The sequence below is a fragment of the Alligator mississippiensis genome, chromosome 7, assembly GCF_030867095.1.
Source record: "Alligator mississippiensis isolate rAllMis1 chromosome 7, rAllMis1, whole genome shotgun sequence".
NCBI classification, from domain to species: domain Eukaryota; kingdom Metazoa; phylum Chordata; order Crocodylia; family Alligatoridae; genus Alligator; species Alligator mississippiensis.
Genome location: NC_081830.1, coordinates 17,234,308 through 17,335,511, shown reverse-complemented (window position 1 = coordinate 17,335,511; position 101,204 = coordinate 17,234,308). Strand labels below are relative to the sequence as shown.

The following is a 101,204-nucleotide window of genomic DNA, read 5'->3' as shown; positions in this document are numbered from 1 at the left end:
TGGTGAGCCCCAGGCCTCACCGCCTGGCACACTCCCAGCCTGGTGGCACAGGTGCACTCGAGGTGCTCCTAGCACATGCAGAAGATGGCTGTGTGAATGCGGGGAAGAGGGTCATGTCTAAGCGTGGACAGAAATAGACTGGTGGAGACTCAGCAGTAGCCAAGGTACAAAGTGCTGATGTCAGAACCATGAAACTCCAGATTTTTCTCTGTAGTGCTTGTCCTCGGCTCTTCCTTAACTGGCAAACAACCAGGGAGTGATGGATGACGCGGCGGCAGCAGGCTGTGCGCGCACGGCCTCTCCCGGGGCTGGCTCGTTATGCACACTCATCACATCGCCGCAGCTGCAGAGCCGGCTCCTGGTGCTGGGACGTGCTCCCAGAACCACTACAAGGAAAAGGCCCAAAGCCTCTCCTGGCTGTGACGGGGAGGCAGGCATGGCCCCCCGGCTCAGGGCAGGAGTCAAGGCAAGCATGCCTCTGCGGACACCTCTGCAGCCACAACAACGGGGCGAAGGCAAAGCTGGTCTCTGGGGAAGGATGCTGCTCCCACTCACCGGCACTTGGTCAAGACCAGAAATTCCCTGGAAAGCTTTGGATTTTGCATCTCCCTTTTGAGGGCCGTTGGCTCCTGCACTTCATCCCAGGGGCCCGGCCCCATTGTGCCCCTGTTCTGCATGAGACAGCCTGCACCACTCACAACACTGCTGGCAGGAGCCTGAGTGACCTGGCATGACCTGAGGAGCCAAGCGTCCAGGCTCCTTCTGTGCAGCTCAGCTTGGGCAAACCTGCCACCCTCCGCCAATGCTTCTCTCTCCCCCTTCGCCCCAGCCTCTGGCTCACAGTCCTCCCTCTCCCAACCCCTCATCCTGCCTGCTTACCTGAGTCCGTCCTGCCCTTAAAGGCCCTGCTTCCCAGTGAGGCAAGGCGCCAGTTCCCTTCTCCCTGCACAGCCCACCCTTAGCTGCTCCAGCTCCGTTCTTGCTCGCGGAGTCCCACAACTCTGGGCTCTCCTGATCCTTGCCCCATGAATTCTGCTAGGGTGGGGATGCCTTGTTCACCTCCTCAGGACAAGCAGACAGCAGCATGTAATGAGTTTGATAGGCAGCCTGTTTAAAACACAGAAGGAAATACTTATTTCAAACTCAGCCTACCCATAGAACTTGCTACCAGCAGGTACCAGATGCTCGTAGGGCTCAAGGAAGGTTGTACATTTAGAGGGAGGATGAGAACCCTTGGGAGGACATGCACAAATGCTGCTGTCATGATGCACATCTCTTACCTTACGGATGGGTGATCGCATGACCACAGACTGCAGCTCCTTCCAGCACCGCTGAGGCTGCCCACTGCAGAGACTGGACAAGCTACTGGTGACTGAGATGGCAGTTCCTATACACATGTACAGCACTGCTCCAGGGTATTTTATGCATCTTCAAGGGCCTCTTCACGTTTCTCTTGCCATGCTCAGCTCCCAGCTGCACTTCCAAAAAACCCCAAAATACTGATGACAATAGAGAATGGGAAAGAACCACTCCCCTAGCCCCATCATGCTCCTTGACTTGTGCAGAAACCACGAGATCAAGCTCTTGGCTCTTCATTGGCCCCAGTGGCATCCCTCTTTGCCTCAGGTTCCCATTCCAGAAATGGGAACATCACAATCCTGCCTCAAGCTGAGGCAGCAGGGAGGGGACACCTCAGTGCCTTTAGCAAATGTTTGCAAAGTGCTTTGTGCTTCCTCCTTGGAGAAGGGCTAGCAAAGGGGAAAGCCCTGCATTACTGCTGTTCTTGGAGCCCTTGGGGCTGGCAAGATCACTAAAAAGCTCTCACACATCAGTCTGAAGCCAGAGACGGAGGAGCCCTGGTTGCTGGGTGACAGAGCTAGCGATCCTTACCAGACCCAAGGCTTCCCCATTTCAAGAGCCTGAGTCCCGATGCCAACAAGCCAGGCACGGCAGAGAGAAGTGTCTCCAGATGAGAGCCATGTGTAAACATCATTGCCATTACGTGGGGTGGTTCCCAGCAAAGGTCTGTGCTACCTCCAGCCAGCGCATGCAGGGGTGTGCACACTAAATCTGACAGCAGCTTGCGTAGAAATATTCCCCCAGTAAGCGCTGCCCAGAAAGCCAAGCTCGACCCGATGAATGACTAATGTGGTCCTGGCACTACTGTCTGGCTTCTCTAATTGTTTTTCTATGAAATATCCCATTCATTTCCCTTCTGAGCCAGCTTTATTTATTACCACTTTTCAGCCCTGGATCACTCATGTGGACAAGAAGCAGGCGTTTTGGTCCTGGCTGGCAATGTCCTTGCAGTTCCTGTTATTGCAAATCTTGCCCACCAATGCTTGCAATCAAGCGCAGGGGATTTTTGTTTTCTAATAACCCTTATGTAGAGGCAATGCCTGTGAGAACCATGGACCATGTCTACCCACCCCTATAATTACTGCATCTGCTAATGTTGTGATGGCAAACAGTTTTCCAGGAAATAAAGTTCTTACTACTATGCTTTCCAGCACTTAATGAATGAACTAAGTAACTACCATGTTCCGCACAATGCTGCATTAAACGCTTGGTATTTCAATGCCCACATGCTGCTGTCAGATACAGACAGTCCATGTAGAAGGCTCACATCCTGGCAGTACTGCACAGACAATTTTCAGTCCCCTTGGCAGATGCTTCACACAGTTCTCCAACCACAGAGGGGCAAGGAAGTCACCTAAAAAACCAAACACCACAAAGCACCTGGTCCATGTGCTCAAGAATCAGTGCCTTTCTGGACGTACCCCTGCTCACAGGGCTGATTGTCACTGGACCTTTGGGCACCAACAAGATGTCAACCATAAGCTGTCAATACTCCCTGTCTGTCCCCAGACGTGCTGACGAGGCTCCAGCGGAGCCACAGCTGGACTGGCCTCGAGCAAGGCCTCAGAACAGGCCCAGGAGGCAGGACATCTAAAGACAAATGACACTTGTCTTCCAGCCCCATTTCTCATCCCAAGCCTCACTATGCCTCACCTCATCCTACTGGACACAGTGCTTGGCTCACAGTCAGGGCTGGGCGAAAAACACCCAAGCAGTAGAGGGATTACACAAGGAGTGGCTGTGGGGCCAGTGGTTTATCGCTGGCACTTCCATTTGCCTCTGGACTTGGTGTCCAGAGCTCCTTGCCCTGCTGTCACCCCTACCCCAGAGCAGAAATTAGGTACAGCCTAAGTCAGTTCTCACAGAAGTCTTAGGAAAACCAGGCTCCTGCAGCCTTCCTGTGATATCTTGTTGGCTCAGGCTGCGCACCAGAAGCTTATCAAGAGGTGACACGGGCATGACTTCAGAGAACTGTTTTGCTCTGGGAATCCGCCCTTGCAGTGGCCCCATCTCTGGGAACTGCCTGACCAGCCACAGGTTCAGTCCACCCCACCCCTGGAACTGGGGATGGAGTCAACAGATCAAGCGCCGTGACCAGTCCTGGCCGCACACTTGGTTCTTCCAGTTCTGTCGGGGAACAGCATGCTCACCAATCGCTCTTCTGGCTCACCAGTGGCTGGGGTTGGAGCCTCTGGCTTGGCACCGTGATATGACGCACCGTGCTCTCAGCTCTGCTCATCCCAATCCCATCATCACACCCCAGCCCCTTCCTGCACTCCCCAATGGGGCAGGCTTCTCATTTCAGATAGGAAGCTCTGCATCCTGTGAACTGGAGAATTTCTTCTGGGCTCCAGCACCTGGTCTGGCAGCAGGGGGCTTGGAGGAGCTACTGTTTGCGAGGGGCAGCTCTCTCCTTGCCAGTCCTTGCTATGCCATCTGTTGACAAGGACTAGCGAGGGGAAGGGTGGGAGAATATGGAGCTGGGCTTGCCAGTAACCGTCAGTCACTCCCTACCCTGCCCTTCAAGGAAGCTGCACCCGGAGCATATGGACCAGTGAGAAATGGCATAGAGCAGGAACTTCTGGCGGACCTGGACTGGACCATTCAGCTGCTTGCTTCCAAGGTAGTTAAGAGGAGCAGCACAGAGGGGGCTGGAGGAAAAACCGAGGCAAACCTCCTGCTTTTTGCCGCACAAGTGCACAAAATAGTTTAGGTGCACATGTCCTCAGGACAAAGGGCTGCTTAGGAATAGTCCTGCTCACCCTCAAAATAAAACTTTACCACTGTTCCCCTCCAAAACAAAATTTCTGTTTTTTTTGCATTGTAATAGCATCAAGGGACTTTATTAGAAACTAGGATCCCATGGCCATGGGCACAAGGTGAGCAATCAACAAGAAAACAGCCACATCCCTATGCAGCTTGCAGTCCAACAGACACCAGGTAGATGTAGACAGAGGAACTCTTTAAAAAAAAAAGCCCAAAATGAGGCCTTTTTTTTGCTTCTCCTTGAAAAAAAAACCTGCTGGAGAAAGGAAGAGGCAGCAGAAATCCAGTGCTGTGTCTGCAAGAGGCTGTGCAAAGGTTGGATTTGTAACTGTGATGGACCCCACAACTTGGGGGAGCTGGATAGGCAGTGAAATGGCCAAGTCCTGCATCAGAGACAAAAGGATTTTTATCTTCTCAGCTGTTTCAGACTGTTATTTTTAGCTTAAATTATCTTGCTGGGCATGCTGTGAAAATAAAAAATGCTGCAGGACACACCTTAGTCACCAAAGGCTTTGTCGGACTCCATCTATCTGTAATTGCCAGTTGCGATGATGGCAGGACCTCAGCAGAGAACTCTTTCCCAAAGTTGGGAACCTAATTAGGATGGTTTAATTCTTTGAGTCTTCCTGTAATTATTTTACTGATGAGACTTGAGAGCTGTCAGCCCCCTTTAAGATCATTCTTCCCTTTGATTAGCCTCTTTCAAAGCCACACTACTTATCCCTTGGGTTGAAGTTTGTACACTGCAGTGCGTTGACCCTGCCTCCCGTCTCCTTACCGAGAGCTGGAAATGGTGGGTTTGCTTCACCTATCAAAGCAATTCAGAGCAAATCTACCAACCTCACACAGGGTCTCTGACCATCCCCACAGCATACATTTTCAATTTGGCAATCCAAAAGGTCTGCACAGCCAGCTGATCACTCCAGTGGAGCTCTACACTAACACGCTTTGCACCGTATTAGTATCCGATTTCAGCTCCATGTCCCATGCGCAATTCTGTTTTTGCTCCCTAACGGATTTGATAAATCAGTTGCATTTCAAGGCCTTTTAAGGAATGGTTGCTTCGGGGAAACGTCCAGCCCTCACTCCCAGTTTTCCTGGCTCCCAGGGCCCCTGAATGCACTTAATATCAAGTTAACAAAGAGTCCACTTAGATTAGAGTCCATCATAACAATATTTAGAACTACTTACAGACAGAAGACACCGCAACCTATTAGAGCAAATGCTACTTTTTAAACATTTCCTAAATTGCAGTTACTGCTTATCAAATCATTCATTTTGGAAACATTTTCATAATCCCATTTTAAAGCTATCCACACACACAAAGCTGAGTGCGCCCAAAATTGCTGCCCTCTATTATGTCAAATCTAGACATGTGCTTTTCTCTTTTGGAATCGACTCAACTACCTTAAGACGGGGAGATGCTCAAGAAGCTTCATTTAAATTTACCTTTACCACTGATCCTGCTTACCCCTTTGTAGTGTCTAATTAAATATTGCAGGGTCTCATGAGACATAGAGCTCTAAGTACCAATGTGTGTTGCAATACCTGGGTGCAAGGAAAACACAAGGAAAGGATGTGGGACTGCTTTCTTCATTCGGTTTATGTTACAAACCCGTTACTTCAATATAACTGCATGCGTGATTTGCAATAAGTGACGCATTTACAAAAGAGACATTTACCTGGGCCGTTTTAATTTCGAACACCTACTAGAGCAAATGAACCATGTTCTGGCTTAATTGCTCATCATATTTAATTCATTAAATGAAAGCCACGGTGGTCACTGGAGGACAGACAGTGTCTTCAACTGATAATCTACTTTATTTTTAGATTTTACATTGAACCCTGAAAGTGAGTATTTTTTTAAACTGGCAGCAAATAAAAATGCTCTCAGGTACAGTCCTTTGTAAACTGCCATTCAACCCAAGCACATTTTAATGGTCAAATTATAAACTCTGTGAATTCACAGGCTACGTAGCATACAGAGGGAAAAGCCATAATTACTTAAATACAGTTAAACCCAGATATTCTTAAAAAGCAGAGCATATTGTACCCAACTCAAAAGGGGAGAAAACAATTTGTTATAGCACTTGACACTGGCTGGGGACAAAGTCTGAAATGTTTCCTTTAAGGCCTATTTTTTTAGAACAATACCTATGACTACAAATAAAATTTTAGAATGGAATGGCTCTTTCAACCTTAAAAATCTAGCAATGCTACTGGGATGGGCATACATGGACAGACAGACAGACAGAAACACACACAATCCTGACAGACCTTACCTGTAACATTGCTAGAGTATCTTGCACAAGCGATTACTGAAAGCTGCAGCGAGAACCCTTGTCTCAAACCTTACTGTATGGTTGAATAACCTAAAACTGCTCGAAGAAAACGAACAAATCATCCTGGAGTGTTCTCTTAGATTAGTTTCCAACTGTATCTTTATTAACTCATCTCTTTAGGTCTGAAAAATATAACTGCCTGAAAGACAACAACTGTATTGAGTTTAAAGAGTAATGATCTGACCTCAGGGGGGAGTACAATGGCCTAATCTTACACAAGTCAGCACGTATGTGTTCCTGTGCAGACACTGGAGAGTATACTTGAACATCTGTTTGAATAAAAACAAAAATATAGATATTTTACTCACCCTCGGGGCCCTCTTTATTCATTTTCCACAAATGCTTACACATGAGATTTGTTTTTGTGGAAGATAAACACCTGTGAAAACGTCTATGGAAAGGTTTCCAGTAGAAATCTTTGGGTATCTATCTTACAATCCCAGATCTTCCTATGCAGTCGGAATCCAGAATCATGCTATAGACCACCAGGCATACACTGCTCGCAGCAAGTAGCAAATTGTCCATTAACAACTTGCCAGCAGAAATATCTTCACACTGAATGTCCCCACTCCGAATCAATTAATAAAAGTCTGCTTGTGAATAGTTAGGCAAAAACACTAATAATCAGTTAAATTATTTGCTACGTTTACCTGGATGAAATTTTCAATCTAATCTCAAAAGGTCACTGTAACTTGGCTTCCATCTAGTGTCTTAACAGCTCCATAGGACTGCAGAGTGCTCAGAGTGCTCCTTTCTATCTGGTAGCCAAACCTATTAATAGAGATAGTCATTTGTTTAAAGATCAATAGTTTTGGACTAATCTTTTTCTGCCTTGATGAACTTTTGTGGTCAGTGTACACTGCAGTGGTTTGCTGGCCAAAATCTCTAGTTTCCATATCCACTTTTTGTCAGCGTAAATCAAAGACAAATTAATGTGTGAATAATCCAATGTCTTGCCTAGACAACATCAATGTTACAACCGTTTTCATATATTAGGCATAAGTAATTTATAGGATTAAGACATGATTCCCAATGTGGGCTTTCTGTCAATAGAGGGAACAAAAAATATTTACACACACACACACACACACATAATTGTGTGTGCGCGCGCACGCGTGTGTATAAATAAAGGTCAGATAAATATGTATGTGTGTGTGTGTGTATACATACATACACATATACACACACATACATATGTATATAATTATTATTATATAATTATATTATATATTATAGCAGGTTGGCCACAGCTGTTTTCAAACTTGACTTACTTGTGAGCACTTTGTAGTAGAGACTCTGAGAGCAGGCACGATTTCCTTAAGCAGCCCACATGCTACAGAAAAAGCTAAAGCTATGGGCAGAGATTCTGCACCTAGTTTCCAGGACAGCGTTTCCCTAAGATACTGCACCTCTTCTGGATCAGCAGGCTTCACGAGGGAATCGCACTTGCTGGTCCCCGAGAGCAGTGACAGGATTCAGTTTTCAACGCCGAGGAGGAAGTAAAAATTCCACATGCACGACAGACATCCAAAATGGCTCAACATAATTTATTTTTTATGTTAAAATGTACAGAGTTCTTTTGAAAGTACTTGCTAGAAAGGGAAAAAAAAGTGATATTACATACAAGGAGAGGAAGGGAGACCAACCGGCCAGGAGCGCATGACATGGAGAGTTACAAAGGCATCTAGGCACCCCTTCCCCTTAGCTTACAAGTCACCATGAACAAAGTACAAAGAGGTTACAAAACAGGAAAAGCAAATATAAACAGACAGGAATAGACTTAGCTTCATTTGTACATGCGGCTTTTAGAGGCATCTGGAGCTCTATTCACACACTCTAGAGATCTCTTTAAAGAGAATTTTTATCTTTCTTAAAATAGTTTTTAATATTCTACAACAAAGATAAAAAATTTTAAAGATGGAATGAAATGAAAAAGCTCTTATTTTAAAAGGCATCAAAGTCACTAACAGTGAGTTTTTTTTTTTAATTTCTTTTAGAAGATTACCCAAGTTATCTTGCTAAAAATACATTTTTTTTTTTAAACAGAAGTGAAAAAATGGTAGGTACCAATATTACTGCGTTGGATAATTTCTTTTTATAATATAGAAAAGAACATTTTTTTTTTCTACAATAGTTCTACAGTCACAAAGGCTTGTGGAAAAGGGAGCTGCCCGATTGATTTAAAAAAAAAAAAAGAAAAACCATACAAAAACCAAACCAAACATAACAGCAAACAAACTAAATTCACGGCCCTCATTTCAACAGCTTCTCCTCCTGTCTGGAACTCGACCTGTCCCGTCCCCCCCACCCACCCGCCTGTAACCAGGAAGCAATGACACAGCTGAAGATCTAGGAAGGAGAGGGCAGCACTGTGTGCTTTCTACATGGATGATCTGGAACTGGAATAGTATATACAGAGAAATGGGGTCCTACACAGCCTCACACATGCTCAAAACTAAGAGAAACAAGAAGTGGAAGTCCTTAGAATTCTGCCGTATACATCAGCAGTTACTGGAGGAAGGTCCATTTTAGTGCATCTGAAGAAACCCCAACTGTCATCTGGACTTTGACATTTTTTACAACTAATTAGTCCTATTTTTGCATCTGTATCCCTACAGAATATACAGCTAGAGAGAGCTTCCCAAGAAAGGGCCAATGATGCTTTCCCTTTCTTTTTTTGCCTTCGATGACAAGCCAAAAGGTGCAGCGTCCCTTACACTGTCCCAGAGCGGTGTAGCAGGAAGAGAATGGAGCATGGGATGCGGACCAAGACGCTGCAAAATCCCACCGTCTTGGTCCCACCATGGTGCGATTGCCTTGCTCTCGCTTCCTCCCTTAATGGAGGGGGCCTGAATTGCCCTTCATTTCCCACACGCTGCCTTACAGGGAATGAGCTTCCTGGGAAATTCTCCAAGGATGGTGTGAAAGCAGGGACATGCCTATTTTAACACCATGACTCCCCTGGACGAAGAGCACATCTAGCATTTCCACCCCGCGCCACACGTGCCAGAAACGGAACAGTGGGCAAGGACACCATAGGTTTCTTGTCAAGACGCTTAAAACATGCACTTCATCTTCCAAGATTACATAAGCAAAGGAACTTGGAGGCAGATCCCTGGAAACGGCTGCCCTTGAGCCCAGCCAGACTCAACAGCTCAGAACCAAGACCCTCAGCATTTCAAAGTACATACTAAAGCAGAGATTGGGATCTCAGCGTTACGGCTGATTTGCAGGTTGTCAACACACAAGCCTGTAGCCATTCTCCTCCTGTTTCTGATGCACAGTACCTGGCCTCTCATCTTTTTAGCGACTGCCTTAGGGTGCACTCAGCTCTCCTGTGATATGCTTATGCTACTTCAGACCAACAACGTGGGCGTGCGTCTGTGGGTTCTGGATGGGCACATATTAAAGTTACATCGTACTTTCAGAATGAAACATATTCTTTTTTTTTTCAATTAACTCACCTACAAAGATATCCATGTGGAAAGAATTTATTGTTTACATATATGGTTTATATATTCCAAATTGTACGGAGGGGTGAGGGAGCCAGGGAGGTTAAAGCTGAGAAATGTTCCTGCCTCACTGAGATTAAAAGCTTCTGCTGTCCTCCACGTCCCCTTCCGAGTCTCCCGTAAGTGCCTCCCGCTGGACTGAAGTAGGGGATGCTAGGTGGGGAGCGGAGGGAAGGGTTTGAAGACCCATTGAGGTGTCAGACATTTTACAGGACTGCAGCACGGGGAGCTGTGCGCAGTGGGGTGTGGGGCAGGGAGAGGAACATAGGTTCGAGAGTACAATTTAAAAAGACGATTTCACTGTTACACATGTTCTGTCCGTGTGGTCAGCAAAGTAAGGCTCTTTTTAAAAAATTATGAATAGATTTTTGTGCACGTTTCCCCCCCCTAAAACCAGTTTTAAATGATTTCAGCTGTAAAATGTTTCAGGATTGTGAAGGAAACAAAAACCCAAAACAAAACAAAACGGAAAAAAATAAACAACAAACGAACAAAAAGAATAAAAGACCAGGCTTTCTAAAAAATAAAATAAACCAAAGAAAAACCCTCTAAATCTACAGCAATATTTTAACTGGAAAAAGGTCCATTTTCTCTGGTTCGTCAGTATAAAAGGTTCCTTTATTTATATATATTTAAGTTTTTAGGTTGCAAGTTCATCTCGCTCATCTTCTCATGTACGGTCCATTGAGTGACTGCTTGGGAACCCCAGCAGCATTCATGTAGCTGTGATGGGAGGGGCCAGTGTACATCATGTTTCCATGAGGGTTTGGCTGCATAGGCTGCTGGGTATAGGCCTGGCTCCCCATCATCCCCATCTGCATCTGCATAGGATACTGTGCTGTCTGGTTCATGTAGGCAGGGTTACTATGGTAACTGCTGTTCATCATGGGTTGTGTCATTCGGTAGCTGTTCATGGCATTCAGGTTCATATTCATGGAGTTGACATTGTACGGGGTGGTTGGCATCAAGTTAACCCCCATGTTCATACCCCGCTGAACAGCCAGCGCCCGGGGCCCAGCCTGCATGGCGACTGCTGGCGGGCTGCGCCCGTACAGCTGCTGCTGGTGTGCAGTTGCAGAGGGCAGTGGTGCTGATTTGGAGCGAATGGAAATGTGCCCCTTGACTGGCATCTGCCCCTGCAACCTCTGTGTGTGAGGGATACCAATGTTGGTAGCAGACATATTACACTGGAGCAAGGGTGACGTGAGGTTCATGGTGGGGGATGCCAGGTTTGGTGGGGGGGTCATGGTGGCTTGTGCTTGCGGCGTCCCAGCTAATGGGTGAGATGGAGCTAGCTGGGCCAATCCTGTGTTGGACAAAGAAACACTGGTTGCATAGGAAGTCACAGCAGGAGAATGGCTATAAGGCATGGCATGAGGGTCCATAATGGTATTTGTTAGCTGCTGCAACTTGGCTAAACTGAACGTGGCTGATGGCTGCGAGTAGCTCCCGGCCCCAAAATCCCCCGGAATCCTCTCGTAGATACTGATGTTGCCGGTGCTTCCCGACTCTGGGATTTCCATGATCATCGGTGCTGGGGTGAAGCTGTTATTCATGCTACACTGAGACAGTGGAGGCTGCTGCTGGGGGGGAGGCGGGGGCTGAGGCTGTTGTGACTGAGGCTGCTGCTGCGGCTGCTGGGTTGCTGGTTGCTGATTGCTCGGAGGCCTTTCCACCACGCAGCTCTGAGGCGACTTGATGTTGCAGTTGGCTGCAGGCTGGACAGTACTCTGCTGCATCATGCTGCAACTGTTGCCAATGTTTGCCATCTGCTGAGTGACAACACAACTGTTCTGAGTGAGGCTGCTGGAGGAAGAGAGTCCCCCATACGAGCAGCTGCTCTGGGAAGAGTTGTTTCCACAAATGCTACCTCCCATGGTGGAGTCGTAACTGCTGGGGTTCTCGTAGTTCTCCGTGGTGCTCTCAATGCTGCCAAGGTCACTGAAGCCACTATCCACCACCTGCTGGGAGTGGTCCGATACAGAAGGCACATCCATCATGGGGCTGGTCTCCATGTTCTGCATAGAGGGTGCGGACAGGGATCCTTGTTCAGGGCTTATCTGGGTGTAACCACTCTCCAGGGCAGGCACGTTGGGGCTGCTGACAGAGCGCACAGACTGGCTCGGGTGGGACTGGACAGAAGATATCGGACTGTTGTGCTCCGAGGCATGACAATCCTCCACCATGGAGATCTGAGGGTCCTCGTCTGCCTGGGTGTAGCTCTGCAGGGTCTGACAAGCAGCTAGCGTTTCCTCGCAGTCCTGGTAGGCCACGTCATGCTCGTTGCTTTCTTCCTGCGTCAGGGACTGGACTGCTTGGACCGTTTCTAGGTCTAGCTCACTGTGAGGAATCTCTTCCTCTTCTTTTAGTTCAATTAACCCTTCTTTATTGTTTTGCTCTTCTTCGTGATCGTCCTCAGAGCCAGGGACATGCTCTGAGCCTCCTGAGGTCTCATGAGAAACCTGCTCTTCCTCAGAATCTGCCTCGGCCTCATTTTTGCCCTTTGCATCTTCCCTACCGCTCTGTAGGCTTGCTTCTAAAAAAGACTCCTGAACGTCAGGCTCCTCTTTCACCCCTTCCCCGACAGGCTGTTCCTCCAATTCTTTCTTCTTCGCAGACTCCAGGTGAGCATCATCTTCATCATCAGCATCATGGTCTTCATTTTGATTTATCACCTCCGCAACGTCATCTTCTTCCTCGTGATCGTGCTCAGGCTCTTCTGCTTCTTGCTGCTCCTCCTCTGATTGCCTTTGCTCTTCTGATACCCGTGGCTTTTCCTCTACTTCTTCCTCTATCTCAGGCTCTTTGACTTCTGGTGCTGGACTGCTGCTGTCCACAGGAGAAACTGCTCTCACTTCACTGCTTGTTGTATCTTCCTCCTCTCCCTCTCCCACCTCTTCTGCTTCCATGTGCACGTCCTCCTCCTTCCTCTCCTCAGCCAGGGGCAGCTCTTCTTTTTGTTCAACAGGCTCTTCCTTCTCCTGCATCTTGGGTTTGCGCCCTGGCTTTGAATCAGTTACCACTGCATCTACTCCTTCATCCTCAGCAGAGGCTGGCACCTTCTCCTGGTTCAGTTTAAGCCCTGGTTTCCGACCAGGTCTTTTCTTCCAGTGGACTGGCTTGCGGCTTTTGCCTTTTGGCCATCCCTTCTTCTTTTTCATGGGGGTAGAAGTATCTGGCTCAAGGGGAGAATCTGTTGCTTCACATTTTCTCAGCAGAGAGACTGGCTTCAAGGTAGGGGTGCCTGAAAACAAAACAAAAAACACTGCTCAGCTATTTCCAGTTACTTTCACCTTTTTTTCCCTTGCCCCTAACTTCAAGGAAGTGCCTCTGCAGAGTCCCAGACTACCCACCCCATTTATTAATCTGTCTCTACAAACATTTTAAGAGAAGAGCAAACTCTTCACCTTCCCCTTGTGCAAAATGTGCACATTAACAGCATGTGACATGAATCACATTTGCCAAGAACATCACTGTTTTCCAGGTCCCTCTATTCAAAGTTTCAGCTCCAAAAAAATCATATGACTGATGATGCTGGAAGAACTAGAACCACAAGTAATACCACACGTTTGAGCAGAAAAAAGTTCCACTTAGGTCAGTGTCTTCGGCACCTACAAAGATAGGATGCAGGTAGGTTTATACTTATTTCTGAATCTTGCAGGTCTGCTGAAGAAAGAAATTTTTCTCCTTCCAGTCACTGCTGAAATTTAGTAACATCAAACAATTATCAAGATACTTTAATGGGGCAGTTGGTAAATGCTCGACATCTGAGTAAATATTAAAAGGAAGCCAAATCTGCCCCCTCATCTGGATTTTTTGATGGGTCACTTCTCACATTTCAGCTCTCTTCCAAATTCCTTAACAGCTTCCTAGATTATAAAGCCTAAAAGGACCCCTGTGAGAATCGATTCTGACCTCTTTAACAGCCACAGAACTTCTTTGAATTAACTCCTGCTTGAACAAGAGGACAGCAATTAGAAAAACCTCTAAGCATCCCTCAAAAATTCCCAATAATGGAATCCACCACAAGCCCTGGTCAATTGTTTCAGTGGTCAATTTCCCTCATTATTTTTTCCTTTTCAGGGTAATTGTTTCCACCGTGTACGAAGGCCCAACAGTCCTTATTCCTAGATGTCTTGCTTCAACACTCGGCTGTATGTGTAACATGCAAATTGTTCGCTGCACCCCGTTTACCCAGGAGTCCAGCTTATTTTGTATAACTGACCTGTCCCATTCATTATGTATCACTTACCCACAATTTCTGGGTCCCCTGCAAACCTTATCAATAATGATCTCCTAGGCCGTGGATAAAAATGTGAAAGGGCAATGGCTCAGGACCAATCCCTTGGGGACTGCTCCAGAAAACAAAACTGGCTACAGGAGGCTTTCCTGTTTACAATTACGTGCTGACAGTTATGAGCTAGCCAGGTTCATTCTGCATCATCCTACTTGCTTAATCAAGATGTTGTCTAGTAATAAATTAAATCCTTAAAAGGATGTGTGTGTACTACTGGAGCATCATTACTTTTATCAACCCAGCTTGTAGTCTCATCAAAACAGAAAGACAGCCAGATGTCTGACAAGATCTGTTTTCCACAAACCCGTGTTTTGTTTTGTAGCAAACGCCGATTTTAATTCTTTATTCATTAAATCCCCTATTGCCCGTTTCATTATTCAATCAGGATCCATTTCAGGCTGACAGACCTATAATTACAAGGTTCATGCCATTGACCCTTTTGAAATACTGACATAACATTAGCTTCCTCCCAGCCCTTTGGAATCTCTCCAGTGTTCCAAGACTTATTAAAAGTCAACATTATGGTCCAGAGAGCTCTTTGTCCAGTTCTTTCGAAACTCTTGGATGCTAGTTATCCAGACCTGCTAATGGAAAAAAGTAAAAGTTTAGCAGTTACTGTTTAATATCCTCCTTAGTTGCTGCTGGAGCGGAAAGTATTTCATCATTGTCCCTGGACATAGGTACTTCATTTGATTTCCCCGCACACAGAACAGGAATGTTTATATTTCTGCATTTCCTACAGTTGTTTTTATCCTACAAGTTCCCTGTCATGCTATGCAATATGCCACCCAATTCTTACCAGCTGTTCTTACACTAGCCACCCAGTTACAAAGGCAATTGTGTCATCCATTTGACTGAGCAGGGCTGGAGGATGTGGTCTCAGTAGCTCACAAACGTTTCTCATGGGCATGGTCATAGGGAACTTGGCAGAAACCCTGGCCTGTTATGGACCTAACACTTCAAGACAGTGACGGTGATCGACATCCCGAGGAGTTGGCCCAGGCCCTTTAGGCTCTAGTCCTATTGGCAGTAAGACATTCAAACTTTATAGGCCAAACTACGACATTTCTACTAAAGCACTAGTCCCACCTTCACATGTAGATGAGAAAACTGGAAATTCACTAAGAAGTACAAATGGATGCGCAAAAGTCTGTCTACAGGGACATTTAGGACTGACCTTAAGGTCACCCTCAGCCAGGCTGACTCACATAACTCTTTATCTATACTCTACCTAGCTATTGACCCTGGTTAACCAAAACCCACCCAACCTGTACTGAGACCAAATTTCAGAAAAAAATGTGATGTTTTTGAGAAGTTATAAATATTTGCCACATTTTTTTTTTCTCAGCTTGAAGGCAAAATCTGGAGAATTTGAACTAAGGCTTGAAAAATCCACAAGTCAGGTCTCAGCAGGAAGCTTTTTTTGGCAAGTGATAAATCCCAGCAAAATGTAGGGCTTTTTGAGAAATGCCCATAGCCAAGCAATTGTGAAGAAAACCTTCCAGATGTGAACTGACTGTGAATGAATATGGCACTATTTTCCTGAATATGAAGCTTGACGCTGCCTGTGCCTTTGCGGCTGCTCGGGGGTTTCCAAAACTGTGGCAGATTAAAAGCTAATCGGAGTCTGCTGAAGCTTAGAGTGGTGAAGCTGACAGATCAGGGTAACTTCAGTGAGTAGCTGCTACTCAGGAAATCTACCCGCAACCACAAAAAAAAGCTAGTCACTGGGAACGTAAGACAGAACATTTGGGCGGGGGGAGGGCAAAGAGGAGAAGAGAAGCAGAAACAGCCTTCTTGCAGAAATCTGCAAGCTGAGAATCCCATGATACTGAATTATTTCACCAAAAGGGCCAGTAATGAATTTGTAGGTGATGACCTCTGAACGGTTATGATGCACTAACATATTTTTTTTCTTAAAACCCATAGCTCTTTTACATTATATATGCAACGGTACACCCATCAAAAGGTGTGAGAAGGAAACTATGTCTCTGTAATTCCAGGTGCAAAACCACCTGAAGAATGCGCTCAATTGTGGGGCACAATTACCTAAGAGATAAGGAATAAAGCGAGAGTGAGCGCATGTGCGCCGGGGTCAGGAAGAACTGAATTAGGAACGATTAAGAGAACGAAATATGGGTAGATCAGATAAGGCAACAACTACAAAGACAAGAATGATTCAATCTGGTAAACGGGCATAATTTAGAAAAACAATATGAAAAAAATGTAGATTAAATATCAGGAAACACCTCACAGCAAGAAAAGCATTATGTACATAGTCATGGAAGTGTTATTGCTTTAGATGGACTGACACCTGTAGCAGAAGGCAGAGATGGGGGAAGAACTCTATTGTTTGGGATGCTCTCTGCTAATGCATGTCACAAGCCCTACTGGGTGTACAACTTGGTTGAGCTTTTCCCCCCACCCCCCTTAACTATTGCATGTCCTGGTTCCTCAGTTAGACAACGCATGACCTTACTGTTGCATTAGCATTTTTTTTGAGTGTTTGAACTTAAATGAGGATTAGTGCCACAGGGATTCAATAAGGACTGGTGCTATATAAATAGCAAAGATAGCTATCATCGTATCACTGCTCCTTCAGCATTTAAGTACTGTTAGAGGGAACTCTCCTCTGCTAATCAGAGGCCAGTTGAGTGGTATGAATAATTTAGGTAGTTCCGATAAGAATTATTCAAGGTGGAATGAGAACATCATACATCTGTTTCTGCTGCTCCTTTATTTTTATTTGGCTGTTTGCCGCATCCAATGCAGGCAATCAAAGAGCTCCCATGAGGAATGTGATATACTGGGCAGTAACAGAACCTCCAGCCACTGCAAGACAGGTGAATGTAGTGAAACGCTTCAATGAGAAATATTCATTGTGTAGTTTAACAGCACACTAAGAGCCCTAGTTCTGATCTGGTGTCTTTTTGCTGCCTGTATTAAAGGCCTAGGATCAGAGAACTCTGGAGAGGGAGGACAGAGAACGAGCGAGTACCTGCATTAGAACAAAGGATCACAAAACAGATTCTTACCTAGTCCTCCTCTTTCATTTTGCCACTGCCCATGGAGGCTGCTCAAAACTGTGTCTGTGGTTTGCTTTCCTTTCATTTTTTCTAAGTGACCCCTCTGTGTAACCAGGCACAGAAATCTACTTCACTAAGGAAGTGAAGAACTAAAATCTGAAGGTGCCATACTATCTTTTCACATGCTAATAGGATGTTTAAATATAAAAATAATGTTTTCCATACATGTGCTGCACATTTGAGGATGGCATAACCAAGAATGTGTGTCCTACCCTGTAGTTTAGCTGGAAATTATATGGCAAAGTAGACAATCAGTTCCCTCACGAGGGATACAGTCTATCAATTACTGATATCTTCATCTAACTCCAGGTGCAAATTCACAACATGTTTACGAAACATACCGTTAGTGTCATCAGAATCCTCTTCATCTTTGGACTTCCTCTTCGAGGAGGGTCGGCGCCTGAGGGTATCTGGTGGGGGTAAGTGACGAAAATACCCCCTCGGGAATAGTTCGCTTTCATCCTCTTCCTCTTCCTCCTCTTCCTCAATCTCAAAGGTAGGCTCTAATCGGGGCATTGGCCTCTCGGAGTCCGAGTCCTCAAAAGGCTCATCCAACACCTCTGTGGTCTCGGAGATCGTTTCAGTGACAACACTGCTGTTGTGGTGCTTGCGCTTACGTACTCGCCTCTTGCGATGGAGAATTGGTTTCTGAAAAAAAGTATTTGCGTAAAAGCAATAAAATTAAGCAACGAACAACGGAAAAACAGGTACCAGAATTTTACAGTATGGATGGGACCAGAAGCCTCCCCCTCTGACATATAGACTCTGGTCTAAATTATACGAGTGTAAACACAGAGTAAAGGCACTGGCTTCCATGAAGTTTTCTAGCTTTCCATCAGTGTAAAAGAGCAGAGTCTGTTTATAAGAGTTGATGGCCTGCAAGTACTCAGTGAACTACCATGTAAGTGTTTGAAGACCAAAGGCCTGCAGCTACTAATGACATTTCAGCATAGCTCCACTAACAAGGTCTAATGAGTGCTATTACTATGAAAAGAATTGGCAAGAAGATGGCACCAGCCCAGGGAGAGCAAATGCAGCCCGCAGCCAGGACCAGAGGGATCTAAAGACCCTAAAGGTAGCACGCACCTTTCGTTTTAATGTTGGCTTGGTAAGAACAGGCGGAGAGTTGGACCGAGGACTCACAGGATCATCCTCCTCCTCTTCGCTACTCTCACTAAAGCACCTCAGAAGAGTCCTATCACCATCGCTGTAGCGGCGGGGCAATCTGTCACACTCCTCCACAAATCGGCACTTCAGTGGCTCAGTGTTCTTCTTTAACTGTCTTCTCAACATCTCCATGCCTTCGCTGTATCGCCGCCCAGGCACCAAGGACTTGTCACTTTTCCCATACTGTCCCTGCGGGGCTGCAGCCTTATCCTCATCTTCCCCATAACGACCCCGGAGGGCTGGGGATTTCTCCTCACATTCGCCGCATCGTCCCTGTGAAGCTGCCGACTTCTCCTCGCATTCGCTGCAACGGCCTCGTGAGGCAGCTGACTTCTCCTCGCATTCGCTGCACCGCCCACTAGGAGCTGCAGACAGCTCCTCTAGGAACAGTTTCTGTTCCTTATCGCAAAAAGTTTCCTGAAGCTTTTTGCCTTTCCGGCTCCATCGGCCCCTTCGTGATGGCTGGCTGTTTGCAGGAAGACTATCCAAGGGAAGAACTTGCTTGTTTGGCCGCACTGAACTGGCTGGAGCAACAATGTCTGGCTTTTTTTCATTCTCTGGAGGAGAATAAGGTTCTTGCTCTTTCTTCTCCCAGGAGACAGGTTTCACCATCTATGTTTGAATAAAAACATACAATTCAGATTTTCTATTTAAAACCTATCCCGAATTCTACTCCATAAAAGCTGTTGACCAAGGCAAAGGGCCCAGTTAGGAACTAAGTGACTGAGGAAAGGTGACAGAAGCTTCTGCAAACTGGAGAAAGGCAGACGGGGGGAATGCCACAGAGCTGCAAAAGGACTCCCAACTCCCCACAGGTTGAAAAAGTATCCCCACCTGGTCCCTGACAATCAAGCTCAGCTAATAGCAGCCAAGAACATACTGATACCTATTAGAACAAGGAGAAAACTATGTTATGCCTGACCCCTGTACCTGTTTGTGCTCACAGGGAACTGACAGCTTTTTTGCAGCTATTGCATGTGGCTTTAAAGAAGCAGAAATAATTTTTTGTCGCTGTGCAATATCCAGGGAATTTAGCTTGTAATGCAAGAGTGATGCACAGTCCTTCTGTCAGCCAGAGCAAAGCATTTCATATAGGTCACCTGTTTGGTCAATGACAGATGCAAATGTGGCTTGTTTAAAGATACAGCTTGTCCTGCGGCTTTCAGCTGTTCCGCAGACAGGTCCACTGGGACAGAAACGTGGTGGTTCTGGTGATCCTCAAGGTTGATGTTTGCACACTGTAACGTTTGCTTTAAGTGTGAATGTGAACAGGTGATTCTCAGCCAGGGTGCCATGAGATCCTTTCAAAACTTGTTGTGGGGTGCCACACAATATTAGCACTATTAAGTGTGCAAATGCCTATGCACAATTCAGAAGATGAACCTAGAGGTTTCAAACAGGAACTCAGTGTTCAAAACCCACTCTGACCTACTGTGGTCCAAGTTCTTTCCATTCAAAAAAAATCGCTCTATTTCCATAGTAAAAAACTAGTCAAAACTAAGAGCTGGCATTTTTTCTAAGGGGTGCTTTGAGTCTAAAATGGTTGAGAACCACTGCCCTACTGTTTTTATTTTTCCTTAAAAAAATATCAAGTTTCCATTTTTAAGAATTCCTTTCTGCGCACAACCTTGGGCCAAGGAAATGCAAAATGGACTGAAACATTTCCTTTGATTTTAAAAGAACAATGCTGTTCAGTGATGGGCAGGAATCTCTTCAGAGTGCGCTATCAAATGGTGCAAGGTTAGGGGTCTACTTCTCTCCAAACTCTGTGCCATGTGGCTCCCACTCGTCTGGTTTCTGACCTGGAACTGGGCAGGTAAATAATTTAATCCATGCCACCTTCTACAATTCAGGACGATGCTAAAACCTCCCACTCACACATTTGGATTGGAAACAAAACACTGTGACTGTTTTGAGGAGAATTAAATGGCATACTATGGCTTACATAAAAGCAATAGATTCACTCTTACACTGGCCTCTAGATCTCTTTCCTTCTGCTGCTGCTGCTCTTCATTTTCTCCTTCCTCAGTCTCTTCCTCTTCATCCTCAGAGACAACAGAGTTGGAGACAATGACAGGTGTCCAGCGCAAACATTCTGGATCTACATCTATAGATCGGACATGAGTCTTGAGCTTTGCCATATGTTCCTGGATAAGTTTCTCCCGACGAACAATCACAAATCTGGGAAGAGAGAAGACTCTTCAGACCACAAACAGTGAGGTGCACACTGCAGACAGAGACATGAGAAATTAATGCAAAGCAAGGTCTGACAGAAGGATCCATACACCCTTGATCAATGCCACTGTGTTTAGCTTCAGAAAGCAACGGCAATGAAAGGTACAGATTGTCAAGAAGACGTTCTACTATCTGTGACATCCTAAAACTGGCAGGAAGAATATCTCCAGCCTTCAGAGACAAAGTGCTGTGGTCTTTCCCTTCCTGGGCAAAGATATAAGTGACACAGCTGCTATACACTAGTCTGGAAGGTCAGGATTAGGGCAGTGTTTGCTGTTAGAAGAGGGTGCTAAGAAAAGAATGCAGGACTGGGGGTATAATGGGTAAAGATGCATCTTAGAAAAACAGGAGACACTCTCTGATTATCTCTGGACCAAGGCAAAAGCTTTCTTTACTGTCCAAGCACTTGGAGCTGGTCTCCCAGGAGAGTAGCTGTGGAGACATTTGAGCAGGAAGGCATACGCACAGTCCTCCCAGCAGTGCTATTCAAGAGGATCTGGGTCCTCGTCTGGGAAGCAGTTGGGCCACTATACTCACTGGTCACTACGGAAGTCAAGCATTCGTAGGTGGTGCAAGGTGGACGTGATGTCTTGAGGGCAGATTCCAGTCAGTTTGCTTAACTTCTTGATGCTTAATTGCTTGTCACGGTGATGATAAAGGCACTCCAGTATTACACTTTTCCAATAAGCCATGTATGAGAGACGGCCCAGATCAGACAGTGGCTTTTCTGGTGACCCTGCTTGACCTTCGCGCTTTGAAAGCAGATAGCCTAAGGAAACACAGAGTAACTTGTCACGAGGACTACATGATGCAGCTACCAACTTTTCCACCCTAGCCCAAGCCAAGCTCATAAAGGAGCTTCTATGGTGGCATTCTTCCCACACAGGGTTGAAAGTATTTGAAAGACGGATAACCCGCATTCCAAGAGACACTGAATAACTGGCCAAGCTTCTTCCACCGTTAACTTTTACTGTCCTAGAATGCATTCAGAAATCGGTAGGCCACATCCTACTTATGCTACCATTCATGTGCTGGTGCCACTAGATGGCACCAAGGGCAGCTATCCATGTGCCCAACGCCTGCTCCGATGTGTTCTAATTAGAACACTCCAGCAGCCTTGGCATCACATGCATTCAGGGTCCCCGCATTTCAAAATGGCAGCAGGGGTGCTTTAGTTAAAACTTGTCGGAAGAGCTTTAGTTAAAGCATCCCTGCCACTATTTTGAAGCACAGGATGCTGAATACATGACACGCTGAGGGTGTTTTAATTACAGCAGCTCCCGAACGCTTCCCCCTCCCTCCCCACCCACCCCAGAGCACATGTAAAGATGCCCCAAGTGCCTAACTAGAAAAAGTAAAGACAGAGTGAAAGCAGACTGGAGCAGACCTGTGGGTACTGAGCATGAAGAACAGATACCAGAATTTTCAAACCTAACTATACTGGAGGTGAGAGCACACCAAAGATGCTATCATGAGATATGCGAGGATGGGAATTTATATAGAGCATAAGGAGGTGAACAGTTAAACAATTAGTTGCTTAACCGATAAGCCCAGCGATAACTGGTTCTAGCCAACCGGTTATTGTTTAGCAGGGGTGCAGTCTGACAGGGAAGGGTAGCCACACGCTGCCCCTGCAGGAACAGGAAAGTGGCAGGCCAGGCAGGAGGGAGGGAGGAAGGAGGGGAGGATTAGTACCTATGCTAGGCTCCATGGGACCTTGGTGCAGACGCTTGCAGCTTCCTTGCCACAAGCAGCCTGGGGTCCAGGCAGGCCCCAGCTGCCTGCCATAGAGCCTGGGCTGCTCAAGGCAGGCAGTGGGGATGCTGTAAGCAGCTGCCCCAGGATCCGCAGAGTTTAGTAAAGCGGGCAATTATTTGGGCCTGAGGACCACATAGAGAGTTTTGGTGAGCTGTCCCAAACCAGGTCAGCACCCCCACCCCACAAAAACTCCCTAAATGGCTCTCCTCCATGCTGGGCTGGGTGGCTGGGATGCCGCCGTGGGCTGGTGGGGAGCAGCATCCAGGAATGGGACGGGCAGGCAGGGCCAGGATCTTGGGGCAGTGACAACACAGGCTGAAGGCAGAGCTTTCTGTTCCCTGCATGCTCCCGTAACGGGTGATGGTTCTGCTGGCAGGAGCATGTGGGCAGTGGATTGCAGTTCTATCCTGGGTCCCAGCCGTGAGCCGTCAATGCCCCCAGATCCTGGCCGCAGCCACCACACTTCTGGAAGCAGCTCCCCACCTGCCCAGGTCCTGGCTGGTCTCCCTGGAGACCCCAGGATCGCTGGGCAGTGACAGCACGAGGCCATAGTCCAGGGCTCAGGGCACAGCAGCGATCTGCTCCTGGCATGCCACTGCCCATGGAATCAGTGCCATTGTTGTAGAGATATGCAGGTAGTGGACTGTGGGTCTGCCCTGACCCCCAGCCCCACAATCCCAGTCCTAGGCCTGCCCACCCATACCCCTCCCAGATGTCACTCTCCATCAACCCATGGCCCCATCCTAGCCACTTGGCAGGACACCCTGCCCACGTGGGTCCCACCCCGGCGGTACAAGGCAGATGTGCCAGGGTGCTTGGGCAGCTGGTGTGGGTCTGGTGGTTGCCCCTGGGAAGTGGAGTCTGGCTGCCCTAGCGCCCCAGCCCTGCTGTGTGCCCAGGAACAGTGGGACCAGCCCCTGGGCCAGGACTGGCCAAGGGACCGGCCACAGCTGGGACAAAATCCCTTGGCAGCTAGATCCGGTGGGCTGTATTTTGCCCACCCCTGTATTAAGTACTAGTTCCCCCATCCGCTCTCACCTGTCCTGGGGCTGCTGTAATGATTAATCATTTAACTGGTGTAATTACAAGAGGTTAAATTGATATTTTAATTAATCAGTACTTACATCCCTAATAGAGCATCAACTACTCTTTGGCAACTGCCCGTGTGCATACTGTTACCCCAAGACAAATAAAAGTGTAAGCTACACGGTCAGCTTTCACAGACCTCAGGGTACAAGCATGCATGTGGGTAGCTACCACTGAGTAGCTCAGGTACTATAAAACTCCTCCCTTCATTTACCTCATGATAACTTGCTCATGTGCCCATGCCCTGGCATTTTTATACCAGCATGCCTCTCTCTGTGGACACTAGCTCCAGAATTAGCATGTTCACAGGGGAAGTGATACAGGTAAAACAAGAGTAGTATCTCAATTACACTGAGATAGCTCCGCTGGTAAGCTGCCCTTTGCAGGCATGTCCCTGATGGGCATCCAGGTACTGACCAATATGCAGGGTGCATTCCCATTTGAGTTTGCAACTGTTGCTCAGGAGAAAGCTTGAGTTGATGGCAAATGCAAACACAGACTTCAACTGCAAAACTGGCAGAAGCTTGCAATCTATGTGCAGGTGTTTTTATGACCAAATCAAAAGCTCAAACAAACTACTAGCAGCACCTGTTTTACAAATGATCTGACACTTAATTTGGCAGTCGGCAGCTTCCATAGGTAGTTTTGTTTTTTTCTGAAAAAAACAACTGTATGAGCAGGGAAAGCTTCTGCCAGGAGGTCTGTGCTGGTGCAACTTCACAGTTTTTAGCATGAGGCATTTGTGGGACTCAGAGGGAGAATAATTAATTTGCTTCCCACTAGAACAGAGAGCAGCTCTCAAGTTTGGAGGGCTTCACGTGCTCCAGAATCTGCTTGTTCCGAGAACCATTTAGCACAGGAAAATTACTAGAAGCCTGCATGTTTCCCCCCTGATTCAGTCCTTTCTTAAAAACACGAGGAGATGAACCAATATGAAAAGGTGAAAAAATGAGAAAACAATTCTTACTGAAGTCAATGAGGAACCTGCCATAGCCCTTACGCTGGTACTGGGGGAGAATCATTATACAGGAAACATTGTACTTCTGTTGGCAATGCTTCTCCTGGTAGAGGAAAGAGAAACAGACTTTCAAAACAATGGACTGCTTAGACAGAAAAGGAGCCACTGCGTAAGAGCTAGTAATTAACCCTGAACTAAAGACCAAAAATGAAAGCCATGCTCACAGCTCCTGGGGGACTTCAATGCACATCAGCAAAGGAAAGTCTCCAATGAGAGAAGGTGGAACAGTATCAAATCATTGTCATGGCCATTAAAACCACCACCTTAAGTGAATGAAAAGAATGAGAGAGGCACCTGCTACTTTCTTCCTCTTAGAAACAACACAAGAGATACAAATCTCAGGAGGAGGAATCTCAGTCTTCACTAATCTTTCAAAAGTGCACAAATGGAGGTGGTAAGCAGGCTGGACTAGATTTTTTATTTGCCAGCTACTGGTGCAAATCTCAAGTGATTCAATATTCACGGTACTAGGACATGCACCCAAAATCCAGTCTAATGTGTGCTGGACGTGGGAAGAAAAAGCATGGATTAGTCATCAGAGGTTTTTGCTGGGTTTATTTTTTGCCATGGTTGCTCTGACGGCTGGATGGCAAGCAAAACAACTACTGCTGGAGAAAGAGAGACTCAGAGTCTTTAAAACAGGGCTGTTTGAAAGTCAAGGTCTTTTAAGCATCACTAAGATCTCTGCATTCCCAGCATGAAAATTAAAAGGTTCGAAATGAGATGCAACTTGCAGATCAAGCAAAGATTGTATCTGGTTAGGAAGCACTCAGATAGCTCTGTTCTGGCAACAATAATGTTTACTTCATAAACGGTTCTACCTATCACCACCAAGGGAATAGGAAGTCATCTAAAACTTCTCCCTTTGAGCTGCTAACTGCAGCACAAGTTCCTTTGAGGATAGGCTCTCTTCAACAATATTAAAAGGTAACTTAGCTTTATTAGTTGCTGCAGGCCTCTGAATTTCTCTTATCTAGAGTCTTTGGCAAGAAATATACCCCTTCCTTGCAACTGAGAGACTTTTTTTTTTTTTGACAACACTGTATCCCAGATGGGCACAGACAAGGCACAGCATTATGTCTGAATGTAAGTTTATTCCACACTAAAATACTTACCTTGGAGAAGTAGCCAACAAGGTGGCAGCCCTTGACATCATTCTGTGTCAGCACATAGAAGAGAAATGGTTCCACATCATAATAAAGCGTCTTATGGTCCAAGAAAAGCTTTGCCAGCAAGCACAAGTTCTGGCAGTAAATGGTACTGACATTGCCATCAACCTTACAGAAATGGACAAAAAATGACATCACTATCATTACCACAATAATCTGATTCTGTTGGTATCTCACATTGGTCTAACCCTCAAACACTAAAGAAAAGGCTACCAGATCAAAAGATTAAAACAGACGGGGTATAATGGAAGACTGCATTCTGTTCTACTAGTCAGCCAGAAGCAGAAACTACAACTTATTTTCTGAAGAGTAACACGTGTTTAGGAAGAACATGTTTTTAATATAGATTAGTTTAATAATCTACTCCCAGCCTCAGCGCTATTAACAGAGAGCTATTGTTCAGTTCTTCACTCTTTACAGAGTCAAATCATTCTGGATATGTGAATGACCAAGTTATGTATCTAAATGGTTCAAAAGCAGGAGCATCACCCCTTGAAGTCCTGAAAGCAGTAGCTACGAGCCACTGTTCTAACTTACCTCAAAAACTGAAATATTATTCTTTCTGTAGATTTCATTGGCTGGAGGATGAAACCAGCCACATTTTTTCATGTGCTGCTGGAGGATAGTTCTGCTTTTCATATACTTTAAACAGAATTCGCAAAGATACAACTTAGGCAGCCTGTAAGCAAAGGTAAAAGATCATCAGAATCTACATGTGCATTGTGATTTTCTTCATAACGGCCAAAGTATGAAACTTTCCGGTGCTGTTAAAAATGTTTAAGGGAAAGGATATCATGATGAAAGCAGCCTTAATAAATAGTCAACTTCCAGGTATGTAGGCATATAGATTTTATTAACAGCACACTATTTGCTTATACTGCTATGAATATACATTCTACATCTATTCAGTGCCCTAAATAATGAATGAGCTCTGCTGAACTATGAAATGATACTTCAGGGAAAGGGCATGAATCAATTAAAATACTTGTGAAATCTTACAAGGAGAAGTTTTGTACTAGGGAGTGACAAGATGTGTTAGATGAAGGTTTCCTACATTTTCCCCATCTTTAATCTCTTAAAGCCTTGCCTGCTCAAGCCATTCACTCCAGTGTGGCGGGTGATGATGAGTCTAGCTTTTATTTAATTTGTTACATAGTCCAGTTGCAGTACAAATGATACATTTAATCAATCTAGTGCATGTGATAATTAAGAGTTTCGTTTTTAAAGCAACCCAACTTGTCCCGTGAGCTAGTAGGAGAGATTTTTCTGTGGTTTTTTGCTTTGAGGCTCTGTCTGAAGATGGTTCACATTCTAACTGACGTCCTATTCAACGCTGGGGGTGCTTGTGGCTTAGACAGCCTACAAGGTTATCGCTATGTAGAAAATAACATCAAAGCAGCCAAACACAAGTTTCTCTTTCTTACATGGCAGCTGCAGGTGGTGAAGAAAAGACTTGGCATATTAATATTTGGTAAAAATGAGGCAATAAACTGATTAAAAAACAGCATTTGAGAACTACAGTAATTTAGGTATGATTCATATAGCACAAGTGCAACAAAACTCTTCTCAGCAATTTTGTCTGCTTACCACTTTTTACATCTCCTTCAAGAATAAGTACTGCCATTTCAAGCCTGAATTCAGATTTTATAACAAAGACCACATCCGCTCAGTCTGTACTGCTCATTATTAATATCATGATGTATGCTAAAATTAAAAAGCGGGTAAGACCACAAAGCCAAGCTCTCCAGTCAGCTAGGATAGCATGCTACTAATCACTTAGCTCATGGGCTCTCTCATTTCGTAACCCAAAATCTCATTTTCTGCCCACTTGTAGCACCGCACCTTCTGAACACTTTTTGAATATTTGTAGTATACAGGTATTGTTACAAAGCTTATGAATCCTGAGGCTAAGGAGACTCCAAGGCACTCGTTCCCTTATTTATCATAAAGGGCATTTGGAATGTCTAGGAGCGCTTTGTGCACTAAATTCAAGTTGAATAAGTCCAGGATTTCTACACCTACCAGAGTATAATAATCCCATGAACGGTAACCTGGAATGAAGGGGAGGGTTTGCACAACATACCTTGAGTATTCCTGTGGATATGGGGAGGAGTACCAGGTTTGGATTTCATACTTCCCGAACTCGATGACAGAGGGGCAGCGGACTTGTGGATCAGGGGGACCCGTCACCCCTACTTTCTGTGCAAGAAAAATGTGTGTGTGAGTTTCCAAATCCCAAACTTTATCAAAGTCAGGATTCCTGGCTGGGAGAAACAGGTATCTACTTAGCCTGCTTTCATTTCTTCAAATTTAGAGAGGTAAGTAGGGAGATGCAGACACCTCCTTTTAATGCTACCACCAATATCTCACTCTTTGTGCAGGGCAACCAGTTTATAAAAGGGAGAGCTAGCAAACTTCTTCATGTCAATCCAGGCAGCAGCCCCAGACACTCGCAGAACAATCACTCTCATCTTCTTTAAATCTATATGCGTTTACATGCCTATGACCTTAGCATATTAGCAGAGCAACAGGTAAACTGCGCTCTCAGCTTCAGGAGATACAGCATTTATCTAGTCAATGAAACAGTGAGTACCACAGAAGTGACATGCACTGCGATAGCATAAAAAGCTTGCAAAGAATCCTCATCACTGGTTTCAAGGTTACAGGATCATTGTCAATGGATTCAAGGAATTTTAAAACCAGCACTGCTAGCTAGTCCCATGAGAAACAAGTTTGGAAAACAGGGTTCCAAGCTCCAGCAAAAGCTTCTATATGTAGTGACCTTGGAGATTAGTTGACTGCGGTATTTTAACACAATTCCCAGAACACGTGTGCAGACCTTTCATCAAGAATAAACATGGAGTTTTATTTAAATCACATTCACCCATTGTTTTGTACCAGCGTGGGCACAAGGTTACAGAAAAAGCAACTCTTCTCCTGGCAGACAAGGTTCCTTGGGTGAATTTGATATCTTTTATTAGACCAACCCAAATAGTTGGAGAATAGTTATTAAGCAAGCTTTCGAGTTCAAAAACCCTTCCTCAGGCTAAGGAAGTTTCAGCAGTTGGTGTGTGCTCTTCCTGGATGGAATGAAAAAGTCTAATAAAAGATATCAAATTCACCCAAGGAACCTTGTCTGCCTATGTCCTTAGACCAACACGGCTACAACCTACACCCCTGCAACTCTTCTCCTGGCGCTTTCTAGAGAAGTATCTCTTAACATTTAAAGGCAGTACAAATAAAATCCATACCAGGAATTAACAGTAATCTCCTGGTTTGACTCCTACGTCTCATAAGGCTACCTCAGACTAACTCTCCCAAATTGTCTTGGTGACTTTGGGCAGGTTCCCTAGCTTATATTTCAGTACTTGGTCCTTTTCCTCTTCCAAACTCCTACAGCCATATCCTTGTCCAAATTTGCTGGCAAACATATTGCCCAAGACATGAGGCTTGGAATATGGGAACTACACACCCTGCTTTAATATTTTTTTTTTTTTTAAATTTTTTTTTTACAATCTTACTGTCCAAGACCACTCTCCAATGGAAAGCTCTGGCATGCACAGTTAACATCAAATGTTTCCCATTGACTTTCCGCTGTCACGTGACTGAGCTTGGAGTGCGGGGCTATTAATAACTGAAACCACTTCTCACTTAGGTGGTCTGGTACTGGGGTGAAGAGTGCCAGTGAAGTGCCTATAAATAGCTGTATCCCAACAAAATGGAACAGCTACAAACATCCTGATCCATGGGTTACGGCTTGAGGTGGTGATATCCCAGATCCAGAGATTTCCATTTCATATAATAGGTGCAGGAGGAGGAAGGCTTAGAGTCTCTCTCGTCAGCATCCTGGACACACATTTTAACAGCAAATATCAAGATACAGGAGCCTCCTGCCTCAAAGGTTTATCCAAGAGCAAATAGATCCCTCAGTACCAGGAGCATGTTGCTCATACCACCTTCCATTCTTATCCAAGATGACAAAACAGAAGGAAAAGCTTGTCAGAGGCTGACCAAAGAACTTCAAATGTTATAACTGAGTCACTGTATGCGATCCCAAGTTCAACTACTTGGAAAAATGGTTCTTTGCTGAAGCTCGCTGATTGATTCCCTAGGCCCCTCTCTCCTTTAGCAGGAGGCCTGGGGATTTGTCTCGAGTTCCCTAATGGGAAGGGAGCAAGATAAAGAAGCCAGTTTATCTTAGTTTGAACTGTAGAGCAGCTTTTAACAAAAGACAAAATACCCACTCAAGCTGGATTAAAACCATCTTTGATGCTAAAAGCTTATGCCAGGATTAGGACCCCATGATGAAATCAAAGCACAATCACCTGACACTTCAGAATAGATGAGCACAATGTGAGAATTTCACCTGTTGCCAGAAGCCATATTACCATGAGACTGCTTTATGAAAGGAACAGAGAGCTCCTTATGTCTTTGCAATCCACACTGAAGCATCTCTTGCACCACAACTTTAAAAGGAATCGCTAGTCTCACCCAGGACAACCAAACCGCTTGCCTTGTCTTCACAGCTTGCAGGAACGCCACCATGCTGGCGACCAGCACAGGCACTCCCCCCTCCCCCCCCCCGGCAAAATTCAAAGAGGAAGAATAAAGAGTAATATGCACCTGTGGCAATGCCTTCTGTGTCTGCGCCCTTCTCTCCGTGATCAGCCTCTCCTCCAAATGAATGCCCAATGAAAAAGTAGAGACCCAACTCCAGTACAGCTGCTTGCACATCACAGTGGCCAGGAGAAAACCGTGGCACAGAGACTTGCTGAACAACTCCTAAGCTGGCTGTGGTCTGCCCCTACACTATTTTGTTCTCACGCACTTGCATACTCAGTTGCTTCCCCTCTGCTCACTCGAAGCCTTCGCTACTTTCCTCTGCTTGTGCATTTCCGTTTGCTCAGGTGCAGCCTTTAGCTCAGCACTACAGTACACATGTAGTTTGCAGCAGCTGCATCTCAACCCTGCTTTAACCCAATCCCTGCCAAAGTCAACCAGACACTTCAGTTTAAAAGTGCACATTTGTCTTCACTAGATTATTTCAACAGATTAACTCTAGAATACATATTATCAAAAGGTGTTTCCTGTTCATACCACTTCTGGTCAGAAATGTATGCTTATTAGTTACATTTCTGTCCAGCCTCTTGTAAGCTTAATTCTAGATTTTCGCTTATCTAAGCCAACATTCTCTGCAAAGGCTAGTCACTGCAGCGTTTTATTAGAGGTGGTTTTCTTACTTTAATTATTCATGTGACAAGGTAAATAATAAGAAATCTTTTATAGCATGGTTACGTATATACCCGATTTGGAAGGGTTAATAGTTCACTTTGCATTTGTCTGGTTTATCACATGCTGCAGTTTAGTTCAGTTTTATCACAATTCATTATTCATTAACCCTCTTTGTATACAGTGCCTATATTTAGGCTGGTTTCAGTCCAATTACTATGGTACAACAAAGGTAAACAAATACAAGCCAAAACACCTGGAGAAAGAGGAACAAGCTACCCAAGGATAGTTATCTTAAGGATAGAAAGAAGCACCGGTCAAAAGACAGATACCTGAACTATGCTCAGAAGAAACAGGTTATTCACTTTGTTCACCAGTACTTTTGTGCTCAGGCCCTGTGATCTGCCAGGTCACTGCACTTTGAGCCACCTCAACATACAGCAATGTAAAAACACAGATGAACAGATGACGTCCATCCATCCAAAACATCCTACGATCTTTTGCTTCAGCCCTCCGCTTCCCCAGTGCAACCCACAGTGACAGTTTGCTGCTCCTATCTGATCTTTGCCTAAAACAGTGTAAGCTACTTCTGGTGGAGATCTGTTCTTTCAGTTTATCTGTAAGCTGCTGCAAACACCAAGTGATGCTAAGGCAGTAATAATAGTTTCATTATAGTTACCTGCTGACAGGCTGAATAGACAGGCAGGTAGAACAGAACTAACTCCGCAGGAGACCTTATTCAAGTCAGGTGGGCAGGGCAAGACCCAGAGAACATGTGGTTGGGTTTTCTGTTGCCAAAGGCACCCATTTCAAAAACTTTCCATGTTCTGAAGATAAGGATATGCAAAAAAATGCTCCAAAAAAGTTCATGAATGCTCTAACAAGGTTAGAGCAGATTTAGAGTATGAAACAGCCATTACTTATTCTTGATGTCGTTTGTGGACTCCCTTGCACACTCAGACTGACCCCAAATACCTAAAAATGTCATGATTAAGTCCAATATCTCAAGTAGATCCTAACTCAGGATCTAAGGATCTCTCCTTTCCAGGAGCATAAAGTTTCACTTTCCAGTACAACACGATTCTGAAATAAAACATTTTTTTCTTTTAAAAAAGCTGCCATTAACTACTATAATTGAATCGTGACAGTTGTGGCCTTTGAACCAGTATCGGATTATTGTGTTGTGTTGGGTTTTCTTCATTGGAAAATCTGAGCAATTCCCACATTTAGGCAGAGGAAAACTTTCTCTTGTAGGCTGCTGTTATATGTGTTAGTGGGCAGAGGGCACGTTAGGTGGTCAAAGTGCAAGACACGCAATAGTATAATGCATGATTTTAGTGCACAAACCTCTGCTTTCCATGAATATTTGCAGTTGGTAATGCAAATCAGCAACCGGTTTCAGTCTTCCTGAATCAGCTACCCACTGCTATCAATTTTCTCAGTCAATGGGGACAGGGACCATTAGTTGCTGACAGACTGATGCACCAGTAGGAGTCTTTTTTATCCATGTTTCCACATACTGCACAGGCTTAAACTTTCCCAGAAAGTTTCTTTCTGAGAAACTGACTTTACCTGCAGTGCTTGCTCCTGAATGTCTCGGAACAACTCCATATCTTTCTCAGTCAGGACTTCCTGGCTCCCAAAAAACCGATCCTCATTTTCCTGTTTTCCATCCCAGCTATCCTGATTGTCTGTAAATGAGAAAGAAAGTCCTTATTGATCCTTAGCAAAGAACAAGTGTTCTTTCCTCCATTAAAAAGAAATCGTCATCTACCTTGAATCAATTTGCCACTAAGGTGGTGGTAAACTTTTGTCTGGACTTGCAAAGGAAGAGACTGTTCTGGATTGGTGGCCCAGAATGAACTAATACAAATACTCTGGCTCTGGTTGGTCTCTGAAGCTTTACACATTGCTCTGATGATATGCACACCACAAAGACTTAAAAGAAGTCATTGCATATAGCTTATTGCTGTTTTTCTGAGCAACAGAAGTCCCAGTCACCTAAACCTGGATTCTCTCTACCTCACTCAATACAGACTAGGATATTCATGCACCAACCACTGGAAGCAATCCCCGCCCTTATGAAGGATCCGAGCGTGAAAAGTAAGGCTTGCGCTCTGCAGAGAACACCTTTTTCCTACTACTTTCTACAAGAGAAACCCCCTTGACTCCATGGAGCCAACACATTCTTCCTGCAGCGTGCAAGTGTACTTTTCTGCAGCATATCAGTTCACGTCTAGCTGAAGGCTTGCTTGAGAACGGTGAAGATGACTGCCCTGTGTTCCATCCTACAAACATTAACTTGCCATTTATCCAACTACAGTCAACTTGCCTAATGTTCATAATGCCTTAAGAGTAGTTACTTCCTGCATGGTATTGCCAAACATTATTACACATCACTTGAATAATGTAGTTTAAGCAGGTAGTCAGCGGCTGACAGTCTCATTGGTTTCTGGTGCTTTAGAAACGAAAACCTTACTGGAGGCATAATACAGGTAATCATCCAGCGAGACTGAAAAGAAGGTGCAGGCTCACAAACTTTGCAAAGATGGACTGCACCCTCTAGCTGGAAAAGAGCCAGCTTGAAACCTTAACCAAGTTAATGGTCTCCAGAGTGCCATCTAGTGGCAAGCAGGAAAGAACCAGGACAAAGCTGGCCCTGCCATGCTTCAGAGCACTCCAACCCCCTCTGAACATGGCCTATGAACACAGGTGTCAAATCTTTCAGCCTTGATGTGGTTGTTTTTAATTGCTTGCCCCCTCTCCTCATCTCCACCTCACTATTCAGAAGGACCCAAGAAGCGAATCCCTCCCTGCATGAGCTTCAACCCACAATTCCTCCCGCTGAACATGGCACCCCAAGTTACTCACTCCCTCCAAACAATACTAGACATTTTCTTTGGATTAAACGAGGATACTTTTACTGGCAAGGGAACCACTCTTTTTTACCTGTGGGCCATTCTGAAGTGCTAGATTTCCTGCTGCCTTTTTTCCTGATCCTATATTGCTGAGAATAGTCCACCACTTCCCCTCGAGCTTTCCGTCCATCAGGGGAAGGGGTGAAGAATTTGGTAAGGCCATCAATGAGCCCTTTGGTTTTCTTGTTTAATTTCAAGGTGGTGCTTCCATCTCGGCAGAAGTCCAGGCCATCCGTCTGTTCCAGATACCCTCCTTCTGCTGCTGACTGACTGGAGAGCGCGATCTTGCGTTTCCGACCCCGACCTGGGCCAGTTCGAACTTTACTGAAGGGACCTTTTGATCTGAAAATCACAAGTGAGAAAGGGGTGGTCAGCAAGGTTGTCGAGAAGGAGAGATTTATGTGAGTTTTAACTGGTTTGGTATCTATCTAGCATGCCAACCACACAGAGCCTAGACAACAACTGCAGCATAAGAAAAGAGGTGGGCTCAGTCCTGCGTACTCCACAGCAGACTGGGCCTAAGCTCCACTGCAAAATTACAGGACTATCCCTGCTCGCTGGAAATGTCATGGCCAATACATTTAAATACAACAAATGAAACATGGAACTTGGGTACATGGCCAATAGGCAGAACTGGATGGTCACTTTACTGTTAAATCCAATGAATGAATACTCAAATTCCCAGCAAACCAGTGTCAAATGGTTAGGACTGACAGGTAAGGGCTGTGGAGCGTGCATATTTAACTGACTGTGTGTGTTGCGATGATCTCAATGAGAGAATTCAGACTACCAATATCAACACTGTCATCCTTTAGAATCAGACTTAAAAAACCCATTGTGATGATTAGGGCAATTTGCACTTTGCAGAGATATTGCGCTGTTTGCTGACTTGGAAAGACAAACGGAATCAATTGATGCTTTCCTTTTCAGAAGTTTTACTTTGCAAATTCACAAACAAACAGGACTCTTAAAAGCAAGTCTGGAGTCTGTGTACAACTTGAGGCATGGACTAGATTTTGCAACACTCTGAAGCCAAAACGTGAAATACACGGAACAGTGGTGACAATGCAGGAACAGTCAGCCGTCCTTCTACCCACACAGATGATATATCAATCTTATTTAATCCAAGGTGTTGAAAAGCTCCCCGCTACAGGAAGGTAAAGACGCAGATCCTTCCTCCGCTGGCTCCAACAGTAGAATCCCTTGAAGATCCTCAAAAGATGTTTACAATATTCCTTCGCTGTGTCAGTGTGGGGGATCAATCTTTTTTTAACTCACACTAGTACTGCTTCAGGACTTCAGAGTTGAGAAAGCACAGCAACAGAGACTTGCTACAAACTGGCAAAGTCAGTCCAAGGCGTGGTCTTTACTGCCACGTACTTAATTACAGTAAAAGGACACAATATAGGGACAAAGCAGCACTACACAGGCACCCTCACTGGATACAGTACTCCTGAGGAAACCAATCCAGCACAGAAAAGCATGAAACTGTGTGTTGTGCAGAGATGTCTTTCTTCAGGAAATCATCCCATAGAGAACAGAGAATATACTGATCTCCTGAAGGAGCCCCAGGTAGCTTACACTTTGGGCATTTTTACATGTGCTTTGGGCCATGGCACGGGGCGCTTTAATTAGCAAGTTACACTAATTAAAAGTGCCCACATGTCATGTGTGATGGCGTTCTTGCGCTGAAAAAAACAGCGGTGGAGCGCTTTGAACTAAAGCTCATCAAATGTGTTTTATTTCAAAATGCCCTGCCGCCAGTTTCTCAGCACGGGGACTGATACACGCGATGCGGAAGGCTGCCGGAGCGCAATTTCCATGCTCCAGCAGACACTATTAAATCAAGTCTGCATGGAAGCGCTGGATTTCCAGCGCGTTGAAGCAGGCTCCTCGCATGTCTATAGGAGCCCTTTCTTTTCCTCTTTCAAATGACTTACGCTGCATTCTGGTTCTTTAACCTATTTTTGGGACGTCCTATTGGATTGGCATAGCGCCGTTTTATCTGTGCTGCTTTCTTGTGTAGAAGCTTTCTTCCTTTCTTCCGTGGCCGACATATCTGACATATCCACATACCTGAAAGATACAAGTCCCATCAGAAAATGGAAAAAAAGGACAGGTCAAAAAGAAAGGCCCCTTCCACGAGTATGAGAAACAGTCTGACAGGCTCCAACTACTGTAATATGTTAAGAAGGGCACTTACTTGTCCAAGCACTCTAAATGCAAAGCCTGCTTTGCTGGCAAGCTCTCCTGCCAGACAGGCTCTTTCAGCAAGTTTTTAAATGCATGCTTTTACATGTATGCTTAAGTGTGTCACTGTACCCAACAACAGGTTATCAGAAGAGAAGAATAATGCACAAGGATAACCCATTTAACGAATTCCTACTTTGCTTAAGGACAGTGTCTCCAGAGTAGATGGAGACATCTCCACACAACTCAAGAAAACTCTGGCATACTCCTTGCCACAGCCAGTTCTTATCCCAAAAGGCACATAAATTTAGCTTCCATTCCAGAGGTGCTACTAGCTGCTCAAATAGAAATACCTGCCATTACTTCATGGACCACCTGCCAGTCTCCTCTATCTCCACAAACCTACTCCTTCAACTGCATAAAAGTCAATTCTGCTAAACTAGAACCATCAGCCCCATCCCCTCAGACCTCTGAAAGGTTTGGAAGCCCTTCTTAAAACACTCTGATCCTTCATACTGGAAGCAGGAAAGGAAGAAAATGTTGGTCCATAAAATGTGTGTGTTCTTCTCAACCTACAAAGCAGGTTTAAGGCTTCTAAAACCTGGAAAATGGTGATGCACTGAACAAATGTGGGGAAAGACAACGTGAATTTCCTGATAGGTAGGCATTTTCTATTCACTCATTTCCTCCAGCATCCTTTTAATCCCCTCTGATTAGACAGACCCCTCACCTTTCGGCATCCTGGTGAGAGGTGGGTCACAGCACTCCATGTGAAAGCCCCTGTCGCATGAGTCACAAAACAGCATGTTATCCTGTGGAAGACAGACAGCTCTGGTAAACCTCACACTGCAAGACTGCAGCAGGCTCTGTTCTCACTTAGTCACTGGGCCCAGAAAAGCCACGTCAAGTTCCCAAACAAACATACAATAGTACTGGTCCCACTATATACGCCACTAAATCCCACTATATAGGCCCAAATAAGTCAAGCAGAAGCAGCAACTACTTGGTCAGCCAAGATTTAGCAGACCATGTTTCACAGAACTGAAACCCAGCCCAGGCACTTCATTATTTGAAGTACTCACTGCATTTTTGCCCTGATCTCGACAGGAGCTGCACGTTTTGCATTCAATGCACTGCCATCGCAAGGCTTTCACTCGAACTGTCAGCTCTGGAGAGAATTTCAAACAGGACGGATGACCTGTTGAAGAAGGACAAAACAACCCCAAGTGAAACCATTCCTGCTGAAGTCAGTACTCATGGATGCATGTGGAAGAAGAGGAGGTATAATCAGTCATATCTCACATGCAGGTTCTCAGTCACCCAGGTGCTCCTTGTATTTCATAAGTCTTGCCAGTACTTGGAGCTCTTGCTCATACTTATTTACAGCACAGAAATAGAGATAAAATCTGGCAGCCACTTTCCCTTTTGAACATTTATGGACAGCACTGAAGACATTTGGGGGCAATGTTTAATGCTCTCCCATGGAAACAGGCAAGCTGAGCTGTTTATATTAAATTTTGAACAAGAACAGGTGAGTCTGGTGCAAGGTTTCTACTGAAAGTCAGTGTTTCTGACAGCATTTTCTGCAGTCATGTGGAAGTGCATGAAGTTATAGAGACACGTGTAAGAGGCTTTGCATTGCTATATATTACTTGAGCTGAAGCAGCACCTAAGGTCTCCAGTCATGGATCATGGTTCCATTGTGAGCAATCTGCGAACATATAATGAAAACTATTCCTAAGAGATCAATGGGCGTGGTAAAAACCAGTGCAAGCCGTTTTGTTCAGTGGGAGAGCTGATCCAAGACTGTGGGTTACATGAGGTGAAGGCAAGCAAGGGGACACATGGCCATCAGGTCAGATGAGTCATCACCTTGGAAGCTGAAGTGGGCGAGTGCCAGAGGTAGAAATCAGAAGGAGTAGGAGAGAGAGGGGCTTTGACTTCTTAAACCTTTATTATACAAATATTAGAAACAAATGATGAAAGTGTAAAGGTATATGGCCCTCCCAGGGGCCAAGTATGAAACACTTGTCAGAGACAAAAAACATCATGACTCCAGAACTGAAACTCCCTCCCTCACGTCCCTCATGGGGTTAAACATGTAGGACCTGCTGTCCCCAGAGATGGAGAGAAACCTGGATCCAGGAGCTGAAATCAGAGAGGAAGTAGGGAGATGATGCAGAGTGGGGGTAGGTGACAGCAGTAGGGAACAAGATGCAGCAAGGCCCATATTCAAGAGGTAGATGGACATAAATAACAAGACACATACAACATTCAAGTACTGAGCAGTGCATTAATAAATAGCAAAGAAATGGGATTCACTTTATGACAGTATATAAATTAGGCAAAACAAAGTAAACTCTCAGTGCAGTGAGTGACAAAGGCTAATCATAACATTATTAATTAGTGAGCTTCTCAGTGTGACATCAGCAGCAAGACCAGAAGAACATGACTGTACAAGTCTATTCCTCTGCTGGGCTGAGGCTTTTTAGCCTGGCTTTACCTTCCTCAGCTCAGGTAGGAGGAGGACCAGGCTGGGAGCATAGACAATGATAATGAATATCACAGAAGAGCCAGGGTTTGTTTCCATCCCATTTCATTTCTCCTAAAGCCTCTGAGACCTTGCTTCAGATTTCTACGCCTATGACTGATTAGAGATGCCATATATTATTATATTAAGAGCCACGCATTAGAAGGCAGTTTCGAAAGCACGTCAGGCCCTCCATTTGAGATCCATCAACTCATGAATCCATAAGACGAGCCAGATTTAGCAGAATCAGGGACTGCCAACATTATGCAAAGTGGCTCTCAGACTCCATCAGTTACTATCATTCACAGCTGTTGAGTCAATCTTGGGTGGTTCCTAGTTCTGCCCCCAGCAGCTTCCTCACAGAGGTGTCTCTGCAAACCCTGGGTCAGTGTGGTCAGGGCAGCTCCTTCAGCAAAGGCTGTCAGCACATGCCAACCTACTCTTCAGAACTGGAGCAAAGGATGATAAAACTGGTCGTGCGGCAACTTGCTTTTGAAGACGTTCACCAAGGGCTGACAGAACTACATGTGTACCAAATTAACCTCAACCTGTCCCACAAGCTGAAGATGCAGAAGGATCAAGCCGCCAAATCTAACTGGTCCCCAAAACAGAGAGCGCCCAGGGGATGTTCCACTAGACATCACACTCTTCTTCCCAGCTACACACTTGTTCCCAAGAGAACTGTAAATGGTCACCTACCGCTGTTGCCACAGTCAGCACAAGAGATGAGCTCCTCGGGTTTCTTCTCCCGGTTTTGTTCTTTCGTACCAAGGCAGAAACTGCAGATTGGGATTGGTTCAGCAACCGGCTGAGGGGAAAAAGCAAATAGCAATTCATCCATCAATCCACCCGTCACCTTCTGTCCACATATGCAAACCAAAGAACAGATTACACAGCATGCAAGGGAAAAGTTGCACCTGAGACCCGTGCCTTTAAGAATTCATTTAAAACTAATGTCTAATGAAAACCAGAAGGAACAGTAAAGTACCCCAAAATTGAAAAATGTGAAAACGCTAAACCTTCAGGGTTCTTGTTAGCATAAAGTCTCCAGAATAGCCTAGCTCAGGGGTTGGCAACATTTTTGAGCAGAGTGCCAAAAAACACCCGCAACCCCAAATAGTAAGATGTTGGTGTGCCAGGGGTGGATGGCAAAAGAGCCAAAATGGGCCCAATCCTTGTTGTGGCAGTGCAGCCCCAACCCCTTTCCTGCTGTGTGTCCCGAAGCATGCATGCCAAGCCAAATGCCTTTGCATGCCATGTTCTGGCACCCATGCTGGAGGCTGCCTACCCTGGCGTAGCTTATTGCTATTTGCACAGCAGTAATATAACTGGTTGTCTTTCCTGTCCACCAGTGCAGGCTTCAGTTCACAGCGCTCACTACACACGGACTGAGCCGTATTCTTTGAAGTGTCCGCCAGATGGAGCCACTCCAGACAAGTACAGCAGACATTTCTTATGCTGCATCTTAGGGACAGAAACAAATCTGGACAGCAGGACACAGAGTGACCGCTTCAAACCTTGTTTCCCTCCATCCCCACTGCCCCCTTCCAAGCTCTTGTATGAAGCCAACCTCTCAGGTTAACTCAGGAAAGATTTTAAGAAAAGCCCAGTGAAAAAAATTCTCACGGGCAGATTGAGCCAGGAGATTTCCTTCCCTTTCCTCCATTCAGGTAAGGCACAGTAAGCAAGGCACTGATCTATCCACCCTTGGACACGACAGTACCGAAGGGGAAAAAACAACCTGTGCACGGAGCCATTTTCCTCATTTGGGACTGGGAGAGGAGAATGACACTAGGCACACACAAATCTCTTTTCTTCATTCCTGCCTAGGCGCAGGATGCCAGTCATTGAGTATCCTGTTATCCTGGATAGTCCGAAACCTCTCAAACAGTAAGGGATTTCTTGATCAGAAAGGAGCGAGGCATATAAGGGAAGGAAAAAAGCCCCACACACTGCAGAAACAATGGTTGGCAACAGGCACCCGACTGGACATGGCATTGAATAACGAGACTCTAGTCGTCAGTGTTTTACTGACCAGATGGTATCCGTGTCTCCACGCGTAAAACTGATAGTTACATTCCTGCATAGTCAATATTACAAATTTTTGATTCATGCACAATGAGGAGCCAAAGTGCTGTTAATGCTCTTGTGTTTAATCTTTGAGTTAAATCCTATTTTGCAGAAGCAGCACAGCTAGAAAACAGATCAAGAATGACATCCAAATTGTGAAATGTGATTTTTTTTATTAGGATAGCAAGTTTCAAAGGTGGCAGGAAAACACCAGCTCAAAAAGCAGAACTTCAGCAACTTAAGAGCACACATGAATTTGTTCTGACCATAAAACTGCTTTGTTACAATAAAGCAGAGACAAAAGTACTGATCTAAAAAGTGCAACAGCTTATTCTGCAACAAACCCAAGTCTCACTCTCTCACATATCTCAACAAAACTACATTGGTTTCTGTCTAGTAAAGTGTAATTTCTATAGGACTAAGATGATAAAAGAATGATTTCACATGCCTCAAAATATGCCTGAAGGATTTCCAATCTTCTCTTGAAAGACAGGAACGTTCAAGTCTCACTAAGCTGTCACCTGGAAATATGAACTGCTAATGCATCTTATATGGAAACAGGTCACTACTCTGTACAATGTCAAAAGAAAGTGGAGGTGCAGTTAAATAGCCAGCAGACTCCCCACTCACTGTAGCACCAGGAAACGTGCATATGCAACAGAGCAGTATCCAGCCAGTACCAGATAAAGACACAAGGAGCCGCAGATGAGCACTGTCTATGGTTCTGAGGATTCTAATATGTATTATGCTAATATTTAAGAATTATGCCAAAGTAGTTTGAAAGAGCTGTATTTAATGAAACATAAAGTATCAAGAGAGTACAAAGTGATTTACAGACAAGAGAGGCAATTATATCCCTGATGCTCCCACTGTCAAGCAGCGATTCCCCAACCACTGGTCATGATCTGAAGTGATATTGGCAGCATTTACAAGTGAGATCACAGGCCCCACAAAAATTACATTGCAGCACTCTGGCTTCCACTGGAGGTGAGATTACCCATGGCTGTTTCAAAGAGACCACATAAAGGCAAGGGAATTAAGTGACAAGCATAATGTGTGGCGTTCCATGTCATACCCCTCTCTGCGGTCAGCTCCACGAGCACGAACCCCACAGCATGTACAATAACCCAATAACATCCAATTAGCCTGTGCATATGCAGAGGTCCAGGCCTGCAAACCTAATTACAGAACTAGATTTATGCCCGTTCTCTCTTGCACACTAAAGCGCCACACACAGAAGACTTGATTCGTGGTCCTGTGCATGTTATAGATGTGGTCACAGACCATCTTAGATAAAATGACCACAAGCTGATTCAATTTGAACTCAATTGCTAACTAAGGTTTTTGATTTCAAAGGAAAAGTTTGAAAAAAAAAATCAGGATAAGTAGTTTGTGAACTAAACTAGACTGACAGTTCAGTGGCTTTCTTTGAAAAGAAAACTGACTTTTTATACAAGGGCAATGCGGTAGGTGTCATTGTCTGGGCTTTGGCAAAATACTCTGCAACAAGGGAAGTGTCAGTTAAGTTGAAGACGACAGGGTTTGTAAAAGGAAAGGTAAGGAACTGGCTAAGGGACAGACAAGTTTATGCTAAATGTAGGTTCCTCGGAGAGTTCCAAAGACTGGATTTTGGACTGGTCTGTCATGTTTTCACTAATGACTCTGGCACAAACTGTAGGAGCACGCTAATGAAATTTACTGACAACACCGAGCTTGGTGCGCTGTCAGTGCAGGAAAGACTGAGGCATCGTGCAGGAAGATCTGGATGACCTTGAGGGCTGGAGAAATACAGCACTACACAGTGCAAGGCCATGCACCTAAGGGCTACAAAAATGTCTTCTCCAAGCTGACAGTGCATCAGTTGGAAACTGTCAAGGAAGAGAAAATTCAGGCTTTATCAGGTGATCACATGATGACTGTCAGGCAGTAGTGGGATGCAGCTTCGAAAAATTCAGATGCAATCTCAGGATGTTTTCTGAGTAGAGAGGAGGAAGTACTAATGCCAGTGTACAAGGAATTGGTAAGAGATTGTCTCATTTCGGTCACCTGTGTTCAGAGAACGGCTGTTAGGGTGTTCAAGGAAATGACAGAGCCTATCCTGCAAAAGCCTGAAAGAACCTGGTCTGTGTGGCTTAACAAAGGCCAAAAAGGGATAAGCTCTGAGATAAGCGTTTTTCTTTTTTAAAAAAAAAAAAAAGAAAAGAAAACTTGTTTCTGACTACCTGAAGTTTTCAATGCATCATACTAACTAACGTAGCTACATTTCAGAAACTGAGAGGATGACTGAATGTGGCACCTGGAGTAACTAGGGGCAAAGAAGAAAGGTGTAGTTCAGAGGGCAAGTGTCTAATCCAAAAACGGTTGGATGGTGCAAGGCATGTTGCAGTGAGTGTACTTCATTAGATTGGAACAGTGAACTCATGTTATTGGAATGGATAACTGACTTACGCATTATAGTTTCCCCCAAATAATCATTTCTTTTCTGCAGCCTGGAGAGGAGGGAATAGCTCTCTCTTCACTGAAAATGAGTTTACTCAGCACACTTGTCCTCAACCAACAGCCAATGCTGGATAATTGGATAAGCCAATTTGGCCACCCTGTTATGTTACTTATCAAAGCAACCAACTAGCTGGAAAAAAAGAGTGCTAGCACTTCCTTAACACAGCAGCAGACTATTTCATACATCCTACATCTGCAGGAAGTTGATGTGCGGTTACCTTATTCCAAAAGAATTTTTAAAAAGTCACAGCACTATTAAAAACCTGGACTCATCTTTCTTTATCTGTGCGCTTCTCTTGCTATGATCCAGCTCCTTCTCCTTGACTACCGTCCTCTAAGTTAAGGGTCTATGAAATCAGCACTCTTTGGAAGACAGCAGGATGGATTGCTTGTACACAGCAAGAGGTTTTCTTTCACAATCGGAAGGCTTCGTTTCTGTTACCTCTTAGAAACAAATACTAAAAATGCGCTTTTATAAGCCCAATCAACTCCAATTGTTGTTATTAATATTTCACATTATAAAACAGTTTGAATGTTAGAGGGGTTACAGCGAGTCTCGATTAAGAGGGTGAGCAGCCTGTGTCGAAGACAGAGTTATAGTAAGGATGGAGAGTTCTCGCTGCTGGTGTGTTTGTTCAGCAAAGAAAATCCTGGCAAGTGAAGAATACGTGCACACAATGAGAGATCCGGGAAAACAAGACTGGAAGCAGCCAACTCCGCTTCATGCTGGAGATTGTTGGCAGACATTCAACTCCTTCTGCTGTTTTTCTCGCAAGCACATCTATCTATGTAATGTCACCAGATCCAGAGAGGGGAGGGAGCCAGAGTGAAAGAGAGCGACAGTGTTTTACAGGCTGCCAGCCTCTCAGCACATGCTGTTACTATACAAAGGATGTCTAGAAAGCCAACGTGCTGTAAGATTCAAAGACTGCACCCCCCTCCTGAAGACAACTGCAGAGAAGAGAACTGCCTCTGGAAGGGAGAAAAGCCTTTAATTAAAGACTTGAATTTCAGCCAGTGACTCAGTTCGGCAACTCCCAGAATTCATGGAGGAAAAAAAAAATATCCATCCTCTAAACCTACAGGAAAAAAAGCCCTCCTGAGCTACATCCATGCACCACATTGGCAGTGCAGGTCACTGTCAGCTATCTGAATGTGCTGCATTTCCTGCAGACATTTTACTAATATCAGATGCTCATCAGATAAACAATCTTGCTTCTATCCCTTTATTGCACGTATGCCCACATGCGCAGGAGGGTTCAGAACACATAATCCTGTTTTGGAAAAGGACCAACATGGTTCTGCAACTAGGAAGCAGAAGGAAATACTCAAACCTTACAGATACAGATTTGGAATCACGTTGTGTCAATGTATATGTAGGGCTTTGCGTCACCTCATCAGAAAATGTGCAAGTCACTGCTCTAAATCTAGGATCTACCCTTTAAGAGAATGGTAGCAGGAAAGCCACAGCTAGAGAGTCTATTAATTTACCAGAAAATGCTTCTGCGGACTAAACCATAACCCCGTTCGTTCCAATTCACAATGCTGGTTGTCATTGAGGAGGTACGTGCTGCTTAAAGTGACCTACAGAAACTGCCCCAGACGCCTGCAACTGTAGGAAGGTGAAAGCTGGAACCAGCAGCAATCAACATCACGTGAAGAATATCTGGGATGGAAGGCAACACGGTTCAATGTATAGAGCACTGCAGCAGGCAGTTGAGAGACCTGGATCCTATTCCCAGTTCTGCCAGCAACCTGATGTGGCACACTGGGAAAGTCGCTTCAGTTCTGAATTTCCAGTTTCCTCATCTGTACAACAGAACTAATGACATTTACTGTAGTTTGAGAACTGCAGTGCAAAAAAGCCTTACAGCAAGTGGCTCGGTATAATCTGGAAATACTATTTCACAAGATTTGTTTGTGGCAGAACTGGGTGCCGTTTATAATCTGCAGAATCAGCCACCCTCTCTCCTCTTACTGAATGCCAAGTCACCATGCTTGATACTCTGCAGACAACTGTCAAGAGGCAATACATGCCAGAGTGGACTGAACACACCAAAATGTTTTAAGATACATATTTGTGGCCAAGGCAAGAGTCTTAACAGATTTCTAAAGGGTTCCTGAAGGAAGGCTCCATTTTACCACCACATTCGTTTTAATGCCTGCCTTTTAATGGGCTTTTTTCCTTAGGGTCTCATCCGACCGTTAACAGAGATCCGTGGCCAGAAACAGACTGGTATTGTTTCACCCGGAGATAGGTGTGCAGAAGCCCAAAATATGAGCTTGCTCTAAGAGGAGGATAAAAGAAATAAGAACAATTTAAGGACACTGTCCAAACAGACAGCGTGTCCTTATTTAGCCTACAGACAGCAAGTCTGGTCACTCTGTTGAAAATGTCTGCTTTAGCCCCTGTCTAGGGGAAAAAGAGCAGATGCTGCAATGAAGAAAACATCTGAATGGAAGCACATACTGGTGTGCCCAAGATGAGGGAGGCAGTTTAGCAGCACAACACATCCTACCCGAACTCAATGCAGTGGTTATGTCGACTGAACGAAGAACCTGTGGGAACTAGTTTGAGGCTGAAATAGCAAATAAACAAAAAACCGGAAACATTTTCTAATGGAAAAAAATCAAGTTTTAGACATGTCTTTGAACAAGGGCAAATAAGTGATTGCTTTTTTGTTTTCTAATAAGGCATCTTATGGATTTGTGCCAAGAGAATAGTCATAGTTTTGGGGGCCATTATTAAGTTGGAATAATAATGGCCCTTTCTCTGAAAAAAGAAGACAGCACCGTGGTGAGATCTGAACCTGAACTTCTAGTAGCACAGGAACATCTGATGTGGTGCAGAGGCCTACATAAATATACAGTTTTTGTCAGACAGCTGAGTAGCTATACAGCATTTCAATGAATTTGAATTCACCGCATCTTTATTTGAGAGATATAAATTTAAAATTTGGAATTGCTATTCCTCCACTTACTCTACCCAACCACACAGGTGAAACTGTAATGCAGCCCTGCTCCTTCATTAAGAACTCTACTAACTAGTGTAACTAGGGAAACAAAAAAACCCCCAAAACAAACAAACAAAAAAAAATCAGCACAACTCTCCTCTACCACAAGCCACTAGAAATAGATTTCTAATGATCTTTCACAGCAAGAGTTAGCAAACTCCCATGTTTTTGATCCACCGTCCTTATTAATATGTTCTTGATCCACAGTCAAATGCAGCACAAAGTCATCAGTGCTGCTCTTTCGCCACCCCCTGTACAGCCTGCACAAGAACAGATCATTCCTACATCATCAGTCTCTTGAAAACCTTAACAGTAAGTCTGGACATGGCTCAGACATACAGATTGGTTCCTTCCAACAAACACGTTTCCTGCGGAGAGATGGAGCGCATACAGATACCTTGCAAGCCTAAAGGTAGGTGAAGAAATTGTGCTGACTATAAGACAAGCTACAGTAATTACCACATCTTCACTGACAGGTGATTAAGAGAATATACAATACTGTAACATGTTCAGATATCAAAGACAGATTTTCTGTTTCCAATATGCAGTCTAGCAATAACTCTGGTAACACTTTATCCCTTCTGTGCATCTCTTAATGGTTACTGCTTCCGGAAACCTATTCAGTACAATTTTAGAAGTAACCTTCCCTTTCTTTTTTTCCCACATACTCCTCCAGGGAGTTCACTACAAGCCTAAGCAAGTTAGGACACGAAGGCTTCATCCATAGGTCCTCAATACTAAACGCTCAGAGATAAGTATTGAAGACTAGGAAACCAAATGCCTAGGAGTGCCGAATATCCTTTAAAGGCATTTCAAAAAAAGCCAGTGCAAAACACTAAGATCCTGCTCTACAAGTCTTACGTTACACCCATTTTAAAGACGAGTAAACAGACAGAACTGTGGATTAACTTGCCCAAAGTTGCAATGCATCAGTGACAGAACCAAGAACAGCAAGTCAGAAAACATGGGACTGAGTCTAGGCTCTCAAGTAACCCGTCTCGTTGCATATAGTTATATGGTGAGATACATAATTATGTCCCATTCTTTTGGTATGGTGAAGTGAAAAAGTTTAGAAAGCTAAGCAAGCCTAGATGATTGAGTGCTGTTTGTGCCTGTATGTTATGTATACTTCTACACCATCTAGAAGCTTAAAAAAAAAAAGTCTACAGGATCACCTGTATAAGGATGCTACTGGTGTCTTAAAAGATGGATGGATCTTACGATAACAAGGCAAGTGCTGAATTCTCACCACTCCTACATCTCACCCTACAAGAGAAGCAATATGGGATTCACATATCCTGAAGGATCTTTAGGGAGACGAGGAGTTCTGCTGTAGTCTCCAGATCCAGAAAATAAAAGCTAAGAATACTCTGCACAGAATGGAGGTAGACACTGCCTATAACTACTCTCTAAGTCAAACTTAATTCATGATCCTTTAGAGAAGAAAAGAGCAATAATATACACCCTCCCACCTCCTCTGCACAGAGAACAGAGGTCAAAGGAATTGACAGTCTTCTGTCACACATACGATATGTATGGCCAGATTTTCAACTGCCCGCACTAGAGTATTTTTAATAATTCAGACCCCATCTTTTGGGTAATAGGCCAATATTTCATTCAAAATTTACACTATCCTTAATCATCTCATTTCTACCACATCTGTGACATGCAAAGTATACAAGTGGAAAGATCAAAGTTGTGGGTTGATGGTAGCTCTGCTGGGGAGGGAGGGCAGGAGGAAGGGAATAACCTGCTGTCTCTCTCGTTATGTAACAAAAAGCCAGAACTACGCTATTGTGTACTTAAGTGTGCTCCAGAATCCACTCTCCCAGTCTGTCCATATTCTAAACCTCTGTATAATAAGGTTCCTTTATTAATTGCACTTCAGGGATGTGTCAGTCCGCATCGGCCAAGAGCCACGTGGACAGAAAACACTCACAGCAGGGTGCTAGCCAACACACTGGGCCAATCCCATTTCATTTACGGCTGGTATCCTGCACCCAACTTCAAACAACTGTCAGTACACAGGGAAAAAAGTGGTTCTTAAAACACACCATTGTTGTAAATACATTATCACAACCACACTCCCGCCACTTCCCATGGACTCACCTGCCTCTTGTTCCCCCGCCCCCTGCCAAAACACACCCCGGTATGCCAGACTGTGTCATTCCTTTGTCTAAGACTACCCCCCACCTCTAAAAGACCACACTGCCTTCCCAATGTATCGTCTCCTGTCACCATCATGGAAACCCAAGAACGGATGCCATTTCTGCCCCATTTAATACTGCTGCATTATTAGGTACTGCTTCACCTGTTCACTAATCAAGCGAATCAAGTTCAGAGTAATTTTCTGGCACTTGGGTTTCCAGAGTTACACACTGTGCAGATGGAGGCCATCTGTTAGGAGCCATGACTTTCCTGTCAAAGGAGAACAGTCTTCCCTCTCCAAGGAACCAGCTGGAACAGAGTGAATCCTAATCCTACTCCAGCTGGGAGCTAACGCCAGCACAAGGCTGAACTCTCTTTGAATCTAATTACACCACTGTGGTTGCTGCAGATCCTTTGTGCACCCCACAGATCCTATCGCAACCCAAAACATACCAAACAACTTCACTTGCTAGCAATGGACTTGCTCTTGGACACAAGGCATAGAACTAACAGGCATTCACTTAACATATTCTTTAGTATAGCCACAGAAGCATTAGTTATCATATGGATAAAGGCCCTCCAACTGTCCACAATGCCTTCTTTGACAAGTGAATGCTCTCACTGGATAAATGAAATTTGGCTTTGTCTCTGCTGAACACAGTACGGCAGCTAAGGCATGCCTGCAAGACCTGCGGTAGGACAGGAGAGCTGCAAAGGCAAGCCATGAAGGCTGGTGCGCGCGCGCATGTCTGTCCAATTCAAGTGACAATCTTATTGTGCTACAGATATAAATAGTTACCTGCTTACTTCCTAATTTTGTGCAGCTGTATCTGATCTGTTCTGTTCCTTACGGCAACTGGATCATTACTGAACTACGTAAATATTTCTCCCATCACACTATTTAGGGAAAAAAAACTCTCCTCCTTTTTGGAGCCAGCAACATTTGCTGTAGAGCTCTATACCGTGACATGTCCTGAAGGACAGAGTTTAAATACTTATAGATTAATGCAGGACTTTCTGATTTTACATGACACAAAAAGCAGACCCAAGGAAAATAGAAAATGGGACCAATGAATGCAAGAAGTATTGGCTCTTTCAGCTACTCTTTAAAATTATTCCAGTCGTGCTCTCAGAACATTTCAGTCCATGCTGCAAGTGCCCAGCCTCACTAGCTACTGCAGCCTTCTTTTTAGTTAGCTGAAATCTCTCTACATCCTTTACCATAAAAAGAGTTCTGCAGACCCAAAGCCCCTGGAAGAGAAAAAGGTTCCCCACCTGCAACATCCAGTCTCTCCCACTGCACATCTTTACAGCTTATGGCAATAGGTCACCAGGAAAGAACTCTTCCCTCTACTCAGCAGTGCTACACATCACAACAAACCAGTTTACGTCAAATCTGGTCAGCTTTTTAGGGAGACAGCTTCCAGTTTCTTCATTATTCCTGGAAAATCCTAAACTTTAGTAAAACATGTCTGGGTTCTTGTAGCATAGCCCTGTGGATCAGCTCACCTGTCTATAAAACAGGAACACCCTGCTGCTGGATCAAGTAAAAGATGAAAAGTGCAGCCTTGTGCAATGGAATATTTTGCCCTTAATGCAAAACTTCCACATTATGCAATATGACATTTACATGGCAAAAATTATGGACATGTTGCACATAAAAAGCAATCTGATTCCCAGTGTTTATTAAATGTGTAGGTTATTACATTCGTTTATGACTAATAAGTATTAAAGTATGGATGGTCTGCCATGTGGCAAACTTACAGATACTATAATAATCATAACTCGTATTTATCTTTTTTAGACTTGTGCAATCTTAACACCACAATAATGAAGTCATGCACTGTTCCAGGACTATTTGCAGCGTGCTGAGCTTTTGTCTTCCCCTAATCTTTATTCACTGCTAACTAAGGTCTTGTCTAAACTAAAATCTACGATTGTGGCTTCCCTCGTGTTCGACTTCCATCTATACTCTCTGGTCCCTCCCTCATGGGTGGCAATTTACAGATCTTGCCAAAAAGCCACGGTGGAGGCATTTTAGGTGTAGTAGTGTTAGGTGTCTGGCAGATGTCTCAACATCTTGGAGTTATGTACAGAGTACTTCTGTCCACAGTTCCTAGCAAAGTGCAGCGTCAAAAAAGTCAGCAGATAGCAAGCAGTGGTCATAGCATACTAATTAAAATAATAATTGCAGTATTACAATTACTACGTTATCTGTCTGTTGCATACTGTTACTGTTTCATTTTATACTTAAGTTGAAAATCCTCAGAGCGAGAAGGTTTTTACTGAAGTGTTCACACCACGCTAGGACAGTAAGTCTGGGACTGCTAGGCAACAAGGCTGTACAAATAAGGATTGTTATTGTGGCAGAGGGATCAGTTGCAGAAGTGCCTTAAATCAGGACCTCTCCAGCTAACTGAGTGGCTCTACCAGTTCAAGTAGTTCAGTTCAGTCATGTGGCAAGAAAAGAACCGGGAATCACAAAAAAGCTTGCTTTGAAATGTCAGTGGTCAGGACAGACTCTTGAAACACCACAACCCTCTCTCCAAACCACTGCGAACGTCTCCAAAAGCTACCATCCACCTGTAAAGGGAGTTAAATATGGCAGGTACCACAGACTTCACGCATGATCTTGCGTGAATAGAAATTGTGTAAATATGAAACACTATACTTTTCACACTTCAAAGATGCATATATTAATTACAGATCCCATCAAATCAGCAGTCCTACAAAAAGTGACACTTTTACCACCAGATAATTGAGAGCAACTTTTCCTATAGCAGAGAGAACAAATCCTGTTGTTACTATACAGATGTACAGGGATGTGGCAGGTAGTACGGACAGAAAATCAGGTTGCAACAAACACAGCTATGTCAACCAAGAACCAAGTATCCAAGAAAGTTTCAGCCAGATGCTCTCCAAATTCCTTTCCCCATACTTACTGCTGAAGCCCTTCCAGGCCTGGCCACACCCTAATAAGCTGAAAGTAAATTCTTGTTTCTGTTTCTAGTACTGGAGATAGAACAAGTTTTTACATTTTGGATGACTAGGAAGACATATGTACGGTCTGTCAACTCGATCTATGCGCTCCAAAGTGCTCAAAAAAGGAACGTGACTGAGAACCACGTCAACTCGGCTAATAATTGGGAGGGAATTTGAGAGAACAAATCTATTCCTCTAACAACTGTCAGTGCTGAACAAACCTTTCAGAAAACAAACATGATAAAAACCCCTAAGGATCTGTTTTCTGAGCAGAATGAAACACATACCCATTAGCCATTTGTAAAAGCTTTAAAAATATTTTAACCAGAGTGCTAAAAATCAAACTGTAATCACAAAAATCACATGCTTCTAGAGCCACCTCCTGATAGGATAACTCAGTCCCTGAAGTGGGAAGGGCACTGAATCCACCTGGTGCCAAGCGAGTGTCCTCTGCTCCGCTCCCACCACCTTGGGCTACTTAGCTCACTCAATGTAAGAGGTTTGAAATCTGCACTTCCTTGGCTCCATTGAACACGGGAAGGGAGGATTCCAGCCTCATCTAGACTTTGCACACCATTCTCACTAAATCGCTCAGAGAATTGCTCTTCTCCCCACCACAAATAAAAGGAAGGCCCTCCTGATTCAAGATACTGCGATTAATTTAGCCATCTCTTATTTTGCCCTCATCCTTTCCCCTCCTCTCACCAAAGCAACTAACGATGATGGAGCTCTAGTGTAGCCAGCCACCTGCCATACAGACAAACTGAGCCAAAACGAGGGCCCAGAACTCAGTGCTAGATGCCATACTGGAAGTAAAACAAGCCCTGAGCTTTAGAGAAAAGGCCCAGTCGAAGTACAAAGAAGCAAAGAGAGAGGCACCCATGCCTTCCAACTGCAAAAGGAAAGAGGATAGGCAAAGCACTTCAGAACTAAAAATAACTCTAGCTCCCTATTCACTAACCATCACCACATAAAGGTACCCCCAAACCTTAAGGCTGAATTGTGTCTACTGGCAAAATCTCAGTGATATTTCTGGATTTATACAGACTTTACAGAGGAGGGCTTTTCAACGGCGTTAATCTGTGAACCCAAGTCGTCGTCTTTGTCCAAAGAACGAATGCCGTAACGTGGTAAAGAGTTAGTATTTTCAGTTTTGCAAAAAAGAAAAACAACTTTTTACATAAGCTACTGAGACTCAGTGTTTTTACTTCTTTAACTACTGACAGAAACTATTTTATAGAAAATAGTCTACAAGATGTTTTCAAACCAACTACAGATGTATTCTAGAACATGAGAACTTGGAAGTGAAACTGAACTGTGAACAGCCGAAACAGTTTCTAGTGCCTTTGTCCAGGATGAGAAAAGCAGGGTATGTAATTTTTTTTTTTTTTAATATTTTGCTTTTGGCCTTAGGTTTTAAAATTTCCTTTTTATGTTATAAGAAATGTAAAGATGTCTGGACAAAGTTTTTACAACAGTGCCAACACTGGTACTCAAAAAAAAATGTCAAATGCTTGTCAGAGGTGCTGAGTACACACAGTCCCCGCTGACCTCAGTGGAACCTACTGTTGCTCAGCACATCTGAAAACCCGATACTGTTTCTTACATGACCAGGTGTCCAGGTTGTAGCCAGATTGGTCTAGATGCAAAAAGGAATCAAAACTTGTGGAAGAGGTGATATTTTTTTTTATTAGACCAACAAGATATCTGCAAACAAATTATTTTATTTATTTGCAAGCTTTCGGGCGCACACACCCTTCATCAGGCATAGGAGAGAGCAAAGATTGTAAAAGTTCTTCTAGGCAAAAATGAAAATTCATGACCAAGTATAAATTTAGGATCCTAAATCTGGTTGCCCATATCTGACAAATCTACAACTCTTTAACAGCTTTTTTCACAATGCACACTTAAGAGAAAGCAGCAAAACAGAAAGCAAGGCAACACTTTTTACAGCTAGCTACACTAGATTGACTTTTTTTCCAAGTTCATGTGTTGTGAAGAGTTTTTAGAGTTATATTTTTGTCACAGCACCAATACATGCTGGTGGAATGGTACCCTAGATGAAGAGTTCCTATGATTTCACCAGGACAAAACAAGTGGGTAACTCAAGCAAATGGTCTTTGCAAACAAAACTGAGTCTGAAACTCGGCGCAGTTCCTACCCCTATACAGGTCTTCACATCTCACAAATCCCAGCAGATTCTAATGAGCAGTACACCTGTTGGTAGTTTCTGCAGCAAGCCCATAACCTGACCTGGATATGGAGACTGAACTTCCTCACCCTTAGAGATTGACCCACCACATCAATCAAAGGAAGGTCTGCCTGGAAAACCCCACATACCCTGCACTTGTTCTGTGGATAAAGTAACTCAAGCATCCAGTGCTAGCAATCAATATCTTTAGGGTACACCAGCTTCATTAAAACAAAAATACTAGAGCAAAGGAACCAAAGCATCCGTCAGACACTAAAATTGAGATAAACTACATTTAAAGCAGGATTGCTACTACAGCATTTGTTGTCCCTGCAATTATATCAGTCCGTAAGTTGATCGCCCTGCCTTTGTTGCACACTGCAGGTACATCCCTCCCAGTGATCCTAGCTCCTTGTGGCTTTATGTCATGAGATGTTACAAAACCTCGATCGCTGGAGACTTTTCAAGAATAGGTTGGATAAATGTCAGAAAGAGTTCGCGTATAGCTGACCCTGCCTTGGGGCAGGGGGATAAACTAAGTCAGTGGTTTTCAACCTGTGGTCTGCAGACCCCCGGGGGTCCACAGACTATGTCTAAGGGGTCCGGGAAAGATGATTCTGATCAATCAATAGTATGCAAATACCCACACTTACAATTCAAAGGGGTCCGCACCTCCATGTGAATTTTTTTAGGGGTCCACAAATGAAGAAAGGTTGAAAACCCCTAGACTAGGTGACCTCGAGGTATCGTTCAGCTCTCCTTTCTGAGATGCAGCCAAATTAAAACTAGTAGGACTGTGAAGATATTTTAACATGACAGTAAACAGCTATATGACCTTACATTTTATGAACAGGGCGAGAGTCACAGAAGAAACGACTCAACACAGCACACTGTTTCTAATACTCTTTATATGTTTTGAATATTCGTGGAGTTCCTTCCAAATCTGAGTAGCTACCAGGAAATGCAACAATATCTGATGTTTGAGGTGAATGGGGATGTGTGCGCACAAACATGCACACACACACATACACGCACTTTAAAATCTTGACCAAAATTTTAAAATTGCTGTTTTGCACGGAAGCATACTTGAGGAGTACAGAAAGGGACAGGATTTTTGGTATCCCACCTCATCGTAAGGACACCCCCTTGTAATGATCAGACTAAATGAATGGGTGCATACAGTAGAATGAGTGTAAAGCTATTTCTAATGACTAGTCTTGCTCTCAGGTTGTGTTGACATCAAGATTTTATTTAATAGTATTTTCCTACTGCTACCACCACCGGTTCCATTTCTATCAGCATTAGGTCTTGTCACAAAAAAGTTTGATTACACTGGTCTGGTAACAAAAGCTACAGGCTCTAGTAATGCTCGATGCGATAACCAAGCAACTGTATGAAGAAGCTGCTGGCTTTTTACCTGTAGTGTCACTGAAAGGTGCTCAGCACAGGCCTATATTCTTTTGTCCTGCAAAGGGCAATGCTGTGGTCTACACCATCTTACCGTCATAACCCTCCATGGATCTTCAGTAATGGCAAAAAGTGATAGAAAATGAGTATTAGAACACATATCTATATACCCTGCAGTCTTCCAAGCCTCAGATCTGGCTAGGCCACAGCCAAGTGCTCTGCCTGAAGTGTCAAAGTAATCCGAGAGGCACTAAGGACTCGTATGTATAAAATTAAAAAAAAGGAAATGGAAATGCTTTTTGAAAGTGGCTACGAACTCCCCTGCACTGAGTCTGAAAGTGAATGGGACAAGATCATTTTCAAGCACTTTCAGAAGCATGCGAAAGAAAAAGAAACCTCCATCCACTTAAAGATTCACCACAGGCCCCAGACCATTTCCAACTTATCTGATGCATAATGAAATACTGACCTCAAAATTGGAGCCTTTACACCCTATTTCGTCAGCTCCGAGGCTCTTACCTTATCCTTCTCATGGGGAAGAAGCGACACAGGTGGCAGGCAGGAAAGAGACTCGCAGCTTTCCTTCCCGTCAGCATTAGCAACTGCTTTAGTGTTGAGCTGGTAGAGAGGTCCATCTTTAAGGAGTCTGCCATGGCCAACAGCACGCTTGACAGCTAGTCGCAATTGCTGGTGAAAAGCGGAAGCAGCGCTACCTCCAAACAACACAGACACGTCCTTCTGACCTTTCAAAAAGCGCTCTATGTTTTTCAAGGATGAGCCACTGGACTCCGCCAAGCCCTCGATTGCCCGTTTGATCAGTTTATTCCAGTCCACGTTTGGTTTACCATCCAACTTGCCATGGTTTCGAGGCTTCGGAAGTGCTATTCTCCCCGGATTATCGGGATCCTTGTAGGAATTGAGACCCTTGTTGGAGACTTTTAAAATAGTCCCATCTTTAACGCTTAATTCTAGTTGTTCCAAAACAGTTTTACGGTCCAAACCATGGGATGAAGACACCGCATTGCATATCCTCTCCTCTGAAGGGCGTTGTTTTTGCTTCTTGACCTTTTTAATCGCCTCCAAAATCCACTCAGTATACAGCGGGTTGGCGAGTTTTACCATGGTGAAGACTTCTGTATATCCATAGAGTCGTTATCCCTTATCCCGATGCTGCACAATTTTCACACCGTGGGAAAACAGATTCTCGGAGGAGAGTAACCAGCTAACCATAGCATACACGTTTCTGATATGAACTGCTTCTCTTTGATCCAATATTAAATTTTCTTAAAACTGAAAGAAACACAACACATCCCATTAGGAGCTGATCCACGCTTCCCAACAGATCCCACCACCGCTCCCGCGGCAAGCCTGGCAAAGCTGGAAAGCTGTCAAAGCACATCTTACCTCGCTTCGGGACTCCCGCACCGCGATCGGAAAGAGAACTGGAATGTTACGCCTGCAAGAAAACGGGACGGAGTAATTTCTGAGCAAAAAAAGTCACAAGCCTAAATCTGACTTCCGCCATCCTACGGACGGACGGACGCCTCACAAAGTTTCCCCGAGACCACCCTCGCCGCCCCGGGAGACCGCCAAGTCGCGAAAACAGAAAAACACCGCGTTTGCGTGCAGGGACACAACCGAGTGCCGAAGGTGACAAGGCCGTGCTGTTCCCGCCCAGCCAAGGCGAGTCCCAAGCAGAGAGAGTCGGGACGGACGACGCACTGAGGAAAGACTACCTGGCGCCTTTTGTCTGCGGCCGGGGTTTTACGGCGGACCCCAAAGCGCCCCCATTGTGCCTGGTGTAGGCACGAAAGGGCGCGCGGCGAAAGGGGGGTGCGCGCCGCGGCCACCCCTCCTCGTGTCCCGAAAGCAGCCGCGACACCTGCCCGCCAAGGCGGCGCGGAGAAAGTTGTGCGGAAACCTGCGGGCGTCCCCTCGCCGGGGCTGGGGCCGGGAGGCGGAGGGTGACAGGACGCCGGCCGCACGGGCGGGAAGCCCCCCGAGTGCCCGGCCTCGCCGCCCGCGGCAGACAAAGCGCGGCCGCCCCTCGCCGCGGGCTCGGCACCAGGCGGCGGGCGGCGCCCCCCGGCCCTGCACCTGCCGCGGCCCCGCGGCGCGGCGCGGCCGGGCCTGGGCGGGAGGCGGGCGCGGGAGGCGGGGGCCGCGGGCCGGGCCTGGCGCAGAGCGGCGGCGGCGGCGGCGGGCGGCGGGGCCGGAGCAGGCCGCGAGCCCGCGGCGCCGGGCCGGCCTCCCCCGCGGCGCCCGCCGCCCCGCCGCCTGCCCGCCGCCCGGCCCGCGGCCCCCCCCGCCGCCACTCACCGGGGCCTGCGCGCGGCGGGCGGCGGGCGGCGGCGGCCGGACGGCGGCGAAGCCCGAAACTGACACGGCGGCCATCTTGGGTCCGGAGCGCGGCGGCGGGGGGGGGGCGGCGGCGGGCGGGAACAGCGCACGGCGGGCGGGGCCGCGCCGCCTAGAACAGCCGGGCCGGGGACAGGGACAGGGACAGGGCCGGGGACACGGCGGGCTCCGTCCCAGCGCCCGCGGCCAGGGGTAGGGGGCAGGTCTGCCCCAGCGCCCGGACGGTGTCACCGCTGCATCGCCTTTACCCCCAGGCTGCCTCTCTTTGTGCCCGGACACATCCTTGCATCGGGAGCAGGTGGCAGCCGCGGGAGGACACGGCCGGGCCGGCTGCCTGGTGTTGCACCGACCGGCCCCAAAAGAGCCATGCGGATGCTTCTTGGCGAGTGACACCCTTCGCCGGTCCCGCATTGGGGACCGCGCCAGTTTGGGACCCTGGACTCGGGGAGTTCCCGCGTCGACCTCGGCTTGCGGCGTGGTTTCTCGCGCTTCGGATGGGCAAGTTCGTGCGCGGCGTTTTTAAGCGGTCACCCAGCGTAGAGATGAGAGCTTTTACGAGACCGCCGAGATTTTCGCCAAAAAAAACCCCCACCCCAAAAAATGGTTTGATTGCAAGCTGTCGGGCTTGGGGCTGAAACTTTGTTGGTACCGAGAAATCCTTGTTTCACCAGATTCGAACCATTCGCCCTAGATAACGTTTGACCCTTCGCGAGGCGTCGGAGAAAAGGTTGTCCAAGTTCTCCAGGATCCTCGAGATTGGCAGTCGCGCTCTTCTGTCGACTGCGGGTCCTCTTCTGTCTTCAGAGGATCTTCTCTGAGTAGGTGTACGGTTTGTGTCCGATCCCTAATTGTACCTTGCGTCCAGTTCTGAACTCGTGAAATAGCGTACCACGTTCTGGGCGAGACATTTCTTAGTGTGCAACTCCCCAGAGAGCAAGGGGAGCAATACTGACAGCTCTTAGTTTCGTGCAGGGTGGAGAATATCTAGCTCTCGGAGACCATAAGGACCCCCCCCCCAAACAGGGTTTTGGTGGAGGTGGCGTAGAATAGCGGTCACAACGACGCATGTTTTGGAGATGCTTTCTAACTCAAACCTCTTTGCTGAGTGTACACATTTAAAACTGTTTTATTGCTAATCCACTACGAACTGAGATCTTGCCAAATTGCAAATCCCTTTCCACTGGAAAGACTCCAGACCTACATACAAACTGGGGACAATGCTTCAGTAAGATCCTCGTGGGTGACTGTGTCCATACAGAGCCTCGTTGAAGACCCCCGGCTTCTGTGCAAGCAAAGAGAGCTCCTTCGTGGGAGTACCTGGAGTGACCTGAGCTTGGGGCTGAAACTTTGTTGGTACCAAGAAATTCTTGTTTCACTGGATTCGCACCGTTTGCTCTAGATAACGTTTGATCTGCTTGTTCAGTGTTGCTTGGGCTGCAAGTGACAGCTCTGAAAGCTTTTCTTATTTCAGATCTAGCTGTTGGTTTTGATTACATGTGCAAGGTACAGTCCTGTGCAAACAGGCTATGGCCAGTAGCCACACAATTTCACCAGGAACTTCCCGGATGAATGTTGTGTCTAGTTTTGGATTGGATCATCTTTGCACAAACTTTCTAATCTCTTTGGAGACGGGGAATTGGTAAAGTACTCTTGTAGACTTACTTTTTTTATGCTCCCCATCCCACCCCTGTGGTTTCTTGCCTTAGACTGAGGTGAGGAAGCGGAATGAACAGGAAGGAGGGTGCTGGAGTAAACTGTTAATTGGGACAGAGGAGAATCCTGGTTGCTCAGTCTCTGCCTAGAGAAAAATGCAGATGGCAGCTTGACATCAGCATGTAAAGATCCCTGTAGCAATTGTTTCTGTCTCTGTTCCTAAAGGTTTCAGAGTCCCTATTACGTTCATCATTTCCCCCCTTCCTGTTTGGGTCCCCATGTCCCTGAATTATAGCTGTGGTGCTGAGTGCATGGGAGGTAATGAAGAGCTGAAGTTCATTTCCAGGAGCTAATGAGGGTAAAATAAAGTAAAACTGAGAATTGCTTATGCAAGTATGATACTAAGTTAAAACTTCCTCCTCAGCTGCTGGACTTTTTTGTCTGTTTTAAAAGTCATATTAGGATTATTTAACCAGCAGCAAATTATGATGCAAAGAAGAACGCATTGCATTTGAAAGCTTAGTTAAGTCTATTCTGCCTGTGCAACTAGGTCAGTCAAAGGTGTCACCAGCAAAAATCCTTCCCTCTTCCCTATTTCCTGGACCATCATGCTATGTCACTCAGTGCTAGCAAATTGTAAACTGTTCAAGGTTATATCGTTTAGAAATTAGGATTTTTTTCAGAAATCCAATACTGTCTGTTTGCCTTTCTTTCTGTTCCATTTTCAAAGCACAATCTGACAGTTACACCAGCAGGATCATTGCATATGGTATGCTGCAGATGGCAAAAAGTTGTTTTATCCATCAAGATAATGCACAGTTTGGCAACACCGTTTTGTGAAATGACTAACTCCTTGGCTGTGGTTGTATCCAACTTTCACTGGAGACCCATGTACCTTCTAACTGAGCGCTGGCTCCTCACTGACCTCCAGTTCCCTTGGGTCTTGCTATATTTACCAGCAAGATTGATTTTTGCTTTAGAAACATCTTTCGCTGGATTCTTCTCCTTTTAGTTTCCAATTCGGGTTTATATAAACTCCAGCAATCCTGGGCAGAGCTTTTTATTTACTTTCAAAATGAAATATGATCCCCATGCTGACAGCCCAGAAGCAGCCAGATAGCATTTCTGCAGCAGTAAATAGGGTAATTCTGCACATTGCTTTCTGCAGGTACTAGCAGGAGATTGGGACATTCTTGAAAGGTTTATAGTTCAAAGTAGATCCCAACAGATTCACGTCTGTCAAGGGCCAGAACTGCTCAAAGGATTTTAAGGTATCTTGCATTGTATCGCTACGACTTCTTTCCTCCATAATTCCCTGCAAGCTTGAAATGTGAAACCTGTTCCCTTGCCCAAAAAATGGTTTTTCATACATGTTAACTTGAAATTGTAGTCAGAAGCTTATATTAATATTTTTTGCAGGCGAAAGAAAACCCTTTTGAGGTATTTGGGTTTTTTTTTTTTTCTTTTTTTCTTGTTTTGAAGAAGATACACGAACAACATGAACGGGGCAAAGTAGTCATGATTTTGCTGAGTATGAGCAAAAGAAGGAAATGGCACTCTTTAAAAACAGTTTATGATTCAGCTGAACCTGGATGCTGTTTAGAGGTACAAAGAAAACAGGTCTACACCCAAAGGGATTCCCTTTCTTGAATTTCAGAGGCTCAATGTGAAAAATGGAGAGGCTAGAACTTCTCAAAGAAAGATGCAAGAAATGCAGGGGTTATGTTAGGCCACTTAAACATAGATGGTACTCCCTCTGGTTCCCATTATTGTAGGATGCAACTGCCTCCTTATCTCTGAGGTGACAAATAGAGTATTACTGGCAGTGCTTCTTGGATCAGTTGTACTTGAAGTAATGCATCTACACTCCAGAAGAGACTGTGAGTTTGAAGACAAAATTAAGAAGCCAGCCAGTACCACAGGACCAGGCATTAGATGGAAAGGCACCTGAGTTTCAAAGACCTAGCATAACAAAAATATTCTGGATTGGGTCCGCAAAAGGCCAGTATATAGCTAGGATTCAATGACAGGTGGATTCAGCCCTAAGTTACCTCTGCTGGCAGGACACTGACTAAAAAAAGGATCTGGAGAGCAATTAATACTGAGCCAAGAATGCTATCAGGCCTCACAGTTTAGAGCCAAGATGTTGGCGACCTTTATACAGCTTTTGTGTAATTGGGTAGATTTCTAGCTTTGCCAATTTAACAAAGTCCAATTTTCTCACATAGAGCAGAAATAAATATAAATTATCTCTTCAGCTTGGCTTCCTCACACTTTTTCACACTTAAAGCATACGTACAGTCCTAAAAACAGATTACAAACTAATCGAGCTATTTCTCCAACTAGCTGAGAAGGGACAAATAGCAGCAATAATCTCTTTTACCTTTAGGGGCAAATATTGAGAAGGAAGCTATAAGGGAATTTGCAACACACCTTTTGTAGACCATCCCATGAGCTTCCCTTCATAAATCCACTGGATACAAAAAATCATGGACTAAATATAGACATTGGATTAACAACCTGCCTGACATCTGACACCCCAGATAACCTACCTCCAGCTGACCACTTGCATTCCTCCACACATTTCCCTCCCTTCCTCCCCACCATCTCTACCCATTGTCTTCCTAATTTCCACTCATTTGCATTTTCACAGACCTGCTTGTTGTAAATTTGCTTCTTTTCTACACACAACACCAGCAGAGTCTCCCTAGGCCTGACATAGGGTGTTTGTGCCCAAAAGCTTGCAAAGAACTTTTCCCCCCCAACTTTTGAGTTGGTCTAATAAAAGATATCGCATCTACCCAAAGAACCAAGATAGCCATAAGGCACTTGGATGAAAAGGCATTTTTTCTGATCTAAGGAGGAACGTGAATTGCGTGGGTTGGGTTAGCTGGTTGGTCTGTTTCTTTGTTGCTGTTTGTGTTTTGCACCCTGTGTTAACTAACAATTGGTAACATCCTGGTGTGGTCAAGGCAGTTTCAGTTTTGACATGATACCCGGTGAAAACAGCAAACATCATGAGGGAATGGACTGTTTGCTTTGAACTACAAACGTGCGTGAAATCTGTAATGATCTTCCCATTACAGGATGTTATCCTTTCCTTTCAGGATCACAAGAGTTAAACTCAGATAGGCTGGGGTGTATCCACAACTGGTTTAGCTGTTGCAAAGTGCTCTGTGTGCACTTGCAGACTGTACTTTGGATTCAGGTACAAGGGCAAATGAGTGTTTTAACCCCCTGGAGTACAGCCTCTTAGTTCAAGACTTTTTATCCTTTTTATTTTTGATAAGGGGAAAATAAATACCCAAAGCAGCTCTCTAAGCGTCCTCAGAGAGAGCGCAGAGTTAGGATTTATCACTTGCTTGGTACTGAGTCCACAAAGAACAGATGGTGTGGTTGTTGCCATACTGCTGGAAGGGTTTAAGAACAGCCCCTGTGTCAATAGAGCTTCAGCATGCTAAGAGCAGCTCTTCACTGCCCAGAAGCTATTTGTCCACGTCTCATCTCATGTCACTTAATTTTCATCTGCAGCTAATCATTCCTGGCCTTATTTAAGGATTATTTATCTGAACTACATTTAATAGTGCACAGAAGCATACTCTACTCTATACAGTAGTTCAGGACAAGGAACAGAAGGGATTTTTGTATTCCCCAAGGACTGCTAGGGACTTTGGGAGGCATATACCTTTATGCTTTTTCATGTTATTATGTTTTAATTAAATCTACACTATTTATTGAAAACTACCCTGAAACACTGGCAGAAAGTGCTATGGAAATCAATATCCCTGTGTAATTTGGTAGCATCGATTAGCTTTTAATGAATTTTCAAAGTCAGAGAGGACATTCTGCATAGCTGCCACTGTGACATACCAGGTCATTTTGAAATACATATTGCTCTGTAAACCTTAAATGGGAGATGAGAGGAGTAGAACACATGCAATCTTTTGTGCAAATCTATTTTGCCAAAAAAAAAAGGAGGGGGTGTAGAAGAACCAGAGCATCCTTCTGGTTAGGATTGAGCCTTCCCCAGGGTTCTGGATAAATGGAAAGAGCACTGAACTGTTTTGGTCTGTATGGGTAGAACGAATGTGTATGCAATTGTCTAACATGAGAAGCAGGCAGGGTTATTAGACATGCAGGCAAATACATCATCCAAACCCTCTATCCAAATCTCAGTGGAGCCCTCTGCTGGTGTGGGTTGGTTTGAAAACATTTGCTCTGTGCACCTTGTGTCTGAAAGAGGAAAGTAAATTGCCCCATTTTGGCTTACAAGAGACCAGAGAAACTATTGCCTTTGGTGCTACATTAGGGTGGGATGACGTGGCACGCTTAATGTCTTAATTTACATCACAGTTATTCCAGCTATAAAGCATATTACACTCTTTGCAAGAGTTCCATATTAATTTTATGGAGGGAGCAAGTTATGTTAGTCATTTGGCTGTTTTGCATGCAATTAACTGATTTGTGCAACACCTAGTAGTAGGTGTGCAAGTTAAGTTCCCAGTAAAGTACCTCAGTCATTTAAACATGGCGTTTGAAGGAGAATGCAGGAGTTGCACCACAAGGTGATGACCAAGAAGAGTTTGCATCTCTTTGGCTGTTGTTCCAGGCTGTGTGCAAATTCAAGAAGACAGCTGTGCAACAGTTATACGTGGGCTAAATATTTTTTAAACCTTTTTAGCGAGAGCTAGAAAATAGGCTTCTTTCAATGAAAGCTTATGTCCTGCAGCATCTCAATCTGCTGTGCAGGCTGCCAAAGCAAAACAGACCACATTTGATCATGGGCCAGGCTTGAATCTTCTATTTTAGAGCTTTTCCCATGTACCTAAACTACTCAAAGTTTTGAAATGCCAGGTAAGTGAAATGTGGGCACGTGCCGTCTTAGCAGTTTTAAAAATAGATGCTTACTAGCAAGGAAGAAAATGGGTACAAATAGCAGCTACTGAGCATTTTAGGGCTTTTTTATGTCTGCCAGTTTAAAGGGCCAGATAAAAAACAAACAAACCACGCACACAAAAACACACTATCTTGCTGACTGGGGACAGCCGTTCAAAAGCTGTTTGCACAGAGAAGAGAGGACGGTAGGAGAGGTTTCTTTGCACATCGGCGTTGTCTGTCGTTGGGTATCATCTGTCTGTATGTCTGTGTAGGCATAGTTTAAACATTTGGGATGGTTACTGAGAGTCTAAACTTCTGCAATATAGAAAAAGCACAGACATTTCCTTACATCCTTTGTCATTTGTTATGCTTTATTGTTTAAGCTGGTGTTCCAGGATAAGTGCTGGTGGCCAGGTCTGCTGTTGGGGTTTAAACAGGCCGGTTGCAGGGGGTAACAAGGCCCTACAGGCATTCTCGATACCACAGCAATGGTTGGGATTGCTTCTGCCCTGCCCTTGACATGACCCTCCTACCCCTCTGCACAGATATGCTCACGGTTTACAGTCACAGCCTCACCACTGACATGGTAGCTACTCCAGGGTAAGAGCCCTGCATGAAATACCCTACTATGCCTCGAAACACAAAGGAGCCAAAACTGGGCGGAGGCGTTCAGTCCCCCTGCAGGGTGCCCCGCTGCGGTTTGGGGCAGGACCAAGAGCCACAAGCGGAAGCGAGCGGCGACACCCAGCAGAGGGGCCGCATTGGCGAGCGGAACCAGGCCCGGCGGAGCGGCGTTTCCGGGGGCACTTCCGGCGGGCGTTGCGCCCGCGGGCGTCCCGCCAATGGGAACGCGCTCTCTGGCGGGGGAGCCAATCAGGCGCGGGCTGGGCGTGCGCTCACTGCCGGCGGCGCGCGGGTGGGCCGGGCCCCGCAGTGCGGCCGCGCCGCAGCCATGATCCACAGCCTGTTCCTCATCAACGCGGCGGGCGACATCTTCCTGGAGAAGCACTGGAAGAGCGCGGTGAGTCGCTCCGTCTGCGACTACTTCTTCGAGGCGCAGGAGCGCGCGTCCGAGGCGGAGAACGTGCCGCCCGTCATCCCCACGCCGCACCACTACCTGCTCAGCGTCTACCGCCACCGCATCTTCTTCGTGGCCGTCATCCAGAGCGAGGTGCCGCCGCTCTTCGTCATCGAGTTCCTGCACCGCGTCGTCGACACCTTCCAGGTGAGCCCGGGCTGCTCGGCGCCTCGCGGGCCTGGCCTGGCCTCGGGAAGCGTTGGGGCAGAGGGTGACAACGGGAACTGATGTCTCTTCCCCTTTTATTCGCGTCCTGCGACGGGCAGGCTCCCCCCCCCCCCCCGCCCTGCCTATCTTCAGGCAGCGTGTTGATGCCCATGGGCCGACCCCCGTGGTCTTTCCTGCCCGAGCACCCCGCGATCTGCGAGGTCCTGGCCAGCCCCTGGCATCTGTGACACTGTGGCTTTGCAGCTGCGAGGGATTGGAGCAGACCAGCAAGCCTTCTGCTGTTTGGGGGCAAGACCTAGCATTAGCAGCATGTCCCTGTGCTGACAAAGCTACAAGAAAAGCCCCCCTCCCCCTGGTATAGACAAGAAGGACCCCCCCTCCCACACACACACACACACACACACACACACACACACACATACACGCACTATTTCTTAGCGTTGTATCTGGTCCTTGTCTATATTTGGGACCACAACCCCACAACATGGCTGCTGCTTTACATTGTATGCACGGAGGATCCTTCCTTACAGGGTGCCGTACAGGCAGGCAGGGAAGGAAGCCGCCTGCGGCGCTCTGTGGACTGCGCCGCCGGGGTGCGGAGAGGACAGGGTCTGACCTGGCAGAGCTGTACCGATGGCTGGAGTAGCAGGGTACAGGAGCGGTGCGTGTTTGTAGGGGTTACGGCATCTTCCGGCGCCCTGTCCTCATCACGCTTTAGGGGGAAAAAAGGGAGCTGCCTACACATTTTTGTAATTAAATGATCTGATTGGACTCCCGTTTGCAAAAAGAGTTAAACCCTTTGTGCCTGGCTCGGATAATGGGCCAGATTTTGCGGATTTTCCTGTGGTAGATTCACAGAACGAGACTAAACTCGTGTTTTTCCTCTTTGTAGTCCCGCAGCCCAGGCGCTGCTGAATGTAACAGCGAGCAGTGTTAGTGGGATCCTCAGGCAATTTGGGAAGGTTGAAACAGTCATGCTTCACCCTATGATCAGGATGTGCCGTGCCCTGTGACTGGTCACAGGCACAGGGAGAAAACGGGAGCGGTCAGTCTGAGCTCTGTGTTGTGTGATGGGGCAGTCCAGCCTGGTGTTTGAGCTCCCTCCCTGCTGAGGAGGAGGGGGTGGGAGTCCAAATGCAACAGATATTGGATGAGGCTGGAGGGTGTGGTGCTGCGACGCTGCAAACAGCAGGTTGGGCAGTATGTTAATGATGTGGTCACTCATGCTCTGTGCCTCTGGAGCTTGACCCTTCCACTGTGGGGGTCCTCTCATGCCCTGCTGGGCTCTGTTAAATTTTTGGGGCCTGACCTCTTTGGGTAAGGTGGGAAGGAACAAGTCTCTCGTGCCTGCTCACCAGCCAGCACAGCTTCCTGCAGCATAAGGAGTCTCTCTTGGAGAGTGCCATCCAAACGACCCATTTGATGAGATTGTTTAGGCTCTTGGGCTCAGCCTCATCTAGTACCTGTACACCGGATACAGGAATGCTGTTATGTACTTGTGGGAAATGAGGAAATGGTGGAGGAATTGCTGTTAATTTATATCAGTTGTAGCCTGTTAAAGGACTGAGCGACTGAAACAGGTGTTGGGCTGGGAATTGTCCATTATTCATGATGCAGGTGTCTCTCTTACCCACTTCTCACATGTCACCATTGGGTTTTCTGTCCTTTGTACAGAGATGATTGCTGCTTGGGCTTTTTAGCAGCGTCTGAGAGACCAGACTAATCTTCTTGGGGCTCAGGCCAAGGACTCGGCAAATTTCTCTTGGCTTTGAGGCCCTTGAAAGTGGCATGCACGTGCTGGAAGAGGTGTTGGTGGAGCGTGCGAGGGAGCACTTCAGCTGTGTCAGTTGGTGAATGTGTTTCCGTGGCAAAGCCCAGGCAGAGGGGAGCAGCATAATCTCTTCTCAGCCTGCAGTTTGCCAGCTCTGCTGTACCCTCCCCCACCTTAAACAGCCATTGCACAAATAGTATGTGGCTTTCCTTAAAACCAGAAGTCAATTGTGCTGCTCTGTGTGCTTTGCAGTGTAGCAAAGCAAAGTGGAATGGCAGCCGGGCAAAGCCATGGTTATGGATAGGGAAACCAAGGCACGTTGCGGTGCGGGGGACCTGCCTGAGGCTGTGCAGCAAGTAAGTGGCAGAATTGGAAATGGAGCCATGGGTTTGTCTCCCAGTCTGTGCCTGGACCCCAGCCTGCTCAGGCTGGTGCAGTGGAGTCCAGGAGCTAGTGAGATGGACAGAAGACTCCCACTAGGAGGCCCAATTAATGGGACTTGCGCTTCTCCATCTCCTAGGTTTGCTTAATGGGGAACTGCTGCTTTGTCTGTTTCTACAGGATTATTTTGGCGTCTGCTCAGAGGTGGTGATCAAAGACAATGTGGTGGTGGTTTATGAGGTCCTGGAGGAGATGCTGGACAATGGATTCCCTCTGGCTACCGAGTCCAACATCCTGAAGGAGTTGATAAAGCCCCCCACCATTCTGCGGACAGTTGTCAACACCATCACAGGTATGCGGCAGCGGGGAGTGGGCAAGGTGGAGAGGTCGTATGATGATGTGTCTGCTAAAGTGAGTGGGTGTTCGGTAGTAGGAGGGATTGGTATCCAGTTCACAACCGACTAATGTCTAACATGGCAGAGCCTGTCTGGGGGGTCCCCCTTTGCCCCTTAGTACTGGGGCAGCCCAGGGTCCAGAACTACATCTCCTTTTATTCTAAAAGGTATCTGCACATGATACTCTTGCTGACAGTGTAGCTTAGTGAGAACCAGGACGTGGCTGTCTGCCCATGGCTGGCTTTCAGTGTTGACTGTCCCTTCTGCTTTCATGTGAGTGGTAGACAATGGGCTGCAGAAGAGAAGGCACGGAGGGACTCCACACCAGGATGTGGCTGGAGTGACTGCTTTTGCACGAGGGGCCAGAAGTCTTCAGGAACAGACTGATGTTCTGTTAGAATGAAGTTGCAATGATTTTCCTTGTTCTGACCTCCTCTGTCTTTCCAGGAAGCACCAATGTGGGAGACCAGCTCCCTACAGGCCAGCTTTCAGTGGTGCCGTGGCGCCGGACTGGGGTGAAGTATACCAACAACGAGGCGTATTTCGATGTGATTGAGGAGATAGATGCCATCATCGACAAGTCGGGTACAGTGCTGCTTGCGTTGAAGGCTGAGGCTGTCTGTAGGAGTAATCAGTTGGAGATGCTTTATCTTTCCCTTAGAAGGATGTTGGAGGTTGTTTTCCCATCCTGATTTAGAGCTGTTGCTTAAATCTTAAACTTTTGCAAAACACCAGGGCGCCATCCTCTTTCTCTGCCTCACAAGTGCTTATGCATCAACTCTAAACCTGGAAATAGTAGTTGAGTGCAAACCTTGTTTGCTCAGGTTATTCCTTTGTCACTACATTTTTCCGGAGTCTGGGTTACAGCTGAGGACTGGGGCCTTCAGCTGTCTGTATGGGTAGGAATCCCTGCCAGTGGTTTTCAAGTCTCTGGTACTTCTCTAGATGATGCTCAAGGTGTGTATGCAAGTGCGCCAAGCAAACTGCAGGCTCCAGCATTGCATGGAGGGGATGGTTCTTACTCTACTTGTTCGTGTCACTTCCTAGCCTTTCCTTCCTGTCCCTAGTGACTGTCATTCAGCTCTAAAGTCATTTCCCATGACCTGTTTTGTTTGCTGCCCTTTCTAGGTTCCACAATTACTGCCGAAATCCAAGGGGTGATTGATGCTTGTGTCAAGCTGACAGGGATGCCGGACCTCACTCTCTCCTTCATGGTAAAGCTTAAGGAAGGGGCATTATGATCTCTTAATATTGTTTAAAGGGAGTACAGGTTTAAACAGCCTCCGCTAGGCATCAGGAGATGCCTTTGGCTGATGGGGTTCTGGGCTTGCTGCGATGGATTCCATCAGGGCAGGCTTCAGCTGCTGGCTGGCGAAAGGAGGAAGGAACTGATGGTGAAAGCTCTTTGTTAAATAGTTGTGCAGTTAATTGTGAGGGTTGCATTTCCAAATAGATTGCTAGAAGTAGCCTATAGTTTTATGGTCTCATCATGCACCATGAGATGGGTGTCTTATGGTGACCACCTATACAGCTGCCCTGATGAACGACCTAACCCAGTGCATGGCTTTGCTGGGCTACGATCTGATATAACAACTGTCAGACAAGTGAAAATATTTTATGGTTAAAGGTAGCCGAGTGTGGGCAGCTCCAGAATAGAGGAATGTACTGTGTGCCTTGCAGCAGGTGCTTTGTGTGGCACAGAAGGGAATGCAGCAAGGGGACAAGGGCAGGTTCTTCGTCACAAGCCATAGTAGTGCCTTAGGCTCTTGTCTCTTGTTCCAGAACCCCCGATTGCTGGATGATGTCAGCTTCCATCCTTGCGTGCGTTTCAAACGCTGGGAGTCGGAACGGATTCTATCTTTCATCCCACCTGATGGGAATTTCCGTCTGCTCTCCTACCATGTCAGTGCTCAGAAGTGAGTGGGGAATCCAAGGCTGAGGACTGTTTCCTTCCCTCGTGCCTGGAGATGAAAGAAACGACAAGAGGGTGGGGGTTGCTGCTTGCCATTCTTGAGCGAGAACCAAAGGAACAGTAGCTTTTGCCAATATCTAAGTATACTCTTTGCTTGCTGGGACAGTAATCCTGTCATTTCACTCCTGCGAGCCAGCTCTGTTCACAGCTTAATGGCAGGAACACAGTGTACAGCAATAACAAATTGGGAAATGGCAGGTCAGCAAACAGCTTCAGTTTCTCATCCCCCGAGACAACTAGCTTAAGGGAAAGCAAGAGCTGAGTGACCCAGTGATATAATAGGGCAAGTAACCTTTGTGTGCGTTCCCTCGTTTGGGCTTCTCCACGAACAGCTGGTTTGCCATCAGCAGCCTTAGCCCTTGGCCCTAAAGCTGTGTCATGGACTTTGTCAAGTGAGGAGCTGTCAAGAGAAGAGCTCTCTTGCTGTCTGTAGCTAGATGGAAGGGAGCAGAAACATGATGTCAAATTGCAAGCAGTTCAAGACAGTGCTGCTGCTACCTAGCTTAGGTCAGCTGGCCAGTGTGGTCAGACTGAAGGATGCTGTATTTCCTTCCCTTGAAAGCTTCTGAGTCTGTTACAAACCATAATTCATTCTTGACTGGCCTCCAGTGAAGGAGTGTGGGATGCTGAGAGGCCAGGCTGTGGGTTGGTGAAACAAAGCTGGAAACAGCTTCTGGCTGGGCCTTGCACTCCTTTTTTTTTTTTTTCTTGCACAGCATGAATGTCCTTCAGGGCCTGCAAGAGTCCAGGAGGGCGAAGTGCAGATGAAGGGGTGGCTTGCAACTGCAGTGACGTGTCCTTTTGTTTCAGCTTGGTGGCCATTCCTGTTTATGTTAAACACAACATCAGTTTCCGTGACAGTAGTTCGCTGGGACGCTTCGAGATCACTGTAGGACCCAAACAGACAATGGGGAAGACTGTAGAAGGGGTGATGGTCACTAGCCAGATGCCAAAAGGTGTCTTAAACATGAGCCTCACTCCCTCTCAGGGAACGCACACTTTCGACCCAGTGACAAAGGTGAGAGGAAAGAGGAATGTGGAATTTTAACCTAGGCTGGAGCTGAAGTTGCATGGCTCAGCCTGCTGCTTTGCTGCATAAAATGCTCCCTCTGAGCTTTGGCCTGAAATCTGGGGAGAGCACCTGATCAGTGCAGAGTGGGGATTCTGTGCTTGTTTTTCTGCCCTGAGCATCGCTCTCAACAGAGCCTTCCCCGGCTGGAGGGAGTCATCTTCCTCCCCAGCTAGTTCTTCCCCAGCACTGCTCATTTGGGTTTCTGCAATGTAATGCCTAACTTTTGATTACTCTTGGGTGATGGTGAGAACAGAAATAGTGAGGAGGGTAATGCTGCCTGTTTGATGCCAAGCTTTGCAGTCCAGTGGTGCAAGGGTGTTGACTCCTGTTTACAGGGCTGAGGGTTTTGGATTGATTGGCTCATGATCTTGAGTGTGCTTCAAACTAGACCTTCCTCACCTCAAAATAGGGAGAAGCCTTGTCTCCCATGGTAGATGTTCAGCCTAAGCCTGTAATACCCCAGGAAGATCTGCATTACTTTTAGGCACCCGTGTTGGAAGAGCAAGAACTCCTAAACACGCACAGCAAGAATGTCTGTGGCCAGTGGCCTATTGGCATGAAAGAGGCAGGAAGCAGTGGGTTCCAAGTATGCAGGCCTCAGGCAGCCTTTCACCTTTATGTACTCTGAGGTGGCCTGAGTTGACTCATGGTCTAGAGTTGGGGATCAGGTCCAGTGGCTCTCATGGGAAAGACCAAATACTGGGATGGAGTTGGCAAACCCCTTTGCCCAAGGCAGCATTGATACCATCCGTACATGAGTTAATCTCTTACAGATTGTTGTGATATTCTTCTGTCTTACTGCTGCCTTTCTGTTCTTGGAAGCTGCTGTCATGGGATGTAGGGAAAATAAACCCCCAGAAGCTGCCGAGTTTGAAGGGGACCATGAGCCTCCAAGCGGGGGCCTCCAAGCCTGATGAAAATCCCACTATCAACCTGCAGTTTAAAATTCAGCAGCTGGCTATCTCTGGTAGGTGCTGCCGGTGAAGGAGCACAGACTGTCCTGTGCTGGGCAAGCTTGTGTCTGACATCCAGCCTGATGCTTCTACAGGCATCGGGGCCATTTTAGTGCCATGGCTGAGTTCCTCTGCTCAAATGTTGTCTCTGCTTGGGCTTCATGTTGGTGAATATAGTTATGCACCTCTCTGCTGGCTGCTGCCTAGTACTGCCTGCCTGCACCCCGCCTCAGCTCTGCTGCTTCTACAGCTCTGTCACAGTAACCCAGGTGGGGTGGGAAGGCAGAAGCCCTGCCCCACTCCCAGAATCTCACTGTCTCCTTCTTTGTTTTAGGGCTGAAGGTGAATCGCCTGGATATGTACGGGGAGAAGTACAAACCCTTCAAGGGCATAAAATATATGACAAAGGCTGGCAAGTTCCAAGTCCGAACATAGAGGCATCTGAGAGCGAGGGAAGAACCACAAGCATTCTTTTTTTTTTTTTCCTTTTCACTCCTTCCCCCATGTCCACAGCTGTTGGCTTCTTCCTTTACCCATTGTCACCCCTGCTGGGCCCAGGTCTTAGGCTTGGGTTCCCCTGGAACGCTAGTATTGATGTGGTCAGGGAGGTGGCCATGTAGAGGGGAAAGGGGCCAATCAGGTAGCATCTGTCGTAGCAGAGTCCTGAATTCTCAGATGGGGCAGAGGAGAAATGAAATGTCAGGTCCATGGGATTGGTACTTCAGATAAGTAGGCTCCACTCCTGGCACCTCACCCTGCTTCCCAGTGGAACCACTGGTGCCAACTCCACCCCACCCCACCCCACCCAACACACACCACAGAGTTCTTGCTCAGCTGGCTGGTGTCTTTCCACAGGTGGCACAAGACTTGGTTTGAAAGAGCTGAGTTCCCAGTTCAGTGGTTTGACATTCTGTCCTCTCCCTGACCAGGCATTCCTGTTCAGTACTGGATCGAGTGCCAAGCTTAGGGGAGCAGTGGTGGGTCAGGGATGTTCTCTGTGGAGGAGCAAAAGGAGCTGGAGAGAGGAGGTGCAAGGGGAGGACACAAAGGCCTTGGGGAGGTGGCTGAAATAACAGTGCTTGGCATGTGCAGCTCTTCTCCTGAGCACCTGAGGATGGATGGGAAACCTCCTGAAGCCTCAGAATCGTGCCCTTCCAAGAGCTCATTGGAGCAGGGGTCACCCTAAGGCCTGGTAGATTGATGTTTCTGAATGTGCATGTTGCCTCTTCTTTCTGTTTAGTATTTGGGAGAGGGAATTGCTCCTGGTTCCCTGCTAGCAGGTGGGGGTACAGTTGTGTACATAACCTTTATTTAAGCATTTGTATAAAGTGCTGTCTAACGGGAATCCTCACTGCAGCAAGCAGAGGCTGAGCAATGCCTTGGCAGTATGTGGGGCAGTGACTTCTGTGTCTGACTGCTTGTCTCTTGATAGTGATGAGGTGCTGCTGTCCTGCTGCTTACTGAGGTGGATGTAGGTAGTCCTGTGCTTCTGGCTGTCTAACCTCATTCCACTCTATCTTGCTCTACTGTGGGTGGACTCTAGCCCGTGTGGTGTGGTGTATTTGCCTCTGGGGCCACCTGTCCTGTGAGATGCTGTGCTGTGCTAGGCTGTCCCAGCCAGTGATGCCTCCCACTGCAGAGCAAAGCACATGTGAGATGTGAGCAGTGCATGTGTTGCTCTGCCTTATCTGCAGTGCACTCTGGGCGATGAGATGCTGTCTGTGGCGTTTGCTGTGGCAGCAGGATTTACCTGGTGAGTTGCTGTGCATGTGACTCTGGTCCCTGTGAAGCTGCTGTGGCTCTGGGCTCCAGTGCACATATGAGCTGGAGGGGGTGACAGGCTGTAGGATAGCAAGTGTCTTGCTCTGTGCTGTGTGTGTGGTGCCTCATTTTGGAATTACATATTCCTATGCAACTAATGTGAACGCTGCTGCGGGGTGGCCTCAAAACTGAGCATGCTCACTACAAATGTACGGGTTCAATCTGAGAATAAAGTTGTTTTACCTGTGACCTGCGTTTGGAGTGGTCTGTTTGGGGTTTGAAGGGCTGCAGTGTCTGTGTGTGGCAGAGTCCGCATCCCACCACGCTGAGTCTTGACTGGCAGGTGATCCAGTAAAAGGAGCTCAATGACAGTGCTCTGAAGTCATAACTAAATGAGGTGCTGGGTTGTCTGGAAAGAGGCAGCCAGCTGGGAGATGTCTGGAGGTAGTAACCGAGACTCCCTTAGGGCTCTTCAACAAGTTTCCGCCTTGTCTCTGCAGCTGGACCTTCGCAGTCCAGATTATCCTCAGAGGAGTAATGTGCAGACCACAGAGTTGGAAACGCTTGTAACGACAGAGCTGTCCGTGACATGCCAGTTTGCACTCTCTGATTCAATCACTGAGCTTTTTTCTGGAGTATTTTGCACAAAAAATTCAGATCTGTGGCAAGTGCAGTTCTGTTGTATTTCTTCCTGTGCCCAGGAGATGGTGCCCTCAGATGATAGAGAGTCTTTGGGTTTTTTCACAAGATACACAATTGTGCCGGTTGCGGCTGCATACGCCTGTGTCCGTGTTGTTCATCTGGGTCATCTGGTTGCTGGCCTATGAATGCCAAGAGAGGGCAGGCTGAGCCACCCTCGGAGATAGCTTTGATGAACACGGAATGGCACTCTCTCTCCTCTTGAACCAATACCTGGAAAAAGCAATGAAATTGCTCTGAAGGACGCTAACCTTGTTTGTGAATGTCCTATGCTTTGTCAGCATGACTTGAGGGATTCTCATATTGTGGGAATGAGGGTAACGTGTTCTGAGGTTTGTGCGAAGGGGTTGCTGTCTTTGGAGCCTGCTTGCAGATTGTTGGCTGGACAGACGTAGGCAGCTTTAGCAAGCTGCTCACTATCTGCAAAATGGGGACATATTTCTGTTGTCCCACCCTTTGTCTTCCTTCTTCAGTTAGGTCATAAGCTGTTTTGGTGGATCTAATGCCTACTGTGCAGAGGTACAGTATCTAGCACAGAGACCCTGACTGGAACATCTGGGGGCTACATACCTGCAAATAATGAATCGTTTCATTGAGTTACCAATGCATGGTGCTGGGATCCAGGCTCTGCTGCTCCTGTCCAGGGATGCTCTCCGCTGACTGACTGATTTGAACGGGGCCACATCACTTCAGTGTTTACATTGGAGCCTGAAGCTGCAGTCAGTTGGTGGTGCCGGTGCTGCAGGGTGATCCAAGCTCCATTGCTTGGGATGAGGGTGACTGGAGAATGGTCACTTTGACACGGTGGTTTCTGAACAGCTGCTGCAACGTCTGTGAAGGTGCATTGAGGTTCTTGCCTGCTGGCATATTTTGTTCCATATCGCTAGGTCTGCTCCCGAGGAAGATTAGGCTTTTCTTCCAGACCCCGGCCAGTCCTGTGGACAGAAGACACTTCTCTGTCTTCATGTTGTGCCTGTTAAAGCCTCTCTCCAATGAAAGTGCTTGCTGGTTTGTAGGACACTGCTCCCCTACTTTGCTGTGGGCGCAGGCTGAGTCCCACCTTGAACAGACTGGAGCTCTTCGGACAGCCTTGCTGCCTCCAGAGCCTGCTCCCCTGCTGAGTCAGCAACCTTCCTGCAGTTTGTGGCTGGTCTCCCTGTAGTTTGTGGCTTCTATGAGGTGACTCAGAGAGGGGCTCCAGTCTTCTAAAGTGGCGTCCTCAAACCTGGCACCTAGGCTGCTTTCTCAAATTAAACAGAGCCCTCTGCTCACAGCTGAGCAGCCCTAGAGGGTTGGGGCCCATGTTCCTGTCTCCCTCTGTCCTGAAGCTGTTATGGTTTGTTTTTTTTCAAACAGCATTGTACAATTACCCACGGGAGGCTCTCAGCTGTGTTTTTCTTGGGATACACAAAATAAAATGTCTGACTCAGGCTCACGTGGTCACCACAAGCTTGGCAGTAACACATCCCCCTGTCGGCCCCTTTATGTTCTGGTTAATGAACTGCCTGCAGACACCAGAAAGCTCCTTGTCTCCGGGAATAGTTATATAGAGAACTAAGTCAAGGGGAGCAAAGGCCACATAATGCATCGTTTTCCTCCTTCCTTTGCCTCCTGCAGCTGGTGTGACTGAAAGCCTCTCTGTGGAGGATGACTGCAGTGTGGACGGAGTAGCCAGGCCCCATGCTGCAGAGAGGCAGCTCATCTGCAGAGCCATAATGAGTGAGTCCTTAGAGGCACAGACCACTTGGCTCATGCTAGGGTGCACTTTGCTCTAGGGACAATCCTGTTGGGTTTGGTGGGATTGTTCGGAGGTATTGGGTGATCCTTTGTGGCAGCTGTTGCAGCTCAATGTGGGAGAGGTGGGCAGGCTCTTAAGAGCACCCAGGGCTACCGGTCCTCCCCATCACTGAGTAGCACCACACACATGTACAAACACAGCATGACAGATTGAGCCTACCAATAAGATGAGCTTTAGACAAATCATGGGGTGCCTGACACATGATATGGGTAATAGTGGTGCTAGGCTGTTCTCTGGGTTTTGGGACCTCCTGGCTTAGTTGCTGTTTGGTGGCAGTTTGGAGGGAAAGGGCAGGGTGCAAAGATGGAGCTTAGCTGAAAAGACTCAGAGTCCTGAGTGCGTGGGGTTGCAAGGACCATTCTGAGCATGGCGGGTGACATGGGAAAGGAAAAGAGGTTCCTGGAGAGTCTCAGGCAGGAGGGACAGTGAACAGGGGGCTAACTAGTTCAAGGAAGCTTCTGCTTCCATCATCTGCTCAAAGCGTAGGCCTGGGTTTTGCTGCAAAACTACCAAGAACTGAGAAAGCCCTGTGGTGCATTGCTGTAGGAACGAGCAGCCCATGCCCATGGCTGTGCTGTTCACATTGGAGCCAGGCTCTGGCTGTTTGATTACTCGAAGTGAAATGGGGATCAGAAGGGCTTAATCCCAGCTGGGATCCTTTCCCCGCTGACAGTGGCAGGTCAGTGAAAAGTAGCCCTGTCCTGTATATATCAGTGACACTGAAACCTGGCAGTGAGAGCCACACTGATCTGTGCGTTCATGTCACCTTTAATGTTTCTGGGGACAAGCTTGGGCTTGCCAGCCCCTCATGCATTGGTGGGAATCCACAGTCAAGCGTACACACTTGCACATATGCATGCACATAGGGAGTATAGGAATGTTCCAATATATACAGAAGTACAAAAATAATCTTTCACAAATCTATAGAAAATACATGTGTCTGGACATAGGGCCCTTTGGGGAAGTGAATGGTATCACAGTCTGTGCCTCTAGAACTTCTGGGCAGAAGCAGCACATGCCTGGCAGGGCCCACGGTGGGTAAAGCAGCTCCCTCTGCGGCAGGCTCTTGCTGGGCCCTGTGCACTGCCAAGGCCTGGGGATGGGTGCAAAGAGGAAAATTCTTCTTTGGTTGCAGGCTTGGTGTGTGATCATTCTCTGCTTCTCAATATGAGATCATGAACTTCACCCAACACACACTGGACCCAGAATGATGACTCCTTTGCACCCTGCCTGCCCAGCTCATTGCATCCTTGAGCATACCCTGGGGAGGTGAAGCAAGGGCCAAACAGCCTCACCAGAGTGTGGTGGTGGGTGTTAGGTGCAGCCCATGCATCATGGTAGGGAGAGGAGGGTCAGACAGATGATGTGGGCACATGCTGCAGACAACGCATGTACTGGTGCTTCTCTGCACACACACTGGTGCACAGTGCAAGTGCTGCTTCCTACTCTGAAGGAAGGAGATGGTTGCTCCCAGGAGCCAGACCTGTCCCCTCTGCCTTGGTGCTCTGCCATTCCCAGTGCAGCATCACCTCCCTGGGGTTGCAGGGCCTCCTGCCAGATGCTGGGGTCTGCTGCAGGGTTTTGTGTGTCTTGTATTGTGCCTTGGTGCAAAGTAACAGGGATACCCTAAACTCCCAATAGCCCCAAATGAGGAAAGAGAAAGTACCTAGCAAGAGTTTCTCACACCCTGTGCTGCTGTGCGCCTGCCTCTTGGGCAGGCGTGGGCCTCTAGACGGCAGCTTCTGGTGATGCCCTAAGCACTTGGGGAGTGGGGGCACGACCACAGGGTTCAAATAGTCCACCATCTCCCTTAGGAGTTCATGTTGTCCTGGATCCAGCCAAGGTAACGAGTGACGTTGGTATAAACACCTGGCATATCTTTGCTCCCACAGCCAATTCCCCAGCTTATGATGCCAATCAGATGCATGCGATCATCCTTCATGCAGACCAGAGGCCCTCCAGAGTCACCCTGCAGGGAGAAAGCAGGTTAGTAAGAAGCACCTTTGCTGTTTCTCTTTGACTGATGTAAGGCTACAGGGATTGTGACACTGTCTTGTTGTAAGTGTCCTGTGTGGGTCCATCCTATTTCCTGTGCACTGCCAAGGCGAGGGGTCATGTGGGGCCTTGTCTTCAGAGGGTCCCAGCTTCAAGTGCAACCAGTGACAATTCTTTCAAAACCAAGCTGTGGTGTGCCAGGCAGGCTCTGTGGGCCCCTCTGTGACCATGAGGGAAAGGGTGAGACGCTAAAGGACTTTCTCAGGCCATGCACAACAGCGCTTCCAGAATCCTCATTGCTCTTCCAACCCGATAGGATAAGAGTTCAATTTAATGGCGAGAACAAGGTTTTTCAGGAGCTGTGGAAGCTGGTGAGGCTGTTAGGACCTAAATCTACTTCCATCCCAACTACCCACTCCTGTTCTTCCCTTTCTTCACACCTACTTGCTATCGGACACCCCTCGTGAGGCCCGCATGGTATTCTTCTCTGACAGAATCATGGGAAACCCTGCACCAGGTGGAGTTTCCTGCCCAGTTATCAGTGATGTTTCTACTGTTTGGATTTCAATACCCATTGTCCTAGGTTTGTTTGGGCAAGTGTGACCTTTCTTCACAGGCCACTGGGAAGCTTGTGGCTTTGAGGAGAATCTGATGCAGGGTTGCTTTGTCCTGGCTTCCCTGCATCATCTCTGTGTTGTTAACTGGACACTTCATGGAGGACTTGGAAAAAAAAGACAGGGCTCTGGCAGGCTTACCTGGCAGGCATCATCAAGCTGCCTGGTGTCCCCTGCACACAGCATGTTCTTGGTGATCGTCCGGTTGTCAAGGTGCTGCGATGTGCACTGGCTGGCTGGGAACAGGCGGACGTGACCTTCCTTCAGGCGCTCGGAGTAGAAGGGAGAATCTGTAAGAGAAATGGATGCACGTGTGAGCTTTGTGACTCACCTCTGCTTCTCTGGATAGTTCCAGGGGGGTGGGGGACTGGGAGGCTGTGAATGGAGATGCAGAACAGTCACTTTTCCTATTCCCCTGCTTGCCATTACTGTTCTTGAAACCCCTGGGGTTCCTGTGTCATCAGCTGTCAATTTTGGGTCTCTTTGGGAGTAGACACTGCTCCTCTTGGCTGACACTGTTGTCCCAAATTGCTTCCACTAACAGGCTTCCTGGACCTTTATGGAAGCTGGAAATGGAGCCTCTCATGGGATTCACAGGAATAGTTTCGTAGATTGTAGAGTCGGAAGGGACCACAATGGATCATCATGTCTGACCCCCTGCCCCTGGCAGGGAAGAGGATCGAGGTCAAATGACCCCAGCCAGGTGATTGTCAAGCCTCTTGAAGACCTCCAAGTTAGGTGATAGTACTACCTCTCTTAGAAGCCCATTCCAGATTCTAGCCACCCTTCTTGCAAAAAATTTCTTCCTAATGTCTAACATAAATCAACAGCCCGAACTTGTTTTTGATAGAAAAATTGAATTGTATAAAGCTGGGACGGGGTTGCTGGGGACAAATCATGAGCTGTTTGACAGGGGTTATGGCTTTCTGGGATTAGGCTTGCTCTGACAGAAACCAGATGCCCTCTCTGTGTACACACAGCCTCAGTGGTACAGAGTGGTGTGTAACAGGATTGGAATGCGTGTTCATGTATGTTATGGCTACGCTGAATGCAGAGAGGGCAGAGCTTTTCTTTTGAGGTGGCTGGGATCTCGCCCAGTTGGAGCTGGACTTGCAGGAGGATTGGAAGAATCATTGTTTTTAATCCATCAAGTAATTTTCAGTTGTAAACTCTCCACTGCAAATAGCTCCACCTGAACATGTTCCGAGTTCTACAGGAAGCTGATCCTCAATGGGGCTTACTCCTGTTTGTTTTACAAGCACAATGGTGTATTAAGTTTCCAAGTATGTTATTAGAGTAGCTTGAAAAGGCTCCCCATAGTTGGTATGAAGCCTCCATTGTGCTGGGTTCTGCACAAATAAACAGTCAGACTGTTCCTGCCTCAAACACCTTGCACTTTAAAGACCAGATGAAAAAGGTGGGTGTATCAAGAGACAGGAAGGAGTGAGGAGGAGGAAAGTAGTGGGAAGCACTTGTTTTTATACAGGCCGACTCAAATGTACATCTAGTAGGAGAAGGCTTCTTAGCTGCATTTAAATACAGTCATTAGAAAACCCTCCAGCTGAGCTTTTAGCTGGCATAGACATATCTGCTATTATTGCTGGTCTGCTCTTTGCTAGGCATTGCTCACGTATCAGACTTTTCAGGAATGTACTGGTTCTGTGCACTGTGCTCTGCAGCACCCCTGTGCAGAAGACTTCATTCCCTCACAGACACTGTGCAAGGGAGCCCTAGATGTAGAAGAGAATTTGGAGTCAAGGCTGTTGCCTTCTGCCCAACTGCTCCCTTATGCCAGGGTCTTACTCTTCCCTGTGCATTAAGGTTTCAGATGAGAGAGGATTCTGCACCCCAGTGCAGAGGGAAAGGAGTGGGGAGTACAGGGCAAGCTTGGCAGAACTAGGCCATGCAAGTTGTAATGCTGATTTATAGACCATAGACCCTGGGGCTATCGTGACCTCCCTATGCTGATGTCTGAGAACCTCATGGAGCAGTACCCTGCACAAGGAGCACCCTTTGCTTACATGACTCATGCTTCCCATAGCCGGAGATCTCGCACTCTGTCCAGTCAGGCAGCTGCAGCCCTGGCTCCGGGAGGCAGGCTGTGCGGACGGTATCTGTTTCAGTAGTACACTTGGCTGACTCGGACGTCAGCTGCAGCAGAGCTGGAGGGGGAGAAAATGTGTGAGAGAGAAGAAGCCGGGGGCTGACAGTGCTGTTTGGCCTGAGGGACAGGAGAAGTTCTCACCAATGTCATTGTCATAGGTCTCTGGGTCAAACTGGTTGTGCACAATGTATTTCTTCACCTGGAATTGCTGCTCATTCTTCCCAGGGATCTCTCGATAAGTCCTGCCCAGAATTATCTTCAGCTGATGAGCCTGATACCTGAAGAGGGACAAGAGCTTTAGTCGCCCTTCTCTGAAAAAGGTGATCCTTCCCTTGAAGGTGCTGCTGCCTCCTTTCCCTGTAGTCTTATTGCAACTTAATTACCTGGGGAGTCTGGACTTACTTCCAGAGACATCTCCTCTCCTTCACTTATAACACTGCAAGCCCCCACAGGAGCAGAGGTGGGTCTGGGCTTGCTTGCTTGCATTGACCCCCTCAGGCAGTGGTGGAGATTACAGTCTCCAGTTGAGCGAGCCCAGACCATAGTTGCTCCAGGTGCCAGTGTGCCACTGCTCTTGTGGAACGACCAAGACCCTTTGTGGCAAGCAAGGGGTCTGCTGAGAAGGGACCTGGTCAAGCTGTGCTCCCCTCGAAGCAGTTTGTGGGCTGTGTGGTCCCCCTCTAGTGATAGCTGAGGGAAGCTGCATGGGGAGCAAAAGGTTTTGCAGGACACATGCACTCCGTCTGCCTGGGCCAGCCGCCACCCAAATACCATGTCTCCTAAAGGGGCAGTCTGGGCTTGCTGCATCCTCCTGGTCCCTGTTCTAGCTCTTGGAGAGGAGGCGCAGGCTGGGTCCTTCACTCACCTTTCCTGGAAACAGTGGGCAGCTGACAAGACCCAGCAGGAGCTGATCAAGATCCCACCACACAGGAAATGCTCCCCAGGGACTTTCCGATACTTGACAAAGATGGCTGCTTGCCATGGGTGTGAGGCGATGTCTGCGTAGAAGCCCCTCATGATCCGGAACTGGGGCACGCTGCGCTGCCGCTGGCCACAGGTGGCTGGAGGTGACAGATACAGATGTAGGCTTTCTCCTTTGTCCTGTGCCTTCCTGTCTCCTGTGCTGAAAAGCCTCTAAAGGCTTGGCATGTGCTGAGCCAGCCCTGGACATGAGGCTGGCAATGCCCTAATCTGACACTGTCCCTGAAAACTGTTCACAGGGCAACAGGAAAAACACAGCAAGGAAGCTGTGGCTGTCCCACCAGCTCTGCTGCCTGCCTTTCTGTTTGAGAAGGGCACTGGTGTAAGAGCCCCAAGCTCCTGTGTTGCTGGTGTGGTCCCATTCCAGCTCTTAACTCACTGGAGGAGCTGGAGTGGAACCCGTGTGAGCAAGAGCAGGGGCCACTCTCAGGAAGAGGGAGATAGGGTGGGGGAGCACAGGGGCCCTTACAGCAGGCAGGCACGTCACAGTACTCCCACGTGAGCCGGCCTCCCATCTGCACATGGCACCAGGGCTTGGTGTCGTTGTCCGGGTTCCTGGAACAGAGAAGGGGCATAGTCCAGCTTCTTAGACCTGCAAAGACTTTGGGGTGAACAGGACAGCTAACAAAGCGTGATGGCTCTCTGCAAGCTATCCATGTCCTGGTGTACCCCTAGCATGATGGCTCTCAGAGAGCTGTCTGTGTTCTGGTGTTGCCTGGGGATGGGGGAAGGCACTGGTGTTTCCTCTATGTGTGTAGAGCACAGCATTAGACAGGCTGCATGTACGTGCCTCTGCCTCCTTGCCAGGCAGGGCCCTCCCATGGAGCCTGTGCAGCACCTCTGCCCTAATTCAGGGGCAAGGTCTGAGCCCCGACATAGGACAGGGAGGCAAGGGAGGTTCCTGCTATCCATGTGATCCCCCTTCCTACCCACCGGCAGAAATTGTGGCTCCCAAGGCCCAGCTCCTGGGCATTGCTCTTCTGTGCTGTGTAGACCTTGCCGACCAAGGCTCTGGAGTCCCAGTGCAGGCAGGTGGCCCCAGAGTGGGTGGTGCTGTGGCTGCCCCGATACTTTATGCCCTGTCCAGAAGAGCACTCATCCTTCCCACCTGCAACAGGAAACCAACTGTTCACTGGCAACATCCCACGGATGCTTGCTGCAGCACCTTCCTCCCAGGCCAGACACCCCTTCCAAGAGCCCACAGCTGCATCAGGCAGGCTGTTGACTTCTGCACCTTTGCAGCCATAGTGAGGGCCTCAGTTCTTCAGTGTGAATGTACAGGGGATCCTTAAATCCACCCCATGGTGTGCAGATCCCATGGCTTGCATTGCACATACCTTTTGAGCAGGAAGGCGTGCTGCAGTACTCCCAAGTGTACTTTCCCCCTTTGTAGATGTAGCACCAGGGCTTGTCATCCTTGTCTGGGTTTCTGAGATAGAATAGACACGATGCATATAGCTCCATAACTGTGCCTGGCCCCTTCCTGACTTGCTGCTGAGTTCAGTGATTTTGAGTGAGGATTACATAGGAGTCAGGACATGACAGAGGGCAACAGGGGTGGCATGTTATGTACAGAGCAGCTTGTGTGCTGGGAGCAGTAGGGCTTGGGGAGTGTTTTTTAAGGAGGGCTTGGATAGGCAGTTGGGAGCAAAGTAGCTCCGCTGGAGAGGGAGTTTGGGCAGAGGATGGGCTGAAGCAGGTTATGTGGGCTGCTTGGAGAAGAGTGAGATTCCCCCAGGGGACCTGCGTCATGCTCGCTGGCCCCCTCCCACCCATGGCACATTGCATTATGGTGACTGTAGCTTATGCAGACAGGCCCAAGCCAGGCTGGGCCCTGAGAGTCACCAAGTGCTTCCCTGGGCTCAGGCTGGGGCAGTGTGTTTGGGAGTGACTCCACTGTCTCCACACCTAGGATGGCTCCAGCACGTTCATGCTAGATGCATCTCTGGGCAGCGGGGCCAAGGCAGCCCTCTGCAGCACCCCCTGTGGAGCCCGGCTATGTGCAGCTTTCCCTGCACCCCGTTAAGTACCTAGCACTGCTAGCCCACTCCCTGCGCCCCTGGGCTCTCACCTGCAGAAGTTGTGGTTGCCGAGTCCCAGCTTAGTGGCATCCGCTCGCCGCCCATTGTACCTTTTCTGCACCAGGGCAGTGATGTTCCAGTTCAGGCACTCGGCTCCACTCACTGTCGTGCTCCACGTCCCTCGGTATGCTGTGCCCACATCCCTGTAGCACTTGACCTCAGTATCTGAGCAACAGGGGGCACAATGGCAGCGTCAGGCTGGGATCCCAGGTGACCTCTGCTTCCAGCCCTAAGCAGCTGGGGTCAGTTGCCCCTTTTGCCCCTGTTCCCTCAGGCAGGGCCTGTATATCCTGCTGTCAGGCACTTGGCACAAGAACCCTGACAAACAGGACTATCAGAGCCTGTGTGTGCATAGGAGCCTCTGACCCGGGGCTCAAGGGTGCTTCTTGAGATGTGTTCACTTTGCCATGATGGATGTCTCTCTTCCTGCTGCAGCCCAAGACCTGCTGTGGCATCAGCTGTGGCATGAGTGGAGTCTGCTGCACTCCAGCAGCCTCTGGGTGCTGCTGTCTTGCTACCTAGTCAGGCTGCCTGCTGCACACTCACCAATCTCACACTGCTGCCCGGAGAAGCCCCGGCGGCACAGGCAGATGAAGTGCTGGGGGGAGTAGAGCGCTTGCCTGCACCGACCACCATTGTAGCACTTCCGTTCAGTGCAGGCTGTTGGCAGACACAGGTCAGGAAGCCGTGTTAGGTTTTCATAGGGAGAGGCTTCAGGTAACATATCCCCATGCAACCCCACCCATCAGCCCCCATAGGCTTGGTCTCCCTTCTTTGCCCCATGCCCCTCCTGTCCTCTGCTCTCTCTGCTCCCCCTGGCAGGTGTCTTGGCTCTTCTCAGGCCTTGCCTGCACTCCTGGTCCTGCCACACTGAGAGGCCTGTCTAGGCTCTCTGCAGGACTGTCCCACCCCGTGCGCAGTGCTCCCTGGGAAACACCAACGTACGCATCACTTCTCCCACACACGTTGTACTCACTTCTGACGGGCACAGTATGGCAGAGGCTCTGGCGTCCCTCGCACCGACAGTACTCCACCCTGGATCCTGCCAGGCGCAGCCAGGTCTGCCCTGGCTGATAAATCTGTTGGAATGAGGAGTCCCTGCAAATGGCTGCAATGGAGACAAGAAACTGTCCTTAGAGATTGAGAACGGGGTTTTCCGAGCATAGAGACTCGTACCCGTTCCACTTTCAGTGGGGTGGCCCTAGCAGGGTGCTCCCCTCCCCAGACAAGTCATCACATCCTTGTCCCTGTGGTAGTCGGAGGTAGCACTGTGCTCTCTACAGCTTGCCTGTGAGTGGGGGGTGGAGAGAGAGCTTCCTTCTCCTCTCAGCCAGGTGTGGAGGTGGCAGCTTGCCTGCCCCACCACCCTAACAGCTGTACCCAAACCTTTCTTTGTAAAGCCAGGGAGGATGGTTGGGGCCCTCTGGCTTTGCTCCATCAGCATCAGCCTGCTTTTCTTTGCACCCCTGCTTGGCCCCAGTCAAGGTGGGGGCTTCACCTATCTGCCTCACCTTGTGATCGGGCTCCCCGTCTCATGCGGATGTGAAACTCCTGCAAGCAGAGAAATAGGAAGGGTGTCTGAGTCCAGTTGGCTGGTCATGTGGCAAGTACTACCTAAATCCAGTCTTCCTTATTAGGCATGGTGAGTCTGGACACTCCTACCTGCCCGGTACATGGGATAGCAGGAAGGGAAGGGTGCCCCAGCCACACACAGCAGTAATAGTGAGGGCCACGTGCAAGCTGGTTTATATGCCTGGGTTACACGTAATCCCCCTGCTTACACAAGACTTTCACATGTGAAGTACCTTGGTTTGTGCCTGCTTTAAATGTAAACCATAAGACCTCAGAGCTGGGCTGGGTGTGGATGGGAGATGGAGGGCAGCCACAAAGGATTGTGAAATAGAAATCCTTCTGTATCAGGAGCCTGCCTTAGTCTGGCTGCAGCAGAGAGCAGTGCTAGTGGGGGTGGTTTGGAGTGACTGCCTCCTAAGGAAAGGTCAAGTCTAAGATGTGTTTGGGTGCTGAAGCCAGAGCTGGGGGGGAAAGGGGGATGGGAGGACCCCTGTGTGAATGGAAGGAGGTGAGAATTACTTGTGAAGGTGCTAGGATGGCTGTTAGTAAAGACAGATCAGGGTAGAGCCCTTGATTAGTGGATGGTGAAGGACATCTGACTGTCAACAGTTGCCTGGGAAGAGTGGTGGGAGGCCTTTACTGGACACAATCAAAAGTGTTCTGGAGGACAGGGTGAAGTCTCAGCCTGGCCTTGGGGCTGAACATGGGGGGCCTTGTTTGGGCTTTTCTGTCTCCAGTTTTTGGCACTGCCTTATCTTGTTCCTGTTCCTTATCCTGATCAGCAAAACCAGTGAGTGTCTTGGCTAGGAACCAGTGAATGCTGTCAGAGCTGGGACCAGGGTGCCAAAGGTGCCAAGGCCTTGGGGGCTCCGAGCAGCCCTGCTATGCTGGCCTCTTACCTGATGCTGGAGAGTTGTGCAGGCTCCCAGCAGCAGCAGGAGACACAGGAGGGCACCTTCCATTTTGTTCCCTTCTGTTCCCTTCAGAGCAGATCTCGAAGTGTCTAAAAGGACAAAAAGAAAAAGGGGGCTCTGGGTGAGTTGTCTGCACCAGGCAGGGGCCGAGCTTCTTGGAGTAGGTGTGGGCGCTGAGCCACAGGCCTCCTGTTAGCCTCCCAGCACATTAGGGTTCAAATTCCCCCATGGGTCAGTGGCAGAACAGGCTCTTCTGGACTCTGGCAATGAGGGGTGCCTGCACAGAGTACTTGGGGTGATGCTGGGAAGAGGCAAAGACAGGCTCGGTGCTGAGGGCAAAGCATGGGGTCCTGGGCTTGCACAGGGGAAATGATGCCTTGGTTAAAGAAACAGAGTGCAAGGTCTCAAGGGAAGCAACAAGAGGTGCCTGAGAGGGAGCGTGTGCATGTCAGGGCCCAGTCGCTCTGGCTATGGGGCACCTGTAGGGCAGAAACAAGCTGGCGTCAGCTAGGGCAGAGCTGGGTGGGACTGTTTGCTGGTGGAATCGGTCTGCTTGACATGCGGAATTGGAGCTGTGACTGCCCCGTCCTTGACCCGTGTGTGCGTTGGCATCCTGCTGCCTGTGCTTTGGGTGGAGTGCTCTGAGGAACGCGACGAAACTGGGCACCTGTTCTGGGGCATCTTACCCCCCACCACTTGTCCCACCCTGATCTCCCACCCCCTTGTTTTGCAGCTGAGAGTCAGCGAGCTGAGGGGAGTGGCCTTGCACTCGTTCGTTGGTGCATTTCTGTCCTTGACTCACTTCCCTACAGTCTCAACTTCTTGTCCCTTTTGGTCTCCTCCAGCAGCGCTGTCCTTCAGACAAAGCCTCCTTCTTACCCGCCTGGAGTGAGCTCTCTGCAGCTCCCACGACTCATTCACATCTTCCATCCCCCACAATGGTAGCCCTGGGAAACGGTTGTCTCCTACCCCAATTCCCAGCTGGTCTAACAAGACCCAAGGTGGATTGGACCAGGATTCCTGCCTGCATCCCTCTTTCTGTTGGCAAGTTTGTTTGCTCCTCCGTTAGCCTTGTCTTTCTCTTCCATGGGCAAGTGCCTAGAGCTGACCTGATCACAGTAACTACTGCGGGAAAAACCAAGGTGCTGAGATCAGTGTGTTCCCTTCCCTGGGCTGAGCAGCTTTTCCATCCTCCCACAGTTGCTGCAGCTCGAGCTCTAGCTCTAGGCTGCAGTAGCCTCTCTGGCATCTTCCCCCTTCCCTGCCCTGGCCCATCCCTGATGAAGAAGACAGAGGGATGGTTTCCTTCCCTAGAACAGAGTGGGGCTGGAGGGTAACGTGCTGGTGGAGGGTGGTTGCTGCAGGGTGGAGAGAGCCTTTGACACCGAGCCTTCGGTTGGGGGTAGCATTTGTAACACAGCTTTAGTGACGAGAAGCTCCAAAACCTTCCTACGTGTCTTGGTTGACAAGACCAGCCCCAAATAGGTAAAACAGGTGCCCTTCAGCCTTCCTCCAAGTGTGTTCTGAGCTGATCACTGGGATCCAGGGCCCAGGGGGAGAATTTGGTTTCTGTACTTAGTCCCAATTTCTGCCATTCGGATATTTCTGCCAGCAGATGCAGCTCTGCTATTGTGCCCCCCCTTTTCTGTTTACTTCTCTCAGGAAGCCCAGGGCTGAGCAGAAATGCGGCCCTGGGCTGTGAGAGAGGCTGCACTTTCACACATTAGGAGCTCATTCCCCATGGTTTGAATAAAGCCAGGGAGAGCAGTTGGGGTAAAGGCTGTGGGGATGAGGACAAGACAAACGGATTAGTCATAGGTCAGAAATCAAAGCTGAGAGACTACAAAGAGCTTGTTTAAAACAGGGGGTTGGTTGAAAGACACGAGTTGGCTGCTCCAGGTGGTGGATGGAGCAGGGGCAGCAAGAGGCTGTTCGTGGCAGTGTGCCATGGGGGGCCTGCACGAGGTGGGTCCACGGCGGGGCATGGGAGAGGGTCGCAGACATTTTGAGACTGTGCAGCTGACCAATCGGGGGAGTAGCCTGCAGGATGCACTGATCTTTCCAGCTTCAAGCCTCCCCTGCATCCCATGGGAAAACCGTTGCAGTTCCACCATCCCCCTAGAAGCATAGCTGAGCAGGCAGATTTCCCACGGATCCCTACAGACTCAGACTTTTTGGCAGAAAATGCCCGTTAAGGAAGAGTCCTCACCGAATGGCAGCCCTTTATGAAGTTCAGGGACATCCTTCAAATGGGCTGGGACTGTGCTCACTGAATGTGAGAAGAGATGCCGAAGCCGCAGGACTACTGTATGGGAGCTGCATCTCAGCCTCTCACCCTAAGATCAAGGGGCTACTGCTGAAAACTGGGCTCTTGTTTTCACCCAGGAGTCCCAGAGTCGCTGCCTCGAAACCAGAAGGGGGGTGATTCTCTGAATTCCTGCAGCCATTGCTATGCAACCATAATTTGCTGATAACTACTGCTCTTGGACCTCATGGCTTCCACCCAGAGACAGGCAAAATCCCCTTCTCTTCTGCTAAGACCTTGCTTTGGAGCAGTGTATTTGTTGCAGCTGTGCTGCTCTGGAAGGAAGCATTTCTGGCCCAGGCTTCCTTGGAAGGAAACCTCTGCGCCAGCTCTGTTGTGGAGTCTGTTAGGATTCCCTGGAAAAAAGCCATTTGTGGCCAAGTCTGAGTCTCTCCGGAGAGGCCAGCAGTTGGGCTAGTCAGCTGATCACTGGGCAGTAGCCCAGCTCTGTAGACTCAGGTGGAGCCTTGTTAGTTCTGATGGGGAGAAGAAGGGAGCAGACTTCTGTTTCTTTCCCCCACCAAGTTCTCTGTTAAGATCTGGGAGGGAAGCTGGTGTAGGAGGAGAACATCTCGTTTAAAGCCTCTGCACAGTGGAAAGAGCAATGACATGTAAAGCCAGGTCTGTCCAGTTTAAGTTGGTAGCTAAAGCATTGTGCCATGCACTCGGCCAGCCTGGAGCATTATCTTTCTACCCAGCAGTGCTTCCTGCGCCTGGTGCATCCTGGTTCCAGTGACCCTCACTACCTCCATTTGTTTCGGCTCCTACCTTAATGCCCATCCATTCCAGAAGACAGATGTGTAGTTGCTGGACAGACCTTGTATCTGGCAGGTTTGGAAAGCTGCTGACTGATGTTTGCCAGATGTATTTTGTTAGTCTGATCCTGACCTAGGCTGTGCCTGGCCCGATCAATCAGGCTGTTCTGAACAATAAGCTGTATCTAACTGAAACCATATGGCCCTCTAAAAATACAGAATATTTACACAGCTATAAGCAGAGTTCTGCTAACAATAATGCTTCTCCAGTTGCTCTCAGCATGGCTATACCTGCAGCTCTGACCTTTACCCTTCCCAGGGACCAGAAGTTAAGCTAGAGATGAGACCTGAAGGCCAACTTCCTTGTTTTGGTGCTTGCTCTGGGAGGGAAGGGAGGCACCATACTTAGCTGATGCTGTCACTTTTCAGATGGGCTTTCTGGCTGCGTTCCTGCAAACTCTAAGAGGATTAAAAGCTGTATGGCTTGTGCATAGATACCCATAAGCAAGTATTTTGTGGTGAAGTAACTGCTGTCTTGCCTTGAAGAGGAGAAACAGGCAGGAGGAGGAGGAGGCTGGGTAGCCTGGAATGAGTGGATTTGCTTCATGCTGCTTAGCTCTACCCCCTCACACCCCTCCCTGGACCTGGTGCACCTGCCTTGGGCTCACCCCATACCCCACTGCAGATGCTGGGAGAGTAGATCATCGCTCTGCCCAGCCATGGGAGCATAGGTGCTACAGACACAGCACTTGCTCTCCTGACCTCTCAGGAGCTAAGATGCTTTGAATCCACCATTTCTACATGCCCGCGTCCAGCCCTGCAGCTTCCCCTGAGGGAAGAAAGCCAAGTGTCAGGAGTGCTGGAGAGCGGTGCACAGCCTGATCTTTTGCTGGGAGGAGGGTGGATGGGCGTTTTGCAGCTGGGCGGCTGGGTCTCCCAAAACTTTCAGTCTCTCTCTATTTAAATTCTTTTTTTTCTCTGTTCAGTGTCCTTCTCTGCAGGAGGCTTCCCCAGTGACTCCCAGAGTTGATGGAAGTGTTTGCAATGTTAGTCTGTCCCCTGAATCGGGGGAAGCAAGCCTTCCCCGAGGGAGCGGTGGGGGCCCCCTTCTCCCCAAAAGCATGAGTCTTCCCACACCATGCAAAGCACCAGCTCAGTGAAATCCCACAAAAGCCCTGCGCTCGTTAGTCACGGAGTAATTGTTCATAGCTAGAGTGTGACTTGCTTTACTCCCACGGGAATGCAAAGCTTAGCAGAAAGAGGGGCTGGAGCTGCAGACAGGTGCAGAATGACACATACCTGCCCTTCTCCTCGTCTGTATGCTGCTCCTGGCCTCCGCTAGATGCAGACTGGATGTGCTTGGAATGTGTCTCTGCTCTGATCTCTCTGCCCAGCGCCTGTCCTACTTTAAACCTCCAGTCCAGGAGGAGGAGACTGCTGAGGGAGAGTGGCGGGGGGGCGGGGGTTGGTGGTGGTGGGATGCAACTTTTCTTCTGAAGCAGTGATGCACAGGGAGCTGGCCCTGGGGATGAGGTCAGGCCGAGGTGTGGGAGCTTCCAGAAGGGGAGGAAGTGCCCCTGAAGTCAGCACAGTGTATTCTGGCTCCCAGCCAACCAGTATTATTCATGGTCCTGATCTGAAAGCCGATTGCCTTCAGAGCCTCTTTCCTCTCCTGCGCACCTCGCGCTCCAGGAACAGATCAGAGGCAAATGCGACTCGGAGTAATGCAAGCAGGGCTCCAAGAATGAGGGAAGGGATTCGCCCATGCCATGCCAAAATAGATACAAGAGCTCATGTTTTCTGCAGGTCCTTAGTGTGACTGATGGTGTGAAAACTGGGGGGAGGCATTGTCCTTGCTCTGAGGAATGTGCATACCTGGGCATAGGGGTTTATTTTGCAGCAGTGCCCATTTGCAACACTTCAAAGAAAGGCTGATGTAGGACTGGCATGGTGCCATGGCATAGCAGGGTTGCTTGGGGGAGGGGGTGGGGGGAACCTGGCAAGGAAGGGCAGGAAAGGGAATGAGAAGATAAGATGGAGAAGGCAGCAAATAGAGCTGGGCCGGCAGAACCCACTGAGCTCAAACATGCTGAGTCCCTGGGGTGCTGGCCTTGAGTTTGGCAGCCTAACAGCACCCCTGAGAGGAGAGGCTTCTGCAGCCAGCTTTCCTGCTGCCTTAGCAGTGGATACTGCAGGCTCGCAAGTGCCTCCTCCATGTTACAGGGGTGTAGGTTGTAACTGTGTTGGTCTAAGGACATAGGCAGATGAGGTTTTTTGAGTAAATCTGATAGCTTTTATTAGACCAATTCAAATAGTTGGTCTAATAACTATATTAGACCAGTCTTCCTGTATACAGCTTAGGTAGCAGCTCCTCAGAATGGGCTTGTTTTACCTGTTTGGACAGGAGTCCTACATTCATAGATGTTTGGGTTGGAAGGGACCTCACTAGATCATCGAGTCTGACCCCCTGCCCTTGGCAGGAAAGAGCGCTGGGGTCAGATGACCCCAGCCAGGTGCATGTCCAGCCTTGTCTTGAAGACCTCCAAGGTAGGGGAGAGCATCACCTCCTTTGGAAGCCCATTCCAGATTCTGGCCACCTTTTTACCATAAAGAAGTTCTTCTTGATGTGTCACCTAAATCTGCTCTCTGTCAGTTTGTGGCCATTGTTCCTAGTTACTCCAAGGGGTGTCCTGGTGAACAGAGCATCTCCTATTCCTTGCTCCCCCTCGATGAATTTGTAGGCGGCCACAAGATCACCTCTCAGGCTTCTCCTGTGGCGGCTGAAGAGGTCCAGGTCCCTCAGTCTTTCCTCATAGGGCTTTGCCCACAGGCCCCTAACCATACGTGTAGCCCTCCTCTGAACCCTCTTGAGGTTGTCCAAATCCCTCTTGAAGTACAGTGCCCAAAACTGGACACGGTACTCCAACTGCAGCCTGACCAATGCCACATAGAGGGGAAGTATCACCTCCCTGGAGTTGAGGACTGTATTAAAATGGGACTAACTGAAATAGGACTGTATTAAAATGGGACTAAGTGAAATGTACTGGTACTACAGGAAGACAGAAGAGGATGACTGGAAAGAAATGGCAGACCTCGTATGGTGGAGAGGGGTCTGGCATAGGCTTTTTCAGGGACAGGCCCTCTGAGGAGGGCAGTGAGTGCAGGGCATGGGTATGGAGATGGGTGCATGGATACACAGTGCAAACTGTGTAAGGGTTTTTTTTTTTGAATGGTTTAACTGTCAAAGTGTGCTTCGATCTGCCAAGTGAACCACAAGGCAGATGGAGTGTTGGAGGCAGTTTTGGATATATATAGATATCGATATAGATCTATTTGCAAAAAAAAAAAAGACCTTGTACATTGGCGGAGCTCAAAAACAGAGACTGGTCAGTCTCAGCAGGAAGTGATGACTGAAATGTGTGCGCCACCTGCCTTTGCAACTATTAGGATCTTTACCCGTCCTTTACAAAGTGATGTTTTGCCTTCTCTCTGCCCTCAGGAGATATCACTTCTTACCTTTACATCCTGGTGTTTTGTGTCCCTCTGCTTCTTAGTCCCAGGTGCCAGGCAGTCTGTTGGGGAAAGGGGGACTGGGGAAGGTCTTGGGGGAATCACTGGTGCTCAGAGATGGAGGTGTGGGGAGAGCAGGAATTAAGAAGCTTGAGAAGACAGGAGACCGATCGGATACACAGCTCTGGAGGAACTGATGTCCATCATGAGCCTGGCAGCTGGAGCACAAGGTGGCAGCCTTGGTACTGGATGCAGTGGCATCAGCACTGCATGCAGTGTTCCTGTTATGACACAATTGCTACAGAAATCGGTCTGTGTTGACAGTGATTGCGTTGTTCCAGTTGGCATCAGATTCTGATCTCATCCTCTGTGCTGGAATTACAGTGATGTAACAGCCAGGAAGCAGCATGGAAAGGCTTTAGTTTTTTAGGAAACAATAGGAAGTCACTGCTGTGATCTCAGACAGGCATCATAGGCCAAAAGAAGAGGTGGCAAACGCTCAGGGACTTCATCATTTCCATGAGGGAGGATGCACTCTGCTCAAGGGCTTTGCCGTAGCCTTTGTGTGAGTCAGAGCAAGTCGTGCAGGGCTTGGTTATCAGTTCTACGGGCAGCGATGACGCTGGGTGAGCAGCAGTGCATTGCTGCCAAGGAGAGCAACCCTGTCTGTAATAGTTTGATGAAAAGGTGACAAAACACCGACAGAGAGAGACAGAGAGAGATGCTTATTTGGGAATAAGGGCTTCTTCTGCTGCTGGCCAGTCTCTACTCTGGGATTAAAAACCAAAATAACCTCTAAGGGATGCTGGAGTGCAGACAGTTCCTATAAGCCAGTAGTTAGGCAGAAAAGCCTTGCAATGAATTCTGCAGTGACAGCAGCACATACCAAAGGCAAAGAAGAGTCCCTTCAAGTAAAGCTGAAAAAATATTGGAAAATATGGAAATAACCAGTTAGGGGCACTGGAACCTTTTAGTGGGCCACAGGGGGAATTCGATGTCAGGCAGGCAGAGGTAAACCACCATATCAGCAGTTTTGGTACCACATGCAGTTTAATACCTTCAGGAATTGGCAGAATCAGTGGCAGAAACGTGGGGAGGACATTGTGGTATGGCTTAGAAAGTGCCTATCCAAACTGCTTTCTCACTGGCTGGTTTGCATCAGACACTTTGTCCTTCCAGCACCCTTTGCTCTTGCTGTTCAGAGGCACACTTCTATGATTACGCTGCAGAGCTTCTTCAGGAAGATGTGTCAGCTTTGTCTCAAGTATCAGGTTCACATTTGGCTACATGTGCATGCTTTACAGAAGGGAGAAGAGAAGGGTTGCTTTTGTTTAAGGCTACTGTTTGGTCCAGGAACTGATGAATTGCATGCATTTGTTTCTAGGGACTGTGCATAGCCATATCAGTAGGGTAAGAGGTTGGAGACTTGGGCTGCTGCAAAGGTTCAGGTATTCTTTCTTGTGGCACGAATCTGCAGGCCACGGTGGGGAGAAGTTTCCAAAGTGTGGCGAGGTTCCTTTGATTTTGCTGGCTTTCTGAGGTATATGCTGGTGCGTGGGTACATATACTTCCCCCTCACTTAGGTTATTAAGGCAGATAACGAAATGTCTTGTCCTGGATTGGAGTTTTAGCCTGAGAACTTTAGGTCCCGGTGAACACAAGCATTCACAGCCCTGTAAAGTTGCTGGACTTCTGCTCGCTAATGGCAGTGAGCCATCTCCCTGGTAGCCTGCAGTCTCTCCCTACTGGCTGGCTTTGCCTAGAAAGACTGTGCTTGCAGAGCAGGGGTGGAGCAGCTGCCCAGCTGCTCCTGAGGTTGCTGGGGCAGCCTGGGTTTACCCCAAGCCGAGACCTGGCTGCCATGGCCTTGGCTTGCCTTGTGACAGCCAAGTGAGATCCAATGTACAGGACTGCCCTGGCCACCCCCTCCTGCCTTAATACCCCCTGCTCTTGGGCTGTGTCAAGGCTGGGCATCTGTGCAGTTGGATGATACTTGCAGAGGGGTTTTTGCAGGGAAGGAGGTGGGTTTGGTGCAGTGCTGGGAATGTTCCCCAGGGAGGGAATTGGGAGATGCATCCTGCCCTCCTTGCAGGAGTGCACGTAGCAGGTGCAAAGCAGCAACTGTGAGTCTTGGGGTGCGTGTGTCCATGGGAGCCATGCTGGCCTCTGCAGGGCTCAGCTGTTGCACCACAGCTCATTCGTGGCTGTGGGCATTCTGGGGAACCTGGATGTAAATGAGCAGAGCACTGTTACACCATGTTGGAGAGCATCAGAGACTTGCTGTCAGTTTTATGAGCTGAGACATAGCAGGTGGGCAGCCCCAGACAGATGCCCTGGGTTTACCCATAGGATGGGTAGAGGGCATAGCAAAGTTTCTCTTCATGGCCTCACCAAAAGATGCAATCCCTGCTTATCTTCTAGCTCTGTGCCTTCTTGAAAATGCCAGAGCTGACACATCTTTGGCCTGACTAATCTTCAGGTGTGGGGGAGCCAGGGGCACTGGGCTCCCCATGTTCCTGTTCTGTACCCAGGATGTGTGCTCTCTCTCTCCCTCCTCATAGACTGGCCCGCCACTGAGGGAGGCTGCTTGTGCCATCCTGCCTTCCACAGCAACAAGGCAACAACAGCCCCAGTCCTGGGCTGCTTTGCAGAGATCCTTGTTTTCTACAGCAGGTTGGGAATGGGATTTCTGCCTGTTTCCTTCCTTTCTGGCTGATCTCCAGTTCAGATCCTCAGGGTCTGAACGAAGTTGTCAAGGGCATCTTCGAAGGAGGCTTTTTGTTGGCCGGTTCTAATGCCCCCTGCGGACTCTTGCACTGGGTTCAGTTTAAAGGTCACGTTGCTTGTTTAGCTTGGCGGTCAGGAACTGCTCCAGCAACATCCTGCATGGAATCAGTACAGGAAGCAGGGGCCTCCAGCTTGGACGTCAGCGCATCTCTGCCTGGGGTATCTTATCTATAATCAATCCCATTCTGATATCGCACAGGCCTCTGGCTTTTGGTCCAAGCATCACAGAGTCACTTAGCCCACCCACAGCCAGGGTGAAGGGACTCAGTTGTTCTCAGCTGGACTCTCTGGAAAGGGAAATGCCCACTCATTACTGCAGCAGATGTATCATAGGCTTGCAGCATCCCGAAGAGGGGATCTGCTCAGGGGCTATGGTGAGGCCAAATCTTTCTGTTTCTGCTGCCCCAAGGAAGCCCCTGAGCCAGGAGTGTTTGAGGGGGTGACTGAGCAGCAGGAACCAGGCACCGGATGTGGCCCTGCGTGTCCTGTGCTGCAAGGGACGCACTTGCTCCTAGTGCGTGGGCTGGAGCGAGCGGCTGGTGCGCATTGCTCTGCAGGGGGCTTCTGCAATGAGGAGAATTGCTGACTAACTGGTTTATTTAACAAGAGCAGGTCCTGCTTCCCCCCACACACAAGCAGCACATTGCATGTGGCTGCCTCCATCGGTCCACTTGCCTGTACAGGTCTGTGCCTGAGGAGCTCTGCTTCAGCCCTCGGGGCCATGCTCACAGCGCTCCTCTCGCCTTCTATGCTGCAGCAACACAGCCTGCCAGGCTGGCTCCCGCCTCTGCAGCCAAGGCCAGAGAAACCCCCTTAACCCTGGGACACAGCACTACCTGGTCCTGTCCCTGGGCAGTGGCTGCCTATTGCTTCCAGGTCCCAGTACCAAAGTAACGCTTAGTGCTTTATGTAATCTGGATAGACATTAGGAGTTAGGCTGTCAAGTTTTGAGAGGCTATGGCAAGGATATGCTCCCTTTTGCTGCGTGACACAATTCCTGCGGAAGCCAAGGAGTTTGCCTGGCCTGTGGTGTTGTCATAGCTGTGATGATTGTGGGTCAGACTCTGAAACGCAGACTCTCCAGTCCTCCAGGAGATACCACTGCTTGAAAAGAGGTTGGAGAAGGAGCAGCCACCACATGCCGCCCTGTGCTGCTCAGTTCAGATGGGTCCCATGCCCTGGATTTTGGCAGGCAGTGTTTCCTTGTGTTTCTGAAGTGGCGTTTGTTTGGCTTCCTCCTTCTCCTCGGAGGGCTGAGAGCTATTCCCTTCAGTGCCCCAGGAAGCCTTGGGCCCCCTGGCTTTTTGTGCTTTGTGGGGGTGATAGTGCTGCCTAGTGTGCACTCTCAGGGCTGGCAGGCTGCATGCCTTTCTCATAGCATTGCTGTCAGGTCTGCTACAAGAGGAACTAACTGGCTTGGATGGGATGAATCCCAGGGGCCTGCTGGGCTGTTGCAGGGATAGCTGGAGCTCAGCGTCTGGCTCTAACATGCTTGAGAACTTTCTGGGGGATCGGGGAGGGTCACGCAGAGGCTGCACAGAAGCCAGGGCTGGCGCCATTGCAGCAGGGCACAGCAAGCACATGTTTCCATGACAGGAAAAGGCTCCTTCAGAAAGTGTTCCTTAGAGAAACAATAGTGTGTTTTTGAAAACAGCCTTGCTGGAAACACGTTGGGTGCTTGTGTGCAGCGCGTGAGGCTCACGCAGAGCTTCAGCCAAAGAGCAGCACCCCAGGACTGCCTCGGACCCATAGAACATCTTACACGTTGGGGATCTTGGCTGCAGGTTGGCCTGCAATCTCCTCTAGCGTGGGTATAGAAGAAGGCAAGTCAGACCCGGAGCTGTGGTGCTTGCCTGGCTGGGGCCCTTTCCGCTCACTGGAGCAAGGAGGCTGGCATGGCAAGATGAGGTTGACAATGGCTGCTGTGTCTCACAGCACCCTTTCTATTGAAGCACTGACGTGGCAAGTGTGTGCAGAGGTGCACAGAGCCCCAACCTAGGATCTGCTCTCTCCTCTCCCCAAGTCGAGACTACAGGACTCTGGGTGCATGGCATCAGCTTGCTGGATGCCAGCAGCGTGGAGCAGGTGTCATATACCAGCAGGTTTCTGCTGATGGGCTGAGCCAGGAGCACTTCACACAGGTGCGAATACCTCGTGCCTTTGGCTAGGCAGCATGTGCACCTCCTGATGCTGGCATGTGAACCAGGTAGCCTCAGGCCGGGGGGAGATGGCAGGCACTTCTGGGCTGCATCGCCTCAGGGCAGTCCAGACCCCGGCAGGCTTGTGTCTAGCAGTAGGGTACTGAACTGACTGTCTTCTTCCACTACGATCAGTCCCTGAACACTGCCACTTTCCTGCTGGGCTGAGACAGTTCTCTGGCTTGCCTCAATCAGTCCTGCCCAGTGGAGTCAAGCCCATCCTCTGAGGCACCTGCCATGAGCTCAGCTAATTAGAGGCATTCCTCAGATTCCTGAAAAAGGATTCACCCTGTGTTGAGCGCTGTTGCTTGGAGCTACCTGGCTCCCATGATTAATTACTGACAGCCTTGGCTCCCCCGATCCAGAGGAGGAAGCCAGTTGTGCTGTAAATGAGTAACAGGAGCAGCCATAAATGCTGTTCTCATATGGAGTTAGGGCTGGGGCAGCCAGGATGTGAGAGCCTGGAAATGTCAGGGGAAGTCATATCTTTAACTGCCTGTTGTTGGTCCAATAAAAGATACTGCCTTGGTAGCTGATGAAGCAATGAGCCATGCCATTCCACGCCCCAAAATACCGAAACGCAAAGTTTAATGTTGCCTGTGTGCTGTTGGAAGTCCTCTTTGCAGTCTCTCTAGCAGACCTCAGCCTGGTCAAGCTTGCACTGCTCAGCAAATAGTTCTCGGGGTAGCGGGGAGGCTTTGAATCATTAACACATCCCTCTCCCCTGGGAACAGCATTACAGTGTTGCCAGGCTGCAGCCTGGGACGCTTCCTGGATACTCCATTTAGGCTGTGCTGGCTCTGAATTCCTGTCCCTTTGTTTTCCCTCCCTCTATTGCCCCGCTCCATGATCTCTGACTTGGGATTAGTGGGAGCTTCACACAATTGTTCTGTGATGTGCTGGGGCGGGGCAGGGGGCAGCAGCTTTCCTTTCCCATTGGCTTGCCAGTTCCTGCCCCAGCTGAGCTCTTGCCTGGCCCGAATACCCCTGGAGCAGTTGGTTCCCTGAAGCGATGTGGAATGTTTAATCTTCTCTGTCTACAGGACACAGATGCAGGGAGCAGTTTTGTCTTTGTACACAGACACGTTCTGACTTGTTTGGTTGGGATCTGGATTTTAGAAACAAGAGCAATTAACTTCCAACGGTTAATCCAGAATCTGGGGAGGGCCACGCAGGGGAATCCCAGCCGACCAGGAGCTGAATCCTTTGCTGGACTGCAGCTGGGGGCTGGGCAGGCAGCAGCTGGTTTCTCTCCATGCCCGTTGTGTCACATTTGTGGGGGTTTTCACTGCACACTTAGCTGAATCCTTCTTTCGGTGATGCAGCTCATCAGCTATTTATTGTACTCTGTCTTGCCCTTTAGCTACCTGCTGCCCAGCACAGGCCGTTCCCTGGGGCTGAGGGAACAGGGAGTCTCTGAGCGTGGGGAGTCGAGCACAGGGAGCTTTTCTGAACCACCATGGGAACAAGACAATGACTGGATGAGAGGAAGGGCATCCGTGGCATAAATGCACATTGTCTGGGTCTGGTGCTTTGGCTAATTCCTCTTTTCCTTCTTTGTAATTACTTACTCATTAAATTTCTGTCCCCCCCCCTATCCAAGAGGTTCGGAGCCTCACTGTAAATGTGTGACCAACTCTGTCATTTACCCACATCCCTGCAGTACTGGTCACAGGGGAACTCTGGCATGTTGACAGCAGCCACCATGGAGAGACTAGTCTAGGCAAGCCCAGCTGTTCAGTCCCTTGTGAGAAAGTACATTTAATAATTAGACAAAGCAGGATTTTGAAGTAGAAATAACTGAGGCAGCCCCTGAACAGCAGAGCTGCCCCACAGAGCCAAGGGCAGGATTACAACATCACAGAAACGGAAGTGCCATTGCTGCCTTGCATGGGGTAGGGCAAAAGCAGCTTCAGTGAACCTCTTTGTCTTAGCAGTACCCTACAGTGATGGGCAGGGACCAGCCAGTGACCTCCATTGTGAGACACAGAGACCGGCTTTTGAGGTTCACTATGACCTGTGAGGACCAGCTGGCAATGAGTTACGGTTGTCGCGGTTTTGGGCAGCTCGTTTCCGAGCAGTCGCTGCCCATTTAGAGCTGACCTTTTCATGCTTCAAGAGAGTGGAGCTGGCCTGGGTTGCTTGGCATTTTCCTGAAGGCTGCAAGGAAAATGGTGAGGGCGTATTCCAAACATTGCATCCCAAGCTGAGCACAGGGTGTACCCGTGCGGCGCTAGGGGCCTAGCTGAGGGTCTGCTCTGGGTAGGAAGACAGTGCCTGTGGTTGGTATTGTGTTACGTGTTCTGACAAGCCATGTCCTGCGAGGAGCCCTGGCAGAAAGCAGATGCAGGTTTTGTGCCTGCATCTCAGGGAAGGTTTGGCTCCAGTGTTTCTCTGCAGCAGTAATCTTTGTTTTTTTGCTTGTTTAGCTTGCCTACATATCTCCTTTCTGATAAACTCCCTCTATGCCTCCCTCTGCACCTGTGTCTCCGCATATTTGCACGTTTCCCGTATGTTGCTCCGTGTGGAATGCATCTCCTCGGCCAGCGGGGCCTGCTGCCCAGCTCCATGTGCGTGAAGAGACCCCTCGTGTCATGCGTCCGTGCAGAGAGCCAGATTGCTCTTGCTGTGGGAACTGGCAGTTTGACTCTGGAGCAAAGGAGAAGTAATGATCCCATGGGGTCCTGGGCACCCAGTCAGTATGCACAGGTGCCCCACATCTCCTGTGCCAGGCCTGGAGGCTGTCTCTGTTACAGTGGAGCCCTTTGTGTTTTGGGGCGGGGAGGATGGTATCAGGTTGCAATTTAAAGATGCTTTGGATGGAGATCATGCCAGATCACTGTTTGTTAACAAGTATAAGCAAACATTGTGCTCCTTCTGGAGTTTACAGTCCAATGGACGTCAGAGGAAGTGCCACTGTACATGACATGTTCGCTTAGCACATAGATGGGACCCTCCCTCCAAAAACGATCCTCTGTGACTCTCACCCCCAGGAAAGTACTCTTTTCTCCCATACCTTGCCCAGCTGCAGTTACAGTTCCTCCTACGTGCTGCCAACTAGGTGCCTGGCACTTGTTGGCACCTGGAAAAGCAGTGATGCTAGCTGGATTCACTCTTTCCTGTGACGGGGAGAAACTGGACTCCTCCACTGAGCAAAGGTCCTGTTTTCTTCACTGGCTGTAAGCAGGGGCCCTGCCTCTTTATAGGCTGCTAGCTATAAGCCTCCTGGATCTCCCTCCCTCCTGATTTCCTTTCCCTTGGGCAGACTGAGGAGTATAATTTCCATGCACTCTGCAGTTTGCGCCAGCCACCACTTGCTCTCCACCCTCCTCTCAAACCCCTCGCTGGCCCTATCTCCTCTGAGAAAAGAAGCAACTTCTCACAGAAGTGCTTCAGGCCTCTTCTTGCTACCACCTTCCAGCAGTATCCCTCTCTGTCCAACATGAAATGTGGCTCTTTCCTTTCTCAAAGTGAACCC

At 47.8% G+C, this 101,204-nt stretch overlaps 3 protein-coding genes and 1 long non-coding RNA gene across 7 annotated transcripts; 1 reads left to right on the top strand and 3 right to left on the bottom strand.

Moving 5' to 3' along the window:
* Nucleotides 1–7,993: 7,993 nt before the first annotated feature.
* KAT6A (lysine acetyltransferase 6A) lies at nt 7,994–57,389 on the bottom strand. Of its 3 annotated transcripts, none has more exons than XM_059730625.1 (18): nt 57,293–57,389; nt 56,378–56,429; nt 55,493–56,263; nt 39,362–39,470; nt 37,215–37,330; nt 36,863–36,944; nt 35,883–36,018; nt 33,974–34,284; nt 32,597–32,715; nt 27,879–27,994; nt 26,333–26,474; nt 25,742–25,903; nt 24,576–24,669; nt 21,302–21,533; nt 20,500–20,710; nt 18,449–19,141; nt 17,704–18,010; nt 7,994–13,223 (listed from the first exon to the last, which is right to left on the bottom strand). In XM_059730625.1, the coding sequence occupies exons 3-18, from the start codon at nt 56,093–56,095 to the stop codon at nt 10,642–10,644; spliced, it is 6,015 nt and encodes a 2,004-aa protein (XP_059586608.1). In that variant the 5' UTR covers nt 56,096–56,263; nt 56,378–56,429; nt 57,293–57,389; the 3' UTR covers nt 7,994–10,641. The 3 variants fall into 3 exon arrangements, with proteins under 3 accessions (XP_059586608.1, XP_059586610.1, XP_059586609.1); XM_059730627.1 differs by having other exon boundaries at nt 20,506–20,710; XM_059730626.1 differs by lacking the exon at nt 57,293–57,389 and adding an exon at nt 56,710–56,729.
* Nucleotides 57,390–64,774: 7,385 nt separating this feature from the next.
* Nucleotides 64,775–73,662, top strand: AP3M2 (adaptor related protein complex 3 subunit mu 2). Of its 2 annotated transcripts, XM_006273522.4 has the most exons (8): nt 64,778–65,087; nt 67,441–67,612; nt 68,103–68,240; nt 68,784–68,869; nt 69,438–69,571; nt 70,438–70,645; nt 71,522–71,666; nt 71,987–73,662. In XM_006273522.4, exons 1-8 carry the CDS (start codon nt 64,815–64,817, stop codon nt 72,085–72,087), a joined length of 1,257 nt encoding a protein of 418 aa, XP_006273584.1. In that variant the 5' UTR covers nt 64,778–64,814; the 3' UTR covers nt 72,088–73,662. The 2 variants fall into 2 exon arrangements, with proteins under 2 accessions (XP_014457506.1, XP_006273584.1); XM_014602020.3 differs by lacking the exon at nt 71,522–71,666 and having other exon boundaries at nt 64,775–65,087; nt 71,987–72,141.
* LOC132251382 (uncharacterized) lies at nt 73,153–75,631 on the bottom strand. Its single transcript, XR_009463354.1, has 2 exons — nt 74,683–75,631; nt 73,153–74,325 (listed from the first exon to the last, which is right to left on the bottom strand). It is a non-coding gene; the product is annotated as an uncharacterized LOC132251382 (long non-coding RNA).
* Nucleotides 75,632–76,660: 1,029 nt separating this feature from the next.
* PLAT (plasminogen activator, tissue type) lies at nt 76,661–90,641 on the bottom strand. Its single transcript, XM_006273523.4, has 14 exons — nt 90,531–90,641; nt 86,157–86,260; nt 85,197–85,236; nt 84,662–84,793; nt 84,232–84,345; nt 83,676–83,850; nt 82,942–83,033; nt 82,538–82,712; nt 82,074–82,159; nt 81,489–81,684; nt 80,765–80,901; nt 80,541–80,681; nt 78,661–78,809; nt 76,661–77,879 (listed from the first exon to the last, which is right to left on the bottom strand). The coding sequence occupies exons 2-14, from the start codon at nt 86,217–86,219 to the stop codon at nt 77,721–77,723; spliced, it is 1,659 nt and encodes a 552-aa protein (XP_006273585.1). The 5' UTR covers nt 86,220–86,260; nt 90,531–90,641; the 3' UTR covers nt 76,661–77,720.
* Nucleotides 90,642–101,204: the final 10,563 nt, after the last annotated feature.

Bases quoted from the DNA above. Each gene is read 5' to 3' on its own strand.
- KAT6A (XM_059730625.1), bottom strand. From the start codon at position 56,095: ATGGTAAAACTCGCCAACCCGCTGTATACTGAGTGGATTTTGGAGGCG. The intron at 39,471-55,492 runs GTAAGAGCCTCG...TTTTCCCCTCAG, and splicing joins TTCCCCATGAGAAGGATAAG to CCGGTTGCTGAACCAATCCC. The intron at 26,475-27,878 runs GTATGTTGTGCA...CTTTGCTTACAG, and splicing joins TATCCACAGGAATACTCAAG to GCTGCCTAAGTTGTATCTTT.
- AP3M2 (XM_006273522.4), top strand. From the start codon at position 64,815: ATGATCCACAGCCTGTTCCTCATCAACGCGGCGGGCGACATCTTCCTG. The intron at 68,241-68,783 runs GTACAGTGCTGC...TGCCCTTTCTAG, and splicing joins TGCCATCATCGACAAGTCGG to GTTCCACAATTACTGCCGAA. The intron at 71,667-71,986 runs GTAGGTGCTGCC...TCTTTGTTTTAG, and splicing joins TCAGCAGCTGGCTATCTCTG to GGCTGAAGGTGAATCGCCTG.
- PLAT (XM_006273523.4), bottom strand. From the start codon at position 86,219: ATGGAAGGTGCCCTCCTGTGTCTCCTGCTGCTGCTGGGAGCCTGCACA. The intron at 84,794-85,196 runs GTGAGGCAGATA...TCTCCATTGCAG, and splicing joins ACGGGGAGCCCGATCACAAG to CCATTTGCAGGGACTCCTCA. The intron at 80,682-80,764 runs GTGAGAACTTCT...CTCCCCCTCCAG, and splicing joins GACCTATGACAATGACATTG to CTCTGCTGCAGCTGACGTCC.